We start from the raw sequence: 138,857 nt of genomic DNA on the forward strand, positions 1-138,857 counted from the left end.
TGAAACTATGCAGCATGCTTTCTTGTTGTCCAGGGTCAATATGGTTATTGATTGATGCTTAATTCTTCTTCCATTCATTGTTCGCCGATGTTCAAGACATTTGTACCACATAACCATATAACAATTACAGCACGGAAACAGGCCATCTTGCCCCTTCTCGTCCGTGCCGAACACTTATTCTCCCCTAGTCCCATCTACCTGCACTCAGACCATAACCCTCCATTCCTTTCCTGTCCATATACCTATCCAATTTATTTTTAAATTATAAAATTGAAACTGCCTCCACCACTTCCACTGGAAGCTGATTCCACACAGCTACCACTCCCTGAGTAAAGAAATCCCCCCTCATGTTACCCCTCATGTTACCCCCTACGAGAGTGAAAAAGTACAGATCGTTCGGAATAAATACAAAGAAGTATTTGACACTATCACATTCTTTGATAAAGAAAGGTTAGAGAAAATAATACTGAAAATTTTGTTGAACTGTCCAAAAAAAGCCTCAAAAGACATGAATCTTGATATTATTCCCAAATGGCTAGATTTTCACTTTAAGGTTTAGTTTAGTTTAGAGATACAACATGAAAACAGGCCCTTTGGCCCACCAAGTCCACACCAACCAAGATCATCACACACTAGGGCCAATTTACAGAAGCCAATTAACGTACAAACCTGCACGTCTTTTGCACGTGGAAAGAAAACCCACATGGTCACAGGGAGAACGCACAAACTCTGCATAGCCAGCAACCAAAGTGAGAATCAAACCTGGGTCTCTGGCGCTTTAAGGCAGTAACTCTACCACTGTGCCACGATGCTGCTCAAGGGGTTATGTCCCGGACTAAGCCGCCAGATGAAATGTTATTTTGATCCCTTTTCATGAATAGGGGATTGGCAATTAACAGAAAATAGAGAGCCTCTTTTAGGAATCAATTTAGTGAGATTCCATAGGAATCAATGCTGGGACCTTAAATATTTATAATCTACATTGATGACTAATTGTACAATAGCCAAGTTTACTGTTGACACTAAGATGCATGGATCAGCAAGTTTTGGGGAGGATACAGAGATTGCTCGGAGACATGGGTAGACTAAACAAGTGGGCAAGAAGTTTGGCATATGGATTGTCATGTGGGAAATGTGAGGTGATCTACTTTGGAGGAAAGAATAAACTAGCAATTATTATTTAAATGGCATGAGTACAGAATGTTGCAGAAAAGGAGCCTGTGGGATGAGCAGAGAGGGAATGAAATACAGACACCGTGTCTAACAGAGGGATGAACACAGATCTTTACTGGAATAATCAGGTATTGGGTAGCAATCGATACTAATATCCCCCATACATTAGCGTTACAACTGCTGCTGAGGTAGGTTTGAAGCCCCTACTTTCTTGTAAAGGTATTCTCTGAGTGGGTCAGAGGAGGGATAATGTCTCAGTGGATCTGCTTCTAAAAATCTTCAGAATAAGAAATTGTTCTGTAATATAAACCAAGATTATAATAAACATGATTTGGAGAAAACTTTCCAAATTTTCTCTGGGCTGAATGGAATTGGCTTTTAATTTGCTCTCGTGCTTCACCAGGAATATTGGTAGCTCTGGATGAATGGACACTCCATCTGGAGAAGCACCAGGAGATCAGAGCTCCATCAGGCCGTGCGGATGAAAGCATCCTTTCCTGTCAGTAAAAGTCCAATAATCTGGCACCCTAGGGACTTTGGTAGCGCCAGACCTGCAGATTTGCAATGGTTCAATGGTCCAATGGTCCTTCATTGTTATGTGTACCATTTAAGGTACAGTGTAAATTGATTTGCCATGCAGACATACCAGAAAAAGCAACAAAACACACAACTGCATAAAAGTTAACATAAACATCCACCACAGCTGCTCGCCCACATTCCTCACTGTGATGGAAGGCAATAAAATCTCATCTTCTTTTCTCCTTATTCTCCCGCAGACGGGGCAGTCGAACCATCTTCAGTCAGGGCAATCGAAGCTCCCGCAGCTGGCGATCGAAGCTCCCCCATCGAGGCGATCGAGCTCCCGCGATCACAGTGATCGAAGCTCCCGCGGTTGGAGCTCCCAAAGTCCGTCTCTAAACAAGGGATCACGAGCTTCATGCGGTTGAAATTCCCAAAGTCGGTCCCCAGCAAGAGGCTGTCAGCTCCACGATTTTAGGCCACAGCGTGGACGGAGATATGATACGGAAAAAAATCGCATCTCCGTTAAGGAAAGAGATTGTAAAAAGTTTCCCCCAACCCCCCCACCCCCCACATAATACAAATTTAAAGATACACTAAAACATATATTTAACAACATACTAAAAACAACAAAGAAAGAAAAGGACGAGACGGGCTGTTGGTGAGGTTGCCATAGTATGGTGCCAACCTGTGGTTCATGGCCAAATATGTTAGAAGCATAGAAAATAGGTGCAGGAGTAGGTCATTCGGCCCTTCAAGCCAGCACCGCCATTCAATATGATCATGGCTGATCATCCTAAATCAGTACCCTGTTCCTGCTTTTTCCCCATATCCCTTGATTCCTTTAGCCCTAAGAGCCAAATCTAACTCTCTCTTGGTTCGAATGAATCTTGTATTATTATCAAAATCATAGTTCAGTTCAGTTCAGTTGTATTTGTCATATGTAGGTTAACACAGGGTCAACGGTATAATGAAATGTTTTGGACAAGACAACATAGAAACATAGAAATTAGGTGCAGGAGTAGGCCATTCGGCCCTTCGAGCCTGCACCGCCATTCAATATGATCATGGCTGATCATCCAACTCAGTATCCCGTACCTGCCTTCTCTCCATACCCTCTGATCCCCTTGGCCACAAGGGCCACATCTAACTCCCTCTTAAATATAGCCAATGAACTGGCCTCAACTACTCTCTGTGGCAGAGAGTTCCAGAGATTCACCATTCTCTGTGTGAAAAAAGTTCTCATCTCGGTTTTAAAGGATTTCCCCCTTATCCTTAAGCTGTGACCCCTTGTCCTGGACTTCCCTAACATCGGGAACAATCTTCCTGCATCTAGCCTGTCCAACCCCTTAAGAATTTTGTACGTTTCTATAAGATCCCCTCTCAATCTCCTAAATTCTAGAGAGTATAAACCAAGTCTATCCAGTCTTTCTTCATAAGACAGTCCTGACATCCCAGGAATCAGTCTGGTGAACCTTCTCTGCACTCCCTCTATGGCAATAATGTCCTTCCTCAGATTTGGAGACCAAAACTGCACGCAATACTCCAGGTGTGGTCTCACCAAGACCCTGTACAACTGCAGTAGAACCTCCCTGTTCCTATACTCAAATCCTCTTGCTATGAAAGCCAGCATACCATTCGCTTTCTTTACTGCCTGCTGCACCTGCATGCCTACCTTCAATGACTGGTGTACCATGACACCCAGGTCTCGCTGCATCTCCCCCTTTCCCAATCGGCCACCATTTAGATAATAATCTGCTTTCCCGTTTTTGCCACCAAAATGGATAACATCACATTTATCCACATTATACTGCATCTGCCAAACATTTGTCCACTCACCCAGCCTATCCAAGTCACCTTGCAGTCCCCTAGCATCCTCCTCACACCTAACACTGCCCCCCAGCTTAGTGTCATCTGCAAACTTGGAGATATTGCCTTCAATTCCCTCATCCAGATCATTAATATATATTGTAAATAGCTGGGGTCCCAGTACTGAGCCTTGCGGTACCCCACTAGTCACTGCCTGCCATTGTGAAAAGGACCCGTTTACTCCTACTCTTTGCTTCCTGTTTGCCAGCCAGTTCTCTATCCACATCAATACTGAACCCCCAATGCCATGTGCTTTAAGTTTGTATACTAATCTCTTATGTGGGACCTTGTCGAAAGCCTTCTGGAAGTCCAGATACACCACATCCACTGGTTCTCCCCTATCCACGCTACTAGTTACATCCTCGAAAAATTCTATAACATTCGTCAGACATGATTTACCTTTCGTAAATCCATGCTGACTTTGTCCAATGATTTCACCACTTTCCAAATGTGCTGCTATCCCATCTTTAATAACTGACTCTAGCAGTTTCCCCACTACCGATGTTAGACTAACTGGTCTGTAATTCCCCGTTTTTCTCTCCCCCTCCCTTCTTAAAAAGTGGGGTTACGTTTGCTACCCGCCAATCCTCTGGAACTACTCCAGAATCTAAAGAGTTTTGAAAGATTATTACTAATGCATCCATTATTTCTGGAGCTACTTCCTTAAGTACTCTGGGATGCAGCCTATCTGGCCCTGGGGATTTATCGGCCTTTAATCCATTCAATTTACCCAACACCACTTCCCGACTAACCTGGATTTCACTCAATTCCTCCACCTTCTTTGACCCGCGGGCCCCTGCTATTTCCGGCAGATCATTTATGTCTTCCTTAGTGAAGACGGAACCAAAGTAGTTATTCAATTGGTCCGCCATATCCTGGTTCCCCATGATCAACTCACCTGTTTCTGACTGCAAGGGACCTACATTTGTTTTAACTAATCTCTTTCTTTTCACATATCTATAAAACCTTTTGCAGTCAGTTTTTATGTTCCCTGCCAGTTTTCTTTCATAGTCCATTTTTCCTTTCCTAATTAAGTCCTTCGTCCTCCTCTGCTGGTCTCTGAATTTCTCCCAGTCCGGTATGCTGCTTTTTCTGGCTAGTTTGTATGCATCATCCTTTGCTTTGATACTATCCCTGATTTCCCTTGTTATCCACGGATGCACTACCTTCCCTGATTTATTCTTTTGCCAAACTGGGATGAACAATTTTTGTAGTTCATCCATGCAGTCTTTAAATGCCTTCCATTGCATATCCACCGTCAACCCTTTTAGAATTAATTGCCAGTCAATCTTGGCAAATTCACGTCTCATACCCTCAAAGTTACCTTTCTTTAAGTTCAAAACCATTGTTTCTGAATTAACAATGTCACTCTCCATCCTAATGAAGAACTCAACCATATTATGGTCACTCTTGCCCAAGGGGCCACGCACAACAAGACTACTAACTAACCCTTCCTCATTACTCAATACCCAGTCTAAAATAGCCTGCTCTCTCGTTGGTTCCTCTACATGTTGATTTAGATAACTATCCCACATACATTCCAAGAAATCCTCTTCCTCAGCACCCCTGCCAATTTGATTCACCCAATCTATATGTAGATTGAAGTCACCCATTATAACTGCTTTGCCTTTGTCGCAAGCATTTCTAATTTCCTGTTTGATACTATCTCCAACTTCACTACTACTGTTAGGTGGCCTGTACACAACACCCACCAGCGTTTTCTGCCCCTTATTGTTTCGCAGCTTTACCCATACCGATTCCACATCCTCCAAACTAATGTCCTTCCTTTCCATTGCGTTAATCTCCTCTCTAACCAGCAACACTACCCCGCCTCCTTTTCCTTTCTCTCTATCCCTCCTGAATATTGAATATCCCTGGATGTTCAGCTCCCAGCCTTGGTCATCCTGGAGCCATGTCTCCGTGATCCCAACTATATCATAATCATTAATGGCTATCTGCACGTTCAACTCATCCACCTTATTACGAATACTCCTTGCATTGAGACACAAAGCCTTCAGGCTTGTTTTTACAATGCTCTTACCCCTTATACAATTATGTTGAAAAGTGGCCCTTTTTGATTTTTGCCCTGGTTTTGTCTGCCTGCCACTTTTACTTTTCACCTTGCTACCTATTGCTTCTCCCTTCATTTTACACCCCCCCTGCCCCTCTGCTCTTGTACCCATCCCCCTGCCACATTAGTTTAAATCCTCCCCGACAGCACTAGCAAACACTCCCCCAAGGACATTGGTTCCATTCCAGCCCAGGTGCAGACCGTCCTGTTTGTACTGGTCCCACCTCCCCCAGAACTGGTTCCAATGCCCTAAACATTTGAATCCCTCCCCCTTGCACCATTTTTCAAGCCACGTATTCATCTGCAATAATCTCCTATTTCTGCTCTGACTGGCCCGTGGTACTGGTAGTAATCCAGAGATTATTACCTTTGAGGTCCTACTTTTAAGCTTAACTCCTAGCTCCCTAAATTCATCCTGTAGGACCTCATCCCTTTTTTTACCTATATCGTTGGTGCCAATATGCACCACGACAACTGGCTGTTCACCCTCCCCCTCCAGAATGTTCTGCCGCACTTCAGTGACATCCCTGACCCTTGCACCAGGGAGGCAACATACCATCCAGGTTACACAGAAAAGCTGGAGAAACTCAGCAGATGCTGGAGAATCGAAGGTTACTCAGAAAAGCTTTCGGGCCGAAACCTTTCTTCAGACGAGTGCCGGTCTGAAGAAGGGTTTCGGCCCGAAACGTTGCCTATTTCCTTCGCTCCATAGATGCTGCTGCACCCGCTGAGTTTCTCCAGCTTTTCTGTGTAACCTTCGATTCTCCAGCATCTGCAGTTCCCTCTTTAATACCATCCTGGAGTCTCTTTTGCGGCCGCAGAAACGCCTATCTATTCCCCTGGCAATTGAATCCCCTATTACTATTGCCCTTCCACTCTTTTTCCCCCCCTCATGTGCCGCAGAGCCACCCATGGTGCCATGAACTTGGCTGCTGCTGCCTTCCCCTGATGAGCAATCTCCCTCAACAGTTTCCAAAATGGTTGTTTAGGAGGGAGATGACCGCAGGGGACTCCTGCACTACCTGCCTACTGCTTTGCTGACTATTGGCCACCCGTTCCCTTTCTGTCCTCTTACCTTTTACCTGCGGTGTGACCAACTCACTGTACGTGCTATCCACGACTTTCTCAGCATCGTGGATGCTCCAGTATGAATCCAACCGCACCTCCAATCGTTCAATGCGGTCTGCCAGGAGCTGCAGCTGTACACACTTCCTGCAAACGTAGTCACCAGGGACACCGACCATATCCCTGATCTCCCACATGTTGCAGGCTGAGCAAACCATGGGGCCAATCTCCACCGACATATCCTACTCCCAATTTAACTATATTAAATATTAAAAAAACACAAAACTTTATCCGTTAAACTTTACTAATAAATACTGTACCCTTAACTCCCAGAATCCTTAACTCCAGAATCCTTAACCTAAAGGCAGAAATGTAAAATTGTAAACCAATCAGAGGCTTCCCCCAGTCTCCTTCTCTGGAACGTTGGCGATTTGGTTACAGCGCAGGTACTCCTCCCCTCTCACCAACGGCTCCCTGGGCCTCTGTGGAAACAAGCCCCGCGGTGTATTTTATACTTACAGCGCAGGTACTCCTCCCCTCTCACCAACGGCTCCCTGGGCCTCTGTGGAAACAAGCCCCGCGGTGTATTTTATACTTACAGTGCAGGTACTCCTCCCCTCTCACCAACGGCTCCCTGGGCCTCTGGTCATCTCAGCAATGATATTACAAGGATAAAATTAAGATTTTAAAAAATATAAGATTTTAACTTAAATACATCTTTTGTCCTATAATTTGATATTTTAATAAGGGGTTTTAAGGGGTGATAAGGGGTTGGACAGGCTAGATGCAGGAAGATTGTTCCCGATTTTAGGGAAGTCCAGGACAAGGGGTCACAGCTTAAGGATAAGGGGGAAATCCTTTAAAACCGAGATGAGAAGAACTTTTTTCACACAGAGAGTGGTGAATCTCTGGAACTCTCTGCCACAGAGGGTAGTTGAGGCCAGTTCATTGGCTATATTTAAGAGGGAGTTAGATGTGGCCCTTGTGGCTAAGGGGATCAGGGGGTATGGAGAGAAGGCAGGTGCGGGATACTGAGTTGGATGATCAGCCATGATCATATTGAATGGCGGTGCAGGCTCGAAGGGCCGAATGGCCTACTCCTGCACCTAATTTCTATGTTTCTATCATAATTTGAGAGTTTTTCTTCCTGTACCTGTCAATGGACTTGGTTTTCTGGGTCTCATTAAACTTTTAACTTTCTCTTATTTATTTTATAGACTCGCACTATCCCACTGTTCGAATGGAACAGGTTCAAGGATCTGACTAGTAGAACAGAAAAAAGGCACTCTTGTCTGTTTAGTTGTAAATCAGTTTTGTTGGCAAGAGAAGACAAAAACAATACTTGTCTCGGTATGCACGGGGTCCAGTTTTACAGCAGTACACATCTATCTCTCTCTCTGCCCCTTCCGCATATACAACACAGTAATATTATGGCCAACAAGATTATCCCAATGGTCAGTCCCCAGTGCACCACTGTTGAGCACCAGCCTCCAAACATCCCGAAAGGCTCGTTATTCAATCGCATCGCTGTTCCAGGTGTCAACTGCTCCACATGGGTGAGACCAAGCGCAGGCTTGGCGATTGCTTCGCCAAACACCTCCGCTCAGTTCACAATAATCAACCTGATCTCGCGGTGGCTCAGAACTTCAACTCCCCCTCCCATTCCGAATCTGACCTTTCTGTCCTGGGCCTCCTCCATCGCCAGAGTGAGGCCCAGCGCAAATTGTAGGAGCAGCACCTCATATTTTGCTTGGGTAGTTTACACCCCAGCGGTATGAACAATGACTTCTCCAATTTCAGGTAGTCCTTTCTCCTTCTTTCCCCTCCCCTTCCCAACTCTCCCATAGCCTACTGTCTCCGCCTCTTCCTTTATTTTTATCGCACCCACCCCTTCCCCCCCCCCATCAGACTGAAGAAGGGTCTCAACCCGAAACGTCGCCTATTCCTGCACTCCATAGATGCTGCCTCATCCGCTGCGTTTCTCCAGCATTTTTGTTGACCAAAGATAATCTGATCGCTTGTGTCATTAAACATTGCTGCCAGTACTTGGTACATGTTTGGAACCGTCCAGATTGCAGCCTTCTTCTGAATGTCCCATAGCTTCACTGTTTCGTTGTTGCTTCCTGGACAGACCAACTGTGGTCCCCAGCGGGCTGGATAGCATGAATTCACAAAGGATGTGTGACCATTAAGTCCCTTGATTTTTTTCAACCATTTCACTGTCCCACCGTCACACTGACCACTCCGTGCTCACTGTGTCCACACCATCTGTCATACTGACCACACCTAGCTTACTGTGTTATAATGCAATTCCATCACTGCTCCACTGTGACCTTTCAATGTAGCATGATTATCGCAGTCGCCGAATACATTCCAACACAATATGAGTCGATCAAATCCTGCAGATGCCAGTGTTGATCCATTCAGGTGATATCTACAACGATAAACTTCTCCCTCGTGACCTGTTAAGCTCGCAGTCGACCTTAAAAACTCAAGGCTCTTGGTCTGCTGTGGGCTCCCCTGCACTGAGGGCAGCAGCTTGTTACAGGGGTGTTTGGCCTGCACCAGCACCATCTCGTTTGCTATTTCTTTTTACCAAAGACCAAACATTTTCTTTTCTATTCGTTAAATCCTGCCGACTACGCCAAATGTTCCAAGGGGGGGGGGGGGGGGGGGGTGTCTCTCTCCCCTCTCTCTGCCTCTCCTGTTTAAACACCCAAGAATAAGTCCTGGCCTTTATACAGGTAAGAAATGTGTTTAAATACCCACAGATAAGTCCTGGCCAATAACGCTGCTCCCCCAATTCCCCCCCCTTGGGAACAAATGGCTATCAGCCGCAGCAGACTGGCACTTAAAGCAATACACACAGTGCTACAGACTTGGTACCGGTTTGGTGCGCAAAGGTTTAAACAGAGCAATGTTGGCTTAACGCGTGGAAATTTGAACAAAGAGCTACCAGCTGCAGCGCTATGGTTCTATATATAACGCGACCGGCCACAGCGCTATGGGTCACAGACAGATTGGGAATATTCTTGTTTAACACCCACTAACCTGATCAAAACAAATGTTAATTGTTGCTAGCTTTTATGGACCAGTGTTGGAAAGATAGGTATCAAAACTTCTCTATATCCCTCGTTGTAGTGACATATTAAATTAAATAGATTATTACTTTTTATTTCACACTTGTTCAAAACCTTTTGTCAGAACTATGAAAATGAAAAAAAAAACAAGTTAGCTTGCTATACAGAGAAGATAGGCTGGGATGGGTAGAACAAAAGAAATATCTCTAATAGGGCGAGATATAAGAATTAATGTAGCAGTTAGAATAGATTATGTTTCTTTGTCTGTCTAAGATGTCTCAGAGAATCTCATTGTGCCCAGAAGGAAGATGGGTTTGTTGTTTCTCAAGCTTATGTTGGACATTATTGTAACAATGTAGGAAGCCACAAACGGAGAGATCATAGAGGAAGTGGGAACGGGAACGAGAAGTGGTAGGCAACCAGAAACTCAGGATGACTCCTGCAGAATAAATACAGTGCTCTACAAAGCAAACACTAAATCTATGTTTGTCTTCTTCAATGTAGAGTAGGCCACTTTGTGTACACTAAATGCAGAAACTGGAAGAAGTGTTATCGAATCACTGCTTCACCTGGAAAGACTGGGGTCTGGATGAGGAGAAAGAGGTGGAACAAAAATGGTGTAATAGTTCCTGCTGTTGCACAAGATGGGTAATGATTGATGGGAATGACAGTGAATGATTATGATATAATTCTGTACAAAGAAGGAACTGCAGTTGCTGGTTTACACAGAAAATAGACACAAAATGTTGGAGTAATTCAGCGGGTCAAAGCAGCATCTCTGGAGAAAAGGAATAGGTGACGCTTTGAGTGGAGACCCTTCATCAGACTGAGTCAGGGGAGAGGGAAACTAGAAGAATGAGAAGGTACAGAACTATTCAGAGACTGCATTGATGACTTAGGAAAGATGGAGCCCACAATGGTCCACTGTTGGCTGGGGATGAGGTGATAACAAAGGTGCAAATTAGCAAGAGGTCTGGGGTGGGAGAGGGATGGAGAGAGAGGGAATGCAAAGGTTACTTGGTTAGACAAGTCAAAATATCATGCTGCTGGTTGGTAAGTTGCCCAAGGGAAATATGAGCTGTTGTTCGTTTAATTTGCATGTGGCCTCACTCTGACAGTGGAGGAGGCCCAGGACAGAAAGGCCAATATGGGAATGGGAAGGGTAGTTAAAGTGTTTGGCAACCAGGAGTTCATGTAGGGCAAGGCAGATTGAGTGCAAGTGTTCAGCAAAAAGATCACCCAGTCTGCGCTTGGTTTCACCGATATATAACCCACACCGAGAATGACAGATACATTAGATGAGGTGCAAGTGAACCTCTGCCTCACCTGAAAGGACTGTCAGGGACCCTGGATGGAGTTGAGGGAGGTGGTACAAGGACAGGTGTTGCGTCTCCTGCAGTTGCTGGGGAGTTCCTGGGGAGGGGGTGATTTGGGCGGGAAAGGAAGAATGAACCAGGGAGTTGTGAAGGGAACAGTCTCCGCAGGAAGCAGAAAGGGGTGGAGATGGGAAGCTGTGACTAATGGTGGGATCCCGTTGGAGGTGGCGAAAGTGCCAGAGCATGATGTGTTGTATGCAACAGGTGACGGGGCGAAAGGTGAGGACTAGGGGCACTGTCTCTGTTGCGACTGGGAGGAGGAGGAGCAAGAGCGGAACTAAGGGATTCCGGAAGGAAACTCGTGGGAAGGCCTCATCTGTTATAGAAGAAGAGACCCCCCCCATTCCCTAAAGAATGATGACATTTCGATGTCCAGGGATAGAACACCTCACCTTGGGAGCAGATGCGGCGGAGACTGTGGAATTGGGAGTAGGGGATAGAGCCTTTGCAGGAGGCAGGTTGAGGAGTATAGTCCAGAAAGCTGTGAGATTCAGTGCGTTTGTAATAGACGTCAGTCAATAGTCTATCTTTGATTGAAATGTGTTTTGCTTTATAGAACGGTAGGGTATTCAGCTTTGCAATGGATGTGGGGTGTGACTCAGGGCAGAGCTCAAGAGGATGGACTCCATTCCGGGATGAAATGGTTGGAATTATTATAATTGTAATTAATTTATTAGCCAAGTATGTAAAAACATACAAAGAATTTGATTTGCCATACACTCATACCAAAAAAGCAACAAGACACAAAACTACATAAAAATTAACATAAACATCCACCACAGAACACTGTGATGGAAGGCAATAACGTATTATCTTCTTTACTCCTTTTCTACCACGGTCAGGGGCAGTCGAACTATCCGCAGCCAGCAATCGAAGCTCCCGCTGCCAGCAATCGAAGCTCCCACGATCAGGGCGGTCAAAGCTCCTGCAGTTGGAGCTCCCAAACTCGATCTCTAACCAGGGACTGCGAGTTCCTGATGTTAAGTCCGCAGGCTCCCGCAGTTGGAGCTCCCAAAGTCGTTCCCTAACACAGGGACCGCCAGCTTCATGATGTTAGGCCGCAGTGCGGATGGAGATACGATAGGGAAAAAGTCACATCTCCATTGAGCAAAGAGATTTTAAAAAGTTCCCCCCACCCCCCACATAATACAAAGTTAAAGATACACTAAAACATACTTTTAACAACAGGCTAAAAACAACAAAAGAAAAAAAGGACGAGACAGACTGTTGGTGAGGCTGCCATTGTATGGTGTCACCCGGTGGAGTGAAGCTCAGGTTGAAGAGGCCAAGAAAATGTGTAGATTTGATAACGTCTCTTCCAGAGCTCATGTCAGGGTTTAATGGAATCTCAAAGTTGAGGTGCCTCTGTCACCTTGTTGAACGAGAATAATTTGAGTTCTCAGGGTTGTTCAGAGATTTTATATTTATGAAGGTTTAGTGCAATAAATTTGACAACCAATAAATTTCAATATTACTAAATCTGAGATGACAAGAATCTTAAGTGGAATATCAATGGATTTTCATCAGCAAGGTTAAACAAGGTTATAGAAACAACCACTGATGCAAGCAACCAGTCAAGATGACACCATCATCAGCAATCAAATCATCTTAAGTATTTTGTAGTGATTTCATTACAATTTAAGATGGTTATTTTAATCCTCTATAATTCAATGTCATTAAATATGATGGGCTGGAAAGACTTATTAGTCCACCCCATGCACTGGAATGTGTGGTGTATTCATATATAGACAACCCAGCTCAACCAAGCGATCTCCTATATATTTTTGCATAATTCAATCAGATTATCAATCTCCAATTATTAATCTTTCACCATTGAAATAGTTTTTTGATTTTTATCTACCAAAGTTTAATTTGCACATCCCACCACATCCCCTGCATTCTTCTCACAATTCATCTAGTATCATGTAAATTGTTTTCTTAGAACAGCTTGTATTGGAGCCTACCAGGGAGACGGCAATTCTAGATTTAGTGTTATGTAATGAACTGGATTTGATAAAGGACCTCGAGGTTAATGAGCCATTGGGAGGCAGTGACCATAACATGGTCAGGTTTAATCTACAATTGAACCACAGAAGGTAGTTGAGGCCAGTTCATTGGCTATATTTAAGAGGGAGTTAGATGTGGCCCTTGTGGCTAAAGGGATCAGGGGGTATGGAGAGAAGGCAGGTACAGGATACCGAGTTGGATGATCAACCATGATCATATTGAATGGCGGTGCAGGCTCGAAGGGCCGGATGGCCTATTCCTGCACCTATTTTCTATGTTTCTATGTAATTGGAGAAGGAGAAGGGTAGATCGGAGGGAGGTGTCAGTGTTACAGTTGAATAAAGGGGACTATAGAGCCATGACGGAGGAGCTGGCCAAAGTTGACTGGAAAGATACACTAGCAGGGATGACAGTGGAACAAAAATGGCAGGTGTTTCTAGGAATAATACAGAAGGTGCAAAATCAGTTCATTCCCAGGAGGGAGAAAGATTCCAAGGGGAGAAAGGGACGACCATGGCCGACAAGGGACGTCAGGGACAGTGTAAAAATTAAAGCAAAGAAGTACAACATAGCACAGATGAGCGGGAAGCAAGAGGATTGGGTAATGTTTAAAGAACAACAGAAGATAACCAAAAAGACAATACGGGGAGAAAAGATGAGGTACGAAGGTAAGCTAGCCAAGAATATAAAGCAGGATAGTAAAAGCTTCTTTAGGTATGTGAAGAGGAAAAAATTAGTTAAGACCAAAGTTGGACCCTTGAAGACCAAAAAAGGTGGATTTATTATGGGGAACAAAGAAATGGCAGAGGAGTTGAACAGGTACTTTGGATCTGTATTCACTAAGGAGGACACAAACAATCTTCCTGATATAGTAGTGGCCAGAGGATCTGGGGTGACGGGGGAACTGAAGGAAATCCACATTGGGCAGGAAATGGTGTTGGATAGACTGATGGGACTGAAGGCTGATAAATCCACAGGGCCTGATGGTCTGCATCCCAGGTTACTTAAGGAAGTGTCCCTAGAAATCGTGGATGCATTGGTGATAATTTTCCAATGTTCTATAGATTCAGGATCAGTTCCTGTGGATTGGAGGGTAGCTAATGTTTTCTCTCTCCCGCCTTTAAGAAAGGCGGGAGAGAGAAAACAGGGAATTATAGACCAGTTAGCCTGACATCAGTGGTGGGGAAGATGCTGGAGTCAATCATAAAAGATGAAACAGCGGCACATTTAGATAGCAGTAACAGAATCGGTCTGAGTCAGCATGGATTTACGAAGGGGAAATCATGCTTGACTAATCATCTGGAATTTTTTGAAGATGTAACTAGGAAAATGGACAAGGGACAGCCAGTGGATGTAGTGTACCTGGACTTTCAGAAAGCATTTGATAAGGTCCCACATAGGAGATTAGTGGGCCAAATTAGGGCACATGGTATTGGGGGTAGAGTGCTGACATGGATAGAGAAGTGGTTGGCAGACTGGAAACAAAGAGTAGGGATTAACGGGTCCCTTTCAGAATGGCAGGCAGTGACGAGTGGGGTACCGCAAGGCTCGGTGCTGGGACCGCAGCTATTTACAATATATATCAATGATTTGAATAAAGGGATTCAAATTAACATTAGCAAATTTGCAGATAACACAAAGCTGGGTGGCAGTGTGAACTGTGGGGAGGATGCTGTGAGAATGCAGGGTGACTTGGACAGGTTGGTGGAGTGGGCAGATGCATGGCAGATGAAGTTTAATGTGGATAAATGTGAGGTTATCCACTTTGGTAGCAAAAACAGGAAGGCAGATTACTATCTAAATGGCGTCAAGTTGGGAAAAGGGAAAGTACAATGGGACCTGGGGGTCCTTGTACATCAGTCTATGAAAGTAAGCATGCAGGTACAGCAGGCAGTGAAGAAAGCGAATGGCATGTTGGCCTTTATAACAAGAGGAAACAAATATAGGAGCAAAGATGTCCTCTGCAGTTGTACAGAGCCCTAGTGAGACCACACCTGGAGTATAGTGTGCAGTTTTGGTCCCCTAATTTGAGGAAGGACATTCTTGCTATTGAGGGAGCGCAGCATAGGTTTACACGGTTAATTCTTGGGATGGCGGGACTGTCATATACTGAGATAATGGAGCAGCTGGAGCATGGATGAGAGCGGATCTCATTGAGACATTTAAGATTGTTAAGGGTTTGTACACGCTAGAGGCAGGAAACATGTTCCTGATGTTGGGGGAGTCCAGAACCAGGGGCCACAGTTTAAGAATAAGGAGTAAGCCATTTAGAAGGGAGAGGAGGAAACACTTTTTCTCACAGAGAGTGGTGATTCTGTGAAATTCTCTGCCTCAGAGGGCGGTGGATGCGGGTTCTCTGGATGCTTTCAAGAGAGAGCTAGATAGGGCTCTTAAAAATACCGGAGTCAGGGGATATGGGGAGAAGGCAGGAACGGGGTACTGATTAGGGATGATCAGCCATGATCACATTGAATGGCGGTGCTGGCTTGAAGGGCCGAATGGTCTACTCCTGCACCGATTGTCTATTGGCCCTTCATCCAACCAGTTATAGATTGTGAACAGCCACTTTGTTGCTTGCAACCCTATGAGCTCTAATATTGGTTAATAGCTTGTGTGGTACCATAGTAAAGGCCTTCTGAATGTGCAATTCATTACATTCACTACTTCGCTATTGTCCATTCTGCTAGTTATGACATTAAAAAATTCTAAATTCAGATTTCTCATGTATGATTTCCCTTCAATAAAGCCACATTGGCTCCGTCCATTCCAGTATTTTAGGTAACTACTTACCACTATGACAGGGCTCCCTCTTTGGATGCCGATCTAATCCCCATCACCAGCCAACAAGCCAGGAGAGGCCAAACCTCAGCACCATTGGCAACAGCTGGGTCCAATTAGCTGATAATGGATTGGCCTACCTGAACCTCATCAGTCTACTCCCAGGTATTCCGAGGGTAGGGGTCGGGGTCGGGGTCGGGGTCGGGTCCTTGCTAGCTGTGCTCCCCTGTTGTACGTTTGGTGGCAGACTTAGTCACTGAGACAAACCTTGACATGTTTTAAGACATTTGTTTAGATCTAATATAATGCTTAATTTATTAAATATGGTTGGACCTTTTCCCTATTATGATTTTATGTCTTAAAGGGACAGATATTTGTTACAAATTATCTATTTATTCTCCAAAGGATGACCATTGTTTGTCCACTGGCAGACCTTTTAATGTAGCTTCTCAATCCACCAGAACTCTTTTCATACCTATATAATTTAGATGTAAAACCCTGGTTTTGATTGAGTTAAATAATATCCCATCTTCCTCATTCTATTATGATAATTCTTCTCTTAAGGCTCTTAACTATATACAGGTAATTATTAATGTATCCTTCCTCATTGCACAATATTGCAGCATTCCTTTTTTTACATTTGAGTCTCAGCTTGCACTCAAACTTTGCATGGGAATTATCAATGATTAAACCTGAAGGCTTATTAGGCTCATTAATTTCTCCTTAATTTCTTAATCAGAAAATTGTTATCAAGGTATCATAGATATAACAGCGAAAGACCATTTTGCTCTTTGTTCAAATCTTACAGCTATTAATTAGTTGGTTTCTATGGGTCTAATCCATCTGGGATTTTTTTTAATGTATTGAACAATTCATTCTGTATTTAACCTAAACGGTTGGATTGTTAATTGATACAAACACAGGAGAATATCCACCTGCATAATCACTTGAATGATTCACCAATCATTGCCGCTCCTGAAAAGGCCACTTTCACTCTTCATGTGTTGCCTGTTCTTTATGAAGATTTTTGCAATTTCAGAACAGTGGACAATTGTGCAGAACTTTGCTGATGGTGTGGACTGTGGAGCCTGGTATGGAGCTGCAGTCGTAGAGTTGCTGCCTTGCAGCGCCATATACCCGGATTCGATCCTGCCTAAGGGTGCTGTCTGTACGGAGTTTGTATGTTTCCCTGTGACCGTGAGGATTTTCTCCAGGTGCTCCAGTTTCCTCCCACACTCCAAAGACGTACAGGTTTTGAGGTGTGGAGATGCGCAGGTATGGAGCCTGAATCAAGAACAGCTCTATGTCCAGCTTTAGCCTGGTGTGGCTGAAGCTGGACATAGAGCTACTCTTCATTCAGAAGGTGATCTTTCACAGAGAAGGGTAATTAGGACAAATCATGTTTATAGCCAGTGTCAGTCTTATTGTAAGGTGGTATGTTCTGTCATTAATTTCATTGCCAGGTTCAATTTTTTTTTAATAAGATGCCTTTCATCTGTCCATAATTCATATTCAAAATGTTCCATCATCTCTTCAATTACAACTCTGTAATCTCAATCGGGTCTATCATCATACATGATCTCGAAGTTCCTTCAATCTGGCAGCATAGAGATACAATGCAGAAACAGGCCCTTCAGCCCTTCGAGTCTGCGGCAACCAGCGATCACTCCGCACACCAGCACAATCCTACACACTAGGGACAATTTACATTGTACAGAAGGCATTTAAATTACAAATCTTTGGAGTGTGGGAGGAAACCGGAGCACTTGGAGAAAACCCATGCGGTCACTGGGAACACACACAGACAGCACCCGTAGTCAGGATCGAACCCGGGTCTCTGGCACTGTAAGGCATCAACTCCATTGCTGCGCCACTGTACTGCCCTTTGACTAAAGCTATTTGACTAAACTTCTGGGTTTTTATCCAAACATTTCCTAATCTGGCTTGCTATCAAATTTTGTTTCATAACCTCCCTATAAAGGACCTTGTGAAACCTAAATATGTGCAAGCAAGTTGGTGTTGTTGTGTAAAAGCAACACATTTATCTGGTCCGCGCCATGCCCTCGGCTTGAATCACCGGGCCGGTCTTCAGGAAAGGCCGCATCACTCCACATTGCATAAAACAGCGGATACAGTAGATGAGGTCGGAGGAGGTGCAAGTGAACCTCTGCCTCACCTGAAAAGACTGTTGAGGTCCTTGGATGGAGTCGAGGGGGGAGGTATAGGGACAGGTGTGTCATCTCCTGCGGTTGCAGGGGAAAATACCTGGGGAGTGGGTGGTTTAGGTGAGAAGGGACGAGTTGACCAGGGAGTTGCGGAGGAAACGGTCTCTGTGGGAAGCAGAAAGGGGCGGAGATGGGAAGAGGTGGACAGTAGTGTGATCCCTTTGGAGGTGGCGAAAATTTTGGAGGATTACATGCTGTATGCGAAAGCTGATGGGGTGGAAGATGAGGACATGGGGGACTGTCCTTGTTACGAATGGCGGGAGGGGGAGCAAGAGCGGAGCTGCAGGATATCGAGAACCCAATGAGAGCCTCATCTACAATGGAAGCAGGGAAACCCCCTTTCCCCAAAGAATGAGGACATCATTTATCTGGTGGCAGAGTTGATTTTAACCCTCCAACAGAGGTTACAATGGAAGGTCAGTGTATACCATTCAAAATTACACTGCTTCAGTCAAGGAGATTTTATAATGGAAAATTGTAGTCTTAGTTACTTCCCTAGTTAACACAACTTGTTCTGAAAACTTGGAAGTGATTTCTCTTAGTGAACGATACCTATTTCTTTATCCCCTGCACAACAAGCTCCAAAGGCAGTTTTATCCATAACACCATTAATTTTATCAGAAAAAAGCCTATCCACGCACTGGAAGAAAGAGCAGGTGATTATTAATGTGGCATTTTCTTCAGAACTGTTGCCCATTTCAGCCTCTTGAAGTTGGGGTTTAATCCCAGTTTCTTTGGAAGTACCACACAGTCAGTAGTCCATGGACCTGACTGTGCATCATTATCTGCACAGTACGTATAATTGAGTTTCCTGAAGCTGAGAAATTACTACATTTTGCTGGTTAAAATAGTCTTGTGTCACTCACTCGAATATATTACTTTTAAGTCCATAAATAGCACCACATTCTACTGTAAGGTTGTCAGAATGATATTGCCAATTTTGCCTGTGTGAAGCCTACAGTATGTCTGTTTCAGAACATGCTGTTTTGATCAATCAAACTGTGCAGCTGCCAGCATTTAGAGTAACAACTGAAACCTTTCAAGCTACACGAGCACTGGGGAATCCTGCTTCTTATTGAATGAATGATACGATAATGAAATGTGGGTGGGAGAATGTTATGAAAGGGGCAGAGAGACCTGGATAACTGCAGAATAACTGCATCCAAAACAGCATAAGCAAATAAGTCTGATAAGCAAAGATAACACACAGCAGATCCGCACCCTCCAATGTTCATCTGTAGTGACCTATGACCTGGGCATGCGCAATCGGAATACCGAACTAGCTTATTTCTGTAATTGTCCAGACACCAGGCCAAACTCAGATGCACGATTAGAGATAAAGATATGCATGCAGATACCAATTGTCCTCGCTGAATTAAAATAGGACACATTTTCTGGCCAGTTGAAAGGTAAGTAGACTGTTCATTTCAATGGATAATATGGATTCATCGTGGAAGCCTAAGCAAACAGGGAAATTATTAATTCATAAGATGGCATCACAGTATTTGGTTATGTGACATTTGATCACACAACATCTTATCAGGCTCACACGGCCCTGTTTTACCTTCTCCCAAAAATCCATAAACACAACTGCCCTGACAGACCCATTGTTTCGTACTGCTCCTGCCCCACTGAAATCATTTCCACATACCTCAACTGCATCCTATCACCCCCACCCCCTCCCGACCTTTGTCCAAGATACCTCACATGCCCTTTGTCTCTTAAATGACTTCCGCTATCCAGGCCCCCATTCCCTCTGGGACATGTTGGCCCGATGGGCCGAATGGGCTCCTCCTGCACATATTTTCTATGGTTCCCTCATCTTTACTACAGTCTGAAGAAGGGTCTCGACCCTAAACATCACCTATTCCCTTTCTCCAGAGATGCTGTCATAGTCATAGAGTGATACAATGTGGAAACAGGCCCTTCGGCCCAACGTGTCCACAATGGCCCACATGTCCTAGCTACACTTGTCCCACCTGCCTGTGTTTGGTCCATGTACCTGTCTAACTGTTCCTTAAATGTTGGGATAGTCCCAGCCTCAACTACCTCATCTGGCAGCTTGTTTCATACACCCACCACCCTTTGTGTGAAAAGTTACCCCTCAGATTCCTATTAAATCTTTTCCCCTTCACCTTAAACCTATGTCCTCTGATCCTCGATTCACCTACTTGGGGCAAGAAACTCTGTGCATCTACCCGATCTATTTATCTCATGATTTTATACACCTGTATAAGATCACCCCTCCTCCTCCTATGCTCCAGGGAATAGAGTCCTCAGCCTACAGTTAGACAAGTGCATGGATAGGACAAGTTAGGAGGGATATGACCAAACGCAGGCAGGTGGGACTAGTGTAACAGGGACATGTTGGCCAGTGTGGGCAGGTTTGATTCATTTTTGGGGGGATTTGGGCAGCTTTTGGAAGGCAGTCAATTATTGCTCATCTCCAGATGCCTTTGAGGAAGTGGTGAGGAACTACCTTCAAATTGGAATAGTCCTTCAGAAGGTGCTCACACAATGCTGTTTGGCAAAGTAACAGTGAAGGACCAGCAATATATATTTCCAAATCATAATGGTGTGTGGTTTGGAAGAGGAACTTGACAATATCTCCTTGCCCTGTCCTTGGTTGGCTAGATCATGGGTTTGAGAGGTTCTATCAGAGTACCGTAATCTAATTTGAAGTACATACTATAATCCATTTGGGAGAAAGTACGCATTGCACCCACTGTGCCCCAGTGGTGGGAATGAATGATCAGGGTGGTGGATGGGTTGCTCAATGAATGGGCTGCTTTAGCCTGGATGGTGGTGAGCTTCATGGGAATTGTTGGTGATAACTCATATTAACAAAATGGAAGTACCCTTCATGCTCAGAATGCAGTGTTTTATCAACATCCTCTCAAAAAATGTTAGGAATATGCAGTAAATTTCAAAGTCTCCCTGCTGTGCGGCCGCACTGTCACAGGCTGTGGGTCAGCAGCGCCCACACACGGGGCTAGGTGGAGTGGGGCCACGGCTCTGGGCAACGGACACATGGGGACGAAAACCCGGCAACGACCCCGTCAGCTGCAGCAGAGTTGGGGACAGTCTGGTCCCTCCGCCCATCCAGAGTCACTGACCGCACTGCACCGGTATCGGCACCCCGACCCCCCCCCCCCCCCCCCCCCTGCCGCGGAGACAGACGGCCCGGGGTCTGCCGTGTGGAACCAGTCAGGGTGGAGTCTGGGTGCTGGGACAGAAGACGGGCTCGCTGTACAGGCAGCCACAGTAAGTGCTTACCTGACGTTCACCGCTTGTACTCCACAAGACGTGACCTCGACTGCTGTGCAACCTCCCTATTCATTTGAACTGTATCTGAGATCTAATATATATCTACATGCTTATGTACAATGATACTTGTACTGAACAGTATAGGGAGGTTTCACGGCAGTCAGGTCACGACCCATTACCCGTACTGTTGCTACGCTGCTCCAAATGGATTACATGCGATGAACTGCAGGTAGGCACTTACCATTGTTTCCAGCGAAGTGGGCCCGTTAAAACCCGCTGAAATTGTCAATTTCTGCGCTAAATAATTATGGAAATAAGCGTGTGAGACATTTAGCCTATTTCATAATTCCAAAAGTGAGTAGAAATGACGGCAGATCGAAGCGAAAGCTGAAGGGACAACAGCCAGAGTGCTTGGCGAACATTGGCCGTTTTCTCACTGCATTTCATCAACTAAGGTGTTTTTTCTTGATTCCTTTGGCATCTAAAAAGTTTCAGAAGTGATAAATCTGGCTGTAATTTTTTTTTAATCACCCATGGTTCTCGTGGGTTTTTACATACAAAATGAAAACGCATCTGAAGAAAAATTTACAGCCAGATTTATCACTTCTGAGAATTTTTAGATACCAAAGGAATCAAGAAAAAACACAAATAATGCCTTACTTGATGAAATGCAGTGAACAAACACGATAATTCCAAATATTTTCAATTCCGATATCTGCACGGCCTATGTTTACCAAGCACTTTAGCTGCTGTTGTCCCTTCAGTTCTCGCTTCTCTTTACCTTCATTTCGCTTCATGTTTGGAATTCTAAAGTTGGGTACATGTCTCTCACACTTACCCCGACTCCCACAATTTATTTCAGCGCAAAAAATCTACATTTTAGCGTTTTTTAACAGGTAGGAAAGTATGCGTTTTTAGCATTAATAACATATACCGGAAGTGACGGATGTCCTCCAGATGGATTGAGCGGCTCCGTGCGTCGAGCCCTCTGACCCAGTGACCTTTCGTGCAACCCCCCTTATAGGAAATGAATTTCACTGTACCTCGGTACATGTGACAAATAAAGTACCATATCCTACCATCACCCCATGTTTTAACTTCCCGATACCTTTTCCTCATTTCCATGTTGCACTTCACTCCCTCCCATTGTCCAAGTCGCATCAATTGTCCCAATCCAATTTCTAGCTTTTGCAGAATCCCCGTTCCTTTCACAACACCACTGCCACTCCCTAGTGCCAGGTTTTACCCAGTCCCATTCCATGCCTTCATTCACTGCCAGTACCATCTCTTACCCACCTCCAGGGGCAGCCGCGCACGCGCACTGATGGGGAGAGCGCGGAGACTTCCGGCGGCGCGGGCATTTCCGGTTCATTTGGAGGACGCCGACGATGGGACACGGACCGGAGCTGCCGGACTACAGGAGCTGGAGCCCGCGGGGCACCCCGCTGGAGGTGGTGCAGGAGCGGCTGGCGCGGCGGGGCCTTCGGGACCCCTGGGCCCGGTGAGAGCAGGGGCGGGGGCAGTTGCGGGGTCGGAGGGAAGGAAGATTAGCTGGGTAGATCAATGGATGGACGCAGTGGCGGACTGGGTCTAAAAATATTGGTTGCCAGGAGACAAAGGGGGCCCACCCACAACTACAATGCTATCATTTAACAGGGGCCCACTTGCCATCACTTGCTATCACTTCATCAGGGGCCCACTTGCCATCGGGCAAGCTGACACCCTGACCAGTCCGCCACTGGGTGGACGTAGGAGGTGGTGGTGAAGGGGGGAGTGGGGACATAGTGGAGGTGGAGAGATGGGGATGACCATCTGGGTTTTTCTGCCTAACTATTGTTTAGTATATTATAAAGGTCCACACTACCCTTTAAACTAGTATATCAGGTTTTGAAGACAGACAAGCCTATGAAACAAGGCATTGCCGACCATTCAGTTCGGCAAAGACAGGTCACCTTATTTTCAGTTATCAGGACAGTTTAGTTTTATGAGATCAGCACCGTAATTGTACATTTTCATGTAATCCCTGTAATAATACAAAATACATACATTGTCCTATGCTTAGGAACTAGGCAGTGTCTATGCTATTATTTTCCCACTATATGTTTGGATGATCATTCTTGCGAGAAGGAATTGGTCTATGCAGTTGTAGCTGTCCAGCATCTGCATTGCCGATCGGGTGCCAGAACCAATGATGCCAATAAGAGAGCCAAACTTGTAGGAAAGAACTGCATATCCTGGTTTTAATCGAATGTAGTCAAAATGCTGGAGTAACTCCGCAGGAGAGGCAGCATTTCTGGAGGGAAGGAAGGGTGATGTTTCGGGTCGAGATCATTCTTCAGACAATGTCTGAATGAATGTCTAAAGAAGAGTTTCAACCCGAAACGTCACCCACTCTTTCTCTCCAGAGATGCTGCCTGTTCCGCTGAGTTACTCCAGCATTTTGTGTCTACCTTAGAGAGTCAAACTCACTGCCCAAACAGTTGCTGTCACTTTCCCTCGGAAAGACCACCTAGGAGACTCTAGATGTGTAGCAAGGAACTGCAGATGTTGGTTTAAACCGAAAATAGACACAAAAAGCTGAAGTAACTCAGCGGGCCAGAGAGCATCTCTGGAGAAAAGGAATAGGTGACATTTTGACCCGAAAGGTCACCTATTCCTTTTCTCCAGAGATGCTGCCTGACCCATTGAGTTACACCAGCTTCTTGTGTCTATTTTAGGAGACTCTGGATCTGATTTGTGCTTGCATACCTGAGGCATGAGATGGCAAGCATGGGAATAATACTTTAGAGAAAATGTTATCAGCTCACATATGGAACACTGGAGTTCAGTTGTGACCATGCCATGGCCATGCAGGGTCTTGAACAGGAATAAAAAGGATAAATTATCATTCCCTGTTTTAATTCTCCAACTGAGATCAGCCACTCATTGATGATTTAAATTAATCCCAATTTAATTTAAAAGCAAAATACTACAGACACTCTTGGTCTGGCAGTATCAGTTGATAAGGAAATTAATTTAATGTTTCAGGTTAAAGACCCTATGTAAAAATCGGTGAAGAAATAAAATGGGTTTAAAAAAAATTTTACATTGACAGGTGGGTTACATTAGATCGGAAAGGAAGTATCATTGAGTGATAGAGCTGTACAGCATGGAAACAGGCCCTTCGGCTGAATGTATCCATGCCAACCAAGTTGGCATTCTGGGCTGGTCCCATTTACCTGCATTTGACCCTAAACCCTACCAGTCCATATAGCTGTCCAATTTATAGAGTATATTTGATATGGTGAGGCCAGGATGTTAATGAGCCATCTAATTTTATTTAGATTGAAGATGGTGAGAGAGAACATAGATTAACATGTAATAGCTGGGAAATACAGATTGATTCTGTTGGAAACACCCAGCATATCAGATGGTGTTAATAAAGAGTTATCAACTCAGGCAGGAGTAGTGATTTCCCAGATTTTTTTCATGGATGGATGACCTGCAGTAGACATAACTAGTTCTGATGCAAGCAGATGTAAGGTTGCTTTGGCAAGTAAGGTGAAAGTAAATCCAAAGGGTTTCTACAGATATATTAATAGCAAAAGGATAACGAGGGATAAAATTGGTCCATTAGAGAGTCAGAGTGGACAGCTATCTGCAGAGCCAAAAGAGATGGGGGAGATATTGAACAATTTATTTTCTTCGGTATTCACCAAGGAGAAGGATATTGAATTATGTGAGGTAAGGGAAACAAGTAGAGTAGCTATGGAAACTATGAGATTCAAAGAAGAGGAAGTAATTACACTTTTGAGAAATATAAAAGTGGATGTCTCCAGGTCCGGACAGGATATTCCCTAGGACATTGAGGGAAGTTAGTATAGAAATAGCAGGGGCTATGACAGAAATATTTCAAATGTCATTAGAAACGGGAATAGTGCAGGAGGATTGGCGTACTGCGCATGTTGTTCCATTGTTTAAAAAGGGGTCTAAGAGTAAACCTAGCAATTATAGACCTGTTAGTTTGATGTCAGTGGTGGGCAAATTAATGGAAAGGATACTTAGAGATAATATATATAAGCATCTGGATAAACAGGGTCTGATTAGGAACAGTCAACATGGATTTGTGCCTGGAAGGTCATGTTTGACTAATCTTCTTGAATTTTTTGAAGAGGTTACTCGGGAAATTGATGAGGGTAAAGCAGTGGATGTTGTATATATGGACTTCAGTAAGGCCTTTGACAAGGTTCCTCACGGAAGGTTGGTTAAGAAGGTTCAATTGTTGGGTATTAATGGTGGAGTAGCAAGATGGATTCAACAGTGGCTGAATGGGAGATGCCAAAGAGTAATGGGGGATGGTTGTTTGTCAGGTTGGAGGTCAGTGACTAGTGGGGTGCCACAGGGATCTGTGTTGGGTCCACTGTTGTTTGTCATTTACATCAATGATCTGGATGATGGTGTGGTAAATTGGATTAGTAAGTATGGAGATGATACTAAGATAGGTGGGGTTGTGGAAAATGAAGTAGATTTTCAAAGTCTACATAGAGATTTATGCCAGTTGGAAGAGTGGGCTGAAAGATGGCAGATGGAGTTTAATGCTGATAAGTGTGAGGTGCTACATCTTGGCAGGACAAATCAAAATAGGACGTACATGGTAAATGGTAGGGAATTGAAGAATGCAGGTGAACAGAGGGATCTGGGAATAACTGTGCACAGTTCCCTGAAAGTGGAATCTCATGTAGATAGGGTGGTAAAGAAAGCTTTTGGTGTGCTGGCCTTTATAAATCAGAGCATTGAGTATAGAAGTTGGGATGTAATGTTAAAATTGTACAAGGCATTGGTGAGGCCAATTCTGGAGTATGGTGTACAATTTTGGTCGCCTAATTATTGGATGGTTGTCAACAAAATAGAGAGAGTACAGAGGAGATTTACTAGAATGTTGCCTGGGTTTCAACAACTAAGTTACAGAGAAAGGTTGAACAAGTTAGGGCTTTATTCTTTGGAGTGCAGAAGGTTAAGGGGGGACTTGATAGAGGTCTTTAAAATGATGAGAGGGATAGACAGAGTTGACATGGATAAGCTTTTCCCACTGAGAGTAGGGAAGATTCAAACAAGGGGACATGACTTGAGAATTAAGGGACAGAAGTTTAGGGGTAACATGAGGGGGAACTTCTTTACCCAGAGAGTGGTGGCTGTGTGGAATGAGCTTCCAGTGAAGGTGGTGGAGGCAGGTTCGTTTTTATGATTTAAAAATAAATTAGATAGATATATGGACGGGAAAGGAATGGAGAATTATGGTCTGAGCGCAGGTATATGGGACTAGGGGAGAATACGTGTTCGGCACGGACTAGAAGGGTCGAGATGGCCTGTTTCCGTGCTGTAATTGTTATATGGTTATAAGCAGAAAGCGAGTTATGTGAAATTGTTAAATTTAATAATGAGCGGGTCAGGCAGAATCTGTGAAGGGAATGGACAGACAATGTTGTTCGTTGGGGCCCTCTTTCAGACTGTTGGAGATGGAAAACTGAAAAAGATATGTGGGGGTGAGACAAAGCCTGACATGTGGTAGGTGGACAGAAGTGAGGAGTGGTTGATTGGCATTGGGTAGCGGAAGTGAGAAAGGCTACAGTTGAAAAGGAGAATAATGGATGTTAAAAAGAACAGCACCACATATTCCACTTGGGTAGCTTACAACGCAATGGTATGGACATTGAATTCTTCAAATTCAAGCACTCCAGTCTTTCCTGTCTCCACCTCCATCCATTTCTCTCCACCATTTTCCATTCTCCCTTCTTATACTCATTTCTCACCCCTGAATCCCAGATTTACCTCATCCCACCTCTTTCTATCATCCCCATCCATTTCCACCCATATTCCACCCATGTAAAGACGATTTCCCTCCTCTTCTTTCCTTATATAATGCCCTTTTGTCTCCTTTTCATTTCCAGCCTCTCTCTTACTCCACCCACCTGCCAATCATCCGTTTCCCACCTGTTTCCACCTATCACTTGTCAGGCTTTGCTCCACCCCCACCTCTATTTTCCAGCTTTCTTTCCTGGTCTACTCCACCAGTCTGAAAAAGTATCCAAACCTAAAATATTTCTGCACATTCCCTCCACAGATGCTGCCAGACCCATTCAGTTCCTCCATCTTTTTTTCTACTTGACATAAAACACCTGTCTTTTTACCTCTTCCCTTCATTCTATCCAGGAGCCAAACAGTACTTTCAAGTGAACCAGTGTTTTGTTTGCACTTCCTCCAATCGAGTGTACTGTATTCAGTGCTCACTGTAAGATCTTATAGTGGAGAAACCAAATGTAGATGACAAGAGCACTTTGAGGAGTGTTTGCATGTGCAACCCCCAGCTTCACTACATCTCTCACTTCAGTTTTCTGTACCACCCCTAATCTAACCTTGCTGTCCGTGGGCTCCTGTATTGTTATAATAAAGCATGTGAAACAGCGCATCACACAACTCAATATTCAACGGTTTCAGAGAACAAACATTCTCTTTGTATCAGAACTGGTCCGATCTACTGTTAACTATTCACCTGTAATTTTTGAAATTTTGTTCTCTGATAAAACTTTCTGATAAGCTGTGTTTGTGTTCTCTCTCAGATCCTCATGAACCTATCATTAACCTATGGCCTCATCAACACTATCCTCACCACAACTCTAGCTGCACCTTTTCGGAGATACTCCCTTTGTCGTCCATCTCTTTCTGTAACCTTAACTTGTTTTTTCACTTTCATTGTTCTGAAACATTAGCTCTGATTCTTTCCACGTATGCTGCCAGACTTGTTGACTGTTTCCAGCATTTTCCGTGTTTTTTTTATATAGTAGTGATTTATATCTGTTGGAGCTGTTAGTCGCAAATGGAATAGTCACATTGGCAACTTACTATTTTAGTAGGTGTTTGAAATGAGTGACTCTTTTGCGAATGTCACCATGTGATGGAGCTGTGTCAAGACTGACTTAATTTTTGACTATTTTCCATGTTGCCTTGTATCTTTGCAGCAACGAGGCCTGGCGGTACAGTGGAGGCTTTGCTAAACCAATTACTTTCAGCGATGTTTTCTTTCGAGGCTTCAAATGGGGATTTGCAGCGTTTGTTGTAGCTTTGGGTGTGGAATATGCACTACTATCTCCAAAGAAGAACGGAGGACATCATTAGAGAATGGACTCTTAAAACCGTTGAAACTTCCTGGAAGTTTTGTTATCCTCATAACTTTCTTGATTGATGAACAAATAACTATCATTTGAAATGAGATATAAACTTCCTTTTAAGAATAAAACAATCTACTGTTACCAATCAAGTTCTCAGATATTTGTTCTTTGCGGCTGCTTCTCCATTGATTTCCCTGTCATGTGTTTCCTCCTGAAGCTGGGGATTAGCTTTGTTCGAGCTTGACACTCTCCAACATCTGTTCTGTCTGGTTATTCTTTAACCATGTTGAGAGGTTGAATAGGTTGGGTCTCTATTCCATGGAGCGCAGGAGGATGAGGGGCAATCTTATAGAGGTGTACAAAATCATGAGAGGAATAGATAGGGTAGATGCACAGATCCTCATCCAGATCATTAATATATATTGTAAATAGCTGGAGTCCCAGCACTGAGCCTTGCGGTACCCCACTAGTCACTGCCCGCCATTGTGAAAAGGACCCGTTTACTCCTACTCTTTGCTTCCTGTTTGCCAGCCAGTTCTCTATCCACATCAATACTGAACCCCCAATGCCCGTGTGCTTTAAGTTTGTATACTAATCTCTTATGTGGGACCTTGTCGAAAGCCTTCTGGAAGTCTAGATACACCACATCCACTGGTTCTCCCCTATCCACGCTACTAGTTACATCCTCGAAAAATTCTATAAGATTCGTCAGACATGATTTACCTTTCGTGAATCCATGCTGACTTTGTCCAATGATTTCACCATTTTCCAAATGTGCTGTTATCCCATCTTTAATAACTGACTCTAGCATTTTCCTCACTACCGACATTAGACTAACTGGTCTGTAATTCCCCGTTTTCTCTCTCCCTCCCTTTTTAAAAAGTGGGGTTACATTAGCTACCCTCCAATCCTCAGGAACTACTCCAGAATCTAAAGAGTTTTGAAAGATTATTACTAATGCATCCACTATTTCTGGAGCTACTTCCTTAAGTTCTCTGGGATACAGCCTATCTGGCCCTGGGGATTTATCGGCCTTTAATCCATTCAATTTACCCAACACCACTTCCCGACTAACCTGGATTTCACACATTCCTCCAACTCCTTTGACCCACGTACCCCTGCTATTTCCGGCAGATTGTTTATGTCTTCCTTAGTGAAGACAGAACCAAAGTAGTTATTCAATTGGTCCGCCATATCCTTGTTCCCCATCATCAACTCACCTGTTTCTGACTGCAAGGGACCTACATTTGTTTTAACTAATCTCTTTTCGCATATCTATAAAAACTTTTGCAGTCAGTTTTTATGTTCCCTGCCAGTTTTCTTTCATAATCTATTTTTCCTTTCCTAATTAAGCCCTTTGTCCTCCTCTGCTGGTCTCTGAATTTCTCCCAGTCCTCTGGTATGCTGATTCTTCTGGCTAATTTGTACGCATCATCCTTCGCTTTGATACTATCCCTGATTTCCCTTGTTATTCACGGATGCACTACCTTCCCTGATTTATTCTTTTGCCAAACTGGGATGAACAATTTTTGTAGTTCATCCATGCAGTCTTTAAATGTCTTCCATTGCATATCCACCGTCAACACTTTTAGAATTAATTGCCAGTCAATCTTGGCCAATTCACGTCTCATACCCTCAAAGTTACCTTTCTTTAAGTTCAGCACCATTGTTTCTGAATTAACAATGTCACTCTCCATCCTAATGAAGAACTCAACCATATTATGGTCACTCTTGCCCAAGGGAGCACGTACAACAAGACTGCTAACTAACCCTTCCTCATTACTCAATACCCAGTCTAAAATAGCCTGCTCTCTCGTTTGTTCCTCTACATGTTGATTTCCCACATACATTCCAAGAAATCCTCTTCCTCAGCACCCCTGCCAATTTGATTCACCCAATCTATATGTAGATTGAAGTCACCCATTATAACTGTTTTGCCTTTGTCGCACGCATTTCTAATTTCCTGTTTGATACCATCTCCAACTTCACTACTACTGTTAGGTGGCCTGTACACAACACCCACCAGCGTTTTCTGCCCCTTAGTGTTTCGCAGCTCTACCCATACCGATTCCACATCCTCCAAACTAATGTCCTTCCTTTCCATTGCGTTAATCTCCTCTCTAACCAGCAACGCTACCCCACCTCCTTTTCCTTTCTCTCTATCCCTCCTGAATATTGAATATCCCTGGATTTTCAGCTCCCAGCCTTGGTCACCCTGGAGCCATGTCTCCGTGATCCCAACTATATCATAATCATTAATGGCTATCTGCACGTTCAACTCATCCACCTTATTACGAATACTCCTTGCATTGAGACACAAAGCCTTCAGGCTTATTTTTACAATGCTCTTACCCCTTATACAATTATGTTGAAAAGTGGCCCTTTTTGATTTTTGCCCTGGTTTTGTCTGCCTGCCACTTTTACTTTTCACCTTGCTACCTATTGCTTCTACCCTCATTTTACACCCCCCTGCCTCTCTGCTCTTGTACCCATCCCCCTGATGTGATATAATAACTCAGGCAGACCTGGTAATTGTAAAAATCCAATTGGTTTTTTAATGTCCTTCGGAGAGGAAATCTGCTATCCTTTTCTAATGTGGCTCATATATGATTCCAAACCCACCAATCCGATTGACTTTGAAATGCTGGCCTTGCCTTTGATGTCCAGATTTACAGGAAAAAAATGTTAAATCAGCACGCCCAGTGCCACAGAGTACTGCTGTTGCTCAAAACAAGATGTGGGGAATTTGTGTTTGCGAGTGGGGAAATTAGGTGTTGAGGTTAAGAGATCCTGCTCTGGTACTTTATTCCTCTTTAGTAAGTTCCTGTATTAAATTAAGACATGGTGGGGTACATTGACGTGGGCCAAGGAAGGGTCCATCTCATTTATCTCTCAGGCCCATTTCCCACCCCAACCCCACCACCTCCCACAGCCCAACCAACCAGTTTTCTTTAGGTGGCATAATTGACTTCATCAACCAAGGCATAAAGTAAAAAAGCAGGGAAGTTTTCCCAGAAGTGTACACCTCAAATCCATGACCGGACTCCTTCCTTCACTTTTCCTCATGATATTCCAGAAAATGCCACTGCAGAGAGACGGTTGAGAATTATGAAGCTGCAGTCAAGAGTGCAGAATTACACACAGTCAGAGCGATACAGTGTAGAAACACGCCCTTCGGCCCAACTTGCCCACAACGACCAAAGTGAATATTCCCACCAAGAAAGAGTGTAGGTGCCAAACATAGAGACCCCTGGATGGGAAGATGCTCAGACGGTAAAATGAGACAAACAAAAAGTTAATGTTACATCAAGTGTTTATTGTAGCAGAAAGCCCATCCAGGTATGGGAACATTTTTTTAATGGAAAAATTAGGAAAGCATTGAGAGGGTATGGAGAAAACACTGGGATGTAAACTCAGAGGAAGTCCAAATATGTCAATGGCGGCACATAGAGTACAGGGATGACGCCCTACATTTGGAGCTGAGTACACAAAAATGCTGGAGAAACTCAGCGGGTGCAGCAGCATCTATGGAGCGAAGGGGATAGGTAACGTTTCGGGCCGAAACCCTTATTCAGACATTTGGAGCTAACTATGTGAAATGTGAATAACCAGACCCAGCCAATGCCTCGCTGACTCCTGCAGCTGAGCTCCCACTTGCTGCGCCAAGGGGTGGGCTCAGCCGTTTCCGCATTCCCAGTATCGAGGCGGAGCTGGTGCACGATGATCGAGTCCGAGAGCTGCGACCCCGGTCGGTGAGACGTGGACCCGAGGCTTGTGGCGAGTTCCGGCAGTCGCGGCCCGCCAGGAGCAGGATCTTTGGCCAGGAGGGATTGGCCGTGGACCAGTGACGGGAGGTGGGGCCCAGGAGTAGGAAGCAAAGACCGCTCTAGGATCTTTGTTAGGAAGGGGGGCGATATGGCACGGCCGCGGATGGTGTCCATGGTGAGTGAGGCCTGGTGCCCTGTGTTTGCCTCCCTCCGGCCCAACGTGAGGAATGTTTCTCTCTTCACAGATGCCGCCAGATCTGAGTAATGTTCCAAGCATTTTAGGATTTCCTGTTCTTTAGATTTCCAGCATCCGCAGTTTTACTTTCATTTTCAAACGCTCTTGGACCCTACCGTAGACTCGACGGGCTGAACAGCCTACTGCACTCTCCGTCAACACATGCAGGGTCGAAATCCCCAGAATATCATAGAAACAGAAAAATAGGTGCAAGAGTAGGCCATTCGGCCCCTCAAGCCAGCACCGCCTTTCAATATGATCATGGCTGATCATCTAAATTCCTGCTTTCCACCCATATGCCATGACTCCTTTCGCCCGAAATCTAACTCTCGAAAACATTCTGTGAATTTGCCTCCACTTCCTTCTGTGGCAGAGAATTCCACAGATTCACAACTCTCTGGGTGAAATATCTTTCCTCATCTCAGTCCTAAATGGCCTACCGCTTATTATTAAACTGTGACACCTGGTTCTGGACTCCCCCAACATCGGGAACATTTTTCCTGCATCTGGCCTGTCCAATTCTTAAAGAATTGTATTTGTTTCTATTAGATCCCCTCTCATCCTAAATTCCAGTGGATACAAGCCCAGTCGACCCATTCTTTCATCTTACGTCAGTACTGCCACCCCGGGGAATTAACCTGGTAAATCTACGCTGCACTCCCTCAATAGCAATAATGTCCTTCCTCAAATTAAGAAACCAAGATTACACACAATGCTCCAGGTGCGTCTCACCAGGGCCCTGTACAACTGCAATCGGATCTCCTTGGTCGTAAACTCAAATCCTCTCGCAATGAAGGTCAACATGTCTTGCTTTCTTCACTGCCTGCTGTACATGCATGCTTACTTTCAGTGACTCATGTACAAGCATACCCAGGTATTGTTGCACCTAATTTGTCCTAATCTGACACCATTCAGATCATAATCTGCCTTCCTGTTCAATGGACAATAGGTGCAGGAGTAGGCCATTCGGCCCTTCAAGCCAGCGCCGCCATTCAATGTGATCATGGCTGATCATCCACAATCAGTACCCCGTTCCTGCCTTCTCCCCATATCCCATGACTCTGCTATTTTCAAGAGCCCTATCTAGCTCTCTCTTGAAAGTATCCAGAGAACTGGCAGAGAATTCCACAGACTCACAACTCTCTGTGTGAAAAAGTGTTTCCTCATCTCCATTCTAAATGGCTTATCCCTTATACTTAAACTGTGGCTCCTGGTTCTGGACTCCCCAACATCGGGAACATGTTTCCTGCTTCTAGGATGTTCAAACCTTTAATAATCATATGTTTCAATAAGATACCCTCTCATCCTTCTAAATTCCAGAGTATACAAGCCCAGCCACTCCATTCTCCCAGCATATGGCAGTCCCCCAGTCTTGCCACCAAAGTGGATAATCTCACATTTATACACATTATACTGCATCTGCCCACTCACCCAACCTATCCAAGTCACCCTGGTGCCTCATAGCATCCTCATCACAGCTCACGCTGCCACCCAGCTTTGTCATCCACAAACTTGGAGATGTCACATTTAATTCCCTCCTTTAATTCATTAATATATATTGTAAATAACTGGGTTCCCAGCGCCGAGCCTTGTGACACCCCACTAGTCACAGCCTGCCATTCTGAAAAGGACACGTTAATTCCTAATCTGCTTCCTGTCTGCCAACCAGTTCTCTATCCATGTGTAGGAAAGGACTTCTGATGCTGGTTTAAATGGAATGTAGACACAAAATGCTGGAGTAACTCAGCGGGACAGGCAGCATCTCTGGAGAAAAGAAGGGTCTCGACCAGAAATGTCAACTATTCCTTCTCTCCAGAGATGCTGCCTGTACCGCTGAGTTATTTCCAGTCTCTATCCATGTCAATACCCAACTCCCAATACCATGTGGTCTTAAATTTTGTGTGGGACCTTGTCAAAGGCTTTTTGAAAGTCCAGATACACCACATCCACTGGCTCACCCCTATCCATTCTACTTGTTACATCCTCAAAAAATTCCAGAAGATTAGTCAAGCATGATTTCCCCTTCATATATCCATGCTGACTTGCCGATCCTGTCACTGGGTTCCAAATGCGCTGCGGTAACATATTTAACAATCAACTCAAGCTTCTTACCCACTACCGATGAAAGGCTAACTGGTCTATAATTCCCCATTTTCTCTCTCCTTCCTTTCTTAAAAAGTGGAGTTACATTGGCTATCCTCCAGTCCACAGGAACTGACCCAAAACTGACACAATTTCCAGACTAATATAGATTCCCTTCGATTCCTCCCTCCCACTAAATCCTTGGTCCCCTAGTATTTATGGGAGATTGTTTGTGTCTTCCTCAGAACCAAAGTACTAATTTAACTGTTCTGCCATTTCTTTGTTTCCCATTATAAATTCACCTGTGTGACTGTAAGGGACCTACATTTGTCTCCACTAATCTTTTCCTTTTTACATATCTAAATAAGCTTTTAGAGTCAGTTTTTTTATTCCCTGCAAGCTTTCTTTCATGCTCTTCCCCCCCCCCCCTTTAATTGACCCCTTTGTCCTCCTCTGTTGAGTAATACATTTCTCCCAGTCCTCCAGTCTGCTGATTGGGGATGATCAGCCATGACCACATTGAATGGCGGTGCTGGCTCGAAGGGCCGAATGGCCCTCCTGCAGCTTTGTCTATTGTCTATTAATACTATCCTTGATTTCCTTCGTTAGCCACGGTTGAGCCACCTTCCTCGTTTTATTTTTTTACCAGACATGTGGTCTTTAAATCTTTGCCATTGCCTCTCCACCGTCAACCCTTTAAGTATAATTTGCCAGTCTATCCTAGCCAGTTCCCATCTCATACCTTCAAAGTCTCCTTTCTTTAAGTTCAGGACCCTAGTCTCTGAATTAACTGTGTCACTTTCCATCCTAATGGTAGACGTGTGTTCTTATGTCATGGTCTCAAACTTCAAAGCTATTGACTCTTCAGAGTCATAGCTGTACATCGATCGAATCAGGCCCTTCAGACCACCTTGACCACCCTGTCTAAGTTGGCATATTGGGCTAGTCCCATTTGACCCATATGTCTCTAAAGCTTCCTATCCATAGATCTGCGCAAAGCTCTTTTAAGACGTAATTGTATCCACTTCTATAGCTTCCTCTGGCAGCTCATTCCACCTTAAGCCTATGCCCTCTAGCTTTTGAATCATTTACCCTAGGAAAAAGACTGAGCATTCACCTTATCGATGCCCCTAGTAGTCTTGTGCACCTCAATGAGGTTGCCCGTCAGTCTCCTGCACTTCAAAGAAAAATTACTCCGCCTATCCAATCTATCTCTTTAAGTCAAACCAAGAGTCCAAGTAACACCTGGTGAATCTCTTTTGCATCCTATCCAACTTCATGACATTCTTCCTAAAGCTGGGTGACCAACATTGCTCACAGTACTTCAAGTGTGGTCTCACCAATGACATGTACAACTGGATTCATGATATTGCAACCTTTGTTATCAGTATCACTACCAATAAAGGCAAGCATGCCAAATGCCTTCTTCACCAGACCTGACTTGCAACTTTCAGGGATCCATGTACCTGTACTCATAGGTCTCTGTTATTAAATATTCTCCAGGGCCCTACCATTGTATAAATCCTGCCATGGTTTGACATACTGAATTGCAATGTCTTTCTCTTGTCAAGGTTAAATTCCATTTGCCATTCCTTGGCCCAGCTTCCTAACTGATCTAGTTCTTGTAAACGTAATTCTTGTAAACTTTCTACTGTCCAAAATATTTTGGTGTCGTCTGCAAATTTACTAACAATGACTACATTGTCAACCAAATTGTTCATGTATATACAAAACAGCAGCTGACCCAACACGCATTCCACTGCACACAGGCCTTCTTCCAAGCCAATTATGAATTCAGTTGGCTACGTCACTTTGGATTCCACCTGCCATGTGGGACTTTGTCAAAGAACTTACTGAAATCCATACAAACAACATCTTGCCCTCATCAAACCTCTTGGTGATCCGGTCCTGCCCTTTTCAGCCTTGTTTCTGTTATGGCTATAATATCCCACTCCCCCAACCAATCCATATCCCGAGTTCATTCGCGTGAGCTGTTGAGCCTCTAGAATTGAAATAGTTACAGTTTAAAACATTGGTGTTTCCTCTCTCTTTCCCATGCACCTGCCTCTCCTGTCTGCTGATCTTGCTGATACAGCATTCGACCCCAACCTCTCATCTGCCTCCTTTTTGCTCCGAGACCCTAACCCTGCCAATCTAGTTAAAACTATCTTGAATGGCACTAATAAATCTCCCTCCCAGGATATTGGTCCCCCTTTTGTTCAGGTGCAACCTGTCCCTCTTGTACAGTGCACTCTGCACCAGAAGAGATCCCAATGATTCAAAAACGAGAACCACTGCTCCCTGCACCAGCCCTTCAATTACGCATTCATCTGGCCTGTCCTTTTATTCCTGCTCTCAGTAGCATGTGGCACTGGGAGTAATCCAGAGATTACCACCTGCTTTTTAACCACTTTCCAAACTACGAATTCATTCTGCAGGACCTCACCTCTTTTCCCCCTAAGTTATCGGTACAGATAGGCAGTCTCCTTTTAAAATAGACCTTAAATTTATTCATGTATTTGTCACTGTAACAAATAGCATTCTATTCTCCAGCTGTAGAAAAATACTAGAGGAACAAAAGTGTAGGAAGGAACTGCCTACAGAAGGAACTTCGGTTTAAACCGAAGATAGATACAAAATGCTGGACTAACTCAGCGGGACAGGCAACATCTCTGGAGAGAAGGAATGGGTGACGTTTCTGGTGAGACCCTTTCCCCTGACTCTAGTTTGAAGAAGGGTCTTGACCCGAAACGTCACCCATTCCTTCTCTCCAGAGATGCTACCTGTCTCACTGAGTTACTCCAGCATTTTGTGTCTATCTGGAGGACGTAAAGCCTTGTCGGACATTTTGCCCAGTTTTTAATTTGTAAAATTTCACCAGACCTTTTAGTGGATCATGATGCTTTTGTTAATTAAGGATTGGCTTGCTTGAAAGAGTAAAGGGTTGGTTAATGCATTTCGTTGTCTCTAATGCATTTCGTTGTCTCTGTACTGTACACTGACAATGACAATTAAAATTGAATCTGAATCTGAATCTGAATGTTCATTTCCCTGTTCATGTTTCTGTCTGAATTTTATAGGCTGCAAAGGAGAAGTTGGTTTCATCTGCAGGAACAAGATCACAACACAAGAATAACGTGAGAGAACGTTAAGTTCTTCTGAGAAGCCTTCAGGAAGTTCTTCTGAGAAGCCTTCAGGAAGTTTGCTCCAGATTTTGCAATGTTTAATCCACGTGATAAGGAGACCAGAAAACAGGCCATGGGAATAGCTGCTGAACTCTCCCAAGAGGAAAGTGCTGTTGTGGTGTTTTTATGCATGGATTTTGCAAAAGACTGTTTGGTGACTGGGGAAGTGAAAGAACTGTTCGAGATTCTGAGCAAGCAAAACCTGCTGAGTCTCGACCTTCTAACTGAACTGCTTTATCGGATAAGGAGACGTGATATCCTGAGGAAAATGAAGGTTGACGTGTTTAGTTTGGAGAGTGACTTGAGATCTGGTAAAGGATACATTTCTTCATACAGGTAAAGCCATGTAAGAACATAAATGCAATAGAAGTAGAAATAGGAGGAACCCATTCAGTCTGCCATTCATTAAGACCATGGCTGGTCTTTTACCTCAGATCACTTTCCTACACATCCGAAAATACCTTGAATCCAAATATCTAGTGCTATCAGTCTTGAATGTACTCAGTCACTGCCTCCACAGCCCCCTGGGTTGGCAATTCCCAACCCATTGTGAGAAGAAATGTCTCCTAATTTCTGTCCAAATAGTTGATCTGTTATTTTAAAAATTGGTCCAACCAGCAGAATATTGTCCCATATCCAATGAGCCATGCCCTAAAAGAATTTTGTATGTTTAAATGAGATTGCTTTTCTTCTGAACGCAAGAGTAGGTCGTGTCTGCAATTAGATCTCCCTTCAATGAACAATAATCGCAGGAATCAATCTGGTGCCCTTTATTGCACTCCTCTATTACAAGTATATCCTTCCATGGGTAGAGAAACTGATCCTGCACATAATATTCCAACTAACCAGACCCCTTTTCTGATTTCAGAAAGATGACTTGTTTTCAAACCTCTTGTGATCAAAGCAAACAAATACAATTTGCCTTCCCATGTCCCTGCTGTACCCAGATGTTAACTTCCAGTAGTTTATGTACACAGACAGGACCCTCTAAATACCGATGCCTTTCAACCACTCATTATTTAAAGATCGTGCAAGAAGTCCATTTGCTGTAAGCCATTCATCAAATGTGTTGGTATTGGTTTATGTAAAATACTGTTAAAAAAAATATTGTTTTGCATACTAATCTAGTAAGTCGTATCATACAAGTATTACCATCAAGTACATGGGGCCAATCAAACCAGTACACTAGTTAGTGCAGAAAGGGAATGGAAATAAAATACAGAATATAGTGTTACAGCTACAGCGAAAGTGCAGATAAAATATGGAAAAATGCAAGGACCGCAACAAGTAGTTTGGGAAATCAGGACTACATCGTTAACTTATGAGATGTCCATTCAAAATTCTGAAGTTGGCAACTACTCGTTCACTGTCATATCTTTTAATGCATTTTTCCCATAGCCAATGCACCTCATACCTCTTTCCTAAAACACATTATCCTCGCTCATCCCACCAACGTAACCGAGAATCTGGGCCCCTCTCTTTTTGCACCCGACTAGATAGCAAATGACATTGTTGAAAGTTGTTCATATGAAGGGAGCAGAAAGTAACAGTGTCTTAGCTGAACAGTCAGGAGAAGCCTCTTTGCTTGTATTGGTCAATCATTGAATATTTAAAGCATAGGTGTTTAGGCCCATTGAGTCTACCAGCTAAGAACAATCTTGAGACTGTTCTGGTTTATTTGGTCAACCCCGCCAGATACATACTACATCACAATTATTTCACCTTTAACCCATGTTTTTCATTTAATAAAAAATCCATCAATCTCACACAAAGTTCCAGTTAGCTTCCAGCAGCTGCAGCATTTAAGAGCTGGGAAATGAACATTTTCATAATCCCATGACTGAAGAATTGCATTCTGACCAACTCTCTTGAACAGCGCAGGGCAATTCAGCACTCTCCTGTGAGAAAATACATCATCTACCAAATCCTTTCATTATTTTAAACAGCTTGATTTAAACTTGAGGAATAAAAGCCTGGTCTCTGCAACCTGCAACCCCAATATTCCAGTGAATCTCTGTCTCCATGGTCTGTGTGTCTGAGGTTTAACCAACACAATATCCAGTTGCAAAATGGCATCCGTCCCTGTGTGATTTAATCCCCTTAATATAAAGGACATTATTACTGTCATAGCTATTCCGGGTGGTTTGTCCAAGGGTCGTGGTAAACCCGTGCAGTTGGGGAAGGTCGGGAGCCCTTTGTGCCTCATTGTTTTATTTTATTGGGAAACCAGCTGATGATTTGAAATCCTTCACACAGGCAACTGCTGGTGGACATCAGTGAAGGCCTCTCGCAAGAAGATTTGAAATCTGTCTTATTTTTACTGGGTTGTCAAATCCCAAAAGGCCGCCTGGAAACAGTGAAGGTAATTGCAATGTCGCTGGGCTGCCTGTACACAGAAACAGGCTGTGAAGAGCTGATGATGAATGTGTAAAGTCATCCATTCAAATTCTGTAAACTGCAACTTGGTTTTATTGACCCAGCAGATTTTAATTCATGAAAGGAAAAGGAACTACATTTTTTCACAGTCCCCTGTCACATCTCATTGTGTGCTCCAAGTGTTGTCATTTACTGTCTGAATGAACAGTTGTGTGCTGAACCACTAGATTTAAACACAATTAACAACAGTAAACAAGATTGGTCTTCAACAAGGAAATAACTTAATTGATCAAAAAATGCCATTTGCCAACAACAGCCAGATTGTCTTTCTGAAAACAACCTTCTCACTGCCTTGTTGAGATTCTTAAATCTGCTTGCCTAAAGATATCCTGAGCCAGAAAGCCATTCTTGACACACGTCCTTTCCGACAAATTATGACATTCTTGTTTCCACCTTATTTATTTGGTTTGTCCTCTCTTAACTCACTGCATCCTGTTTAGCACCAAGATACAGGTGGAATCAGCTTTCATCATCAGCTGCAGTTGGGATTGGACTGTATATCTTCCAGAAACTATTCAATAGGAGGGAAGGTGTGGTATCAGAATATTCAATGCCTGTCAATCAGAGAGCAGTCTATTCTTCACTTAGGTACAGTCTTGGATCAGATTCTCCAGAACCTGGGAATACTATAGGAACAGTGCCCAAAACCCTGGAGCACCCCAGAAGAAGACCACCTCAATCCTGAGACCAGACTTTCTGCAAGCATGGATCCAGCTGGAATTAGAGTCTTCCTAAATGCAGATCAGATTGTGATCAGATTTACAATTCCTAACCCCAACATTTCCCGGGACCAGAGTCTTCCAAGCTTTGAATGAAGCTAAGATCAGCAAAATCCAGAATTCTCTAGGATGAGAGTTCCAAGGAAACTAGGATGCAGACCAAGATCAAAAAACCTGGATACAGTCTGGTAAGGGAATATATTTTAGACAGATGGTCCACTGATGAATACAAGCCAGGTCTGACAGGTTCAGATCCTGGATGATTTCACTGAATCAATATTTGTCAGTCTTTTAGTGATGAACTTCAGAATAGGCATTTCATTTGCTCAAACCTGTGCCAATATTTGATAAGATCTTGGTTTATCCAATCTTACCCTCAGCACTGATGTCCTGCTCTCTCACCATATCTCTTGGCATTCAAATGTCTGTTGATCTGTTCTTGGACACATTCAATGACTGCTTCCACCTCACCTTGGAGTGGAGAGTTCTAGAAATCTACAATTGCAGAGATTCCTCTTTATCTTTGTTTGAAATTGACACCTTGAATTCTATGTACCTTCATCAGGCGAAACTCCATTTCAGCACTCACCCATATAATCCTCCTCAGAATCTTTTCAAGATTATCTCTTGTTCATATTCCAACAATTATGTGCCAAACCCTTTTCTTCATGCATCTACCCCTTAATCCCACAAATTAACTTGTTCAACCTTCTTTGCACTACCTCTAATGCAAACACACCTTTCTTACATATTGAAATTAAAGCTGTGCTTCAGGCACAGTCCCACTAGTACACCGGAAAGGGGTAACCTTTCCCAGCGTCTGGCCAATTTGTTGCACAAATTCATTGGAGACTCCAATAATCTGCTGTCAGGAAATCCAATGATTCGTCATCTGGCTCACCAGGTATTCTTTGCACTTTCTACCCACCACATTCTTTTGCTTCTGGGGCCCCAATTACAGAGCTTCCAAACTCTCCATGCAGCCGCAGTTTCAGCACGCCTCGCTGATCTTTGGAGGACCAGTTCCATCGCTCTCAGCCACTCCAATGGCCCCGGTTCCAGCACTGCCCGGCGGCCAACTTTCCCGCCCACTCGTCAGGGCCTCGGGACCAACGTTCCTGACTGATCCCCATGGCCCAGGTTACAGTGGTCTCAACCGTATCCCCAGGGTCTTATTGTCAGCGCTCCCAACCACTCCCCAGTGTCCAGCACTCTTAACCAGTCCCCAGGGCCTTTGCTCTAGCGCACCTCATTGCTCCCCAGAGCCCAAAGGTCCAGCACTCCCAGCCACTCCCAGAGCCCGGGGTCAAGCATTCCTGCCCATTACCTGACGTCCCAGTACCAGCACTTCCAACAGCAAACCAGGGCCCGGTTCCAACTGTTCCCCGGGACTTTTCTCCCATCGCCCAACCGCTTTCTAGCACCCTGAATCCAGCGCTCACAACCATCCCCGGAGTCCTGGTTTTTGCTCCCACTTTTAATCTGTCTGGGTCTGTGGCCACCTCCCATGTAACATACCAGGTTCTTCAAATACTTCAGGTTCACTGAGATGTTGCTGCATGACACCTTTTACAATTAATTACAAATGAGTTGCAATGTTAATAAAAAAAATAAGATCCAATTGTCTGGGAAATCTCCAAAATCCCAAGCTCCGATTCTATTTTCTGTATTAGCCACTTCTTCTCCATGCCACCATATCACCACAAACCCTATACTGTCTTGTGTACTAATATTTACATAGCGCCTTATGGAAATTAGAATACAGTACATTTATTGATTCCCCGTTGCCCAGCTTGTTACATCCTCAAAGAACCAGAAAATTAATCAGACAATTTACCTTCCATGAAAGCATGTTGACCATGCTATATGACTATGACAATTGGACAGGTACGTGGATAGTATAGGTTGGGAGGGATGTTGTCCAAACACTAGCAAATGGGAGCAGCTTAGATGGGGCAGATGGGAGGTGGCCCAATGGCAAGTTTTCATCCTTTTTTAACTTATCTGTGACTATCCTTAATTGTCTCATAATTTTCTAAATGCTATTACCTCTTTAATAATGTATTTTCCCAATGATGAACGTTAGATATATGGACCTACAGTTTCATTCAGTCAATGGACATTCAGTCTCCTGCCTTCCCTGAAAACTGCCATTACATTTTTGGTTTTCCAATCCTCTGGAACCTCTCCAGAATTCAGGGATTTATAGCCAATGCACCATTGTCTCCATAGCCACACCATTTAATATCCCCCATAGCCAATTCATGTAAGATCATTTGGCCCCATTAGTTTACCTAGTACTTTTTTCAGTGATTGAGATTGTTTCTCCCTCCTTATAACTTCTTGGTTGTCTCTCCCTCCATATAGCTTCTTGATTGTCTGATTCTATTGAGTGGTGATATTGGGTTGGGAACTAATGCTCCTGAATTAATATAATTCTTCTTCCTGCCAGACTTTCTTAGATTTAGCTGTTGAACTGGAGAAAGCTGGCAAAATTGATGAGAGTAATTTGACTACAGTGGAAGATTGCTTGACTAATATTCGGAGAATCGACCTGAAAAGGAAAATCTTAAAGTACAAGCAAATGAGTGAGTGCACCGGGCCCATAAACACCGGGGACAATAAATACATGGGTGAGTGTAAACATGCACCGTGAAAATTCAAAGGGTCCAGGAAGGTATACACTAGGGAGAGGAAAGGAAAGGGGTTGGAATCTGAAAAAAAACAAATGCTGCAGAACATTAGACAAAACACTTATTAAATTGAGAATAAACATTCCAACAGTTTGGAAATCATGATGGTTTGGCATGGCTCACCAAGTCATGTTTGCTGTGTCCTTTTGCACTCCCTGGGGCCAGATTTCCCAAGCTCCCACCATTCCCCGGAGCCCCGGATTCAGTGATCCTGCTCCACTCACTTGGGTCACAACTACCAAGCTCCCTTCCCATTCACTGGTTCTCACACTCCCTCCCACTCACTGCGGTGGCAGTTCTCACACTCCCTTTCAAAGTACCTTGTTCACTGGATAACTATGTAGCATCTCAAATTCAATGAAAAGTGTTGAGGTATTTAAAGAAATAACATCCGCTACTCCAGAAACTTTTCAGTCTGGCATTATTAAAATCCTGAGAATGCTGGAATATCAATTTTATTACACGGTTATTATCACTTTACAGGATGTGGGATTTTTGTTTGTGCAGTAAGCTATTATATTTCCTGCATTAAAACAGTGGCGGAATTTTAACAAACTTCATTGAATGCAGCCGTGGAAGGGTTGTATACATGCACATGTTCATATTACTAAGTGACTTAGTTAGAGAGAGCTGCAGGTTTTTGTAAGTTTGTATTAACTCATATAGTTACAAGTAATTGCAGGTGTTCTGTTAATTTCAGCAATATGCAACGCAACATGGTGTTAATTAAATATTGTAACCTCTGTCCCTTCTCCATCTCAGGTGAATGTGTTCATTCTGTAAGAAGATCCAATACCTATCAGAACGTTATTCCCATATCTGTTCCCCAGCAGGAGTGTGGCTTTGGTCCAGAACATGTTGGACAAAATTGGGTAGGAATCTCTGAAAAGAACATGCAAATATTTAGAAAATATTGTGGGTTTTTTTAAATGTTATCTCCCAGCGCTGCTTTACACGCTTTTGATTGTGGTTTTGTGTGGTTAGCAAGAGTTCAGTCGCAAGCCATTGATACCATCCTACTCGCTGGCAACTGACTGAATCTGAACCAGGCTGTCCAGTAGTCTCATATTTGACGCAGAGATGAGCTGTGAATCAAAACTATACTTTTATTGTGTTTGTTTACTTCCCATTAACATTATCTATTTGTGCTCCTGCCACGTCTGTCTCAAGATTTGATTATTCTAGTAATCATTCCCTTCTAAAATCCTGAGGTTACCTAACACAGCTTCACTTGTCCAATCTCAACCTCTCCCTGGATACCAGACCTGAGCTTACTGAACCATATCCTTTTAGCAGTGTCACATTTAAAACATTACATTGTTATTGCTAAATCCCACCATGGCCTTGGTTTTCCCCTTCTCAGTAATCTCCTGCCCTTGGGAGATCTGATTACTCCCCAATTAGCTTCCAGCTCATTCCCACAATTAATTAGGGTAATTTGTTCGACTCTCAAACCCACAAACTAGAACTTCCTCTCAAACCTCTTCACTTTACACCACTTCACCACATACATTTAGGATGTACGTAGACAAGCCCTTGAATCCCCAACAGATAAGAATCTACCGTTTTACTGCTGATAAAATGGGATTAGTATAAATAGTTACTTGATGGTGTGCATGAACATCGTGGGCTGAATGGTCTGTTTCTAAGCTGTAGGATTCTGAGACTTATATATGAGCTAAACATAAAAATGCTGGAAACACTGAGCAGAATGGGCAGCACCTGTGGAAAGAGAAACATAGAGCATAGAACAATACAGCATAAAGTACGGCACAGGCCCTTTGGCCCACAATGTCTGTGCCTAATATGATGTCGACAACTCTTAGCTGCCTGCACATAATCTATACCCCTCTATTTCCTTCTTGCTTTATATTCTGCAAAGGACTTGTCTGATTTCATCTTCTTAAAACTTGCATGCCCTTCTTTTTTCTTTTTGACCAAATTTACAACCTCTTTGGTCATCCTAGGTTCATTAACTTTGCCCTCACTAGCCCTCCTCCTTACTGGAACATGCTGGTACTGAACTTTGATCACCTGGCCTTTAAATGACTCCCATAGATTTATCATTTCTGGTCGATGACCTTGCATCAAAACTGGGAACATTTAGAAATCAAATGTTTTAAGCTGGAGTGGAATGGAGGGTGGCGCGCATGATGAATGCCTGTGCTAGGGTGGAGACAAAGGGAGATTGAATGTGATTTGGTGTCAAATTTTGTTTGAAATATTTGTGGAGCACTTTGGTTTGCTTCTTGATGTTAACAGTGCGTAAATGTGCAAATTGTAGTTAGGGTAGTGGTCTATGCATGGTTGGCTCAATTGTGGCTGGTGTTTAATTTGTGCATCCTCTTTCTCTTGCATCTTCCAGGCATTGGGCAGTGTGCAGCCGGTGTTTACAAACCAATTATTGGGACAGCATGTTCATTCAAATTGGCCAAGGTTATCCATAGTCTCATCCACATGTAAGTAGTAATTGCTGAATATTGAAGTTAGTGACTCTACTTGTTCGAAGGGAGCTGTGTGTATCGATTGAGCTAAATTATCCCATGTTCAATAGCTGCGTTTGTGAGTGGCATTCCAAGTGTTTTGGACATAAATTACCTGTCTTGATGGTTTCATTTGGCAGTATGGGTCGGGGAACTGTACTTACAATGTGACTGAATTCATTGTCAAGTTCGGAGTTAAAAGGCAAAGACCCAGTCAACGTTTAATCATAGGTTTACTTATATTAAAAGGTGAAAAAAGGATAAGGGTATGGGGTGAGCTCGTGGGATTAGGAAAGTGCTTGAGTAGTGGTTTAATGCCCATGAGGACTGCAAGTAGAAATCATCTGCTGTGTTCTGGTACTTCTGCATTGCACATTTGGAGTTTTCGACATGCCTTTTTGGATGAGGATGAGTGCAGTGGTTTATTAGAGTTATGACACAATGCAGCAAGCTTCTCAGTACCTGAAAGAAAGCAGAGTGCACGAGGTTTGATTTGGGGCCTCTGATCACAGTCAGAATAAAAGTTGCACCTTGCCTGGCAGGTTGGACTGTGTGATAACCAATTATTCGATGAGATATCACCGTGTCCTTTTTTTAATGTAATATGTAGGAAGGAGCTGTAGATGCTGGTTTAAACCAAAGATAGACACAAAATGCTAGAGTATCTCAGCGAGATAGACCACATCTCTGGTAAGAAGGAATGGGTGACCTTTCGGGTGAAGACCCTTCTTTTGACTGAAAGTTACGGGAAAGGGAAACAAGAGATATAGACAATGATGTAGAGGTACAGAACAAATGAATTAAAGATGTGCAAAAAAGTAACAATTATAAAGGGAATAGACCATTGTTAGCCGTTTGCTCGGTGAGAATGAAAAGCTGGTATGACGGGTGGGGTAGGGATGGGAATGCAGGGGTTCCTTGAAGTTAGAGAAATCAATATTCATACCCCTAGGTTGTAAGCTGCCCGAGTGAAATATGAGATGCTGTTCCTCCAATTTGCATTTAACCTTACTCTGAAAATGGAGGTGGCCCAGACAGAAAGGTCAATGTGGTAATGGGAATTAAAGTGTTAAGCAAACCTTTTTTTTACATGGTGTAGATTTATTCCTCCTTATTGTTAAACGTTGCTTCATTTGGATGTGGAAGTTGAGAATTTACCTGATGTTCAGTTACAGCTTGCAACGAGCTGCCTCACTCATTCTGCCTGCTTTCCCTCTGCAGCTGAAGAGCCTGGTGCTGCAGCAATGAGCAGCCCAGTACACGAGTCGGTCCAGGCCACCTCTCCAGGAACAAGCTGCTCGGTACGTCAGGCACAGCAGACATGCGTTCTGGTTCTGGGGCTGGAATGATGATGCACTTTCACAAAGGAAAGGGGAGTGAGTTCAAACAAGAAGGAAAGGGGTTTCACACGTGGGGTGGCATGGACGTTTGCGGTCGGGGATGGGGCAGGGTTAGACTCCAGAGGGGATTTGCTGCTAGTGTTGGTTGTATATCAGGGAAGGTTCAGGGACAGATGCACATATGGAGGAGTGCTTGTAATTGGAAAGGTTATAGATAATAGGGCGCATGTAAGAGAGTAACAAGGACAGGAAGAGATTGCACATGTTTGGGAGCTGTTCAGGCCAAGGCAGAGTGCATTATCCATCATTGTACAGGGGACGTCTGCATATGGGAGAAATATTGAGCCCAGACTGTTGTTGGTGTCACCTACTGATAAGAATCATAATAATTTCCTATGGAAACGGGTCACTTGGCCCACTATGTCTGCCAGCCATCAGCCACCCATTGACACTAATCCTAACGTAACCTCTCATTTAATTTTCTCAACATTCCCATCAACGGTCCCCAGATACTACCACTCACCTGCAAACTCAATTTATAACGTCCAATTAACCTACTGACACACACGTCTTTGGGATTGGGAGGAAACATGAGCACCTGAGGGAAACACACATGGTGACGGGGAGAACGAGCAACTCCACACACAGACAGCACTCGAGGTCATGATTGTTCCCAGGTAACTTGTGCTGTGAGGCAGCAGCTCTACCGGCTGTGCCACAGCCCTGTGTCAGCTGTGTGAGGGTGGAAGACCACGTACTGGGCCTCTGTGCGGTTTGCGTATGAACATCATGATCATAGGAGGACATGTGCCTTCAGCCGCTCCGACAGAAGTGAGGAAACAACTCTGTGTTTTCCCTGGCCCAGGTCCACCTCCCTCGCACATAAGCCCAACACTCAGTGAGGGCCAGTAACTCCACAACAGATGCCAGGAGAGAGAACTTACAATTTGTGATAACAGCTTCGGATCTACATCACAGCAGATAGCTTACTGATTAAACTCAGTGAAAAAACAAAAAAAAATCCTGAAAGTCGGAAATGAATTTGGTGTAATGTAGAAAACGTTGGTATTGCTCACTTGTGCATTGCTGAACATTTTGTCTCAAGACTTTCAAGTAGGTCATGAACCCATCAAGCCATGTCTGAAGGAGTCAGATCTGTTCAGTTTGTGGCCCAGTGTGGCATTCCAGTACTTATCCAAGTCACAGAGGTCGTGATCATCTCATGTTGGCCTGTAGGTGGCAGCTCCGTCAAAATTCAGGGCTCAAATGACAATCCAGGGTCTTGCGCACAGTCAGGCTAACATTTCAGTGCAGTGCCGAGTGCTACACGGTTAGAAGTACCGCCTTTCAGCAGACAGAGTGAATGGACACACTTGCTTTCTTCTGGGACTCTGGCTAATGGACATATGGGAGAACAACAAGGGACCATCCATCGTGAGACAAGTGAACCTGTTCCTACTAGAACAGATTATCAAGTGAGAAACAATGTTAACGGCATTTTAGTTATAATGTTGCTCTTTATTTTACAGAGTGGACTGGAGACTTACAACATGCAGAGTAATCCCACAGGCCTTTGTTTAATCATTGACTGTATTGGAAACGATGCAAGTGGGTGCTCTAATTTGTCCTTCACATTGTGATAACTGACCCGTTCGAGTGCTTGTGCCAAGTTCTGTGTGCATTAACCCCACGAGTAACTGATTGTTAACCCTCTTCACCTACTGCATGTTAATCCTCAGCCACCTGGAGCACAATAACATGCCACAATTTTCTGAATTTCACTTTGTCTCCTCATGGCAAAAACGGAAAAGCAGATTATTATCTAAACGGTGGCCGATTGGGAAAGGGGGAGATGCAGCGAGACCTGGGTGTCATGGTACACCAGTCATCGAAGGTAGGCATGCAGGTGCAGCAGGCAGTAAAGAAAGCGAATGGCATGTTGGCTTTCATAGCAAGAGGATTTGAGTATAGGAGCAGGGAGGTTCTACTGCAGTTGTATAGGGTCTTGGTGAGACCACACCTGGAGTATTGCGTGCAGTTTTGGTCTCCAAATCTGAGGAAGGACATTATTGCCATAGAGGGAGTGCAGAGAAGGTTCACCAGACTGATTCCTGGGATGTCAGGACTGTCTTATGAAGAAAGACTGGATAGACTTGGTTTATACTCTCTAGAGTTTAGGAGATTGAGAGGGGATCTTATAGAAACTTACAAAATTCTTAAGGGGTTGGACAGGCTAGATGCAGGAAGATTGTTCCCGATGTTGGGGAAGTCCAGGACAAGGGGTCACAGCTTAAGGATAAGGGGGAAATCCTTTAAAAACCGAGATGAGGAGAACTTTTTTCACAGAGAGTGGTGAATCTCTGGAACTCTCTGCCACAGAGGGTAGTTGAGGCCAGTTCATTGGCTATATTTAAGAGGGAGCTAGATGTGGCCCTTGTGGCCAAGGGGATCAGAGGGTATGGAGAGAAGGCAGGTACGGGATACTGAGTTGGATGATCAGCCATGATCATATTAAATGGCGGTGCAGGCTCGAAGGGCCGAATGGCCTACTCCTGCACCTAATTTCTATGTTTCTATACTTTGAGTGTCAACTCCCCTTGGTCAAATGTTCATTCAGTTACCCTCTTCCAATATGTATTTAATCTCTTCCCCAGCTCATCGCGTAATATAAACGCACACAGCCCCCAACCACCTATTCCACCCACCACCCAGCTTTCCATATTGCTGTGTAGCAGCATCCCTTATTTGTTCTGTTTCAGATAATTCGCATTATTAAATCCCACCTTGTCCTCAAGTATTAAAATCTTCTTTGAAACATAAAAATTAAGTGCAGGAGTAGGCCATTCGGCCCTTCGAGCCTGCACCGCCATTCAATATGATCATGGCTGATCATCCAACTCAGTATCCTGTTCCTGCCTTCTCTCCATACCCCCTGATCCCTTTAGGTACAAGGGCCACATCTAACTCCCTCTTAAATATAGTCAATGAACTGGCCTCAACTACCTTCTGCGGCAGAGAATTCCAGAGATTCACCACTCTCTGTGTGAAAAAAGTTTTCCTCATCTCGGTCCTAAAAGATTTCCCCCTTATCCTTAAACTATGACCCCTTGTTCTGGACTTCCCCAACATCGGGAACAATCTTCCTGCATCTAGCCTGTCCAACCCCTTAATTTTAAGTTTCTATAAGATCCCCCCTCAATCTTCTAAATTCTAGCGAGTACAAACCGGGTATATCCAGTCTTTCTTCATATGAAAGTCCTGACATCCCAGGAATCAGTCTGGTGAACCTTCTCTGTACTCCCTCTATGGCAAGAATGTCTTTCCTCAGATTAGGAGACCAAAAACTGTACGCAATACTCACCAAGACCCTGTACAACTGCAGTAGAACCTCCCTGCTCCTATACTCAAATCCTTTTGCTATGAATGCTCCTATACTCAAATCCTTTTGCTATCCTTTGCGGTGGTTTATGTCCCTCAGATTCACCTGTTAAGTCTCACCTCCATCACAGTGGATCGAATCACTATTGTTTGCTGTGTTATTCTCCCACCTTTGCCTATATTTTTACATATATAACAAAACCCAGCCATTTGACTACCCTTGTTTGCAATATATTAACCTCCCTCCACAATCAGCATTCCCATTGCTCCCTCCATGACCCTTGTGTACGGATTGCCTTGCATTCCCTGTTTAGCTGCCTACCCCCTTCTCTTTTCCTTGAATGCCAACTGTGTCCCTCTTGTTCTAACTGCATTTCTCCAGATCTGCTGAAGGAGACATTTGAGGCACTGCACTTCCGTGTCCTCCTCCACCTCTATGTTGAGCTCAGCGAGATGGAGAATATTCTGAAAGAAACGTCGGAACGTGACGATCTGGCCGCTCTCGACTGCTTCGTGTGTTGCATCATCAGCCGGGGGACGTGGGATTGCGTCCTTGCAGTTGACGGGAATATCCCCGGACTTTCTTCAGAGAACATTCAGTGCTATTTCAAAGGGCAGTACTGCCGCCCCTTGCTGGGCAAACCCAGGCTCTTCTTTGTTCAGAACTACCTTGGGCCTACGGCTGACAGCGAGTTAGAGATCGCTGGTGTCCCAAGCAGCGGAGACCCAATTGAAGTTGATGGTAGAGTCTGGGGAACTCCTCAGGAAGCGGATATCCTGTGGGGTCACTGCCGGGTATCTCAGAACCTGCTCCACCAGGCACCTCAACAACCATCCCCTTTCATGAGCACTCTGTCAATGTGTCTGCGGAAACATCAGCGCAGGTAAGTACTGGAGGTGCATCAGCTGAGTGCCGAATCTGGTGTGGGTTGTCCAGATCCCTGTAGTTCGCTTGTGATGGTATCGTAGACTTCCACTCGCATGGCTGAGGTAGGGCAATTGAAAACAGTAAATGTAGGAAATACTCAGCAGGTCGAACGGCATCTGTGAACGGAAAGAGGAACAGTTCCTGCACCGTCAGTGACTTTTCATCAGGGTTAGGAGATGTTGATGGTTACTTGGGATTTAGCATGTTTTCTCAGCGAATCTGAAACCCAGCGGTTACTCTGGGTTGTGCTTGGGACGTGTGTATAGTATTAGGTCCCACAATGTGGGACTGTGTATAGCATCACTCCCGTGCTCAGGGCCTGCATACAGGAACGTGCCCGGGGCCTATGTACTGGATCAGGATGTGCACAGAATGGGCCTGTGTGCAGCAACTTGTCCTGCTCTTAGTGCCTGTGTACAAGATCGTGCTCGCACCCCGGGGTTGTGTACAGGATCGTGGTGTGTGTGTGGTGTTTTTGTACTTTATATGACTGCAATCTTTTCTGCACTGTCTCCAGATGGGATTTGATTTCGATACTGACCGAGGTGAACAGGAAGATGATGTCAATGAATCAGCGACTGAGCCAGCTGCAGCCCATGCCTCTCATCCTGCAACACACTCTGAGGAAGAAGCTTGTCTTTCCTTGAACCACCATCACAAATCTGCACATCACTCTCTACCATGCATTCGTGAAGCACTCGTGATGACAATCTATGCACGTCCAGTCACTCTGAGTTGCCCTTAAGATGTGATATCCGGCTACGCAGCAGGAGGGGTGTCCCCATGCACAGGTGGGCTCCTCGTGTCGTGACTCACAACCAAATGATGGAGGATTATTCAGGGGTTATAAAATTATGTGGAAACAAGAACCAGTCTTCAAATTTCTGTTCTATTAACACATTTAAATATGTTAATTGAATGTACATCAAACCAGAATGTATACTCTTCAGCTTAAGTTATTACACATCAATATGATAGAGACAGGCAACTTCCACACTAGACTTAATTTATCACCCGTCACACTTTGCCATGACACCTACAATGTGTTCCCATTAATAATATGTGTTCTGCAAAGTTATGTATCCACACTCAAAATATGAAAGCTTAATATATAATTATATCCATCAAAACTATAGTCAATAGTTTTATTAAAAACAGAATGCTGGAGTAACTGGGTCAGGCAGCATCTCTGAAGGACATGGATAAGCTTAGTTTCGGGTCCAGGACCCTTCTTCAGACTGATTATAGTGGGGGGGGAGGGACGGTGGGGATAGAAAGCTGGAAAAGACGAGGCAGGACAAAGCTTGGCAAGTGATGGGTGAATATAGGCAAGAGGGTATGATTGGCAGATAGCTGGACACGAGTCGAAAAGGTAACAAAAGGGTGTCAATTAAGGAGAGGAGTCAAATGTAAAGCCAGGGGGAGTCTCATCGGGCGAGATGGGGGTGCATCAGTTGGGGACATGGAAGAGAGGGAGAGAAAAGGGGGAAAGGGGTTGCTACCTTAAATTGGAGAATTCAGTGTTCATAGCATTAGGCTGTAAGCTGCCCAAGTGAATTATGAGATGCTGTTCCTCCAGTTTGCATATAGCCTCACTTCAGCAATGTTGGAGGCCGAGGACAGAAAGGTTAGTATAGGAATGGGAGTTAAAATGGTTAGCGATCAGGAGATCCAACAGACCTTGGTGGACCGAGAGTAAGTGTTCATCTAAACAGTCATCTAGTTTATTGTAATCATTGTGTGATTGAAACTAGTTAATCATTTATTGTTGGCTCTATTTAAAACACAGATAAACGTGAGATACAAGATATTGCAAAAAAATACAGTGCTGGAATAACTCTGGGCGAAGCACCAGCTCGAGAGAACATGGATAGGTGATGTTTTGGGTTGGGGGGTTGCCTCTCCGTTCTCCAGAGATGCTGTCTGACCCGCTGAGTTGCTCCAGCATTTTGTGCCTTTTTTTTTAATAGATAAACTTAATATACTTTTGAGTTTGGAGATTCTGCTTAGAAGTTCTCCAGGAAAACGTTTTTTTTTATGAATAAATATGACTTTTATATCAATCAGCTTCAGCCTCAGAGTGATTCTGTGCAAAAGGTCTCAACAGTCTCCACGCAGCAGCTTAAACATGGATGAGGAAACCTGCACCTGATTTCTACCTACCATTCCCCTTCAGCTGATGAATCAATGCTCCTCTATGTTGAACAACACTTGGAATGAGCTTTGAGAGTAGCAAGGGCACAGTATGTACAATGGGTACATTAGCATCAGGTACTTGTCCATCAGCATGAGTGACTTAGTAGCACCACCAGTCACTCCTGAAGAGCACAGCTGCCATGCTTTGAGAGAACATGCAGTAAGTAATCCACACATGGGATAAACCCACGACCACTTCTTAACCAATCTATCTTTAGCAGATGTAGTTGGCACAGGACACACAAATCTCTGTTTGGACATCAAACATACACTCACCATATTGCATAAACAACCACATCCAGTAATTTTGTACAGTCAAGCCAAGTAACTAACCTTGGTTCAATGAAGAGCTTTAAAAGAGTATGCCCAGGACAACAGGAAGAGGTGCAAAACAGGTGCCAACCCAACAAGCCGCAGCATTTAGTGCTCAGCATGCAATTGGCAAAGCTGTACAACCTCACAATCAGGTAAGAACAAGACTGCAGTCATGTCATGAATGGTGGTGCAAGGGAAAAATAATTCTGAAGATCCAAGAAAATTCTTAAGGGGTTGGACAGGCTAGATGCAGGAAGATTGTTCCCGATGTTGGGGAAGTTCAGAACAAGGGGTCACAGTTTAAGGATAAGGGGGAAATCTATTAGGACCGAGATGAGAAAATCATTTTTTACACAGAGAGTGGTGAATCTGTGGAATTCTCTGCCACAGAAGGTAGTTGAGGCCAGTTAATTGGCTATATTTAAGAGGGAGTTAGATGTGACCCTTGTGGCTAAAGGGATCAGAAGGTATGGAGAGAAGGCAGGTACAGGATACTGAGTTGGATGATCAGCCATGATCATATTGAATGGTGGTGCAGGCTCGAAGGGCCGAATGGTCTACTCCTGCACCTATTTTCTATGTTTCTAACATCCTCACCTACAGAGACAGCAGGATTCATCAGTAGCAGCCATGTTCAGCTGCAAGAGCTGGGTGAATGACCCATTGGAGAATTTGATCTTCACAAATTTGATTCATTTCAGATGATGTCCAGAAAAACGTAAGATCCCAGTAGTAGCATGAACTTCAGCATCGCAGCTGTGGTACCAAAACGTCTGCTCCACATCTTACAAAGCTATACGTGCTGTTCAACGCTGAAAACCACCTCACCATGCAAAAAAACTGTCCTCTCAGTCTCACCCAAAGTACTGGTAGTTATGGTTGACAGTGATGGCAAACAGCACCCACCAAAAATCTGTTCACTCATTACTTGGATTTTATTTCTGCTGAAAATGTATTTCTTGAGTATGCTGTCCAGAGCAACACCATAGTGATGTTCAGAGGCTCGTTACCTCGACCTCTAACAATCACTGGTTTAGCCCCAGTCACTTCAGTTTCCCTTGATGTCCATTGATTTAAGTTTTTTTTAGTGCCTCATTCTGTCAATTGACACCTCACCTCTTGCATTCACCTCTGTTCCATGTTTTGTGCCATCCTACCCTGGAGCTCTTGAATCTCTCTCAGAAAATCTCAGGAGAATCTGCTGCTGCCCAAAGTCAAAAAGCAGTCGTTTTGTACTGGGTTCCATTAGGAATTTGATTTCCCAGTGGATGGGGGCGATGGGGATTTTTTTCTCTTGGAAGTTTGCAGGGCATCCAGTACCTAATTTTATTTGAAATCAATTGAATATATTGGCCAAAGACCAGTTTCCTGATGCCAGGGAGCTCCAGAAGAAGCTCTGATGGATCATTCATTTGGCACTTACTGGTGAAGGTGGTTTCAATTGTTGAACCCCTCTTAGTTCTTTGATGAATCAAGGTTGATCTCCTGGCTCGATTGTGATGGTACAGCGAGAAAAATACCAGGCCCTTTGGAGTTCTCTAACCTGGAGGATGTAGAGCTGCAGTCATTATTATTCAAAGCAGAGCTGGATAGATTTCTGGACATTGAAGGATAGGGAGATAGTGATGAACGTGGAGATAGCATTGGATGGCAGGATACACTTAAAGGGATCAACAGCTGCCTTCTCGTTATGTCTGGACTGATGACTGGGAGTTGAGGGACTGTGGGCCGATGTGTCCGTGAGGTACAGGGTATAGGGAATCCACAATATTTTTCAGCGCAAAAATTCAACATTTTGGCGGTTTTTAACAGGTAGGAAAGTACGCGTTTCTTGCATTAATAACATGTACCGGAAGTTACGGATGTTCTCCAGATGGATTGAGCGGCTCCGTGCGACAGTCGAGCCCTATGACCCAGTGACCTTACGTGCAACCCCCCCTATACAGAAGGTTATTTAACTTTCTTAACGTTGGAGGAACCGAGTTATCTGGGAATAGCTCAGGCAAATTGCGCCTTGTTGGATGGCTGTGCCCTACACTTCTGTCTGATTTGCGTTTTGAAATGAGTGCAGATTGATGGGGTTTTACGCCGTGGGCGGCATTAGCTTTAGTACTTACTGGTGGGCGGGTTGGGTTTGCGCTGTGCAGATAGATAGATGGGCGGGTTGGGTTTGCGCTGTGCAGATAGATAGACATACAGACATACAGACAGACAGACAGACAGACAGATAGATAGATAGATAGATAGATAGATAGACAGACAGACAGGGTTTGCGCTGTGCAGATAGATAGATGGGTGGGCGGGTTGAGTTTGCGCCGTGCAGTGTTCGGCGCGGAGGTTCCCGCCTCTCAGCGACGTAATGACGGCTGATTTGGGGCCGATCTGACGGCTCTTCCGCGTTTACCAAGAAGTGAGGCCGGGTCTAGCACCAGGTGAGCTCCAGCCTCTGCCCCTCAGGCCGCCAGGGTCCGGACCCAGGTGAACTGTGGCCTCCGCCGCACGGGTCGTCTGGGAACCCCGGCCTGGAGACTGCGGGTGGCATCGATTTTCCGACCTCGGGTCCGGAACCCGATCGTGGGACGAGCAGCGAGCGTAGTCGGGATTCCTGCTCCTGGGGGTAGACACAAAGTGTTGGAGTAACTCAGCGGGACAGGCAGCATCTCTGGAGAAAGCGGGGGGGTAACGTTTCGGGCACGGGAGACAATGATTCATGAGACAATGTGTTTGCAGTGGTGGATTTGCTGTCTTCATTGTGGATTTCTCCCATTTAGGTCTTGGATGTGATGGATTCTGCTGATTTTAAGTTGAATACCCTTCTCATTGACATCAGTGCGAACCTGGGCTCTGATGAATTGAATGCCATGAAGTTCCTTTGCCGAGATTTATTGAGCGTCAACCAGCTTGACAAGGCTGATTCTGGGCTTGGTCTCTTCCAGGCGCTGCAGGAGCAGGGCTTCCTCGATGTGTCTGACTGTTTCATTGTTGCTGAGCTGCTGTACTGTATCAAACAGTTCAGGCTCTTGAATAGGATGAAATATAACAAACAACAGGTTTGCAACGAGTTGAAGAATCTGGGAAAGGCCAAGGTCTCATCATACAGGTGAGCAAAGGCTTGTGCAATGTGGGAACACACAGAACCTCACCATCACTTCCTTCTGTTTACCTTGGGCAAGCAAACATTAGCAGATACTGGGGCTGTGGGGGTCTCATTCTTAGCTATGTCTCAGCAGAGTTGCCAGTTGTAAACCAACTAGTAATTGCCTTGCGAACATTTATTGGTTCAGAATGTAAAGGGCTTTGTGTCAAATCTTACACATGTGGAACTGGGGAAATGAATTATTGCTTCTGACTTTTCCTGTAAAAGTCCAACAAACTAATTGATAGGACGGTTTGAAGGGAGCTTTTATATTTATCCAGCTGTTGCTGTTGGGGTACGCTTCTTGTATGAGGAAGCTCTATGTTGCGTTTAATCTTGTTTGTTACCTATCCCCCAAGCATTTGCTTGGGCATTTTGAATGCTATAAAAAGCTTGAATTTATAGACTGTTCTTTTAATTTCTTCAGTACAATAGTGCTAAGCTAAGGACTGGGGAGAATTCTGCTTCACTCTGCCCAGTCCTGATTTCTTTCTATTTTGACAAATCTTTCATAATGTAAACTTACTTCTAATTGCAGACAGCTTTTGTTTGAGGTGTCAGAGGATATTACTATGAAGGATTTGGATATTGTAAAACATTTATTGCATCGACATTTTTCTAAATCCAAGCTGGAAAATATCAAGGTGCGTACAATGGATGTGCCTTATCTGGTGTCCAACACATTGACCTACGATTTCTTGTCTCTAATGTTGTATTTTATGGCACAGAACGAGCACTTTTAGCCTGCTGTTCTAATGCCCACTCTCAAAGTAATTTCCTATATCTTGTTCCCTCGCCCTTTCATCAGATCTATTTTCACTTTCAGAAGACTTGTAAATCCCCTATGCTCACAAGCTTCTAGAAATAACAATGTTCCCCTGACGTTCCCTTTTTGCTCAAATTAAGGCTGTCTTAGTATTGCTTCTAACAAAGAGAAAATTTGATTCTTGCTTGTTTTATATGATCCCAGGAATTTTCACCTGCTCCTCATCTCTCCTCATAACGCAAAGCTTCTCATCTCTGGGATCAGTTTGGTGCATCTTTCTAAAGCGGTGCTGTTTTGGAGTAAGGGGGAGCATGACAAAAGGGACAGATTGCACCTTAACAGGTGGGAGACTGGCATTCTGGCAGGCAGGTTTTCTACTGCGACACAGGTGGTTTTAATCTAAATAAAGGGGGGGGGGGGGGGTCAAATGGGATAGTCAAGGACGGAGTTAAAGGGAAAGGGAGTAAAGGGATAGTTAATGACCCCAGAATTAATGGGAAAGAAAGCTCACAAAGGGATAGAGTATGGCCAAGTGTAGTAGAGATCGATGTGAATGGTGAGATGCGTAAGGAATTAAAAGTACTGTATTTGAATGCGCGAAGTATAAGAAGTAAAGTAGATGAGCTTGAGGCTCAGATAGAGGTTGGTAGATATGACATTGTGGGGATTACCGAGACGTGGCTGCAGGAGGATCGGGTCTGGGAACTTAATATTCAGGGTTATACATCCTATAGAAAGGACAGGCAGGTGGGCAGAGGAGGAGGGGAGGAGGGGGGGGGGGTAGCTCTTCTGGTGAGGAATGGAATTCAGTCCCTTGCAGGGAAGACATAGGGACTGACGAGGTAGAGTCACTGTGGATTGAGTTGAGGAATTGCAAAGGCAAGAAGACACTAATTGGTGTTATCTACAGACCCCCAAATAGTAGCCCAGATGTAGGGTGTAAGTTGCAGCAGGAGTTAAAACTGGCATGTAACAAAGGTAATGCCACTGTGGTGATGGGGGATTTCAATATGCAGGTAGACTGGGAAAATCAGGTTGGTTCAGGACCCCAAGAAAGAGAGTTTGTAGAGTACCTCCGAGATGGATTCTTAGAGCAGCTTGTAATGGAGCCGACCAGAGAAAAGGCAATTCTGGATTTAGTGTTGTCCAATGAACCAAATTTGATAAGAGAACTCGAGGTAAAGGAACCGCTTGGAGGTAGTGATCATAATATGATTAGTTTTAATCTGCAATTTGAGAAGGAGAAGGATAAATCGGAAATGGCAGTGATGCAGATGAACAAAGGGGATTATGAAGGCATGAGAGAGGAGCTGGCCAAGGTAGATTGGAAAGGGATCCTAGCAGGAATGACGGTTGAACAGCAATGGCAGGAATTTCTGGGCATAATCCGGAAGACACAGGATAATTTCATTCCAAAAAGGAAGAAAGATTCTAAGGGGAGTAGGGGGCAACCGAGGCTGACAAGAGAAGTTAGGGATAGAATAAAACTAAAAGAAAAGATGTATAACACAGCAAAGAGTAGCCAAAAGCTAGAGGATTGGGGAACTTTCATAGGACAACAGAAGGATACAAAACGGGCAATAGGGGGTGAAAAGATGAAATACAAAGGGAAGCTGGCCAGGAATATAAAGAAGGACAATAAAAGCGTCTTTAGATATGTTAAGGGAAAAAGAGTTAAGGGAATGGCCTCCTCCTGCACCTATTTTCTATGTTTCTAATTCTATGAAAGTCAGAAACACAAATCACAATAGTGATACACAATTACAATTTTTAGAGTAGATCAAAGTACCTGAATTATCTTGAGATATTGAACATGTTTATGCTTCTGAGAAGGAATGAGAGTTGCATATGTTATGATACTAGAAATTATTTTATTGCTATATAAATCGGGATGCAATAAAATTTCTAGTTAATATGTAGTTCAAATTGTAAACGGTATACATACAAGAATGATGAACACAACATTAAATACAGTGACTTTAGACACAAAATGCTGGAGTAAATCAGCGGGCCGAGCAGCATCTATGGAGAGAAGGAATGGGTGACGTTTTGGGTTGAGACCCTTGTTGACGAGTGCAAGACAGCAGAACAATGTGAGATTGCAGTGCAAAAATATTGAAATACTATAATGGAATAACTGAACGAGGTAAGGTTAAGAGTAAGAACATGTGACATCAACAGGAATGGGCTGTGAAAGAAATGATTGCTTCAGGAGTCGGATAGCAATGGGAAATAAACTAGATGTCTGCTTTCAAGCTCCTACATCTTCTCCACAATATCCTTCACAATACTTCCAGCCTTCCTGATGTACTGCATCTTGAAGATGGATTGGATAGACAGAACTGATGAGCCTAATTGTCTGCTGTGTTCACCACTTTCTGCAGATTCAGATGATCAAGTTGCCATACCTGGCCGAGGCATACATTCAGTAGTGCATTTGTAGAATTTGGAGAGAATCCTCATGGACTCTTCTCAGATGCCTAAAAAAGCAAATATGCTGATGTGCTTTCTTTGTCACTGCATCAGTGTGAAGGGGCCAGGTTCGGTTGTTGGCGAAATGGATGACTCCGATCGTGAAGGTGTTGACCATCTCTACAGCAGATCTGTTAATGTGGACAGTGTTATTTTCATTCCCTCGCATTCTAGGGTCAACAACCAATTCTTGTCTTGCTGACGATAAGAGCTAGGCTGGTGCCCGGATATTCTGCCACAAGGTTCTTGGTCTCTTTCCTGTACTCATCATTGTGGATCTGCTGACAATAGTGGTATAATTGGCAAACCTAAAGACTGGGTTGACATTGTACTTGGCCGTAGGGTCAAGGGTGTTCAGGGAGTAGACTCGGGGACTGATCTCTTCAATCTTTAGATTCAGAGCTGCTGTAGATTTGGAAGCAACAGCAGGAGAAGATTAGCAAGAGATAAGACTGATTGGCTCTAGCCCAAGTGGGAGGAGAGAAGTGAGTCAGTGCAGGGAAAACAGTTGAAAACTGAGGAATTTGGTTTGTAAATTGGTAAATTAGGCAATTTATGTCAATATAAGCAAGACTGCTCTTGGGGAGCGGCAGTGAGGAGCAGTCTTGTGAGGGAAGTATGAGTCTTTGGCTCGAGAGTCTTGGGGCGGAGACTACGCAATACGCTTGAGAGGGAGAGACGAAAGAAGGAGATGTCAGGCAAGTTGATTCAGTGCAATGCTTGCAGTATATGGGAGGTCAAGGACACCGCTGGTGCCTCTGGCTGCTACAAATGTGAGAAGTGCATCCTGGTAGAGCTCCTGAAGGACCGTGTTGTGGATGATCTCAGATTCGTCCGAGAAACGATCGTTCCTCGACAAGTCCTACAGTAAGATTGTTACACTTACTTGTAGTGTAACAATCAAGTTTGCCACTGCTACACGGGTGGTTTTAAACTGAATAAGGGGGGTGGGGTGTCGAATGGGATAGTTGAGGATGGAGTTAAAGGTAAAGGGTTTCTTAAATGTGTGAGCGTAGACACAGAGGGGTGTAAAATGAGGGTAGAATCAATAGGTAGCATGGTGAAATGTGGCAGGCAGACAAATCCAGGATAAAAAATCAAAAAGGGCCACTTTTCAACATAATAGTATAAGGGGTAAGAGTGTTGTAAAAACAAGCCTGAAGGCTTTGTGTGTCAATGCAAGGAGCATTCGTAATAAGGTGGATGAGTTGAATGTGCAGATAGCTATTAATGATTATGATTATAGTTGGGATCACAGAGACATGGCTCCAGGGTAACCAAGGCTGGGAGCTGAACATCCAGGGATATTCAATATTCAGGAGGGATAGACAGAAAGGGAAAGGAGGTGGGGTAGCGTTGCTGGTTAGAGAGCAGATTAACGCAATAGAAAGGAAGGACATTAGCTTGGAGGATGTGGAATCGATATGGGTAGAGCTGCGAAACACTAAGGGGCAGAAAACTCTAGTGGGAGTTGTGTACAGGCCACCTAACAGTAGTAGTGGAGTTGGGGATGGCATCAAACAGGAAATTAGAAATGCGTGCAACAAAGGTAAAACAGTTATAATGGGTGACTTCAGTCTACATATAGGTTGGGTGAATCAAATTGGCAAGGGTGCTGAAGAAGAGGATTTCTTGGAATGTATGCGGAATAGGTTTCTAAACCAACATGTAGAGGAACCAACGAGAGAGCAGGCTATTCTAGATTGGGTATTGAATAATGAGGAAGGGTTAGTTAGCAGTCTTGTTGTGCGTGGCCCCTTGGGCAAGAGTGACCATAATATGGTTGAGTTCTCCATTAGGATGGAGAGTGACATTGTTAAGTCAGAAACAATGGTCCTGAACTTAAAGAAAGGTAACTTTGAGGGTATGAGACGTGAATTGGCCAAGATAGACTGGCAATTGATTCTTAATGGGTTGACGGTGGATATGCAATGGAAGGCATTTAAAGACTGCATGGATGAACTACAACAATTGTTCATCCCAGTTTGGCAAAAAATAAATCGGTGAAGGTAGTGCATCCGTGGATAACAAGGGAAATCAGGGATAGTATCAAAACAAAAGATGAAGCGTACAAATTAGCCAGAAAAAGTAGCCTACCAGAGGACTGGGAGAAATTCAGTCCAGCAGAGGAGGACAAAGGGCTTAATTAGGAAAGGGGAAATAGATTATGAAAGAAAACTGGCAGGGAACATAAAAACTGACTGCAAAAGCTTTTATAGATATGTGAAGAGAAAAAGATTAGTTAAAACAAATGTAGGTCCCTTGCAGTCAGAAACAGGTGAATTGATCATGGGGGCAGACCAATTGAATAACTACTTTGGTTCTGTCTTCACTAAGGAAGACATAAATAATCTGCCGGAAATAGCAGTGGGACCGGGGGTCAAATGCGATGGAGGAACTGAGTGAAATCCAGGTTAGCCAGGAAGTGGTGTTGGGTAAATTGAATGGATTAAAGGCCGATAAATTCCCAGGGCCAGATAGGCTGCATCCCAGAGTACTTAAGGAAGTAGTCCCAAAAATAGTGGATGCATTAGTGATAATTTTTCAAAACTCTTTAGATTCTGGAGTAGTTCCTGAGGATTGGAGGGTAACCCCACTTTTTAAAAAGGGAAGGAGAGAGAAAACGGGGAATTACAGACCAGTTAGGCTAACGTCGGTAGTGGGGAAAATGCTAGACTCAGTTATTAAAGATGGGATAGCAGCACATTTGGAAAGTGGTGAAATCATTGGACAAAGTCAACATGGATTTATGAAAGGTAAATCATGTCTGACAAATCTTATAGAATTTTTCGAGGATGTAACTAGTAGAGTGGATAAGGGAGAACCAGTGGATGTGTTGTATCTGGACTTTCAGAAGGCTTTCGGCAAGGTCCCACATAAGAGATTAGTATACAAACTTAAAGCACACAGTATTGGGGGTTCAGTATTGATGTGGATAGAGAACTGGCTGGCAGACGGGAAGCAAAGAGTAGGAGTAAACGGGTCCTTTTCACAATGGCAGGCAGTGACTAGCGGGGTACCACAAGGCTCAGTGCTGGGACCCCAGCTATTTACGATATAAATGATTTGGACGAGGGAATTGAATGCAATATCTCCAAGTTTGCGGATGACACGAAGCTGGGGGGCAGTGTTAGCTGTGAGGAGGATGCTAGGAGGCTGCAAGGTGACTTGGATAGGCTGGGTGAGTGGGCAAATGCATGGCAGATGCAGTATAATGTGGATAAATGTGCTGTTATCCACTTTGGTGGCAAAAACAGGAAAGTAGACTATTTTATGAATGGTGGCCGATTAGGAAAGGGGGAGATGCAACGAGGCCTGGGTGTCATGGTACACCAGTCATTAAAAGTAGGCATGCAGGTGCAGCAGGCAGTGAGGAAGGCAAATGGTATGTTAGCATTCATAGCAAAAGGATTTGAGTATAGGAGCAGGGAGGTTCTACTGCAGTTGTACAGGGTCTTGGTGAGACCACACCTGGAGTATTGCGTACAGTTTTGGTCTCCTAATCTGAGGAAAAACATTCTTGCCATAGAGGGAGTACAGAGAAGGTTCACCAGACTGATTCCTGGGATGTCAGGACTTTCATATGAAGAAAGACTGGATAGACTTTGTTTGTACTCGCTAGAATTTAGAAGATTGAGGGGGGATCTTATAGAAACTTATAAAATTCTTAAGGGGTTGGACAGGCTAGATGCAGGAAGATTGTTCTAGATGTTGGGGAAGTCCAGAACAAGGGGTCACAGTTTAAGAATAAGGGGGGAATCTTTTAGGACCGAGATGAGGAAAACATTTTTCACACAGAGAGTGGTGAATCTCTGGAATTCTCTGCCACAGAAGGTAGTTGAGGCCAGTTCGTTGGCTGTATTTAAGAGGGAGTAAAATGTGGCCCTTGTGACTAAAGGGATCAGGGGGTATGGAGAGAAGGCAGGTACAGGGCACTGAGTTGGATGCAACGTTATTACGAATTGAAAAGCATATGGTAATATATAACACCAATATAAAATCAAGCATCAAACATGAGATGGTACAGAACTTTATGCTGTTGCTTAAAGTAAATCAGCAGAAAGAGGTTGCCATGAACATATTTAATGTGGAGCCCAGCCAGTTGTAACAGTAGACCACAGTGATGGCAGCTGTACTCCCTCAACCCATCCCTCAACCGACTCTATCTGCCAAACATCTATCTCTCTCTCTCTGTCACTCTCTCTATTCATCATTCCCAATCACTGACCACTCCGTTCCTCTAGACCCTCCTACCCCTTTCTCTGAGCCACTTCCCATGCCTCTTTTCCCACCATTTCTCCCCATCTCTGCCACCTCCACCATTCTCACCACTCCCACCCCTTGCTCTTCTCACCCACTCTCCCAACATTCCTGTGCTTATCCTCTCTATCATGCAAACTAAATGTTGTTGACATAATGTTGACAGCTTGGCCTTCACTCCTGAAGTTCCAGATGGTGGTGGCCCGACAAACTAATGATCATGTTGGTATTTGGGTTCCATGCATTCTCGCTCCTAATTCCTTCTTTCTAGATTCCTTTCACCATCTTGCCAGTTGTTCTCCTGCACTTTTTGATTTCATTATTTCTAATATTTATTCCTGATTCAAAACCTGGAAACCCACGAGCGAGTAGCCAATAATCACATAATGATTGGAGAGGGGCTCTGGATCTGGATTGCTGTAGAAGCAGGGTTTCCCTGTTCCCTGTGGCCGATTAGGAAAAGGGGCGATGCAATGAGACCTGGGTGTCATGGTACACCAGTCATTGAAAGTAGGCATGCAGGTGCAGCAGGCAGTGAAGAAAGCGAATGGTATGTTAGCATTCATAACAAAAGGATTTGAGTATAAGAGCAGGGAGTTGTACAGGGTCTTGGTGAGACCACACCTGGAGTATTGCGTACAGTTTTGGTCTCCAAATCTGAGGAAAGACATTCTTGCCATAGAGGGAATGCAGAGAAGGTTCACCAGACTGATTCCTGGGATGGCAGGACTTTCATATGAAGAAAGACTGGATAGACTCGGCTTGTACTCGCTAAAATTTAGAAGATTGAGGGGGGATCTTATAGAAACTTACAAAATTCTTAAGGCGTTGGACAGGCTAGATGCAGGAAGATTATTCATGATGTTGGGGAAGTCCAGAACAAGGGGTCACAGTTTAAGGATAAGGGGGAAGTCTTTTTTTATACAGAGAGAATGGTGAATCTGTGGAATTCTCTGCCACAGAAGGTAGTTGAGGCCAGTTCATCGGCCATATTTAAGAGGGAGTTAGATGTGGCCCTTGTGGCTAAAGCGATCAGGGGGTATGGAGAGAAGGCAGGTACAAGATGCGGAGTTGGATGATCAGCCATGATCATATTGAATAGCGGTGCAGGCTCGAAGGGCTGAATGGCCTACTCCACCTATTTTCTATGTTTCTATGTTTCTATAACCTTCTTCACTGTGTACGATGCCACCCACTGTCATATCATCAGCAAAATTACTACTCGTACCCTGTACAGTTTCATGCAAATTGTTGAGATAAACCACAAACCGCAAAGGACCCAACACCAATCCCTGGGGAACACCACAAACCTCCAATCTGAGGTACTCCGGTTTCCTGGCAGATCCCAAAGATGTGTGGATTTGTAGGCTGATTGAACTGTGTAAATTGCCTCTAGTTTGTAGGGGATGGATGAGAAAGTGGGGTAATATAATCTCTAAACTAAACTCCTCAAATTCATTCCAGGCTTCCTGCAATGATATGGGGAGGGGGTCTTTCCTCTCCCTTGTTGTCCATACATCATTGCAACCACCTTTAACTTTATAGACGGACAACCTAATCTTGCCTGTGCTCTCAGAATAGCTTACAATAAATGGCTCATCTACAATGGCCTGCCATGCCTCTAGGTACAAAGATAATTGCTAGTCATATTTTCCCTAGTATTAAATTACTGAACATGAAGACATTGCACCAAGAGAAGTCAGCAGGATTTTAATCTGATTGTTTGTTGTGTGATGCTGAGGTGTATTTCACAGACCATGCTGGATGCCCTTGTTGAAATGGAGAAGGAAGGATTGCTGGAAAAATGTAACACAAAGCTACTAGAGGACATATGCAAAACACTCGGGGAAGAATTGGTGGCCAAGTTTGAAAGTTACCGAAGAGAAGGTAATGTTCATCCACCACAACCTCATTCCTACTGAGAGAAATGGACAGAGTGGTTCTGGGAGGGCCTTGGATAATTGTAATACAAATGACAACACTGATTTACTGTCTTCATTATTTATATTGAAGAATCAATGATTCCAGAGAACATACTCACAATTTTGAACTTGGGGAGAGGATTCAGAAATCAGAGGACTTGCAAAAGGACTTGTGAGTGCTGGTGCAGAATTCCCAAAAATGTTCATTTGCAGGTTGAGTTGGTAATAAGGAAGGCTAATGCAATGTTCGCATTCATTTTGAGAGAACTAGATTGTAAAAGCAGGGATGTAATGCTAAAGCTTTGTACGGCACTGAGCAGACTGCATTTGGAGTATTGTGAACAGTTTTGGGACCCATATCTGAGGATGGATGTGCTGGGTTTAGAGAGGGTCCATGTGAGGTTTACCACAATGATCCCAGGGATGGTTGGGTTAACATATGATTAGCGTTTGATGGCTCTGGGCCTGTACTCGCTGGAGTTTAAAAGTATGTGGGGCAACCTTATTGAAACCTAGCGAATAATGAAAGGCCTGGATGGAGTGGTTGTGGCGAGGATGTTTCAGCTAGTGGGGGAGTATTATCTCATAATGAAAGGACCTTTAGAAAGGATATGAGGAGGAATTTCTTTAGCCTGAGAGTGGTGAATCTGTGTCAATAATTGCCACAGACGGACAGCTGAGGAGTCTAAGTAAGTGGGTATTTTTAATGCAGACATTGATAGGTTCTTGATCAGTAATGGCATCAAAGGTTACGGGAAGAAGGCAGAAGAATGAGGTTGAGGGAAAAATAGATCTGCCATGATTGAACTTGATGGGCCGAATTGCATAATTTTGCTCCTATTAACTTATGAACTCTCCCTGCCCAGAGTTGCAAATCATCAGGGACTTCTGCTGATCTCCATTTCCAATGTGGCAGAGGGTCCCAAGGAAATGAATTCTGAGCAGTGGGTTGTTTAGGAAGCAGGACATTGGACAGCAGATTGTAGGGCCTAGGGGGAGTTCTGTGTGTTCATCAGGGCCGTGCGCTGGAGATGTTTCCCCTGTGTTTACACGGATTCAAATTTCAAAATTAGTGGCTGCTGACCTCTACAACTACACCCTCCCTGAATCCAGCCGGGCTGTTTATACAGAAATGCAGACACTTTACAATTTTATTCTTTGTTTCTACCTGTGTTCATTTAGAAAGGAGGCTGGACAGGACATCTGTTCCCTTGTTGACTCCAACTCCTGAGACTAGTTCTCCAGGGAACTCCGATGTGTATTTCAACACCGTCTCTTTGCCACCGTCTCTGTCCCCTGTGAGTACATCAATAGTTATGTGTCCTTGAATACATTCTCATGCCTTTTACAGATTGCTGCAGTGGCACTAAGTGCCATATTAAATCATTCATTACCCATTTTTCACTACATAACTTGTTAATGCCATTTGTTGACAAACATATACCAGTCTTGGATGAATAACTAAAGATAGGACCAAATGCATAAAAGTGCTTCCTAACTTTCCACCTGAAGTCTTACCTCTAAATTTTATACTCCAACCCTGGATTCCCCAATTGGCAGACCCGGGTAGTGTCATACAGCAAGAGAGCAAGCCCTTTGGCCCAAAGTGTCCATGCAGACCAAGATGCCTCATCTAAGCTAGTCCCATTTGCCTGCATTTGGCCTTTATCCGTCTGGACCTATAAAGTGTAAGAAGGAACTGCAGATACTGCGTTAAACCAAAAATGGACACAAAATGCTGGAGTAAATCAGCAGGACAGGCAGCATCATTTGAGAGAAGGAATGGGTGACATTTTGAGTCTGAAGTAGAATCTCGGCCCGAAACATCACCCATTCCTTCTCTCCAGAGATGCTGTCTGGCCCGCTGAGTTACTCCAGCATTTTGTGTTTATCAAGGAACTATAAATGATGTGATCGTACCTGCCTCAATTACCTCCCGTGGCAGTTTGTTCCATATACCCACCACCCTCTGCATGCAAAAGTTGCTTCTCGGGTTCCTGTTATATCTTTCCCCTTAAACCTATGCCCTCTAGTTCGTAATTTCCCCAACCCTTGTGCAATCACCCTATCTGTTCACTGAACGAAAGAAAACTTATTTTCCATTGCATCTGTAAAAACAATGCTTGTATCATCGCTTCACTTTCCAACTTTTGTGAGTAAAAACTTGGTTTCTGTAATCTGGCTGTTTATCAACCTTGTAAATCTATATTGTATTCATCCAAAACCAATGTATCCATTCTCAGGTGTCCAGAATTGTTGAAAGTACTCTAGTTGTGATTTTGGTATATTTCTGTATCTCTCCGTGCCGTTTTAATAACTTTGTCCTTTTGGTCCACTATTGTGCTAACTTTTTAATATTTAGAAAACATTGTATTCCATCATTTTAAGTTCAAATTGGATTATTTGATATATGCTATGATTTTATTGATTTAGTGCTTCCACCGACTCAGTTCTAGGGCCCACCAATCTTTTGTGATTAAGAGAAACTTGGAGAATAGTCTCCCATCTCATTAAATTGTTTCATACATATGATGGCGTGCAACACATTCTCGAGAATTCATCACCTCGTGTCAATATGAGAACCTGCCCACTTTCCCCTCTATTAATCTGTCTCCTACCATTCAACGTTTCCTAATGTAATTAATTTGCCTTCAAATCTGTGCATTTCAACTTTAACTAACAATATCTGCTGAATGCTTTCTAAAGGTATTTGAGCAGGGAGAACTGAAAACTGGGCACCTGAGACGGTACCCTAAACCGTTCCCTTTGCACTTCTCCTGCTGACTATTCATCTCGTGGTTTTGAGTTGCATTTTAGATTTAACACAAATTCTTGCATTAATATCAATGCATCTTCCTCTTCAATGCAGGAACTGAGAAGATCTCCCAGTCCAAGCTCACTACAGAATTCAATTTCACAACTTTCTGGTGCGTAAAATTCAATTGCCGGGATTCATTCAGTAGTTTGGAAGCTTTTGTTTATTTTCCAACTGCATCAAATGCCTGGGGTGTGCAGTAGCAAGTTTTGTTTGATTTGACAAAGTAATTCCCTTAAAAACTCTAATTTACTTTCTCCTGCGAACGGCACTGTGCTCCCACTTGCCGGTCCCGCCAGCCGTGCCTGTGCAGTTGGGGGAGGGTTGCCGTGCCTGGTATCCACGCGTGCGCAGTTGGGGGAGGGTTGCTTGGCCTGCCACCATTTTCATATTGACTGGTGTCACAACGGGGATCTCTGGCATCACAATGGGGACCCGTCAGCCACGTCTGCGCAGTTGGGGGAGGGTTGCCGGACTCGCTATCTGCACGTGCGCAGTTGGGGGAGGGTAGCCCGTATCCGAACGTCCACGGGTTGTCACAATGGGGACTCCACGCATGTGCAATTGGGGGAGGGTTGCCGGACCCGCTGCCATTTTCAGACCGCCATTTTGACTAGCGTTACAACTATAGACCCCACGGGTCCATGGGTCGTCTAGTGTTATACAATGACAAACCTCTACCCAGGCAACAGCTTTATAGTGACACCAATGTCATGTACCAATATTAGTTTGCAACAGGTCAGCATCCAATAATGCATTTGATTCTCAACGATCCCAACAATTTGGACCTTTGTTATACAGTGAGTCAAACACCATTAAATTTCCACAGCTAATTTGACTCCACCTCCCATTGTTTCCATTACATTCCATTCTGCTGGTTTCTTTGTCTCCTTCATATCAGCTTGGATGATGAGATTTTCCACACCGTGTCTTTAAGATCTTTTTCCTTAATTATTGCTTCCCTTAATCATGGTTGACAGGCTCTAGACTTGTTTCCTCTATTTCCTGCACTATTTCCTCTAGTTCCATAACAAGCGAGGTTCCCTTTGGCCTTTACTCCCACCACACCAGCCAACACATTCGATAAATAACTGCTGGATCCAAATGGACCTTTCTTTCTGCATTCACTATTTAGCCATATACTGCATTCAGCACACTCCACATGGTCGCTACACTGGAGAAACAAAAGACAGATGGATGACTGTTTTACAGGACACCTCCACAAGGTAATCCTGAGCTTCTAGTCACCATAATTATCTTTCCTGCATCCACTCCCTCCTCTCTAGGTTCAACCTCCTACATTGCTCCAATGAGCAATTGGAGATTTTCTCAAGAGCAGCATCTCATATTCAAACAGCATCCAATCATTGATATTCACTTTGTTCTCGCCATCCTCCTGACAATTTAAAATGCACATCTTTACATGAGCGTTTGACGGCATGGGCCTGTACTCACTGGAATTTAGAAGGATGAGGGGGTACCTCATTGAAACTTACCGAATAATTAAAGGTTTGGATAGAGTGGATGTGGAGAGGATGTTTCCAATAGTGGGAGAATCTAGGACCAGAGGTCGCAGCTTCAGAATTAAAGGACATTCCTTTGGGAAAGAGATGAGGAATTTCTTTAGTCAGAGGGTGGTGAATCTGTGGAATTCTTTGCCACGGAAGGCTGTGGAGGACATCAATTGATATTTTTAAGGCAAAGATAGATATATTCTTGATTAGTATGGGTGTCAAGGGTTATGGGGAGAAGGCAGGAGAATGATGTTTGGAGGGAGAGATACATCAGCCATGATTGAATGGCAGATGGACTTGATGGGCCAAATGGCTTAATTCTGCCCTTATCACTTATGACCATAACACCAGGATACAATACTGGTAGGTCCAAGTCAGTTTTATAGTAAGGGGACAGTACTACAAGAATAGGACAATTGCTGCAAAATCCTGATTTACAATTTGAAGATCAAAAACTAAACGCTCTAAAACTGAACCATTAACTGATTTTCTTTCCAAAGATGCCACCCAACTTGCCAATTGTAGCATTTTCATTCTGTTATGCAAGTGAGCAAACGGGAGTCGGCGTGTGCATTTATGTCGGTGAATATGTACAGTATTTCGTCCCTTGCACATAGGGTGATTTCACCAAATGTCAAATGAGCGTAGATCCCCCCTCACGTGACCGAAAATTTTAACTGGAGGACATATGTAACTTCGGTACATGTTAGTGAATGGGGAAACACGCACTTTCACACCCGTTAAAAACATGGAAAACGGCCGATTTTTGAGCTGAAATTTTCTGTGCTAGTCGGGGTGACCGTGAAGCACATCGACCTAAATTTTCAGGCAAAATAAAAGATAGAAAGTAAGGTAATTACAAGAGGGAACTGAAGGTGGAAAAACAGTGGAAGTGAACAGCCGACATTTGCCGTGGAGATTTAAAGATCCAAAATATCGGGAATTATCGCGTTTGCTCGCTGCATTTCATCAAAAGTAAGTCAATAATGCCTTACTTTTGATGAAATGCAGCGAGCAAACGCGATAATTCCCGATATTTTGGATCTTTAAATCTCCACGGCAAATGTCGGCTGTTCACTTCCGCTTTTTTCCACCTTCAGTTCCCTCTTGTAATTACCTTACTTTCTATCTTTTTTTTTGCCTGAAAATTTAGGTCGATGTGCTTCACGGCCACCCCGACTACCACAGAAACTTTCAGCTCAAAAATCGGCCGTTTTCCATGTTTTTAACGGGTGTGAAAGTGCGTGTTTCCCCATTCACTAACATGTACCGAAGTTACATATGTCCTCCAGTTAAAATTTTCGGTCACGTGAGGGGGGATCTACGCTCATTTGACCTTTGGTGAAATCACCCTATACAGGAAACTGGAAATCAATGGGACAAGTTGCCACATAGCTGACCACAGCAGTATGAGTTTGCCCCTCCTCATCTTTGCTTTTTTCTGTTCTTATTTCAGTCTCTCAAGATAATCAAACACTTGGACAGGGCGTCAGTATCACCTCCATGATGATTAATGAGGGACAAGGTAACCACAACTGGAAATGAAAAGAGAGTGACTTAAGCGGAAAGAGTGTAGATTCAGAGAGACGGTCAGAGTAAAGGGAGAAAGATTACATAGATGGTGAGAGTGAGTTTGCCAGAAAGTGATGTTGAGTGAAGATAGGGAGAAGCAAGATCGGTAGTGAGCAGGAAATGTATTGCAGCACAATAACTGAGTTTGTTTCAATATTTTTAAATAAAAGAGACGCACCATTAAATTACAAGCAGGCATCATCTTGGCCAAGGAAACAGTTTCAGAATGCGAGAGGAATCAATGAGGAGATATCTGGAAGGGCAACTTCTGAATGGTGAAAGCCCATCTGGGTTTGGGAAGATCAGTCCTGCTCAATAGTTTTCTTGGGAGGAGCTTGCCGACCTGATGACTGAGAGCAAGGCAGTGGATGGTATGGACGAGGTTAAGAAGTAGCACCAAACTGGAATCTATTAAAAAAATTCTTGGGTAGAGGCAGCAACATTTGTGCAGGACAAAATCATCAAGGCATTGCCTGAGACTTAGTGGTGAAATTATTGGCATAAATTACACGAACTAGGAATTGTTTAAGGTTGTCCCGTGTTTGGAAAGTACATTGAAACTTTTTCATTGCACGAACAAGGGATGCAACTATATAATCCGAGCCCTGAGAGAAGTGAGGAAATGCGTCTTCACACAAAGCTTGGTAGACTTATGGAACCCTCTCCCACAAACATTGCAGGTGCCAACCTTACACTGTAAAATTTGAGTTAAAAATGTTAAGCAGCCAGGGATAACAAGTAGACGGCCTGGATATAGTTGCATGCTGACATGAAAGGTTTCTGGCAGAATCTACACAAAAAGTAGTACCAGGGCAGGACCTTCACAATGAATGGCAGGGCCTTGGGGGGTGGGGGGGGGGGGGGGGGGGGGGGGGGGGGGGGGGGGGTGGGGGTGTTATAGAGCAGTAGGGTCAAGGAGTATAGGTATATACTTCCCTGAAAATGGTGACGGCTTGATAAGGTGGTAAAGAATGTTTTTGGTACATTGGTCATTTGGAACCAGGGAAGTTCAAGTTGAGTCTAAGGTTAAGGAGAGCAATTAAAGTTGTCAGTGGTAAAGTGGTTTATAATAGATGGATATGATAAGTTTAGATGATGATAAAAAATGTTGTCTGGATCAATGCCCAGATCTTTCACCCCCTGTAACACCATATCATCTATATTGTTGCTGGGGTAGCATTTACTGATGATCTACCCATTTGTGTCTCTGCAGACAAGAGTGAGCAGGATAGCAGTGATTCTCAAGACAAGAGCATCGGGCTTGTTCCTGATCTTCAGGTGCGGACAGGTCACTTACTATTTGCCAGTTCTCTATTCTTGTTAACTATTTCCCGTTTTGTTTCCTCAAATATTTCAATTAGATCTTGGTAATTAAAACGAATGATAGGAGTTTGGCCTTTATCACAAGTGGATAGGAATTCGAAGTGGGTGGGGGTCATTGGGGCAAGGTTTATTGTTAAAAATTAAATTTAAATTATTGCAATGTCACTGCTTCCTGCACTCCAACAGAACGTACATTTCTGTACCTTTGCTGCCATCTATATTCCGTTGTCACTTCCACGTGGTACTTTTCTGTTTTCCTTCTCTTTTCTGTCTTCTCATATCTACATCTTGGGCAATGAGTTAATGATCCATGTTCATTTCAGTACACTGACTCCCACAGTTACCTGAATAACATCCACTCTGCCTCCGGAAAGGAATCCAGCCCATACTCCCAGTTTCTCCTTCCTTGCATCTACTCTGAACATGAGGCTTTGCACACCTGTGTCCTTCTGATGTTTTCTTTAATTATAGTTCCCATAGTTGACTGGCGTCTGCTCAATGTCACATCTGCTCTCGCCTCAGCCAGAACAAAGATGGGTTCCTTGACCCCACTGGCCTCCAATTTAAACAGATCATCCTCAAATTCCAGCATCTTCATTGAGATGCCACTGTTAGACAGCTTCTTCCACTCTCCTTTCAGTACTATAAGGAAACCATTCCCTCTCAAAACCCTTGTCCTCTCTTCCTACTCACATGTCACATCATTTACCCCATAGTATGCAGGAGACATAACAACTGCCCTTTTATCTGTTCCCATTATTCAGAAACTCAAATGATCCTAAAAGTGGCAGCGATTCACTTGCACTTCAATGTTAATGTCTTGTAGTTGGTGTACACCTAGTACTTTTACATTGTAGAAACTAAGCATAGATTGGTTTTTAAAGGCACATTCAGTATACAACGTGGCCCTGAGCTTTCACCTTAATTCTCCAGCCCATTCACAATCTGACCTCCATTTTGGTCTTGTGCGTCACTCCAGTTGTCTTGTCTTGCATCTGGGCACGTGGCATCCTACAGTCCACTGCAGTGTTTCACCATTCACATGGAAATGCCTTGTTTTTGTCTCTCCACGGAGGTATCTTTACCTTTCAATCTTTTGCTTTTTCATTCTCATCTATCGCAATCAGCTAGTTGTTAGAGTAATTGTTATCGTGACAACTTTAGTCTGCACCTTGCATTTGTATTCCCTCCATTTCCACCAGCGCTCTCACTCACTCGCACAATTTATTGCCTGCTTATTTTCTTAGTACTATTCTGATGAGGGTTCTTGCTCTGTCTAGATACTGCCAGATCTGCTGAGTGCTTGCTTTTCTTAGAATGAAGATTCTGTTAGTTATGTAGCTCTGATTACTTGTATGAATACTGATCGACAGCCTTCTCAAAAGAACTCTCGGGCATCTCGTTTCCCCTCATCATGTACAATCCCCTCTGGAGTATTGAACTCAATTATAGCTGTTGCAGGGTGAACCAAGTCTGGCTTCTCCAGATTTATATTATTTTAAAATTAGTTAAATTGTACAATCAGTTTGCATAGATAGAGGTATAAAGAAGATGACTAAGTATTGAACTGAAATCGTTCGAATAATGAAGGGGGTTGTAGGATTGTTGCGGGAGGAGGGGGAGGGGTAGTTTTGTGCTGGGAGAGTAAAAGGGACTAGTAATTAAGTTAATACAAGAAGGAGAAACATCTTCAAGTTAGAATGAGGTAGTTCTGGGTGATGTCAGGGATCTACCTCCTCTTAACGTGTGTGGGAAGTCTCATCATCTTGTTTCTGGAGCAGACTCTGGGCAGCTACAAAATGGAGAGCAACCCAAGAGGCTACTGTGTCATAATCAACAACTGCACCTTTGAAAAGATGCCGCAACGCAGGGGAACGAAGAAAGATGCAGGTAATGACTGGGATCTCTATCGTTCTCCAGCCTTTGTAGATCTGCTGGGTGATGGGAGCCAGTCTCCACTGACCTTATCTGTGTCCCCACAGGCCGACTGTGGCAGATTTTCACCTGGCTAGGTTTCAAGGTGGAAATAAAGAATGACCTGCCTGCTGCACATATGAAGAAGGCGATGGACGAGTACCGTAGTAAGGATCACCGGCCCTACGACTGTTTCGTCTGCTGCATTCTGTCCCATGGTAGGAAGGGGGTCATGTTCGGCACGGACGACAGGGAGGTGGCCATTCGCGATATCACCTCCTACTTCTCTGCTTCGCGATGCCCTTCCCTCCAGAAGAAGCCCAAGGTCTTCTTCATCCAGGCGTGCCAGGGGTCGGAAAAGCAGGATGGTGTTACAGTGGAGGAAGATGGCTTTATCCACCTGCTGGAGGAGGATGCAGTCAGGGCCACCCGTTTCACCATCCCTGACGAGGCAGATTTCCTGCTGGGAATGGCAACAGTGGAGGGATACGTCTCCTTCCGGCACGTGGTGGAGGGAACCTGGTATATTCAGTCGCTCTGTGCCAACCTGGAGGAATACTGCCCCAGGTATTCCACCCTGCTGCAGTGCCGGGCTGAAGGGAGGGGAGGGAGCCACTGGTGTGTGTCAGGAGAATGGGGAGGGGATGAGGAGGAGAGAGCGGAGACGCAGGTAAGCAAAGATAGGCCAAAGGGAGAGCCAACTGAGCAAGGCAGGGGCAAGGCAGAAGAAAGGGAGGCACCAGAGAATGAAGGAACAGCGATTGGGTTAGGTGGGTAATTGCATGGGAGGGCTAGTCATGCAGATTACAATTAAGAATGAGAGGGGAGGGGAGGGGTCTCTCGTTGTGATGGGCTGGCTGACTGCAGGGAGTGGGGACGATTTGTGGGGAGATGGGGGCCTATCACAGAGGGGAGGTGGGGTCAGTCCACGGGAGGAGGAGCAGACAGTGGGGTGGACGAGGCAAGTAGTGGATGGGACTGGGTAGGAGGGGCTCCAGGCCTAAGCTCGCGAATGGTCTTGGTACGATGGGACTGACGGTGTTGGTCAGAGCACCTCCACCTGACTGGACTCTCTCTCTCTCTCTCTTCCACTCTAGTGAGGACCTCCTGAGCATTCTGACCATCGTCAATAGGGACGTAAGTGAGAAAACGGACAAGAATTTCAAGACCCAAATGCCACAGCCCAGCTACACCCTCAGGAAGAAACTTTACTTCCCCGTTACAAAAAGTTTTGCTGATTACCAAAATTCCTCCTAGTTTTTTCTGCACCAACGTCAGGAGCCTCGTGAACTGGTGATCCCTCGGTTTAACAGAGGCACTAAAGGATCTGGGGTGTCGGGATGTTTGGAGTCTGTGGGTTCCAGCTGTGATGAGAGCTGGGGAGATGCACAGAGAGATCCATATGAGCCTCTGCTAGATGGGTCCTATTGAATGTGAATGCTGCTCTTCAGGCTGGGTCCTGTTTTTCCACAGATTATTTTATGATTCTACTAGGCGATATTTTCTAGCTATTATATATTTTGTAAGACATTAAAAAAAAAATTGAGAATTCGGTTTTGTGAGCATTGTTTCCTTTATTTACTCCGTTATCTCTTGCTGTCACAGTCTTGGTCATTGCTGCCACTCCCTATCACCACCCCCCCCCCCCCCGTCTCCAGTGCTGACTGCCCCATTGTATCTTTCTCGCCTGTCAGCACAGCTGAATGTGGATCAGTTATTTGACCAAGTTGGAACCAGGCCCAAAATGTCGACCATCCCTTCCACTTCACACACGGCTGTTTTTTCTTCAGATTCCAGCATCTGCAGTTGTGTAGCCATTGCCACAATTCTCAGTCATTGTCTTGAAGATTTATTTCTTTAATTTCTCCCAATAGAACAAGGGCTAAAATACTACCTCCTTTCAAGTATTGCAACTGTTCACAGCTTCAGTGACCCAGGATTGATCCTGTCCTCTAGTTTGAGGAAGGACATTCTTGCTATTGAGGGAGTGCAGCACAGGTTCACCAGGTTAATTCCCAGGATGGCGGAACTGACATGATGAAAGAATGGGCCGACTGGGCTTGTATTCACTGGAATTTAGAAGGAAGAGAGGGGATCTTGTTAAAATGTTCCCGATGTTGGGGGTGTTTAGACCCAGGAGTCGCATTTTAAAAGGGGTAGACCATTTGGGACTGAGATAAGGAAAAACTTCTTCACTCGCAGAGTTGTGAATCTGTGGAATTTTCAGCCACAGAAGGAAGTGGAAGCCAATTCACTGGATGTTTTCAAGAGAGATTTAGATTTAGCTCTTGGGGCTAAAGGAATTAAAGGATATGGGGGGGGGGGGAAGCAGAAACGGGGTACTGATTTTAGATGATCAGCCATGATCACAGTGAATGGTGGTGCTGGCTCGAAAGGGTGAATGACGTACTCCTGCACCTATTTTTCTATGTTTACATACTGTGACTTGGTCAGTTTCCCCCATTTTATCCCACATCTCAAACACATTCTGGTTATCGGGTTAATTGGGTGGTGGGAGAATCAGGAGAGTGTGAATGAGAATGTATTACAGAATAGGATATAGGGAACTAAGTGGGATTGTTGGAATCTCTCTGAGAGCCAACATATTCTGGATGGGCTAAATGTTCTCGGTGGTAAGGCAATACAAGAGATATCTTGGACAGATGCACTTGGTTGCACAATATGTATGGAGGATGTTGAGTGATCCTGAATGGTGAATGTGGAGAGGGTGTTTCCTCTTGTGGGAGCATCTAGAACTATGCATCACAGTTTAAAAATAAAGCATAGGGAATCCAGAATAAGGGGAACATTTATAGGGAACTTGAGGGACAACATCTTCATGCACAAAGGGGGAAGTAAATGGAATGAGCTGCCAATGGAAGTGATAGAGGCAGGTGCAATTATACTGTAAAGACATTTCAACAGGTAAATTGACTGGAATGATTTAGAGGGATATGGGCCAAATGCAGTTAAATGGGATTTGCTCAGGTAAGCAACAAGGTTGGCATAGGCAAGTTGGACTAAAAGGTCTGTTTCCGTGCTGCATAATTCTGAGGTCAAATTTTTTGAGGATTCTGCATTGATTATTTCTAAAGGCAAAACGATGAAAAGTTACCATAACAAGATGGGAATATGGCTAGTTGCAATCAGATTAGCCCCAATCCTATTAACGATAGCACAGACTAGAGGGGACAAGTGACCTGCTCTCTTTCCTTGTTGCAGAAGAGGTTGGTGAGTTTCTTCTGGGGAGACAAGAAGCACTGGGTTTCCACAGCGGTCCTGAGTCTCCCGTTAGAGAGGGGCGGCCAGTCCTTGGTATGCGTGCGTACCCAGGTGGCGGCCCAACGTCTCGGGACCCTGCAGCAGTACGTGTACGCGGTGCACCTCCCTAGATGGCACGCTCTGGCCATGTGTTATTTCCGCCAGGGCCATTGCCTAGTGGGGGGGTTCGCGGCTCCCGGGCATCAGTCGACCCGCTACACGGGATCTGCCAAGCTTCCACCGTGATGTCTAAAGAGTTAGGAATCTGGTCACCTTCAGCCAACACGCTGCTCATCAGGGGGAGTGGGTGTTGAGGAGAAGCGTGTGCTCGGAACGATTCCCACCGTGCTTACCCCCGCTCGGAATTGCTCATTTTGGGCCCATGCCCCGGAATCTTTCCCGGAAGCCGGTCGTACACAACGTGAGCCGCCGTTCCGAGACGCGGAGAGACGTTTATTGTACAGGATGTTCCTGCACACTCTACACTTCCTCACCCTCGTCTTGCGTCCGGACATGCCCTGGCGGCCCGTGTTACCACTTGACGGTGGGAGCGGCCCCCAGTGGAGGTCTCTCTACAAGGGAGTCCTCCCCCTTTACATCAGGGACCTGGGGTGGAGAGTGTTGCACAGAGCCGTACTGTGTAACAGATATTTAAGTCGGATTACGGACTCGCCAGCCGCCTGTAACTTCTGTGGCGAGGAAGAAACCATGTTCCCCGTGTATATTGAGTGTGAGAAGCTGCAGCCCCTGTACGAATATCTGGAGGGGCTGCTCCTTAAGTTTAGGTTTCATTTTAGTCCCACGATTCTGGTATTTGGGCACAAGGCAGGGAGTGGGGAGGGTCAAGTGGGAGGGTGGGATCTCCCTGTCGGTCTGCTCCGTGGCCTGGCCAAGATGGCCATTCGCGGGTCCAGGCAGCGGGTAGTCGATGGTCACGCCAGAGTCGGCTGCATGCTCCTCTATCGACCGGGCCTATGTCCATGCTCGTGGACACCATGTAGATGGAACACACGGTGTCCACGGGGATGCTGGAGACCTTCTGGGAATGCCGGATGTTGCAGGGGGGTCGAGTGCATTGTAGATAAAGATGCCACTATTGTATTATAATGATTTCCTGATACAATGTGACTATTGAACGTTTGCGTACCTTCCCCTACACTGTAATATGCAATCATTGAATAAAGTCCTTGGAAGGAAAAAAGAAGGGGGAAAAAAAGTATGTGTCACTTCTGTGTGTAGGAGGGTGGGTGGGTGTTCATTTCTGGAAGTTTATCTTTGCAAGTTTATGAAGAAATGTCTTTGCACTTTGAATCAGTCTTTCCTTGCCAGGCAGATATGTTGACGTCTCGCGCTCCCAGTGTGAACCAAGGTACCTCGTTGGCTCCCAGTTTCCATCCAACTGTCCTTCATTCACTCTCCCCTGCTGCTTCCAGGCCCAGAATCTCCATCACTTCAAAGTAGGAGAATACCCAGGGCCTGGTGATGCTCTGGGCCTGCTCCAGTTCCATCAACTCCACCAGCACCAGGCCTGGGCCTATTAGCCCCTTCTGGCTGTAGAGAGACAGTGCACTGAGTTACAGGGAGTGGGAGGAAGAATTGAGTGGGGCAGGGATTTGGCTGGGTCAATGGGGAAGCATGCAAAACGGTTATGGGAGGGCGGGCTGTATATTGAGTGCATGAGGCTTTGTGAACATAGTGCCTTATGTGCAGGTTGAGTCTGTATGAGACTGTGTGAGACACTCCTCTGTGTACAGGGTACTATGTGTACACAAGATTAGTCTGTAGGCAGTATTGTGTGTATATTGTCTACTCTATGCGTGGAGCAGCGTGTATATATAGGTCTAGTTTACATGCAGTGTCGTGGAAGTATATGGGACTACCCTGTGTATGCAGTACTGTGTGTATATGTCTAGTCAATGTAGGCAGTATTGTGTGTATGGGTCTAGCCTGTGTGCACACTATCGTGTAGCTGTAGTTTGTCTGCACTGTGCTTTGTGTGTGGGTCAATTCTGTGTACATAGTGTGCATGTAGTATGTGTGTAGTCTGTGTGCGTGATATGTGCATAGTGGGCTAGTTTGCATACACCTGGAAATATGCACACAAGGCTAGCCTTGAGTGCGCGGTGCCATGTGTATACAGGGCTAATCTGCTTTCACTGTGCGGATCTAGTCTGTACGCTGTGATGCGTGTAGTGATGCTGTGTGTACACGGGTCTAGCTAGTGTATGTGAACCGTGCCACTTACCGTAGGAAGGACATTGCCTCCCGCGTCGCCTCCTCCAGCAGCACCTTCCTCCTCTCTCCCTCCTTCTGCCACTGCTCCTTCAGTTGCTGTTCTCTGATCTGCTTCACTCTCAGGTACTCCTGACGCTGTGGTTCATCCATCTCACTCAGGAGCCGCTGCTCCTCTTCCAGTTGCTCCTGGTGGAGCTTTTGCAGCTGTGCTTTCTCCTCTGAAGACAGAACAAGGCACTGTTTACTCCTTACGCTCCTGAAACTCTTAACTTGCTCCTCCAAAGCTTAAAGGGCCTGTCCCACTTGACGATTTTTTTCGGCGACTGTCGGCGTCATATCAGTGTCGCCAAAAGATTTTGAACATTTCAAAATCCAGTGGCGACAAAAAAATGTTGCGCCACTTGAAAAAACACCGCGCATCAAACGGCAACACGGAGCATCACCGCCGCATCATGCCTCAAATTTGTAGGTGACCTGAGTGATACGTCAGTCAATGATACTGGCAGTCGCCGAAAGAAATCGCCAAGTGGGACAGGCCCTTAATGCGCTGCTGTGTTAAGGCCCCTGATTACACTAGAGTACAATTCTGAGACTCCCTGATTCACTCATCCAGATTGAGGGGGGATCTTATAGAAACTTACAACATTCTCAAGGGGTTGGACAGGCTAGATGCAGGAAGATTGATCCCGATGTTAGGGAAGTCCAGAACAAGGGGTCACAGTTTAAGGATAAAGGGGAAATCATTTAGGACTGAGATAAGAAAAAAAAAATTTACACAGAGAGCGGTGAATCTGGAATTCTCTGCAACAGAATGTAGTTGAGGCCAGTTCATTGGCTATATTTAAGAGGGAGTTAGATGTGGCCCTTGTGGCTAAAGGGATCAGGGGGTATGGATGATCAGCCATGATCATATTGAATGGTGGTGCAGGCTCGAAGGGCCGAATGGCCTACTCCTGCACCTATGTTTCTATTAGCCATCCCTCTCCCCTATCCCTGTAACCAAACCTGCATATCTTTCCCCACCTCCATCCAGGATTCCTGAACCACCCTTCCAGTTGAGGCTGAGGGTTCACATGCACCTCCTGCAAACTTGCGTATTACATTTGATACTCTTGACGTGCCCTCTTCTATATCAGTGGGACCAAACGCAAACTAGGCATCCACTTTGTCAAACACCTGTGCCCTGTCTGCTGTGCTCACCTGGTTCTCCCAGTTGCCAGCCATTTCAAGTCTCCTCATTCACACCGACTGTCCTGCCCTTGGCTTCCTGAATTGCCAGGTGCCAAATGCAAACTAGAGGAACAGCACTATTACCCCAATGGCACGAACATTGAATTCTCCAATTTCGGGTAACCTACCTCCCCTCTGCCTCTTTCTCTCTCTCCTCCTATCTACTCTGGTCATTCCTCACATTCACCATTCCTCACACATTGCCCCAGCTCACTGATACCCCATTTATTTTCACCCCTTCACCCACAACTTCTCCCTGTATCCCCTCCCCCTGACTGTTCACCCCTCTATTTGTTGTTCCCAACTGCCATCATCCCTCATTCAGTTCCATTATTCATCCTACTGTCCTCTGAAGTGCAAGGGAACCAAGATCCTGGTAGGGCATGTTTGCTATTCTGGAAGTTTAAACTAGAAGGTTTAAATTAGATTAGCAGTGGAACAGGATCAAATGCAGCAGTGAGGCAGGTGGGAGGCTGGAAGTCCGTACAGAAGGTAATGATAACAAGATCAGTAGACAGGATAGGCAGGATCAGACAGCAAGGAAAGACAGCTGGAATGAATTACACTTATTTCAGTGCTAGAGGGCTGACAAGTAAATCTCCCTTCATCTCCTGCCTGTTCTTGCCCTCCTCTCCTCCCGCCTCCACGCCCACACCCATCCATTTCTCTCCTCCTGCCCCTCACCCCTTGTCCCCTCCCCTTTCCCCTCCCTCCCATTCAGGGTAATGTTACAGTAACTGGTGTATCCATACTTGCTCGCTCCGCCAGGACTCTTTCTTTAACCTGCTGCATTTCTTGCACCTTCTTTCGAAACTCCTGCTGCTGTTTTTGGCGGCGTTCACGGTCCAGCTGCTCCCCTTGTTGCCTCTGCTCATCCTTTTCCTGCTCTGTTGCTTCAGACTCCTGCTGCAGTTTTTTAACCCTGGCAACCACATTCAGAGTGAGTCATGTCCCTGCTCAGACTGTGATTGAGATGATGTTTAGATTGGTCCAGCAGTCGGTTGAGTGGGATGCCAGCGGGGTACAGGCTGTAGAGTCTATTTGTGAACAAACCTGCAGGCTGTTCAGTCGCTGAAGACTATGCTTACTCTCAGCGAAATAACATTGTCCCTTTTACCCTCGCGTACAACCCACACACACCTGGGGCAATTGACAGGGATCTATTAACCTGCATGTCTCTGCGATGTGGGTAGAAACAGAACCACTCCAGATCAGGATTGAACTTGAGTTGCTGGAACTGTGAGGCAGCGGTTGAAGGAATAGCAGGATCACCACGACAAATAGGCCTGAACCAGAGTGCTGGGGGTAAAAACGTCTACCAGTATCTCTCAACCATTCAGGTAAAAAATATCTAAACTCTGCAAGCAGCGCAGACGAGGTTAGCCATTCTGCAACTGACCTTCAGGTCATCACCTTCCTCATCACAACCCTGCCCACCTCTGCCATTTGTGAGAAACATTCCTTGAATTTCCACTGTACCCACAAGTAACAAGAGCCTCTCAGATGTGTGGATTGAGCAAAAGCAACCATTATCCATGGTGCCTTACCCACATTGCTCATACCTTATCTTTTCCTCTCTCCTCCTCTGCTCTTCATCCAATTCTTGCTGGATTTGCTGCTCCAGCCTCCGGCGCCTCCGTTCGCTGGGATCCAGTTGCTCGTCGTAATTCTGTGACTCTTCATCTGACCTCTGGCCCATTTCCAGCCTCTTGTTGCCAAGCTGCCTGGGATGCTTTGATCCTGGTACAGCTGTTGCACGCTCTGACCACTCCGTGCTTTCCTAATGGACACAAGCAGATAGTGAGGAACTTCCCTCGATAGTAAGGAGAAGCGGTGGGTGGAAGGAGGATGGAGGGCTCAGGAAGGACGTGGACCTTCCAACTATACGTCATGTTTATAGTCAGAACTATTCAGCAAGCCCCTTGACCCAACTCATCCATGCTGACCAAGGTGTCTTCCTGAACGGGTCCCATTTGCCTGTGGTTGGGCCATATCACTCTAAACTTTTATTTTCCTTTCCATGAACCTGTCCAAATGTCTTAAACATTGTATTTGTAGCTGCCCCTACCACTTCCTCTTGCAGATTCTTGTGAAAACAATTGCCTCTCAGATCCCCTTTAAATCTTTCCCCTGTCACCTTAAACCTGCACCCTTAAAGGACCTGCCCCACGAGCATGCGACTGCATGCGGCAAGCGCGACCTAACGTGGTCGCTTGAGCCGTACAGCCTCGCGGGACCGGTCCCACTTCGATCGCCGGAGCCGTATGGAGTTGGGCGGAGCTGGTCCCGACATCGCGCGGGGCTCCGAAAAACTGACACTGTCCAAAAAATTCCCCACGGCAACGGCCTGCTGGCCCGCAGCCACATTGAGGCCGTACGCACCGCCTCGACGGGCGTGCGCAGCATCTCAACGCCGTGCGCAGCGTCTCGATGCCGTATGCGGCGTCTTGACGGCGTACACCTAGCACGAACTTCACGTCAACTCGTACGGGATCACTTGACCTCCGCGCGGCCCCCGCTTCCGGTTTGGTCGCGCTCGCCGCATGCAGTCGCATGCTCGTGGGACAGGCCCTTAAGTTTTAAACTCCCCTTCCCTAGGAATAAGAATGTGGCTATTTATCTTATCTTGTCCCCTCATGAATCGTTTCCTTCACTGCAGCAGGGGAGAAACCAAGTTTACTGAAGGAGGTCATCTCAATGTTCATGAGCACTTCCAACCAGATACAGAATTGGCCTGATGGTAGTTTTGTTTATTGTCACGTGTACTGAGGTACAGTGAAAAGCTATAGGTAGAAAACAGAGGGTGGTGCAGGAATGTTGTATTTTGGACTGGAGGCTTGTAACAAATAAGCTGAGGAACGGCAAATAAAGGAGTTTAATAAAGGTGTTGCATTTTGGGAAGTCAAACGAGGCAGGATCTTTACAGTGAATGGTTGGAGCCTAGGGAGTGTTATAGAGCAGAGTAATCAGGGAGTACAACCACACAGTTCCCTGAAAGTAGCATCACAGCTACATAGGGAGATGAAGGAGGCATTTGGCACATTGGGCTTCATCAGTCAGGAAATTAAGTATAGAAGTCTGAACTTTATCTTACAGTTAATCAAAATGTTGGTGAGGCTGCACTTTTGGAGTATTGTGTTCTGTTTTGGACACAGTGCTATAGGAGAAATGCCATGAAGATGGGTAGAGTGCACTGAAGATTTATGTTGATGTTGCCAAGATTCAAGGACTTGGGCTATAGAGAGAGGTTGTCAGGCTAACACTTTAGTCCTTCGAGCATAGCCTTATAGAATCATACAGCATGGAAATAGCCCCTTCGGCCCAACATGCCTCATCTACACTAGTCCTAACTGCTTGCATTTGGTCCATATCCCTCGAAACGTATCCTATCCATGTACCTATCTAAATGTATTTTAAACAATGCAATAGTACCAGCCTCAAGAACCTCCTCTGGCAGCTAGTTCCATACACCCACCACACTTTGTGTAAAAAAAGTTAACCCTCAGGTTCCTATTAAATCTTTTTTAAATTATAGAGGTGCGTAAAATGAGAGGAAATAAGATGAATAATTAGGCTGCATGATTCTATTGCTATGCTCCCTCCTCTTGTCTATTGAAACAAAAAAGAAGTGGGTTGGAGACGGGTTGAGATTTGTTTTTTAATGCATGTTTAAGGGTTCACTTTCCTTCCACTTCATCAGGAAAGCTCTCACAGCCTCCCTGTCCTGCAGTGTGCCTTCCCTTTCAGATGTAGACCGTACATCACCAAATTGGCTTAACTTCCACTGACTGGCTTCATCTGTGTTACTTACTTCTGCTTGTCCTTCTGCTTGTCCTTTGCTCCATGCTCCACCTGCCCGCAGGCCTCTGGCTCTGACCTGAGTGGAGCTGGAGTTAGGGCCTTGCTCGGCTGTTGTGGCCATCTCCGAGGTTGGGGTGCTGCTGCCGCTGTGGAAATGCAGGACGCCGTCCGACCGCATCCCAATCTGCGTGGTGATATCATCCTCCTCCTCCTCCCCCTCCTCCTTAACCTCACTCCCTCTCTTTGCCTTCCTCTGCAGCTGGGAAGTTGCATCCTTCTGATGTTTACCCGGAGGCAGATACTGTTGCTGAGCTCTCTTCTCCCTGGGTCTTCCTGAAGAAATTAAAGTTAGAGATTAATTGCTATTAAGTTTTATTCAACAGTTCACTAAAGTACTTGAGAGGGGGAGGGAGTCAACACCCAGACGTGCCGGGGATACGATACACATGTGTGACCCCCAGCGGTAGGCGTGTGTGACACCTATTGAAAGGTGTTGTTACGAGATGGCTCACCTACAACAAATTCCGCACGTCCATTGTTCTTGCTTTTCTCTTTATTTGCTCCTCGTGCCTGGCCCGGCCTCAGGGAGCTCCCTGTATCTGACGGATAGTTTGCTCCCTGTCTTCTCTGAGACCTCATTGAGCTCTCTTGCTCAAATGGCGAGTTTTCACCTGGTGCCAGGATTGATCCTGATGATTCTCCCCACTCATCTTCGCTGCTCAGTTCTGAGTAGCCATCTTGGATATTTGGATCCTGGTTCGAACTTTTCCTTCCTTTCCTTTTGCTTTTTTGTTTTTTCTGCGAGAGGAAACGATTTGCGATTTAAAAAAAAATATCTCTCATTATTCTTAGACACCAATCTCAAGCCAAGGAGCCACCGCGACCAAACTGTACAGTCACATGTCCTAACCCTGGGGCCCAGGCTAGCATGTATTTTCAATGCTTGTGGATTATCTAATGGGACAGAAAGTTGATCTTTCATTCTTGGAGACTCCAGGATGATCCAGGAGAATAGATATTCCTGAGAAAAACTGCCTTTCAGTACCAGCCAAGGCCTGCAGACGCTCGAGGTATATCTTGGATCTTGGCTGAAGCTACTGTTTTGACATTGATGGAGAGGGTTTTGTCCAACTTACAGCTTTGACTCCAGTCCTTCCTTCGCTTCCTTCACTCCATCGCTCAGCCTCCCAATCTTCGACATCCGCCTCAGGATCTTCTTCAACTACAAGGCCATCCTTTCGCAGCTTCTTCCTCCTCCGCCTGGCATTGGGATGATACCCACTTTCACTGCTAGGAACAGAGCATGGTCCACAGTTACACTTACCTGCTGGCACAAGAGCCTCCTGCCCAGCTGGGTGTGATGTCAGACCATTCACTCACCAACAGTCCTGTCATACAATGCTTAGCTGGCAAGTCAGAAAAATATCTCCAGATCTCCACTAATTTACCTTAATCTTGTGCCCATGCTGGCAGAGAAACTCCTACCCGCTACTGAATGAATGTGACATTAATCAACGATATCAACAGCTGTATCAAAGTTATGCTGGATCTGTCCAGTTGCTGTTATTTCCCTCTGAAAGGTGAGGCACAGGTCTGAAGGTTTTAACAAAGACATAAAGACAGGGAACTAAAAAAACAGGAGAGCATCTTGTAATGAGGAACGGGTGGCCCAGACTGAGCAAATGTGCAATAACGCAGTCAACTCACACTTCGTGGAAGCCGAGCGGTGACCCCAGCTCATCAGTTTCACCCAAGCTATTGTGTTCTTTCTGGGACCAGCCTGTCAGGATAGAGCCAGCAGCGGATGTCCTGTAGGTGGAACCTGTGAGCAGACAATAGTAGTGTTTATCAGGAGAAGGTTACAGGCAGCCCAGAGTTAATTCCAAGCAGTTAGTTAAAGTAATTACCGGTAGCTAAGACACCCTTGATTAATCTCTCAACATGCATGAGGTGTGTGTGTTCCATGTATTTATAGAATGTGAGAGGTTGCAGCTCCTGAAAGAGTACTTGAAGGGGCTACTCTTACACTTCAGCCCTGCTTTCCTGATATAGGGGAACAGTGCAAAGGAGGGAGGGAAGAGGGGGGTTGTCAGTTCAGGGAGTTCCACATATGTCTGCTCATGGACCTGACCAAGGAGGTCATTCATAGGTCAAGGCAGTGGTGAGTACTCGGGGGATCTGCCTAAGCCAGTTGCCTGCCCCTCTTCCACTGGAATTTAGAAGGATGACAGGGAATCTTAACGAAACATATAAAATTCTTAAGGGATTGGACAGGCTAGATGCAGGAAAAATGTTCCCGATGTTAGGGGAGTCCAGAACCAGGGGTCACAGTTTAAGAATAAGGGGTTGGCCATTTAGGACTGAGATGAGGAAAAACTTTTTCAACCAGAGTTGTGAATCTGTGTAATTCTCTGCCACGGATAGAGAGACGTGGCAACCTGAAGTGAGAGAAATCAATATTCATTGTGTTCATTGTGTGTTCTGTTATTTTATTCTCTGTCATGACTGCAAGGTACGTAATTGGCCACGGAGGCCAATTCATTGGATATTTTCAAGAGAGAGATTTAGATTTAGCTCTTAGGGATAACGGAATCAAGGGATATGGGGAAAAAAGTAGGAACGGGGTACTGATTTTGGACGATCAGCCAAGATCAAGTGATTTCAGAGTTAATGAGTTACCAGTTGAAACTGATTTCATTAGAATTGGAATAGCAGGGTCACCACAACGTTACTAACCCTTGGGATTTTGAAAAGAATGGAACCGAACATGTGGAAATTGAAGGCAGAATTTCCACCCAAAAACATTCAGTTTGACTGGTTAAACTGCAGCAAGGCAGATGAGGGTCATTACTGTGGCACAATAGGGAGATTGAATGTTCTCTGTGCTTTTAATTCTTTAAATCACCCGTTGAATGAAGGCACGAGACAAGAAGCTTACTAAAGCCCCTGTCCCACTTTCATGACCTAATTCACGACCTCTGATGACCTTAAACGACCTTAAAAAAAATCAAGGTTGCTGTAACCTACGACCTCCTACAACCTTCCACGACTATGTCTGCGACCTCCTACGACTATGTTGAGCACCTCCCACGACCTTCCACAACTATGAAGAAGTCCTTCGTCCTCCTTCGACTGTTGAAGACTGGCTTTGACCATGTACGTTTTACTGCTGTTTGCAGTAGCCCCTTTTGCTTCAGCAACCTTTTAAGAAAGGCAGAAGGGGAAGAGCAAGGGTGAAGAGGAAGCACAAGAAGAGGTCTCAATGGGTGAATGGAGATGATGTGATGGACTGTCCCAGTACACCAGATGACTGGAAGAGAGTGGCGCTGGGCTTTGACAAAAGATGGAACTTTAAGCACACATGTGGGGCAGTGGATGGCAAGCATGCCATTCTTGTCCCTGTCCCTGTACCCCTCATTTTTCTTTTCGTACAGGATGGCATTCTGCTGGAAACATTCCTCAAGGTCCCCCTCCTGCTGCCTGGTGAAGGTGTAGGGCATAACCTTCCTCCAGCCCTCCCTCACCACCAATGGGGCATCTGCCTCTGATGCTGTGTCAGACACAGGAGAAAGGGTTGCTTTGCTGCCTTCAAATGAGGCCGTGAAGGATGGGGTGGTGGTGGGGACATATACTACACCCTGGTCTCCTCCTCCAGGGGTCTCTCATGCAGGGCTACCTCCTCCTGCACTATCACGCCCTGTGGCATCACCTCCTGCCACTCCTCCTCCTGGGTGGGCAACACCTGCATGGCAGGTTTTTTTTAGGGTTGTGCCTTCCCCCTGCACTGCTGGCCTTTTGGAGCCATCTCTAAAACACAAATCTCCTCTCCAAAAAACTCTCCAGCTATGAATGAACATGCCTTGGAGTGACAGAGGTGACGTTCTGCTGTTTAAATAACCTTTTTTTCCCCCCCCGGAGCTATTACCTTTGACTGCCTACGACCACCTACGACTAGCATCATGACCTACTACTACCTACTACCTACAAGTAAAAAGTATCGATTTTTTCCATGCCGACCTTTTTTTTTACTCGTGGACATTTTTTTATCAGGCTAGAAAAACGCTGCGAGCTACTTGATGCCACGAGTACCTACGTCTAGCAGCATGACCTGCTACGACCTGCTACGGCCTTGTGACGACCATGCTGCGAGTATGAGTCAAGGGCAAACTCGGCAGAGGTCGTGAAGTAGGTTGTGAAAGTGGGACAGGCCCTTAAGACTACTTTCTGGTATTCAAACAGCTTTAAGCTGTTGGTTTAGTCAAACTCTTACCACGTGTGGTTTGTCTGGTGTCGTGAGCAAGCTCCCTCTCATGTACGGAGTTGTAGTCACTGCTGTGACGGGCACGCCCAGGTTGGTGAAATTGGTGCAGATTGCCATCTTCCCCCAGTATCACCTCCTCCACGTCACCAGGGGCTTGCCGCTGTCGACGGCTGACCTTTGCATCTTCCGTGGCCCTTCTATTGCTGTTGCTGTTGCTGTTTGCCTCTCCCTTTGCCCTTCGATTGGTGTTGACCTTTGCCCCTCGATTGGTGTTGACCTTTGCCCCTTCCTTGGCCCTTCGATCGCTGTTGACCTTTGCTCCTTCGGCTGACTCACTCACTGGTCCTGTCAATTTGAGATTCATTAGGCTCAAGTAGATCAAAGACTCGAGCCATCTGTATAAACTCTGACCTAACATTTCACCATGATGAGCTACTCTGCTACCACCACTTCAAAGGAACGCCCCTACCAGCAGTGTTTAAAGGGAATTTGAAGCTAGTTTCCTCAGCTGGTATAAAATAGTAAAGTAAAGTAAAGTAAAGTAAAGTAAAGTAAAGTAAACTTTATTGTCAATTCAAATAATGCAACAAGTAGTTACACAGAGGATTGAAATTGTGTTTCCCCATACTCCAAATGTGCAAGTAATATTTACAACACAGACAGACTATATACCAATAAAATAGACAGGACATATACATTATATAAAATATTCACAGTGTACCAGAGTGTAGTAAAATTTTGAGGTATGCTATTAAGGTGCAATAATAAAAGGTGCAATATAGAAAAGTGCAAATGGCATACTTATTAAAGTTATTTTGACAGTCAATTGGTCTTAGTTTGTGTACTGTTCATGGAATTTTCTTGAGTGTGTTGAGTAGTCTGATGGCCTGAGGAAAAAAGCTGTTTTTGAATCTGGTGGTTTTGCTCCGCATGCTGCGGTAGCGCTTGCCGGATGGTAGGAGGGTGAACAGTTTGTGTGCTGGGTGGGTGGTGTCTTTGATGATATTGGTTGCTCTCTTGCGACAGCGAGATGGGTATAAGTCCTGGATTGCTGGTTGGGGTGATCTGGTGATCTTCTCCGCTGTCCTCACCACTCTCTGTAGGGCCTTCTGGTCAGCAGCAGAGCAACTGCCATACCAGACTGAGAGACTGCTGGTAAGAATGCTCTCAATGGCACCCCTGTAAAAAGTGGTGAGGGCAGAAGGGGGGAGGTCGGCTCTCCTCATCCGTCGAAGGAAGTGGAGGCGTTGCTGTGCTTTCTTGACTAGGGAGATGGTGTTGGTGGACCATGTCTGATCATCTGTGATGTGCACTCCCAGGAACTTGGTGCTTTTCACAGACTCCACTGCACTGCCATTGTTGGTGAGTGGGGTTTGTGCTGTCTGTTTCTTCCTGAAGTCCACAGTTATTTATTTTGTTTTATTGACATTGAGTTGAAGGTTATTGATGTCACAAAATAGATGTATGAAGTGGAATTACTCAAACATCCTCGAGGCAGACAATTTAGGCAGCATTGCCCAACATGTAGATGATGGACAACCAAGTAAAAAGAGAGTCATAGCTTGTCTCTCTCAGGTCAAATGCTTTTTGCTGGACAGCTCTGTCATTTTTTTAGTTTCAATCAGTGTTAAGGCCACTTGAACCCCAAGGGCTGTGGGAGAAGGCTCCATTCAGGAACAATTTACTTCAGTGTTAGTCTCTGAACCCCTTCAAGTTCAAGGCGGGAAGTCTAGATTGCAAGAACTGCCTGGGATGTGGCACTTGACAATTGACAAACTCCGTCAACTATCAGGTTTGACACCATCAACATATTCTGATGAGATGCAGCCAATAATGGCCACAATAGGCGGCATCTATAAACAATTCTGCAACTACAGCAATTCTGATAGCATCTCCCAAATACACAACCCCCACCACAAATGCAGCAAAAAAAAACAACAATGAAAACAGCATCGGGTTCCCACCCTGACATGTAAATAAATATTGCCATTGATTTATCATTGCCAGGTCAAAATTCAGGAGCTAATAGTACCACGCAACATCAGAACTGCAGGGGTTCAAGGCTGAAGCTCAGCGTCATCTCTTCAAGAGCAATTTGGGCTGGGATATAAATACAGCTTCAGCCAAACACATCCACATCCCGTGAGAATAAAATAGATCACACACACAGGTTTGAAATTGAGTCAAACTTGCCCAGAATCCCATCCAAACTTCTACAGGTTCACCAGGGTTGACAAGATATCACACTTCCACTTTCATTATTCAGATTTCTTTCCTGCTGAGGATAACAGCACACTTCGCAATCTCTATAAGAACACCTGCAATGAATTTAATGATACTTTATTGTCACATGTACCGATGTACAGTGAGAAGCTTTGTTTTGCATACAACCTGATCAAATCGTAGAGCAGACCTCACCTAGGCAGTACACAAGTGTCGCCACACTTTGGCACCAACAAAGTTACAAAAGTTCACCAAACGGTCCTCTCCATTGCCTGCCGCCACATGTGGTAACAGACACCCCCCACCTCATCTGCTTCCTGGGTCCCCATTCATTCTCGGCAGCCCCCCTCCTCCCCAGCAGGGTCCTCCCCAGCAGGGTCCTCCCATCATTCTCTGCATCCTCCGTCCTCCCCCTCGCTGGGTCCATCTTCGATCTCGGCTCAACTCAGACCACAGCTGTCCTAGTTAAGGAGAGCCTCAGGTCTATTTTCTGTATTCTAGTCATGCACCTCCACCCCAACAATAATACCCCAAGACCCTCTTCCATTCCACCAGCTTTATACCCTCCAATTTCTCCAAAGGCTCTTGTAAGATTCTCAAACTGTCCTGCAGATCCTCACAACTGTGCAATGTTAATGAATGCCTATTAATGACAAGCCATCACAGGAACATACCCTCTCTTTAATTCCACATCACAGGGAGTGGTCCCATAGCAATGCTAAAAGGGCAGGGGGAAAGATGAAGATGAAGCAGCAATTTAATTGCATTTCTAAAATGATGTGATCTCTTCTACAATGGAGAAAACAAACACAGACTAAATGACCTCTTAGCAGAACACCTTTGTTCAGTCCATAAAGATGACCCTGAGCTTCCAGCCATCCAGCACCTTTATGCTCTGTCCCATTCCCACTCTGACCTCTCAATCTTTGTGCTCCACTATAAGCTCAAAGATCATCTCATCTTCTGTTGGAGTACATGACAGTCTTTGGGATTCAAAATTTAACACAAATTGAGGTAAACAGTCCCCTTTTCTTCTTCTTCATTGTTTACAGATATTGCTGTACATTTTGTTCCAATTTGTTTCTTATTTATTTACTTGCTTTATTTATTTACTTACTCTATCTGCCAGTTCTTAAACTAATTGTTACTTTGATCTGGACCTCCATCCATCTACACCCTCTGCAACTTGAAATACACTTCATTTCTCATTTTTCCAGTTCATACAACAGGACCTGATCCTTAAATGTGAACTTGGTTTCTCTCCCAATTAACTGGCTCTGTGCTCCAACATTGTCCATGTTTGTTTGGGATTTCCTGCATCGGCCTGCCTTGTGCATTTTTGAAAGTGCAGAAGCCATTGTCTTCTGTTCTTGCAATTTCCCAAATTCCTTGTACGCATATTCTCAGTTCACCTTGGTAGCTCCATTTCTCAATCTAAGATACATTCAGTGGAATTAGAGCGTAGGATTAATCTAACTCACACCGACTGTACACCCAGGATACCAGTAGTATATTTTCTATATATCCCCAAGAAAGTCACAAATATATTTCAAAACCTCAGTTCAACTCATCCCATAGTGAACGCTGGCATCCTTCTAATGTACCTCATATATATCTCTGTATGGTTGGATTGGGCAGGACTCCAATCAAACCTCATGACTACCGGATAAGCAAAGACCTATCAATCCATTAGTATGCCCCTTACCTGAAGTGGCCCCATCAAGATACGCCTGTCTCCTGCGTCTTCTTCTCAGAGCCTAAAAGAGATCAGAAAGTAAATGAGGTGCAAAGGGTACTCAAAGTATAGGTGGGAATACAGAAAGGGAGGTGCAACTTCAAAACCTCTGGTCACAACATGGTTTAACTCAATGAACTGGTCAGTGTCACAAAGACTCAACTCTCACCAGAGTATAATCCAAAGATGAATTCCATAAACCCATCAACAAGGAACCAACAGTAAAATCTAAGAGGCACAAAATGCTGGAGTAACTCAGTGGGACAGGCAGCATCTCTGGAGAGAAGGAATGGGTGACGTTTTGGGTCGAGACCCTTCACAGTAAAATCGGGGTGGGAGATCGCAACCTTCACGTGGTCCACCCCGTTTCAACTAATGGAATCAACCCGATGTGCACAAACAAATAGATCAAATAGAACAAGTTAACCTGCAACTTTAGCTGTGCACGCCATACACAAGAAGAAGAAGACAGTAAAATCTGCCAGACTGTCCGAAATACCCAACCCGTCTCAAATGTCTTTCCTTTCCTCAACAGTGTACTGGCATCGAACTAGTGGTGAGAAAGGGCTGTACCAACCAAAATAACAGAATAATGGAGAGTTTTGTGAATATTCACTTAGTTCATTCATGTGTATCAGGGAAGGATATTTTCAATTACGGAACTGCAGATGCTGGAAAATCGAAGGTACACAAAAAAGCTGGAGAAACTCAGCGGGTGCAGCAGCTTCTATGGAGCGAAGGAAATAGGCAACGTTTCGGGCCGAAACCTCTTAATCTCAAAACTGATGTCTTTCTCAAAATTGAAATGCGCCATCCCAGGAAACATCTTGGTTAATCTCCTCTGCACCTCTCCAGCACTATCACGTGCTTTGAAACAACAAATGTGGTATAATTTAATTGTCTTCAAATTACAGAACATCTCAGGAGACAATTAAGCCTAAATGGTGGCCTTACCCCAGATAGAGTCGACAGCACAGAAGCAGGTCCTTTGGCCCATCCACACTTGTCCCAACTGCCTGTTTTTGGCCTATATCCCTCTAAACCTTTCCTAATTGTATTGTATGCATGTACCTGTCCAAATCTATTTTAAATGTTGTTAGAGTATTTGCCTCACCTACCTCCTCTGGCAGCTTGCTCCATATACCCACCACCCACATCTGCAGGACAAATTAATTGAACATTGAGCACTCTGTACTGTATTCTAACTGTTCAATGCCACTGGCTGGTTGATGCTGGATTTTCAATGTATCTTCAACACCAGTTATTGTTACCATCATAACTCCCTTCCCTGATTCCACCTAAATAATTTCAGCCAGGGGGAGGATCTCACGGGTTGCATGCCATTCACTGTATCAAAACCTCAGACAAGTATCAGTATTACTCAGCACCTAAATTGTAGAAAATCTCATTATCAACATACATGGGATGCAAAGCAAGTCTTATCAACCAAATACTTCCTGGAGACTACAAAGCAAGTTGCATAGCACAGAAACATGTCCTTCTGTCCAACTCATCCATACCGACCAAGACACCCATCTATGCTAATTCCATTTACCCGCATTTGGCCCATATCACTCTAAATCTTTTCTATCCACATGTCTTTTAAACATAACGGCAAAAACGGGAAAGCAGACTATTATCGGCAAAAACGGGAAAGCAGACTATTATCTAAATGGTGGCCGATTGGGAAAGGGGGAGATGCAGCGAACCCTGGGTGTCATGGTACACCAGTCATTGAAGGTAGGCATGCAGGTGCAGCAGGCAGTAAAGAAAGCAAATGGTATGTTAGCTTTCATTGCAAAAGGATTTGAGTATAGGAGCAGGGAGGTTCTACTGCAGTTGTACAGGGTCTTGGTGAGACCACACCTGGAGTATTGCGTACAGTTTTGGTCTCCAAATCTGAGGAAGGACATTATTGCCATAGAGGGAGTGCAGAGAAGGTTCACCAGACTGATTCCTGGGATGTCAGGACTGTCTTATGAAGAAAGACTGGATAGGCTTGGTTTATACTGTCTAGAATTTAGGAGATTGAGAGGGGATCTTATAGAAACTTACAAAATTCTTAAGGGGTTGGACAGGCTAGATGCAGGAAGATTGTTCCCGATGTTAGGGAAGTCCAGGACAAGGGGTCACAGCTTAAGGATAAAGGGGAAATCCTTTAAAACCGAGATGAGAAGAACTTTTTTCACACAGAGAGTGGTGAAGCTCTGGAACTCTCTGCCACAGAGGGTAGTTGAGGCCAGTTCATTGGCTATATTTAAGAGGGAGTTAGATGTGGCTCTTGTGGCTAAGGGGATCAGGGGGTATGGAGAGAAGGCAGGTACGGGATACTGAGTTGGATGATCAGCCATGATCATATTGAATGGCGGTGCAGGCTCGAATGGCCGAATGGCCTACTCCTGCACCTAATTTCTATGTTTCTATGTTTCTATAATTGTATCCAAATACACAACTTTGTCTGGCAAGCTTGTTCCACGTACCCACAACACTCTGTGGGAAAATCTGCCACACATTCCTTTTTAATCTTTCCACTCTCACTTTAAACCTGTGGCCTCTAGTTTTAGGGTCCCATACTCTGGGAAAAGGGCTGGACTACCTATCCTGTCTATGCATTTCATAATTGTTATAAACCTCAACTATACCTTCAGTCTCCTTCGCTCCAGGGAAAACAGTTCCAAACTATAGTTTCCCACAATAACTCAAGCCTCCAGTCCAGTTAACGTTCTTGTGAATCATTTTCTGAACCATCTCTAGTTCAATCACTTCCTTTGCCAGAACTATCCACCATACTCCAACTACGGCTTAATCAACGATTTGTTTAACTGTAACATGATGTCCCAACTCCTTTGACCAATGCCTCAGCCATTGAGCATACCATACACCTTTTTCACCACCGCCTGTTAGCATTTTTAATCTTTGCCTCACTGTCCCATCAGACACTGTTAGAGCAGTTGCAGCATAGAATAAATATTGGCTAAAACCCCTTCACACTCTCCCAAATACTGCCAGAGCAGATGCACAATGGGTTAGGTAGAGTGTAAAGCACCGTTTAAATTGTTCCACCAAGCAGGTACAGTACAAGTTAGAGAGTAAAATTCCATCTTTAAAATTACACCTCTTCTAGAATGAGCCTGTGCTATGTTAAGATGACATTTAATTTTTCATACACCAACATCAGTAATTTTAACCTGTTTGGGAGTCAGGACCTTTTGGGAGAGGACTCCACCCATAAGGCTCCACACCTTCACTGATGGGGTGTGCCCGCTCTGCGAAGAATGCAATTTCTTCCTAAATTCAGTTTCTTTCCTGCTGCTATCAGACTACTGAATGGACCTCATGATCTAAGAATATAATCCAAATCTCCCAATCCTACCACATTGTGGCCCTTGCATCTTTTTATCTGGTCTTTCTCTGCAGCTGCAAGATTGTAATACTATAACACGGTACTCTACACTATGGTTGTTTTTCATTTTATGCTACCTGTTGTACTTGTCTATGACTTTATTGTACAAATGCTATCATTTGATTGGATAGCACGCAAACAAAGTTTTTCACTGCTTCTTGCGTATGGTGTGCACAGCCTAAAGTTGTAGGACAACTTGTTCTATTTGATCTTAGAAACATAGAAACATAGAAAGTAGGTGCAGGAGTAGGCCATTCGGCCCTTCGAGCCTGCACCGCCATTCAATATGATCATGGCTGATCATCCAACTCAGTATCCTGTACCTGCCTTCTCTCAATACCCCCTGATCCCTTTAGCCACAAGGACCACATCTAACTCCCTCTTAAATATAGCCAATGAACTGGCCTCAACTACCTTCTTTGATCTTTACCTACTTATTTGATTGTGCATGCTGGGTTGATTGCATTAGTCGGAACAGGGCGGACGACGTGAAGGTTGCAATCTTCCACCCCAGTTTTTCTACTGTATCTTGGAACATGTGACAAGAAAAAACCAACAACAATACCGGTAGATTCAGTAAAGTGGAATTAAACCCTGAATCTGGAATAATAAATTCATTTCTGACCTTCCGTGCTCGTCTTTGTTCCATGGAGAGTTGTGTTGGGGTTTGGGGTCGACTGGAGTCACCATCAATCTCACAAATAAGGTCATCATCTGTAATAGTCATTGGAAGTGTGATCATCTTTCTGGTTGTCTCAGCCAGAATTCCCAATACGATCAAGAAGCTATAGACAGACAGATAAAATCACAAACCATCTGAGGTAGAATAGATGTCCTCTTCTTGAAAGGAACTTATTGTTGAAGAATCGGGTTGAAATCCTCCTAAAGGAACAAAGAGATCATAGAGCAAGGCACATGCTATTCCACAGAACATTCAGCTGAAAGACTATTGAAGATATTGGAAATACTCAGCGGATCAGGCATCATCTATGTCATCTCTTTAAAAGAGTTTTCAATTACTTCCATTCTCCATCTCTTTGCCCTAGACCAATTCTCACCAGGTCGGGGGGAGATCCCCCCCGCCACGGGTATGATGTAATCCCGTGCTACCTGCTCCATGGTCGGATAGTCGGTGATCCCCCCACCGGGTCTGGGCCGACCAGCGATCTCCGCACATTAACACTATCCTACACCCACTAGGGACTATTTTTACATTTACCAAACCAGTTAACCTACAAACCTGTATGTCTTTTTGTGGGATCTGACTTTGTGCTATTTATCTGCCATGTCTCCTCAGTGATAACACATCTAAATAATTGTTTTGCTCTGAACTGCTTTGAAAGATTCTGGTAATGTGAATGATGTAATGCAAAAGTAAGTTCATTGTTAAATATGTAACTATATCAGGCTGAATGGGACAGATTCAGTCATTTGCTGTATCCAAATCAATCCTTCAGATACTGGAACATTACTTCAGTGTAAAGGTGAAGCTGGGACTGGAGCTAGGATGAGTTAGTGTCCACTGAAGCAGAGCGGGAATGGGCTTCATGGGTTGACTAGGATAGTCGGTCCATGGGAGCATCTTGGGTACCCAATTGTAGTCTGAAGAAGGGTCTCAACCCGAAATGTCACCTATTCATTTTCTCCAGAGATGCTGCCTGACCCGCTGATTTACTTCAGCATTTTGTGTCTATCATCTGTAGGAAGTGGTCCTCAATCTGTCCTCGAGTGGTCAACAAAGAGAATCTCAGGTATCAGCAACTTTGCAAATGAAGAAAGGTTAAATGAGCTGGATCCATCTACACTGAAAGAGGATACATTTGAAATAATTCAGGTGAGCATAAATTAAAATGAGAAATTCAGAAACATCTTGTGCCATTGGATGATCCATACAAGGCACTCAAGTACTGATTGACATAATACTTGGCATTTTGTAGGACATATTATTGGGCACGTTTTCTATGAGCACAGTAGATATTCACTTCTGTCACCGGACCCTGATCTAACTCTTTGCCAAAGGTAATGGACATCTTTGTTTATTCTTATTCACCGACTCACCTTTTCGCCGCCGAGTCGTAATCGATTTATCCTTCTTACCACCAAAACCATAATGAAGGGACTTGCTTCCTGTAAAATTAAAGCCACTGACAATTAAGATAGATGGACAAACAGGGAAACCCTGCTTCTACAGCAATCCAGATCCAGAGCCCCTCTCCAATCATTATGTGATTATTGGCTACTTGCTCGTAGGATTCCAGGTTTAGAATCAGGAATAAATATTAGAAATAATGAAATCAAAAAGTGCAGGAGAACAACTGGCAAGAAGGTGAAAGGAATCTAGAAAGAAGGAATTAGGAGCGAGAATGCATGGAACCCAAATACCAACATGATCATTAGTTTGTCGGGCCACCACCATCTGGAACTTCAGGAGTGACGGCCAAGTTGTCAACAACATTTAGTTTGCATGAAAAGTGGATATGCACAGGAAATTTGGGAGAGTGGGTGAGAAGAGCAAGGGGTGGGAGTGGTGGGAATGGTGGAGGTGGCAGAGATGGGGAGAAATGGTGGGAAAAGATGCATGGGAAGTGGCTCAGAGAAAGGGGTAGGAGGGGCTAGAGGAACGGAGTGGTCAGTGATTGGGAATGATGAATAGAGAGAGTGACAGAGAGAGAGAGAGATAGATGTTTGGCAGAAAGAGTCGGTTGAGGGATGGGTTGAGGGATCACAGCTGCCATCACTGTGGTCTACTGTTACAACTGGCTGGGCTCCACATTAAATCTGTTCATGACAACTTCTTTCTGCTGATTTACTATAAGCAACAGCATAAAGTTCTGTACCATCTCATGTTTGATGCTTGATTTTATATTGGTGTTATATATTACCATATGCATTTCAATTCATAATAACATTGCTTAAGAGTTAGTAAGCTCTTCTATTGGAGTTTGGAGCAAAACCTGGTTGGTATATGTGAAACACACAGAAAATGTTGGAAGCACTCAGAAGGTCAGCTAACATCTGTTGAGTGGGAAATACCAAAATTCCATGTCAGGGATCTTTCACCAGAACTGGGGAATTACGTTCAAAGCTGCGGAAATGGGAGAAGGGATGGTGTCTGTGATAATTTGCAGGGCACAGTTGTCAAGGCAACAACTACTTTAAACACTAGCTGCTAGAGATAGAAGAGAGAAGAAAGATTTAAACTGAAATAACCAGCAACATCTATGTGGAAAGAGCTTAAACTAGATTGCTTATATCTTCTGAGGAAACCAGGAAGAGCCTTGTCTTAAGATCATAACAAAAAGATGGTACCCCAAGAGTACAATGCATGTGTGGCCACTCTCCACATCCTTGGTGAGAATAAGTGAGCAGCATCATCTACGTTCATGTAATTCAAGCTGCAGCTGGGCAACATTAAATAGGGGCAAATAAGTCCTTTCAGATCTTTTTTCCACCATGCAGGGAGGGGCATGTGCAAAAAGCACTGAGACGACCCAACATTTCCAAAGCTATGCTGCACAACAGTGACTAACCTGGATGTGAGGAGCAGCCTGGGAAGCTGCCACTGGGAGCTTGAATGTAGTCCAACATGGAGAGTCGCACAATCTCACCATCAGGAGCCATGATAAGGCTGCCCGAAATATCTTTGTGGACTTGAGAAAGAAAAAGGAACAGACTGATCACAATCAACACACTTTGACATCTTTAATGAACCAGAGAAAAAGGGCAGTATCACATCTGGGATTAGAGGCACATCAAGACCAAAATGACTTTGGCATCCCACATACTGATCATCCTTAATATCAGAACGATTCCAAATGATTGGAACTATCTTATTATTACACAGTGATAAGAGGGACTTTATTAGAAGCTGCTAAGTGGCATTAATAGGTTAATGCTTTTTACGGTGCATCTGTAGAAATTGATGAGAATTGTAGGGGACCATTACGACCTTACAACCTAAGCCCATTGGCCATTGCTTCAGTATGGTGGTCCAGGACATGTTGCTGGTGATATTTACAGTTGCTGTTGGCATTTACAGAGGCAATTAACCAAGTACGGGTAGAGCAACTTACAATTATAGAAACCACCTACCAGTTCCAAAAATCAAAAATGCTGATGGATTTTTGGCCTTTTACAGTTGAAATACAAAGAGGGAGAAGTAGCAGTGAATTTGCATTCCCTGAAGTAGAGAAGATTAAATGGTGGTCTTTTGCAGATATTGAAGATGATTATTGGAATTGAAAGACTGGGGTTCAGAACAAGTGAACACAGTGCTGAAATTACTAATAGTGCATTCAGGGCAAGTTCCAGGAAGCATTCATACATGCAAGGGGCAGGGGAGTTCTGTGGCAGTGTCAAAATTACCACTGAAGCTAGAAGCCACGAGAAAATGCCAGAAATATGGATAAAGTTTTGTTGGCCAGGGCCATTGAACTGTGAATCCAAGGGACCCAGAGGTATAGATAAATGATTTGAATTCTATTTTCACTCTTTTCTTTGAGTACTACATTCCTTCGTGTACTGGCATCCAGTCTTACCCCTCAGTTTCTCTGGCACAGTGCCTCGAACAATTCCTGAAGCTGAAGTCTTAGTTTTACGGGCTTTGCGTTTAATGCACGCCATGCTTCTCTGCTTTCCGGGTCCCTTTATGCCTTGAATTGGAGGCAGCAACTGGAGGACTGGTCTTCCTTTCTCATTCTGAATAACACCCTCTGAATGGGAGAAGAGGGAAATTCTGAAAATTAGTCTTTATGGTACAACAAAATATCAGTTGATAAATTATTAACTTAAGCGACCTTAAAACATTAATGATAAGTCTGAACCTTGTCCATTTTGCTCATTTACCAAACACTGCAATTTTAACCTAATCTTCTGAGCTTACTGAAGACAGCAGTCACCCATGGCACCCTCTAAGTAGGAAGATTAGTTCAGAGCTTATTTGGAGGTTGCTAATTATGGGACTGAACCAGGGTAGGCCACAAAATTCAGAGGCCAATGTACCCCAAAGTGACTTATGTAAGTTTTTACTGAGATCCTCACCGAGGCAAGGAGAAGCTTCACAGTGGAACAGACTGAGTATCTTCACAGAGCTCCGCGCTGGGGCTAGGGGGTGGCTCGGCTCCGCGCTAGAGCAGGGGGAGGCTCGGCTCCACGCTGGGGCTAGGGGAGGCTCGGCTCCACGCTGGGGCATGGGGAGGCTCGGCTCCACGCTGGGGCAGGGGGAGTCTCGGCTCCGCGCTGGGGCAGGGGGAGTCTCGGCTCCGCGCTGGGGCAGGGGGAGTCTCGGCTCCGCGCTAGGGCAGGGGGAGGCTCGGCTCCGCGCTGGGGCAGGGGGAGGCTCGGCTCCACGCTGGGGCAGGGGGAGTCTCGGCTCCGCGCTGGGGCAGGGGGAGTCTCGGCTCCGCGCTGGGGCAGGGGGAGGCTCGGCTCCGCGCTGGGGCAAGGGGAGTCTCGGCTCCGCGCTGGGGCAGGGGGAGTCTCGGCTCCGCGCTGGGGCAGGGGGAGGCTCGGCTCCGCGCTGGGGCAGGGGGAGTCTCGGCTCCGCGCTGGGGCAGGGGGAGTCTCAGCTCCACGCTGGGGCAGGGGGAGTCTCGGCTCCGCGCTGGGGCAGGGGGAGTCTCGGCTCCGCGCTGGGGCAGGGGGAGTCTCGGCTCCGCGCTGGGGCAGACAGATAAAACAAACACTTGTAATACAATTGATCTCTCACCTTCCAATAGAATGGCATCTTCTTCCAATCTTTTCTCCACAAATCCATCTGTCCTTTCCTCTGTCTCACTCTGAATGGATATCTGTGGTAAAAATCCAATCTCTTCCCCATTCGGGCCAGAGTTCCTCTCTGTGCTGATGGGATACTTCACACTGAGCTGATCCATATCATCCATTCCTTCCATTTTGGAAGGTTCTATGCTAATAGGATACTCCAGTTTTCCTTCATGCTCTTAAAGGCAATGTGGCATAAAGAGAAACATACTGAAACTAGCGCGCAAAAGAAACCATTCGACTTGTCCCACTTCTGTCAGTACTACCCGGAGATTTTTATTCAGATCCTTTCTACCTGTTCTTTCTTTATATCCATTTGTGTTCTACTGGGACTGGGGAAGACAGGGTGAGCTGATGATGAAACGATGGTTGCCAAGGTGCTTGGGTTGATGCTGTGGTGATGAGTGGGCAGAGAGCTCAGGAGTGCAAGTGGTGGTGAATTGAGAGTTGAGCTGGTGCTTAAAGATGAAATATAGCAGGGGAGTGATGGAGCTGGGAGTTGAGGAGCGGCAGGAAATTGGAATCAGGAGTGGGAACATGGTTTGGGACAAGAGATTTGATTGGTGGATCGGGAGGACTGGACTATCGATGGACTGGAGGATGGGATGGATGGCAGCTGAAAGGGTTGTTGAGATGAGGCAAAGGTTTTTGTAGCATGGACGGTTTTGATGGCAGTAATTGGGATGTGGATTGGGTTTGGAACGGGACAATGGCTTCTTTGGAGGGGGTTGGAGTGGAGGCTTCGATGGAGAGATGATGATGGGGTTTGGGATAGGAAGTGCATTGAAATGGGGTTAGGCATTTGGTTGAAATAGGAAGGCTATGGGCCAGGTGAGGTTGGGTGGGGTTGAGAAAGGGGAATTTTTCATTGAGAAAATGGTAGAGATTTAAAACGTACTCTCTGAAAGGGTGCTAGAGGCAGAAATACTCATTGCACATGGTAGTGTGCTGGAAGGCATGACCTGAAGGATTTTAGATTCATTGGAAATGGGCTGGAATTCTATATGGGCTGGGGTTGAGATTTGGAGTAGGAGGTAATAGACAATAGACAATAGACAATAGGTGCAGGAGTAGGCCATTCGGCCCTTCGAGCCAGCACCGCCATTCAATGTGATTATGGCTGATCATCCCCAATCAGTACCCCGTTCCTGCCTTCTCCCCATATCCCCAGACTCCGCTATCTTTAAGAGCCACGTCTAGCTCTCTCTTGAAAGTATCCAGAGAACCGGCCTCCACCTCTGAGGCAGAGAATTCCACAGACTCACAACTCTCTGTGAGAAAAAGTGTTTCCTCGTCTCTGTTCTAAATGGCTTACCCCTTATTCTTCAACTGTGGCCCCTGGTTCTGGACTCCCCCAACATCGGGAACATGTTTCCTGCCTCTAGCGTGTCCCAACCCTTAACAATCTTATATGTTTCAATAAGATCTCCTCTCATCCTTCTAAACTCCAGAGTGTACAATGGTTGCCGTCTCCCACATTCTGATCTGTTACTCAGCATGTTTACGTCAGGTGTTCCTCTACCTGTCACTTCATCGTAGACATTTTCTGCATTCTGATTTTGTTGTTCACCATCTGTCAATGGGGGCAGAACCAATTTCTGCCCAATTTGCACGTCTTCTGGTTTTACTCTTCCCCCTTCCCGTCCAGCCCATCGAGCTGCTGCTAAAGGCCGTCTCCTTACCACTGGCAGTTTCAGCAATTCTGGCTGGAAAACATCAGAACACACTTTTTAGTCAAAGTGCCAGGCTCAGGAAGGGAAACAAACCCACACACATAATCTGTCAATGGACTAATATATGCTGCTTAATAGATGAACACATGCACCTCAACAGGACTTCACAGATAGTCAAGTCCAAGACCATTCAACATGCTATCACATACAATACAATCGGAATACACACATATCCCAATAAGACAACATGCACGGACAATAGACTAATGCATGTAATTGAACTCACCAGCCCACATTCAATCAGCACACTTTCCAACTGGCTAACAAATATACTCCTTCTATGCACTATCATATGCAAAGGAACATACTGCTTCAACAGGCTGATATATCCCTCCAACACACAGGTCAACATTTGCATTCAATCTACTAGATAATGTATACATTCAATCAACTGTCAATGGTCACAGTGGCGCAGCGGTAGAGTTGCTGCCTTACAGAGAATGCAACGCTGGAGACCCAGGTTCGATCCTGACTATGGGTGCTGTCTGTATGGAGTTTGTATGTTCTCCCCGTGTATGGTGTCAGTATGGAGTTTGTATGTTCTCCCCGTGACCTGCCTGGGTTTTCTCTGAAATCGTTGGTTTTCTCCCACACTCCAAAGACGTACAAGTTTGTAGGTTAATTGGCTTGGTAAATGTAAAAATTGTCCGTAGTGGGTGTAGGAGAGTGTTAATGTGCAGGGATTGCTGGTCGGCGCAGACCTGGTGTGTCGAAGGGCCTATTTCTACGCTGTATCTCCAAACTGGTCAGTGCATGCATTCATTCAATAGCCCACTGCATGTATTTTTGACAGGCAAATATACACATTTGCTTGAAAAGCCACACATGCACCAACACAACTCCTACCCTCATTCGCAGGCCAATACTTACACTCCACATTACTTACTCCAATACATGCTCGATCCACATGCCTTCACTCTGCCAAGGCTCATCTTCAACACACACACTTCAATACTGAACAACACATGTAATCCTTCAACAAGTTGACACATCCATTCTATTAAATCGCCTACACTCATTCTCCATCGACAAATGAAATGAATACAGATGAGCCTTGCAAACTTTAGTGTCTGTACCTGTCTTTACCCAGACTTGCATAGTGACCATACACAATGAGGGCACCAACTGTGAAGTACATAGCAAGAGAATGTTTACACAAGTTACTGTGAGCATAACTGCAGGATTTGCTCCTATCCATAATAATGTGTCTCAGTATCATGGCCTTTATATGTTCAGTAAATAGAGATTTAAATGTAAGCACTTATTTTGCTTGGTTTTCTAAGGGGGACGTGTATCTAAACATCAATTACTGCACATAGTTATAGTAAAGTGGTCAACAGGAACCATTAGCTTCTATCTGGTAATGTCTGCCTTATGTGTACCTCAGGGTTAAAGGGAAGCATTCACTCCCAGTCTGGTGTTCGACATCCTGGTATCTCAGTATTTCACTATCTATGAGCTGTGCAACAAGGCTACAATTAAGAATCAGGGGTTATATTAATCCCTGAGCAAACCCAGTCATAATCTTTGAAAAGTACAGTAATGAGGAAGGAGAATGTAAATCTCACAGATGTTAATGGTGCTTGTTCTTTTTGTTCTTTTCTTTTTTTGTTCTTTTTTTCTTAATAGCTTGATTGGAGTAGTTTTATTTGAATTGTCTGTTTAGTTTATTTTATTGAATTTTGCATTTGTTAATGGTGAAGAATGGGGGTAGGACTTGACAAGCATAGGCTTCTTCCTATCCCTTTTCGAACGAGCCTAATGTGTATTATGTTGAAATTGGCTTTTGATTTTTTTATTTATGTATGTACATATATGTATGTATATATGTACATGTATATGTATGTATATGTGTATATGTATATATGTATTTATGTATATATATATATATATATATATATATATGTATATGTATGTATGTGTGTATGTATTTATGTGTATATATATGTGTATATATATAATTTTCCTTTTATTTATTCATTTTCATCTTTTCTTTTCTTTTTTTTTCTTCTTTTTTTAATCATTCGAAATAAAAGATATCAAAAAATAATAATAATAATTGACCCAGGCATATACCCCTGCATGGACTAGCTGTTTTGCGACAAGGATACAATAAATGTATGTAGTGTTTCTACAATCAATCCAGAAATAGTAAAGACCTGGAACATTGTGGAGGTATTACAAGAAGAGATTCATAGTTGATCTGTAGGACATCCTACCTCTCCATCCTTATCTTCCTCAATGGGCCATACTTCTGCCTCAGTCTCTGATGAGATGGGTGGAAGCTGCAACCGCCCAATCTTAGAGTCAACAGGTTCCAATGGTTGTCTTGAGCCACACTGATTGCTGGGTCTGCTTTTCCCTGCAGCAAGAGGGGAGATTATTGCAAATGGGAGAGGAGATATCAGCTCTCCATAGATGCGGGAGCACAGAATATTACAGATGTAAGAGGAGAAATGATTGAAAAGGACAGTTTATTGCAATTATGAAAGGACAGATCTTTGCAGATGTGACAGGTCAGCAATGAACAGTAAAAGCCACACAAAACCCACGGGGATCCAGGATCAACTTGAAGCTGGTCTAACCTGCACACTGCTTTCTATCTAGTAACTTCAGAATTACTGTCAATTAAATGATGAGATGTAATGCCAAAACAAGATAATGGTGAACAAACCCAGGAGAGCAGAGTACTGTGGACAACATTCACCCATTCCACACTGTGTGCCTCTTTCCTGTCTGCTCCTCTATATGTTCCCCCTTGCAGTATATATGATGCACAGTGTCTTTATGACTTGACCGTACCTTGTGGTATGACTTTGAAATCACTGTCATACCAGCCATTACTGTTTCGACTGGCATCAATGAGGATGTCTTGTTAGAGTTCTGCTCCTATCGTTTGACTAATTACATAGGACTAAAGAGCCCACAGTTACTGTTGCTGCTTGGAATAGCAAGAAAGCCAACAAGCATTAAGTTAGCTGAGAAGAGTGTTTCCTGGGTTGAGCAGTGAGAATGACACTACAACGGGTTTTGTGAATGCAAAAGAAGGGAAGGTTGCAATTCAGTATAGTGTAAGGTCTTCTCATAGAGTCACCCCACCCCACCACAATAAGTCTGAAGAAGAGTCCTGACCTGACCTGACCTGACCTGACCTATATTTAAGAGGGAGTTAGATGTGGCCCTTGTGGCTAAAGGGATCAGGGGGTATGGAGAGAAGGCAGGTACAGGATACTGAGTTGGATGATCAGCCATGATCATATTGAATGGCGATGCAGGCTCGAAGGGCCGAATGGCCTACCCCTGCACCTATTTTCTATGTTTCTATGTTTCTATGAAACATTATCTATCCAAGTTCTCCAAATGTGCTGCCTGACCTGCTGAGTTACTGCAGCACTTTGTGGACCCCCAATCAGTTACTTTCTTCTAACATTCTCCTCTGCCTGGCACAACTTGCCCTCACACTCAACAACTTCTCTTTTGACTCCTATCACTATCTTCACATTAAATGTGTAAAAATGGGCACTCGCATGTGTCCCAGCTATGTCTGCCTTTTTGATGGTTGTATCAAAGTCCTTGTTCTAAACATTCACTGGCACCATTCTCAACTCTTTCTCTGTTACAGCGAGGATTACATCGGGGCTGCCTCCTGCAACCGTGCAGAACTCCATAAATTCATTAACTTTACCACTGACTCATTCTGCCCTCAATTCACTTGAACTATCTCTGACACTTTATTGATCTCTCTGTCTCCATCACAGGAAATCGGACACCAGGGAAATGGGGACAAGGATATTGTATGCCATCAATTGAACAAGATGATACAGCGAGTACATTTAAGACAATTGTATTGATTGAGAAGCAATGATAAGTAAATTGATACGTGCATGCATCTTCAGTCTGCCGAACTTGTATTAAAAATACCTAAACCACTTGGCTTTGAAGCAGAGCAAAATAGATGTGGTGTACCAATGTAGGAGGACTCGTCAAGCTGTGTGGAGCGATGAACTGTTCGATTGCCACTGGGTCCAACTATCTTTCACAGTTAAGATGCCAGGAACTTCCATGAGTGATCATGGGCATCTTTTAAAAAGTGGACCCAAATACAAGGCATTACTTAGATACTATAGAAGTTGACAAACCTTTTTAACAGGTGATAAGTTTAACTTTAATATTTGGTATTTAGGTTATCAAGACAATTATTTTTAAGGCAACAGTTAGAGTTCAGGACGGAACATCAGATATGTATGATCTGTTTGGAACTTAATATACAGAGTGGTAAGACTTTTGTTAATTACTAGACCAAGTGGGACCCGTTGGGTCCCATCCCCCAACGCGGGGGGTGGGGGGTGCGGGGTGGGTGGTGGCGCGTTGCGTCACAGGGGAGAGCTGGTCCCCAAATGCAAAATTGCACCACTCATCCATAGGGTAGGGAGGGAGGGGGTAGAGAGGGATGGAGGCAGAGAGGGAGTGGGGGTAGAACACTAATACAATTATCAAGAAAGCTCATCAGCGCCTCTACTTCCTGAGAAGATTACGGAGAGTCGGTTTGTCAAGGAGGACTCTCTCTAACTTCTACAGGTGCACAGTAGAGAGCATGCTGACCGTTTGCATCGTGGCTTGGTTCGGCAACCAGAGCGCCCTGGAGAGGAAAAGACTACAAAAAGTAGTAAGCACTGCCCAGTCCATCATCGGCTCAGACCTTCCTTCCATCGAGGGGATTTATCGCAGTCGCTGCCCAAAAAAGGCTGGCAATATCATCCAAGACCCACACCATCCTGGCCACACACTCATCTCCCTGCTACCTGAAGACTGCAACAACCAGGTTCAGGAATAGCTACTTCCCCACAGCCATCAGGCTATTAAACCTGGCTCGGACAAAACCTTGATTATTAATAATCAAATATCTGTTATTTGCACTTTATCAGTTTATTTATTCATGTGTGTATATATTTATATTACGGTATATGGACACACTGATCTGTTTTGTAGTAAATGCCTACTATGTTATGTGTGCTGAAGCAAAGCAAGAATTTCATTGTCCTATCAGTGGCACATGACAATAAACTCACTTGACTTGACTTGAGGTCCCAATACTCACCACTCCCTAGAGAGGGAGGGGTGGTAAAGAGGGAGGGGGTTAGAGAGAGGGGGTAGAAGGGGAGAGGAGTAGAGAGGGAGGGGGTAGAGGGGGTAGGGGGTAGAGAGGGAGGGGGTAGAGTGGGAGGGGGGTAGAGAGGGAGGGGGGTAGAGAGGGAGGGGGGTAGAGAGGGAGGGGGTAGAGAGGGAGGGGGTGGGAGGGGGTAGGGGGAGGGGGGGGTAGAGAGGGAGGGGGTAGAGAGAGGGAGGGGGTAGAGAGGGAGGGGGGTAGAGTGGGAGGGTGCCACAGTCACACTCTCCTCCATGTAGTTCAGTGGCTCCCACCCTGGGTATTCTTAGCTTCTCGGCCCTGTCCCCTTCAATGAATAGATCCCCAGGGCTGTAACAATTTCCAGGACACAAAACCTTTTGAATGACACTTACCACACAAGCCTCTTCTCAACCCAGTCATTGATCCCCCATAATAAGTCACGTTGGATTTGTGACTGAAGAGTTGTGAGGAATCAATGACTGGCTGACCCAGCATGCTGCACCTTCCATGATCCTTCCCTTCAGCATCCAGATGTTTAATCAGATAACTATTCTGTGGCTATGGGAGAAGAAATCAGTGTGAGGATCAATGGTATTCGTGGACAAATACTAAACTGCAATGGGAGCAGACAAAGGGAACATACTGGATTGTCAGGATAATGGGGAATGATTAGGATCCAGTAGGAAGGGAATACAAAGCAGACCACAATTGGAAAGAGTCCTATTTCTCATATTCTTTGCCTGGTTTTGACTTCCTATTTCTCCTATAAGAGCTATAGAGTCATACAGTATGGAAACTGGCCCTTCAGCCCATCGAGTTTACGGCAATCATCAAGCACCCATGTACACCATTCCTATTTTACTTTCAACACATTCCCATTAATTCCCTACAAAGTCTACCATTCACCCGGGTGCAGGGGCAATTTACAGCAGCCAATTGATCTACCAACCTGTACAGAGAGAAGTGAGGAAACTGGAGCACCTTAGGGAAGCCCACACAGACACACACAATGGAAGCCCTCACAGTACACCAGACTGATTCCTGGGATGTCAGGACTTTCATATGAAGAAAGACTGGATAGACTCGGCTTGCACTCTCTAGAATTTAGAAGATTGAGGGGGGATCTTATTGAAACTTACAACATTCTTAAGGGGTTGGACAGGCTAGATGCAGGAAGATTGTTCCCGATGTTGGGGAAGTCCAGAACAAGGGGTCACAGTTTAAGGATAAGGGGGAAATCTTTTCGGAGCAAGATGAGAAAAACATTTTTCACACAGAGTGGTGAATCTCTGGAATTATCTGCCACAGAAGGTAGTTGAGGCCAGTTCATTGGCTATATTTAAGAGGGAGTTAGATGTGGCCCATGTGGCAAAAGGGATCAGGCGGTATGGAGAGAAGGCAGGTACAGGATACTAAGTTGGATGATCAGCCATGATCATATTGAATGGCGGTGCAGGTTCGAAGGGCTGAATGGCCTACTACTGCACCTATTTTCTATGTTTCTATGTTACTGGGAGAATGTGTAAAGTCTATACTTACCACAGGCTTACTGGAGAGGTGAGATAGCAGCTGAACTAGCTGTGCCACCGTGCAACCCAACTCTGCTGTTAGGTAATAATCTGTCACTAGGATTAAAAATATCCCATGGACAGTGTTCAAGGAACACAGCTGGGGTGAAAACATGAAGGGACAGAGTATTCAATGGAGAGAGTAGAGAGGAAACAAGAATTTCATGCATGATCATCAGATGCGTACAAAAGGCTGCCAAAAATAGCAAAAGATATCAGGTGTATAAATGTGGAAGCAGCAAGGGACAATAAAGTGGTGCAAAATGGTTGTAAAGTTCAACAGAGGAAATGTCTGGAAAATATATTTTATCAGATATCAGATATCTTTATACCTGTTCAGTTTCTTCTTTATCCAATTCCTCGCCACTGGGTGGCAAAGCGATCAGAAGATAAACATCAGAATGATGAAGTGCTACACCCTCTGCTTCATTCTCCCTCTTTAAACGCCTCTCATTTTTTTCTAACCTGCTGCTATCAGGCTGCAATGCTCCTTCCGCAACATGGGAGATTGGACAAGATTCGCCTTAGTGAGGAGAAAAAGCACTTTGTTTTATTTAAAAGTTGGCGTTCTTTCTTAATTTCCAGCAGATTCCAAAAGTAACCATATAACAACCATATAACAATTTACAGCACAGAAACAGGCCATCTCGACCCTTCTAGTCCGTGCCGAACACATAATCTCCCCTAGTCCCATATACCTGCACTCAGACCATAACCCTCCATTCCTTTCCCATCCATATAACTATCCAATTTATTTTTAAATGATAAAAACGAACCTGCCTCCACCACCTTCACTGGAAGCTCATTCCACACAGCTACCACTCTCTGAGTAAAGAAGTTCCCCCTCATGTTACCCCTAAACTTCAGTCCCTTAATTCTCAAGTCATGTCCCCTTGTTTGAATCTTCCCTACTCTCAGTGGGAAAAGCTTTTCCACGTCAACTCTGTCTATCCCTCTCATCATTTTAAAAACCTCTATCAAGTCCCCCCTTAACCTTCTGCGCTCCAAAGAATAAAGCCCTAACTTGTTCAACCTTTCTCTGTAACTTAGTTGCTGAAACCCAGGCAACATTCTAGTAAATCTCCTCTGTACTCTCTCTACAGTAGTGCAAGACATTCGCTGGAATGATATATCACATGTACAGTTGAATTTTGGGCATTGTGATTCAAGGTACAGACTAGCTATTGTTGGAAGAGGGGGTTTCATTACCTGCATCAAGACCACCCTCTTCCCCATTCTCATTCTCCTCCTCATCCAAACCTGACCAGTTCTGGTAGTGGAGAGAAAATGGAAGGCAGGGAAGGATCAGATATGGTCTGGGCACCTCAGAAAGGTCACATTTTGTCTGGTGGAAAAGAAATGGGTTGAACGAAATTCCTCTGAGTAAACTCAGGTCACGGATACAACCTGTGGGGATAAAATAAATGTCTATTTTAGTTAGAATTGTAAATCAGAAAATAGCAAGTCACGTTCAGTCCACATGATTCAGTGAGGTGTCACTTCATTACACATGCCTCATCCAGCTCCACACCATGTCACACAGGGAACTGCAACCCATCCAATTCTCCACATCTAAACAATGGTCCACTGTACTCAATCCAACTCCCCTTTACACAACATATCCCATACAAGACACAGACAGACACACCAAGTTAACACTGTAACATGGGACATGATATCCCATCCAAACGCTCACCTTTAGTCACTCTACCCCTCCAAATTCCCCACCATTATATGCACAGGGACACTGTAACACATCCAATTCCCATACTGAAAGATACATTGTGCTTAATCCAGCTGCTCTCCATCACACATAAGGATATTGTATTGGTTATTTTCCTGAGAAATATCTTTAATCCAAATTGTTTGTAAGCCAGAAATAAACAAGTACAGTGTATGGCAGAGGACTGCAGAAACAGCTGTGATGAGAGGGCATGCAGGCACGGGAAGAGCAGCTTCAAGCCAGCCTCACTAATTCAGAGAATGAGCGGGTGAGTCTGCTCAGTGCTTCCAGCTCTGTTCAGCTCCCCCCAGCTGCTGTTTGTTGCAGCTCAAAGGGCTGAGGATGTGCTGGGGAAAGGAGGCACATGGAAATGTCCCGTTCCCACCAGGTTGAAGATGCTGCAGTCCTGCTGCACTAAGCAGATCCTTCTCCATCCATCCCACCAGTCTCCCAAATGCTTGTTCATATGTATGGGATGTCCGTAAGTCAGGCATTAGTCACCCAGGGAGCAAAAGTACTCATTTAACCCAAAGTAACACCATTGTGCACAGAGGAAAAGTATTTAGTCGAATTCCCAATCATCTCGCATAGAGACACTGTACCCCATCCAAATCTCTTCCACTAGACACATATACAGACACTGTATTCCAATCAATTCTGCAACTGAAAATACAGAGACACTATATCCCATCATACTCCCCAGCATTGCATAGAAAAATCAAGAATCCCCAAATATATTCCACATTTATACAGACACTGTATACCAACCATTTCTTAATCCTTAAGCAGTGACAATGGACCTCAACCAAATTTCTACTGTTATCAACACAGGCATTGTGTCTCATCCATCATTTCACACAGAGGCACTGTATCTCATCCTTAACTCAACCTCACACATTTGTTATTCTTCTATTGTTATCCAGTTGTTATCTGTTTTATCAGCTTCTCGTGCCAATGGAGAATTGCACTCTCTATTTATTGCTGCATTGAATGGTAGACAAGTGTAACTGGCCCCCATGAACTTTAACTGGAACGCAATATTCATACATTTTTGCCCCTGCAGTGGAAGTTGGCAATAAGGATAAGGGGACTGTTAGCATTCTTCCGCAGCAGAAACAACAATGGTTCATCAGATGGATCAGGTTTTGTACTCTATATTGTTAGGTTACACATCATCAAAATGCCCAACCTACAGGTCACGAAACATGCTCTCAGCAACATCTAAAATCTGAACTGAATTGAAAGGAAGGAAATTCTCATAAGGAGGAGATTTACCCAACAGTGTGGAATGGATTAGAAACCTTCTCTTGGGGTTTACTGCCGAGTCTTTGGTCCATTACATGGAATGGTTGATCTCCTTTGCTGGTGCTGTGATTCCACCTGCACAGAGTGAATCAGACTCACCTGAGCCTTTCAGCCGGTGCAGGAGGCTAGGGTCACAGGACTCCGTCAGGCAGGTGAGGTACCTCTTCGCTGAGTAACCAGGATGGATCTTACGGTTCCCTGGGTGATTCTTGTGCCCAACAAGAAAGTGTAGATACGGTTTGGCATGGTTTGGACTTGAACCACCCTGGGCGGGGGGAAATAAAACAAGTCAACATTAATTCCTGTAGACAAACCGTTCACAGAGGTTACAGTTGAGGTTTTGTTGACAGTGATCACTGTGTGTTCAATTAAGAATCAAGATTCAAGAGAATTTATTGTCATGTGTCCCAGACAATGACATTCTTTCTATTGCTTCAGCACAACAGAATATAGTAGGCATAAATAAATACAGAACAGATCAGTGTGACCATATACCATTGAATATATATATATACACATAAATAAGCAGATAAAGTGCAATGGGCTATTAATGTTCAGAGTTTTGTTTGAGTTGAGTTTAATAGCCTGATGGCTGTGGGGAAGGAGCTATTCCTGAACCTGGATGTTGCAGATTTCAGGCTCCTGTACCTTCTACCTGAAGGCAGCGGGGAGATGAGTGTGTGGCCAGGATGGTGTGGGACTTTGATGATACTGCCAGCCTTTTTGAGGCAGCGACTGCACTAGATCCCCTCGATGGTAGGGAGGTCAGAGCCAATGATGAACTGGGCAGTGTTTACAACTTTTTGCAGTCTTTTCCGCTCCTGGGCGCTTAAGTTGCCGAACCAAGCCACGATGCAACTGGTCAGCCTGCTTTCTATGTGCACCTGTAGAAGTTCAATAGAGTCCTCCTTGACATACCGACTCTCCGTAATCTTCTCAGGAAGTAGAGGCACTGATGCGCTTTCTTTATAATTGCATCAGTGTTCTCGGACCAAGAGAGATCTTCAGAGATGTGCACGCCCAGGAATTTGAAGCTCTTGCCCTCTCCACCATCGACAAGTTGATATAAACGGGACTGTGGGTCCCTATCCTACCCCTTCCAAAGTCCAAAATCAGTTCCTTGGTTTTGCTGGTGTTGAGAGCCAGGTTATTGTGCTGGCACAATTTGGTCAAATGACCGATGTCACTTCTAGACTCTGACTCGTCCCCATCAGTGATACGTCCCACAACAATGGTGTCGTCAGCGAACTTGATGATGTAGTTTGCACTATGACCGGCTACGCAGTCATGAGTATAGAGTGAGTACAGCAGGGTGCTGAGCACGCAGCCTTAAGGTGCTCCCGTGCTGATTGTTATCGAGGCTGACACATATCCACCAATACGGAATTTCCACCAATCATTGGGGAAGATTGGGGAGGGAAGCAATTGGTAGTAAGTTATTCGGTTATGTCGTTTTGTTTCTGAATCCACCGTCATCAACTCACATTTCATACCTTCGTAGCTTGCTTTGTTTAGACATAGGATCATGGGTTGGCATTTAAATGCTTTTCAATCTTAAATGAAACTATATCCTATTATGATAATTCTTTCCTTAACATTTCTTAAACACCAGATAATTAATGATTCCAATTCACAATTAGATCTAAAATACCCTATTTCTTAGTTGGTCCCTCACATGATCATTTGGAAAACCATCTTGTTTACACTCCATAAATTTGTCCTCAACACTTCCCAATTGTTCTGTTGGCGTGGTCTTTACATAGATTAAGGTCCCTCATGATTACTGCAATACCCGTATTACATAGAAATCTAATTATCCGATTTATACCATGCTATTTACCAGTATTCAGTATGGACCTACAGACAGTCACTAATTTCACTAATTCATACTTTAACTTAAACTGTTTCTGCTTCTTAATTTTTCTTAAATAAGATCTTTTCTCTAGTTCTTTTATGTTAGGCTTTATTATCAGGGTAACACCTATGTGTTCTGAAGGTATCCTGGAAAATATTCTGAAGAATGTATTCCCTTTGTGCATACAAGGTTGCAAAGTAACCAAGGTTGAGAATAATGTAGAAACAAGGAACTGCAGGTGCAGGTTTACGAAATAACATACAATTGCTGGAGTCATTCATTGCGTAATGCAGCGTGTATTGAGATCGTGGATAGGTGTTGATTCGGGTTGTGACTTTTCTTCAAACTGATTGTCTGAACTATCGTCTGAAGAAGGGTCTCGACCCAAAACGTTGCCTATTTCCTTCCCTCCATAGATGCTGTCTCACCCGCTGAGTTTCTCCAGCATTTTTGTGTACCTTCAATTTTCCAGCATCTGCTCCTTTCCTTCAGTTCTGTCTTAAACATTGGAATATATTATTTTCATTTCCATTCTGATACTAACCTTTCTGTCCTGGGCCTCCTCCATTGCCAGAGTGAGGCCACACGCAAATTGGGAGAACAACACCATCCGTCTATCAATGCACCCCCCCCCCCCCCCCCCTTCCCCCTCCCCCCTCCCCTATATCCACCTATCACATGCTAGGCTTTGTCTTGCGGTCTGTCTTCGAACAGTCACAAAAGTCACAATCCGAATCATCACCTGTCCACGATCTCAAGACACGCTGCATGGCCCAATGAATGACTCCAGCAATTGTATGTTATTTCGTAAACCTGCACCTGCTGTTCCTTGTTTCTACATTATTCTCAACCTTGGTTACTTTGCAACCTTGTATGCACAAAGGGAATTGGATCATTCTTATTTATTTCTAATTGTGCTTTAAATTCCTTCATGATGTTACCAATAGTACATGCATTCAAATGAAGAGCCATTTTTCCCTACTACGAGTCTAATAGTGGATGTGCATTATTTTAGTATGTTCTGGCCCTTCCTGGCTGACTGTCATTGTCATTAGCCATTTTGCTGCTCTGCACCTTTGTTTGTCCTTTCTCTTAAACTTTCTACATTTTCCTCTTACCTGAACTGTCCCAATATTTAGTTTATCTATAACCCTGTTTTTTCAATTTAGTTCACTCTATCCTATACACACACCAACCTTTCATCCAATCTTATTCTTGTTATGACAAAGACTCCCTTTTGCAGGTATATGGCAGTTATTTTTAAGAATATTTCAATGGATATTTTTAAGGCAGAGATAGATTCTTGATTATTACAGGTGTCAGGGGTTATGCGGAAAAGGGAGGAGAATGGGGTTAGGAGGGAGAGATAGATCAGCCATGATTGAATGGCGGAGTAGACTTGATGGGCCAAATGTCCTAATTCTACTCCTCTCACTATGACCTTATAATGCACTCGTCTTTCAACTAGTTGGATTGCTTACTTACACTTCTTCTGAAAGCTTGACGATACCCCATCTCAGATAGATTCCAGACTGTTAGAAGAACAGCCAAATCATTCAAAGAAATGAATGTTTGCACATTAACATTTATGAATATGACAATCAAATCAAGTAGCCAATGTTTTAATTACAAAGAGACTCCAGAAAGGAAACATTAAACACAACTTTATTGATAGGACCAGGTATTAAATTTCAGATTAACAATGTTTCACCATCATATTATATTTTAATTTCAGATTTATAGCATCACCAGTTTACTGTTTTATTTATTTTATTTTGTCCCACTTTCCTAGTACCAGTGTCATAGATGATGCCTCACCTAACCTATTGTTTATGAAGGAACTGCAGATGCTGGAAAATCGAAGGTACACAAAAATGCTGGAAAAACTCAGCGGGTGCAGCAGCATCTATGGAGCGAAGGAAATAGGCAACGTTTCGGACAGAAGAAGGGTTTCAGCACGAAACATTGGCTATTTCCTTCGCTCCATAGATGCTGCTGCACCCGCTGAGTTTCTCCAGCATTTTTGTGTGCCCTCACCAAACCTAGATCTGTCCGATCAACTACCTAATATCCAGATCTGATTGATCTGATTCCTAGCCTGTCTATTGTTTGTCTGTACCTCTGGCTGACCTGTCTGACCACTGTTCAATCCATTGCCCAGCAGCCTGGACCCTGTCTGGCCCGCTGCTTGACGCTCAGCAATGGACAGTTGGCTGCCTAGCACATCTAAATGCCCTGAACCTGCCACTATTTGTGGTGCCTGTAATTGTTCGATCTGCTGTATAATGCATGATTGTCTAGTTTCTCAAGCAATGGCTGAACCGGTGCCTAATTTATGTAGAGAAGGCCGATTCGGTTAATTGTCCCTCTGAATAAAGGTGATCTCATTTCCACTGATACTTTCACACCCACCTCTCGCTGTCCATATGCAAGAACAGCCCTGGTCAGGTCACTCAGGGTGCTGAGTCGGAGCTTGGTTGCTTGCCTCCACTTCACTCCATGCTGGCGCTGCCATGCTTGCAAGGCCAAATTCTCAGAGTAGATGACCAAGGCTCCTCTTCGTGTGCTGAAGGTTTTGGAAACTATTGAGTTGTAATCATGCTGGAAATATTTTGAATTATTCAGCTCGAGGGAGATACTGTCAGTATTACTCCAAGATCTCCAGTTAAAATAATCCTAGAACAGCAGGTAAACAAGTTAAAATAATGGAATGCAATCTCAGGACAACAGAGTGTTCATCTGGGCCTGATACACTGATTAGAGATTGGAAGTATTCAAACGCTGTTGATCAATTAATTCATACAAGAATCCATCAGTATGTGATTAGGCACAAATGAAGCCTTGCAGCCTATCTATTGTCCCTGTGCTGCCTCTTTGCTCTTCCTTGCACTTTCCCTGCAACCTGGGAATATTTTATTCTTCAAGCAGTGAATCAGTAACTTGTTAGATTATTAATGTTTACTTTCAGGGCTCCTTCAGGCCTTGCATTCCAGATCATACAGCGTGCCTTTTCAAAACTATTCTTCACCCACTCTGGTTCTTTTGTACATCCTAAATCTGTATTTACCTGCAAGTGGAAATACTTTCTCTCCATCGAGTCTGTAAAACTCCTCTCACTATCACACATCCCTTGCTTGCTTATGTGATCCTGACATACCATGTGGCTCAGAATCAGACCCTAGTTGTCATCTCTGGAGAGCCAGCCTGACCCCCTCAACCCCTCTTCATCCTGCCTGGCCCTTCCTTCCTGACATAATTCTACCAGCTCACTCCTACGCACCTCTGTCTGGTCCCATTCTTAGAGGGCTAACAATTCTATCATAGTTCCTATTCCTGGGTAGGGGTCATCATTCCTCAGAAAGGATTTGCTCTTTTTTGTTATTAAATGTGATTGGTCGGAAAGTAACAAGTGGATCCCAGATAATGAACTGGATCGCCACCTTGACACAAGTATCAAGACCTAATTAAGTACCTAGGTTAAGGAGAGGCCATTGGATGATAGTTTCACCAGAGGCCCATCTCAGACCACACCTTTCAAGTTCAGTGGTTGAGGGGAGAGGCACAGACGCATTATTAGGGTTCCTCATACAACCCCTGGTGTACACCAATGCAAACCTGTCCCTTCCTCATCTCTGCCCTAGGAGCTATGGGAAGGTGTGCTTTAACTTTCTGGCTGGCATCCAGTCTCCTGCCCATTCTCACTGACCTCATAGGAGAAGTGTGCAAGTGGCCCACAGATACCCATCCAATATGACAGCCACTCATTTGTCTCACCTGAGCTTCAAAATAAACGTCCAGACGCCCCTGGTCCCTGTTCACAGGTTCTCCATAGCCTCGGCTCAGTAGGGACAATTTCCACATCCTGTTCCCACTGCCTGACCTTCCTCACTTCCCTCCGGATGGGAGGATTTTTACTCTGCGACTTGCCTTAGAAAGAGCAGAATTGTCGGAATCCTTCTGAAATAAAATCCCAGTTGATCCTGAGATTTTGTGGCACGGAATGCCATCAGATTCTTAATTTCAGTGTAACTGAATCCTCTGGGATTCCAAACCCTGGCATTTTCTAAATCCAGGTGGAACAAACCCCAGAGGATCCTGAATTCTGAATCGTAGAAAATCTTAAATAATGGTGGAACTGGGGTCCGACTTCCCAGAGCACATCAAATCCCGGCACCAGGTCCGAACCTGGGCCTGGTTGCTGTAGCTGTCCCGACTGACAACCTGCTGTCTTTCACTCTCTCTCTCTCTCTTTCTTTGTGTTAGTCTGTTGCCTTGGAAGCAGAAAGCCATAGCTGCCAGGGAACAAACAACACACCGATGCCTTCAAGGCCAGCCGCACATTCTTTTCTATGCCAACCTTAGAAAATTAAATCCGATTCCAAATGGATTTGTTCACATCCTCCCTGCCCTCTATTATAATCTTTCAAAGAAAGAGTCCCTGTAGTCGGGATCATGATTTGTCTCATGAGCTTGGCTTTTGACTTTTACTTCACTAAACATTGTAAGTAGAGGCATGGACCAGACCACCCCCACCCCCACCCCCCTCCCGCCCCCACACAGCTCGCTGGTGACATCACTGAGTATGGGCAACACTCTGCGCAAAACTGCAAGTAACTGGAGAGAGGTGTGGATGCAGCCCAGTCCATCACACAAGCCATAATCAAGAACCACTCAATCACCTGGTCATTCCACTTTCTCCCCTCTTCCAGCAGGCAGAAGATACAAAGGCTTGAAAGCAAGTACCACCAGTTTCAAGAACAGCTTATTTCCTACTGTTATCAGACTCTTGACCAGATTTCTCACAACCGAACAAAGTATTCCTAATCTTCCAATCTACTTCTTTGCGGTTCTTGCATATTTTTATCTGCAATAGACAATAGACAATAGGTGCAGGAGTAGGCCATTTGACCCTTCGAGCCAGCACCGCCATTCAATGTGATCATGGCTGATCATCCCCAATTAGTACCCCGTTTCTGCCTTCTCCCCATATCCCCTGACTCCGCTATTTTTAAGAGCCCTGTCTAGCTCTCTCTTGAAACTTCACTTTCTCAGTAGCTGTAACACTGAATTCTGCACTGTTTCTTTTCTCTTTTTGCACAACATGTTGGATTCATGTATGGCTTTATTGTATTTGTGCATGTTTGATTTACCTAGACAAAACAAAGTTGCTCACTGTATCTCGATACACATACATTAATAAACTAATATCAAAACATTACAATGATTTGAGCTGTGCTGATAGTTTATCACCACATTCTAAAAGGATCGTACAGTATATTTTCCATCATACAAATCCCTGTAGTTCCTCCCTTTATGTTTCCCTCCCTTAAGTAAAGGAGTTACATTTGCTATTTTCCCAATTGAATGGAACTGGTCCACATCTTAGGAATTTGGGATAATTAAATGCAGTGCATCTGCTGCCTCATTAGCCAATTATTTTACAACTCTCAGAAGAACCCCTTCAGGATCTGGAAACTTGTCTGCCCGTATCACTGTGCATTTGTTCAGTACCAAATCCCTGGTATTTGCAATTTTCCTTCCAATTCCTGATTTATACACATTTCTGAGAAGTTGCACTTCCACTGTGAAGACTAATGCAAAACAGCTATTTAATTTATCTGCTATCTTCTTAATTCCCCAGATTCATTTTCTATTGGACCATAATCACTCAGTTAGCTCTTTTTCAAATATCCAAAAAAATGTTCTTATATTCCCAGCCAGTTTTTTTTGCAAATCTTATTTCCTTTCCTAAGTACTGTTGTTGTCATTCTTTGGGTTTTTTTTTTAAATAGTCTTTTGAGCTGCCACTCTCTTTCATACTACATTATTTGCCTTGTATCATTCGTGTCACACTAACAAGGTTCATCACCTCTCCAGCCTTTGGTATGTCTCTGAATAAACGTTTACAGATGTACTGTAAAGAGTATCCGTGCTAGCTGCGTTATGGCCTGGTATCGCACTTCCAACGCTCCAGAGAGCACGAGGTTGCAGAGAGTGGGGACTCAGCCCAGTCCACATGGGAACAAGTCCTCCCCTGCATCAAAAGTATCTACATGAGGTGCGAGAGAGGAGAGCTTGTTCCCAAAGTTTTTCACTGAAATTCAGTTCATATTATAATAAAGAACCAATACAAAACTATTGATTTATACTGCACTGACAGTTTAATCATTTAATTCTAAATGGATCGTGCTATTTCCTCCATTACAAATTCCTATAGTTCCCTTGTTTCTGCTTCCCTCTTTTTTGAATAAAGGAGTTAAATTTGTCATATTCAAATCAAAAGGAAGAGCCCAAATTAAAACTATTTGCTGTTTGTTTTTGCCATCTGCCAAACTGTTTGGTTTGGAAATTAGATTCCACAGCACGATTAGGTCACTATGTGAAACTCATCCTGGCGTTTTCTAACATGCATTGTATACATTAACACGTTTCCACGTCAGATGCATATCAAGTTGCACATTTACCCATTGTGGAGCACTCAATTGTAGTTCAATTGTCTTTGTAGTTCAGACTCGTAACCTTTACATCCTTTTACAGCAGAGGCAATGTTGGAGAGTGGCATCAGGCTAAGTTTGTGATAGAATGTAGTCCATTGTGGCTTTGATGAGGGAACTCAAGGTAAAGGAACCATTAGGAGATAAATACCATAATATGATGTTTTAATTAATTTGAGAGGAAGAAGGTAAAATCGGAAGTGGCAGTATTGCATTTGAACAAAGGGGACTATGGAGGCATGAGGGAGGAGCTAGCCAAAGTTGACTGGAAAGGGACCCTAGCAGGGATGACAGGTATTGAACAGCAATGGCAGGTATTTCTGGGAATAATACAGAAGATGCAAGATCATTTCATTCGAAAGGGGAAGAAAGATTCTAAGGGGAGTAACAGGCGATCGTGGCTGACGAGGGAAGTCAAGGACAGTTTAGAAATAAAAGAGAAGATGTATAACATAGCAAAGATGAACGGGAAGCCAGAGGATTGGGAAAACCTTTAAAGATCAACAGAAGGTAACGAAAAAGACAATACGGCTTCAACTCCCCCTCCCATTCCGAATCCGACCTTTCTGTCCTGGGCCTCCTCCATGGCCAGAGTGAGGACCACCGTAAATTGGAGGAGCAGCACCTCATATTTCACTTGGGCAGTTTGCACCCCAGCAGAATGAACAGTGACTTCTCTAATTTCAGGTAGTCCCTACTTTCTCCTCCCTTTCTCACCTCTCCCTCAGCCCACTGGCTCCTCCTCTTCCTTTCTTCTTCCTGCCACCCCCACCCTCACATCAGTCTGAAGAAGGGTCTCGAACCAAAACATTGCCTATTTCCTTCGCTCCATAGATGCTGCCTCACCCGCTGAGTTTCACCAGCATTTTTGTCTACCTCTCGATTTTCCAGCATCTGCAGTTCCTTCTTAAGCATGGAATGTTAATGAAGTTTGTCCTACCACACCTACTGTCTGACGTGCTGAGTGTTACCACCAGAATTAGGTTTTTACTTTATGCATCCCTTGCCTCTGCGCTTGCTTAAGTATTGTTGGTGTAGAAATTACATTGCATAACACTATTTAATACCAATACAATGCGGTTGAAAATATACATACTACAGAATTAAATGTAGTAACAATAATTTTCAGATCATTCTGTTTCACTCTCGAAGTTCAACCAGGCACCTGCCAACTCAGATAATGTTTGTGAGATTTACAGTACAAATGCACATTAGATTTCATCAGACCCCATGCAACATTGCCTTTGGCCCCATCAATACGCATTGAAAGGCCAACTATGTCTTTGCGGTATGTTGCTGGATTGTGATCTCACTCAAGCATGTTCCATACCTGACCGTTTATCCCTTAGATCTTACCCCATCGATTGATCTCTCATCAATTAATGTATCCCCACCAACCCTCCTGAGGGCAGCAAACTGGTGAGATTCCAATGGAGGCCCAAATCTGAACAACAACTCATTGCTTGCCAAACCAATCCCCCAGGTCCACAACCACCATTCCTCTCACCCCCAACTAGGGTCAATCTTTTCATTGTTAACAAAATCCAATGCATGCTCTGTTTCATTTGTGGCCTTAAGTATCACGAATGTGATGCACAACATCCATGTAAGGTACTTATGGCATTTCAAAATCTCTTAGTTGACACAAAGCTAACTTTTACCACCATTTTACCAACCTTAATAGATATCATCTGATCTCCTAAACATTCCCAGAATTTCTATTTTCATTATTGTACAAAGAGAATGCTTAAATGAGATGTTAACAAATGCGGAGTCCTTAGTAGAAGAGAGAGGGAAGATATAATTGGATCACATAGAACAGCACAGGAACTGGCCCGTTGTCCCACAAAGTCTGTGCAGAAAATGATGCCAAGATAAGCTAATCTCATCTGCCTCCACTTGGTCCATAATCCCTCAATTACCTGCATATCCAAGTACCTATCTAAACGCCTTTTAAACACAACTATCGTATCTGGCTCCACTACTCCTGACAGCACCCTTATGCCTCCACTATCACCCTTGGCAGCATGTTGCAGGCACCCACCACTCTCTGTGTAAATATCTTGACCTGCACATTTCCTTTAAACTTTGTGCTTCTCCCCTTAAAGCTATGCCCTCTAGTCTTTGACAATTCCACCCTGGAAAGCAGGTTCTGATTGCTTACCCTATCTATGCCTCTCATATACTTTATATACTTCTACCAGGTCCCCCCTCAACTTCTGGTGCTCCAGAGAAAACAATCCAATTTGGGATCATGATTTGTCTCATGAGCTTTGCTTTTGCATTTACTTTACTAAACATTGTAAGTTGAGGCATGGACCAGGCCACCCCCCCCCCAACCCCATCTACCCCCATTGATTCCATCTGTACTTCCTGCTGTCTAAGGAAATCAACTAACATAATCAAGAACCACTCAATCACCTGGTCATTCCACTTTCTCCCTTCTTCCAGCAGGCAGAAGATACAAAGGCTTGAAAGCAATTAGCACCAGATTCAAGAACAGCTTATTCCCTACTGTTATCAGACTCTTGACCAGATTTCTCATAACCTAATTGCTTTATTGTATTTGTGCATGTTTTGATTTACCTTGACAAAACAAAGTTTCTCACTGTATCTCGATACACATACAATAATAAACTAATATCAAAACATTACAATGATTTGAGCTGTGCTGACAGTTTATCACCACATTCTAAAAGGATCGTACAGTATATTTTCCATCATACAAATCCCTGTAGTTCCTCTCTTTATGTTTCCCTCCTTTAAGTAAAGGAGTTACATTTGCTATTTTCCCAATTGAATGGAACTGGTCCACATCTTAGGAATTTGGGATAATTAAATGCAGTGCATCTACTGCCTCATTGGCCAATTATTTTACGACTCTCAGAAGAACCCCTTCAGGATCTGGAAACTTGTCTGCCCGTATCACTGTGCATTTGTTCAGTACCAAATCCCTGGTATTTGCAATTTTCCTTCCAATTCCTGATTTATACACATTTCTGAGAAGTTGCACTTCCACTGTGAAGACTAATGCAAAACAGCTATTTAATTTATCTGCTATCTTCTTAATTCCCCAGATTCATTTTCTATTGGACCAAGGATCACTCAGTTAGCTCTTTTTCAAATATCCAAAAAAATGTTCTTATATTCCCAGCCAGTTTTTTTTGCAAATCTTATTTCCTTTCCTAGGTACTGTTGTTGTCATTCTTTGTTAATTTTAAATCATCTATAGAGCTGCCACTCTTTCATACTACATTATTTACCTTGTATCATTCGTGTCACACTAACAAGGTTCATCACCTCTCCAGCCTTTGGTATGTCTCTGAATACTCTTTTTTTTTTTTTTTTTTTTTTTTTTTTTTTTTTTTTTTTTTTTTTTTTTTTTTTTTTTTTTTTTTTTTTTTATTTTAGTAAGCACAGTCATATGGCACCAAAGTGCCTAATATATATTTTCATAATACATTTTATGTACAACTTCTTTTTTTTTTTTTTTTGTTACATTGAAAAAAGATGAGAATAAGAAAAAGAGGTTAGATAGTAAAGGATAGAAAAATGTGAAATATATAGTGTGTGAAGAAAGAAAACGAGTAAATGAAGAAAGTTGAGAGAGAAAATAGTGAAAAGAAAAGGAGATCATTATTTATAGTCTTGACCAACCCTCGTCCAGTCCTGAAACAGTTATTTTTTTACAATTGTGTTACACCATATGATTCCAAAAAAACGACGAATGGAGACCAACTCGTTATGAATTGGTCTGATTTATCCATTAGGAGGAATCGCATTTCCTCAAGATGAGCAGTGTCCAACATACTTGCAATCCACATTTTAAGCGTTGGTATTGATGTACCCTTCCAAAATTTAAGTATTAATTTTTTTGCTATTATTAAACCATAATTAAGGAATAGATTTTGAGATGTGTTCAATTTATTCCCATCTTCCATTACACCAAATATAATCATTTCAGTATTAGGTTCCATTCTTGTCTTGAATAATTTTGTAAGTATTTCAAAAATATCATTCCAAAATCTATAAAGTTTTATGCAGGAAACTAAGGAGTGTGTTATAGTTGCCTTTTGGGCTAGACATTTATCACAAGTGGCGGATATATTTGGATAAAATTTGTTCAATCTTGTTTTTGAATAATATAATCTATGTACAATTTTAAATTGTATTAGATTATGTCTTACATTAATTGAACATTTGTGAATATATATCAGGTATTTTTCCCATTTAACCTTCGTAATTTTTATCATTAATTCCCGTTCCCACTCTCTCTAAGTACCTCTGTCGATGGTAGGTCTATATTTAGAATACTATTATATAAATAGGATATTAATTTTTGTGAGTCAGCTTCAATATTCATTGCTTCTTCCAATAAGTCAGGAGTTACTTTTTGATATCCTTGTATATATTTTTTCACAAAGTCGCAAATCTGAAGATATTTAAAATATTGATTGTTTTTAAATTTAAATTTTAATTGTAGTTGTTGGAATGATAGTAGGTTTCCTGTTTCGTACATATCCCTGATCCTTCTAATTCCGAGACTTTCCCATTGGTTATATGTCTTATCAATAAGAGATGGTTTAAATAAAGGGTTATTCGCAATTGGCATTAACAGTGATAGATTTCTTAATTTTAAAGATAATTTTATTTGTTTCCAAATTCTTATTGTACCATATATAATTGGGTTCTTCTTATATATTGTGTTATTCAGTTTTTTGGGGGAAAAGAGGATCGTTCCTATATTACAAGGATGACAATCCTCCTTCTCCATTTTTATCCATTCTGTCTGTTGTGTAGAACTATCCAACCAATAAATCATATTCTTAATATGCACTGCCCAGTAATAATACATAAAATTCGGAAGTGAAAGTCCCCCGACCTCTTTTGGTTTACATAAGTGTTTTTTTGTGATTCTATGTGATTTATAGTCCCAAATATAATTTGTAATGTTAGAGTCTAATTTTTTAAAAAAATATTTTGGTATATATACCGGTATAGACTGAAATAGGTATAGTAATTGTGGTAGGAAGATCATTTTTATTGCATTTATTCTACCTAATAATAATAAGGGAAGTGTTTTCCAAAATTTAATCTGTGTATTAAGTTTATTTAATAAAGGTATGAAATTAGCATTGAATAATGCTTTATATTTTCTAGTAATCTGAATACCCAAATATTTAAATTTTTCTGTTGCGATTTTAAAGGGGAACTTCAGTAAGTGTGTAGGTTCTTGAGGTTTTAATGTCATGATTTCGCTTTTGTTCCAGTTTATTCTATATCCAGAAAAAGACCCAAATTCCTCTATTAAGTTTAATAAATTTGGTATGCTCGTTTGTGACTTTGTAATATATAAAAGTATATCGTCTGCATATAATGAGATTTTATTCTTTGAGTCCCTGGTATTATAGCCCTGAATATTCGGATGAATTCTTATACTTTCAGCCAGAGGTTCTATCATAAGGGCAAATAGCAGGGGTGATAGTGCACATCCCTGCCTATTACCCCTTGATAGTTGAAATTTTTGAGATAACATGTTATTAGTTAAAATTCTTGCCATCGGTTTATCATATAATAATTTTACCCATGTTATAAAATTCTCTCCCATGTTAAATTTTTGTAGTACTTTATATAAAATATTGCCACTCTACCTGATCAAATGCTTTCTCTGCATCCAAAGAAATAATTGATATATCTTCTTCCTCTACTTTATGCGAGTACATTATATTAAACAGACGTCTCAGATTATTAAATGAGTATCTTTTAGGTATAAACCCCGTTTGATCAGGGTTTATCAGTTTACTAATATATTTGCTTAATCTACTTGCTAAAATCTTTGCTAAAATTTTCTGATCTGTATTTAAAAGTGATATAGCTCTGTACGAGCCCGGATCTTCTAAATCTTTATCTTTTTTTGGAATAAGCGTAATAGTTGATTCTGTTAGTGTTTCAGGTAGTTTGTTTTCTTTAAAAGCATGGGAGTATAAATTAAATAAATAAGGGGCCGTTATCTCCTGAAATTTTTTATAAAATTCATTATTAAAACCATCTGGTCCCGGTGTCTTACCATTTTTCAGCGATTTTATTGTTTCACTTATTTCTTTGATTGTAATTTGAGCTCCTAGTTCCTCTTGTTCCAAAGGGTCCAGTATTGGAAGATTACAGTTATCTAGAAATGTTTTTATTTTACTATCTTCTATTTTAATTTTAGATGTATATAAGTTTTGGTAAAATTGGGCAAATCTATTATTAATATCTTTAGGTAATATTAGTAATTCGCCTTTCTCTGATTTAATTTTGGTTATAGTATTTTCCCTTTCTTGTTTTTTCAATTGGCGAGCTAAAAGTTTATGTGGCTTGTCACCAAACTCAAAATGTTCCTGTTTTGTAATTTGGAATAGTCTTATTACTCTTGCCGATAAAATTCGATTAAGTTTAAATTTCAGTAATACTATCTTATTGTGTTTATCTGTCGTGGAATCTTTGGCATTATCCAACTCTAACTGTCTGATTTCTTGTTCTAACAACAATTGTTCTGTCTTATTCTTTTTATTTTGAAAACTTTGGTATGAAATTATAATTCCTCTCATAAATGCCTTAAAAGTTTCCCATAATAAAGAAGGCGAAGTACCTGGTATATCATTTGTATCGAAAAAAAGTTTCATTTGTTGTTTTAAATATTGATATCCTTGCACGTCATTTAAAATATGTGTATTATTAAACCTCCAAAAAAATTTTTTACCCGGCATTCCCTCAAATTTTACTGAGAATGTCAACGGAGAATGATCTGAGATACTACTAATGTGGTATGTTGGGTTGTTTGTATAAGGCATTAATTTCATGTCCACTAAAAAATAATCAATTCTTGAATAAGTTTTATGCACCGGAGAGTAAAACGAGTATTCCCTTCCAACTGGATTAGCAGATCTCCATACATCTATTATATTAGTATTTTTTATATATGTATTTAGAAGTTCGCTAGTTTTAGATTTTAAATTACTCTTCTTTTGTTTTGATGACTTATCTAGATATGAATCTAAAACACAGTTAAAGTCCCCCCCCTATTATCACATTTTGGTAATTAAACTCTGATATTATATCAATAATTTTATCAAAAAATTGGGGGTTATCAAAATTCGGAGCATAAATATTTATCAAAGTTAGTGGGGTTGCATAAATTTCACCCGAGACTATAGTATACCTTCCCTCTTTATCTGATATAGTATTCTTTAATTTAAAAGGAATACCTTTCCTAATAAGAATAGCTGTACCCCTAGATTTAGAAGTAAATGAGGAGTAGTATGTTTGGCCTATCCAATTCGCCTTTAATCTTATTTGTGTTTGTTGTTTCATGTGGGTCTCCTGCAAAAACATTATGTCGCTTTTCAACGATTTTAGTTGGGCAAAAATTTTACCCCTCTTAATTGGTTCGTTGGCACCCCTTATATTCCAACTACAAAATGTAATTCCTCCATTCTTTATTTGTTTATCGTCTTGCATTGTAATCAGGGTAATATTCCTGAATCATATGGTGCAACCAAATACCTCAGAATTTTAGGACTTGGGTGGTCATCCCGGTTTATTAGATTTATATTGCATCTCCTTCTTGTAAAGTGCCTTAGAAAAAGAAAAAAAAGAATGTGATATACAATTACTTTCAAAAAAATTAAACAGATAAAAATTGTGCTTTAAAAAAAAAGGTGCTATTAAGGTATCTAAGGGAAGATACCTTAAGGACGAATAGCCATCAATGATGGCAAAAAATGTATCGACCTCCGTGATGTTGTTATACATTGAGCTCCTCCCCCTTGGTGAATCCTCATAAAAAGTTACATACCGTTTCATATTTTGTCTTTTCTTATATGAGTTTATCAAACCAGTGAGTGACAGCCGAGAGAAAAAAAAAAAAATTAAAAAAAAAAAAGTTACCAGGAAGAGACATAAAGAGTAAAAAAAACCCCAAAACAAATATAGAACACAACATATACACGATTTTATATAAGTATATATGTCCTTCCAATTATCCAATCTTAGTCTAATCTAAACTTTCCAATATATATCCCCCCAGGATTCTTACATAATATCCCTTTCTATAACTACCATACATACATCATACAGGCCGGTACCAAAGGGTTAACTACCGTACAGGCAGGTGCCAAGGGGTTAAACTTTGAGCTTTTCATCCAAGGTTGAATATAACCAAGCTCTCTGAATAACACATTCCAACGAGATAAGCTTTTTAATTGTCTGGTTAGCTCGGCCATTTTAATCAGTTCAAAGCTCTGTAAAAAGTTCAATCTTCTTCTTTGTCGGCAGCTTGCCCCGATGTTTTCTTAGCGATGTCCTCTGCATAATTTAAAGCTTTTCCGGGCACTGCAAATGAGCGTTCAACGCCATTATAAGATATCTTCATTTTTCCGGGAAAGTAAATTCCATATCTTACTCCCGGGACATCCCTCAAAGTGTGTCTTGCCGGTGTAAACAATCTCATTTTCTGGACTACCTCAGGAGAGTAATCACGAAATATTCGCAAATTATCCCCACGGTATGTTAGCTTCTTGCCATGAATGATCTTTTTTCAATATAAATTCCACTGAAGAGATGTCACGGAATTTCACGATTATCTGTCTTGAATACTTTTTTCCTTGTGCAACATACCCAACTCGGTTAGCGACGTCTATTCTTGGTTCTTCTGACAGTTCAAAGACATCTTTGAGCAAATCAGTAACGAAAGTACATGCTTGAGATTCATGCCCTTCGCGTCCTTCCTTTACCCCAAGAATTCTCAAGTTATATCTCCGAGTTCTTGATTCCAGGTCCAGACATTTATCAGTCATTCTTCCAAGTTTTTTCCTCTTCAGTTTTCTGTGATTGTTTCAAACTCTTTATTTCCGAGACAATCTCTTTTATCTCCTTCTCCATTTCTTCCATTATCTCATCCAGCTTTCCGAAATCATCCTTTACACCTTTAAATTTCTTGTTGTAATCATTTTCAATTCTGACACACTCTGATTTTAATCTCTTATCAAATTCCTTATTCTGCTTTTTCAGTTCTTTTAACTCACTGCAAGTATTATCAATTTTTTGAGAAAGTTTCTCCATGCTAGTTTCCATGTGAGACTCCATACTTTGCATCTTCTCCAGTGTAATGTTAATTGTAGCATTCATATCTAAAAGCAATTGCTTCACTTCTTTCTCCTCCTTGTCTCCTTTTGTTGCCATTTCAAACAGAGACCCTTGTCTGTATGAATCTTCTTCTTCTGAACCTTCTTCTGTCGTTTGCAGAGTATCCAATACTTTCTCGAGCTGAAGGCTGATAGTGTTTTTCTTTGGCGCCCTTGAACGATTATCTCTGCTCATTTAAACTCATTTAAACACTCGATTTCACCATTAATCTCCCCGATTTTCACGTCTTCTTCTGATGATATCACCCTTATACAACACCAGGCAACTTCGGTGAGTTTTTTTAAAATCGGTGCTGACTTAAAACGGCTTTTACAATTTTTTTACGGGGGAGAAGCTCAATGCCGCGCCTTAATTCTCCATGACGCCACCGGAAGTCCCCGTCTCTGAATACTCTAACAAAGGTTTACAGATGTACTGTAAAGAGTATCCGTGTCAGCTGCGTTATGGCGTGGTATCGCACTTCCAACACTCCAGAGAGCAAGAGGTTGCAGAGAGTGGGGACTCAGCCCAGTCCACATGGAACGTCCTCCCCTCCATCAAAGGTATCTACATGAGGTGCGAGAGCTTGTTCACAAAGTTTTTCACTGTAAATCAGCTCATATTACAATAAAGAACCAATACAAAACTATTGATTTATACTGCACTGACAGTTTAATCATGTAAGTCTAAACGGATCGTACTATTTTCTCCATTACAAATTCCTGTAGTTCCCTTGTTTCTGATTCCCTCTTTTTTGAATAAAGGAGTTACATTTGCCATATTCAAATCAAATGGAAGAGCCCAAATTAAAACTATTTGCTGTTTGTTTTTGCCATCTGCCAAACTGTTTGGTTTGGAAATTAGATTCCACAGCACGATTAGGTCACTATGTGAAAATGTATTTAGCTGAGAATGAAATGTGGTAACAATAGTATCTGCGTCAGTTGTTTCACACTAGAAACCGTTTATCCTTTAGATCTTACCACATCGGTTGATCTCTCACCAATTAATGTATCCCCACCCACCCTCCTGAGGGCAGCAAACTGGTGAGATTCCAATGGAGGCCCAAATCTGAACAACAACTCATTGCTTACCAAACCAATACCCCAGGTCCACAACCACCATTCCTCTCACCCCCAACTAGGGTCAATCTTTTCATTGTTAACAACGTCCAATGCACGCTCTGTTTCATTTGTGGCCTTAAGCATGACTAATGTGATGCACAACATCCACGTAATGTACTTATTATGGCATTTCAAAATCTCTTGGCTGACACAAAGCTAACTTTTACCACCATTTTACCAACTTCAATAGATGTCATCTGATCTCCTGAACATTCCCAGAATTTTCTGTTTTCAATATTGTACAAAGAGAATGGTTAACAAAAGATGTTTACAAATATGGATTCCTTACCAGAAGAGAAAGGGAAGATATAATTGAGTTACATAGAATAACTAACTTTGGGAAAATTGGACACTGAATAGTGGAGAGTGAAGACAACCTCCTTTGACCTCCCTTCGACTATGAGGAAGACTATCTATGACTACCTTCGACTACCCTCGATTACCTATGACTAACATGCCGACCTACTAAGTATCTACTACGGCTAAACCTACGAGTAAAAAAAGTATCGATTTTTCCATGGCGAATTTTTTCTATTTTTTCCATTCCATCCATTTTTTTCCTTGCGCACATTTTTTAACATTGAAAAAAAACGCCGCAACCTAGCTGAGGCCTCGAGTACGCGGAGACCACTCTCGAGCATGAAGGAGAGTTACGAAGACCTCCTACAACCTCGTGTCGACCATGCAGAAGAGAGAGGGAAGGTAGGATTGGGTTACATAGAACAGCACAGGAACAGGCCCGTTGACCCTCAAAGTCTGTGCCGAAAATGATGCCAAGATAAGCTAATCTCATCTGCCTCCACTTGGTCCATATCCTTCAATTCTCTGCATATCCAAGTACCTATCTAAATGCCTTTTAAACACAACTATCGCATCTGTCTCCACCACTCCTGACAGCACCCTTATGCCTCCACTATCACCCCTGGCAGCATGTTGCAGGCACCCACCACTCTTTGTGTAAATATCTTGGCCTGCACATTTCCTTTAAACTTTGTCCTTCTCCCCTCAAAGCTATGCCCTCTAGTCTTTGACAATTCCACCCTGGAAAGTAGGTTCTGACTGCTTACCCTATCTATGCCTCTCATATCTATATTACTAAAACTCTGTTCTTGACCGCTTTTGCCGATCTGTGCTGCAATTTCCGAGAGAACGCCGCCACCTACGGCCGTCATTTTTGGCCATTTATTGAACATGAAATGCATTTGTATATTTGTCTATCTATATTGTGTTTGAAATGTGTATTGAAAATAAAAACCATTTGTATATTTGTCTATCTGTATTGTGTTTGAAATGTGTATTGAAAATAAAAACCATTTGTATATTTGTCTATCTATATTGTGTTTGAAATGTGTATTGAAAATAAAAAACATTTGTATATTTGTCTATCTATATTGTGTTTGAAATGTGTATTGAAAATAAAAACCATTTGTATATTTGTCTATCTATATTGTGTTTGAAATGTGTATTGAACATGAAATGCATTTGTATATTTGTCTATCTATAATGTGTTTGAAATGTGTATTGAAAATAAAAAGCATTTGTTATTGTTATAAAGCATTTGCAAATTTGTTTCTCTTGGGTTTTAAAATGGTTGCACCGGTTTTCAGGTGACTAAAGCATGATGTCTTTGAAATGTTGATGTAAATTGAAATGCATTTGTTGCAACGTTTTCAGGCGAGTAATACACGAATAAAGCTTTATATTTGGACCAGAACTGTGTTTAAATTTTAAATTGGCGCTCATTTTGTGACTTTGGCGGTTGCAAGATGGCGGCGATGACGTCATTTCCGGTCGGAGGTAAGGCGGCGGCGATGCCGTCATTTCCGGTCGGAGGCAAGATGGTGGCGATGACGTCATTTCCGGTCGGAGGCAAGATGGCGCTGCCTGCTGAAGACGGAGTGCACGAGGTGTTGAATAATTCTACAGAACTGGTAAATGTTTGTGTGTTTGTTGCAGCAAAAGCTGCAAAAGCTGCATTGTGTTTCAGCCACAGACTACAACAGGATCTGAAGATTTGTTCAAATATTCGGCTGCTTTCTCTATGGTAAGTCTGTGTTTGTTGGACGTTATTTAAAAGCAGCATTTTGTTTCAGCAAAAGACTCTACAGCAGGATTTGAATATTCGTTTTGCACAGTGTATTTTAGTGTTGTGTGTGTGAATGTGTGTGTGTGAATATATATATATGTGTGTGTGTGAATATATGTGTGTGTGTGTGTGAATATATGTGTGTGTGTGTGTGTGTGTGTGTGTATGTGTGTATATATATATGTATGTATATGTATGTGTGTGTATGTATATATGTGTGTGTGTGTATGTATGTGTGTGTGTGTGTGTGTGTGTGTGTGTGTGTGTGTGTGTATGTGTGTGTGTATGTGTGGTGTGTGTGTGTGTGTGTATATATGTGTGTGTGTGTGTATATATATGTGTGTGTGAATATATATATATGTGTGTGAATATATGTGTGTATATATGTGTGTGTATATATGTCTCCCTGGAAGATGGTTGGAAACAATGGTAAGTGCCTACCAGCAGTACATCGCGTGTAATCCATTTGGTGTAGCGTGACCCGACTGCCGTGAAACCTCCCTATATGTGTGTGTGTGAATATATAAGTGTGTGTGTGTGTGTGTGTGTGTGTGTGTGTATGTGTGTGTGTGTGAATATGTATGTGTGTGTGTGTGTGTGTGTGTGAGATCTATGTATGTGTGTGTGTACATGTGTGTGTCTGAATATGTGTGTGAGTGAATATGTGTGTGTGTGAATATGTGCGTGTCTGTATATGTATGTGTGTGTGTGTGAATGTGTATATGTGTGTGTGTGTGTATGTGTGTGTGTGAATATGTGTGTGTGTATATGTGTGTGAGTGCATGTGAATATATATATACGTGTGTGTGTGTGTGAATATGTGTGCGTGTGTATATGTATGTGTGTGTGCATGATTATATGTGTATGAATATGAGTGTGGGTGTGTGTGCATATGTGTGTGAGTGCGTGTGAATATATATGTGTGTGAAAAAATATAGTATTTCGTAGTTCAGAGCTTATTTGTTAAGTTTAATAGCGTGATGGCTGCCAGGAAGAAGCTGTTCCTCAATGTAGATGTTACCGTTTTCAGTTTACAAAAGTCGGACGTGACTCCAGAAGTCGGGCATCAGTCAGTCCACAAGCCGTGAGAGTCAGTCAGTCTAAAGGGCATGAGTTAATCCCAAGGCAGTGAGTGAGTCCACAGGTTAACCATATAACCATATAACAATTACAGCACGGAAACAGGCCATCTCGGCCCTACAAGTCCGTGCCGAACAAATTTTTTTCCCCCTAGTCCCACCTGCCTGCACTCATACCATAACCCTCCATTCCCCTCTCATCCATATGCCTATCCAATTTATTTTTAAATGATACCAATGAACCTGCCTCCACCACTTCCACTGGGAGCTCATTCCACACCGCTACCACTCTCTGCGTAAAGAAGTTCCCCCTCATATTACCCCTAAACTTCTGTCCCTTAATTCTGAAGTCATGTCCTCTTGTTTGAATCTTCCCTATTCTCAAAGGGAAAAGCTTGTCCACATCAACTCTGTCTATCCCTCTCATCATTTTAAAGACCTCTATCAGGTCCCCCCTTAACCTTCTGCGCTCCAGAGAATAAAGACCTAACTTATTCAACCTATCTCTGTAACTTAGTTGTTGAAACCCAGGCAACATTGTAGTAAATCTCCTCTGTACTCTCTACATGAGGTTATGAGTAAATCACTCACTGCCCCCCTCTCCTCCACTGACATGCCCCACCTCCGCCTGGCTATAGGATGCACCCCCTACTGAAGCCGCCCTCATCCCCTGCATGAGCCCCCCCCCCCCCCCCCCCATTTCTCATCAGCTCACGAGAACCCCCACCTGAAGCTGTGCCCCTCCCTTGGCTGCACAATGTTTACCACCCCCCACCCCACCCTGACAGCCCCCACCTCAAAAAAATGTTTTGCACAAAATCTGTGTTCATTAACAACTAAAATTGTCTTTAGGCTGCTTTTTCAACATCATGTCAGGAAATGTTAGAGGTCAAGGTGATGTGGCTATTGCTGTAGTATCCTCTAGGATAGCAGCTACATTTCTGCCTGGTGGAAGAACTACACATTCTCGATTCAAGATACCCATCCAAGTGGCCGAGGATACATTGTGCAACATCGAGAAGAACTCTAAGACGGCACATTTCACGAGGCAAGTGAAAGTCATTGTTTGGGATGAATGTCCAATGATTAGGAGAGAATGCTTTGAAGTTGACTTCTGAGATATTCTCAGATTTGCCTTCTTAAAATTTGACTGCTGACTTTCTCTATATTAAAATTGTCTCTTTTTATCAACAGGAAATAGTCATCAAGAGGCAGTGAGCAGCAGAACACAACAAGATGCAACAAGACACAACAAGTAAAAACGTAATAAATCTCATCTTTAAAATTTAAATTGTTCTTATATTTTAAGAGTCATTCACATTTTAAACTTTAATAAAACCTTTTTGCACTTTTAATGCTGTTCTTCATCACAATAGAACCTAATAGGCAGGAATGGCTGCTCTGTGGGAGAGCAACTAAGAGTGCATGGGGGGGAGGTTGTTTGGAGATGCACTGAATGTGTGGGTGGGAGGGGAATGGCAAGGAGCAGAGTGGGGGGTGGGGGCGGTGGGGTGACTGAGTGAATTGCCAGCGTACAAGGCGTGAGTGACTGCACTGCCAGCCCACGAGCCGTGAGTTAGTGAACTGCCAGCCCACCAGCTGTAAGTGACTGAACTGCCAGCCCAATAATCCATTCAGTCCACCCTCTTCCCCCTTCTCTCT

At 43.6% G+C, this 138,857-nt stretch overlaps 5 protein-coding genes across 10 annotated transcripts in view; 4 read left to right on the plus strand and 1 right to left on the minus strand.

Moving 5' to 3' along the window:
• The window catches only part of si:ch211-93g23.2 (uncharacterized protein LOC100005086 homolog), a 7,539-nt gene extending 5,250 nt beyond the window's left edge, over positions 1 to 2,289 (plus strand). The window contains exon 4 of the mRNA XM_055638812.1: positions 287 to 2,289. Coding sequence (XP_055494787.1) covers positions 287 to 559 — 273 coding nt within the window. The 3' untranslated portion in view covers positions 560 to 2,289. The remainder of the gene's footprint in view (positions 1 to 286) is intronic.
• Positions 2,290 to 22,759: 20,470 nt separating this feature from the next.
• Positions 22,760 to 28,720, plus strand: ndufb3 (NADH:ubiquinone oxidoreductase subunit B3). The gene is made up of 2 exons (XM_055638447.1): positions 22,760 to 22,931; positions 28,426 to 28,720. The coding sequence occupies exons 1-2, from the start codon at positions 22,819 to 22,821 to the stop codon at positions 28,580 to 28,582; spliced, it is 270 nt and encodes an 89-aa protein (XP_055494422.1). The 5' UTR covers positions 22,760 to 22,818; the 3' UTR covers positions 28,583 to 28,720.
• A 3,452-nt stretch (positions 28,721 to 32,172) lies between these two features.
• Positions 32,173 to 53,782, plus strand: LOC129698952 (CASP8 and FADD-like apoptosis regulator). 2 transcript variants are annotated; one of them, XM_055638449.1, is made up of 10 exons: positions 32,173 to 32,608; positions 37,740 to 38,180; positions 40,101 to 40,206; positions 43,452 to 43,632; positions 44,455 to 44,564; positions 46,058 to 46,151; positions 47,397 to 47,476; positions 49,045 to 49,123; positions 51,276 to 51,777; positions 52,339 to 53,782. In XM_055638449.1, exons 2-10 carry the CDS (start codon positions 37,879 to 37,881, stop codon positions 52,466 to 52,468), a joined length of 1,584 nt encoding a protein of 527 aa, XP_055494424.1. In that variant the 5' UTR covers positions 32,173 to 32,608; positions 37,740 to 37,878; the 3' UTR covers positions 52,469 to 53,782. The 2 variants fall into 2 exon arrangements, with proteins under 2 accessions (XP_055494424.1, XP_055494423.1); XM_055638448.1 differs by having other exon boundaries at positions 32,173 to 32,517.
• A 2,379-nt stretch (positions 53,783 to 56,161) lies between these two features.
• Positions 56,162 to 77,576, plus strand: LOC129698953 (caspase-8-like). Of its 4 annotated transcripts, none has more exons than XM_055638450.1 (11): positions 56,162 to 56,281; positions 57,104 to 57,432; positions 58,007 to 58,112; positions 66,721 to 66,853; positions 68,071 to 68,186; positions 69,758 to 69,815; positions 72,674 to 72,742; positions 74,003 to 74,067; positions 75,894 to 76,002; positions 76,095 to 76,593; positions 77,124 to 77,576. In XM_055638450.1, the coding sequence occupies exons 1-11, from the start codon at positions 56,177 to 56,179 to the stop codon at positions 77,281 to 77,283; spliced, it is 1,749 nt and encodes a 582-aa protein (XP_055494425.1). In that variant the 5' UTR covers positions 56,162 to 56,176; the 3' UTR covers positions 77,284 to 77,576. The 4 variants fall into 4 exon arrangements, with proteins under 4 accessions (XP_055494425.1, XP_055494428.1, XP_055494426.1 ...); XM_055638451.1 differs by lacking the exon at positions 56,162 to 56,281 and adding an exon at positions 56,618 to 56,764; XM_055638452.1 differs by lacking the exon at positions 56,162 to 56,281 and adding an exon at positions 56,876 to 57,011.
• Positions 77,577 to 80,336: 2,760 nt separating this feature from the next.
• LOC129698954 (uncharacterized protein KIAA2012-like) lies at positions 80,337 to 121,653 on the minus strand. 2 transcript variants are annotated; one of them, XM_055638456.1, is made up of 24 exons: positions 121,022 to 121,653; positions 119,660 to 119,923; positions 115,492 to 115,657; positions 113,574 to 113,771; positions 112,697 to 112,887; positions 111,189 to 111,354; positions 107,888 to 108,030; positions 105,458 to 105,641; positions 103,883 to 104,113; positions 102,714 to 102,887; positions 101,706 to 101,825; positions 100,234 to 100,302; positions 98,989 to 99,057; positions 98,801 to 98,889; positions 94,743 to 94,794; positions 90,824 to 91,159; positions 88,261 to 88,375; positions 87,690 to 87,840; positions 87,066 to 87,351; positions 86,564 to 86,886; positions 84,315 to 84,532; positions 83,505 to 83,674; positions 81,533 to 81,740; positions 80,337 to 80,838 (listed from the first exon to the last, which is right to left on the minus strand). In XM_055638456.1, exons 1-24 carry the CDS (start codon positions 121,106 to 121,108, stop codon positions 80,694 to 80,696), a joined length of 4,155 nt encoding a protein of 1,384 aa, XP_055494431.1. In that variant the 5' UTR covers positions 121,109 to 121,653; the 3' UTR covers positions 80,337 to 80,693. The 2 variants fall into 2 exon arrangements, with proteins under 2 accessions (XP_055494431.1, XP_055494430.1); XM_055638455.1 differs by having other exon boundaries at positions 87,690 to 87,843; positions 121,022 to 121,652.
• Positions 121,654 to 138,857: the final 17,204 nt, after the last annotated feature.

This window comes from Leucoraja erinacea, chromosome 7 (assembly GCF_028641065.1).
Source record: "Leucoraja erinacea ecotype New England chromosome 7, Leri_hhj_1, whole genome shotgun sequence".
In the NCBI taxonomy this organism is placed as follows: domain Eukaryota; kingdom Metazoa; phylum Chordata; class Chondrichthyes; order Rajiformes; family Rajidae; genus Leucoraja; species Leucoraja erinaceus.

Bases quoted from the DNA above. Each gene is read 5' to 3' on its own strand.
- ndufb3 (XM_055638447.1), top strand. From the start codon at position 22,819: ATGGGACACGGACCGGAGCTGCCGGACTACAGGAGCTGGAGCCCGCGG. The intron at 22,932-28,425 runs GTGAGAGCAGGG...GTATCTTTGCAG, and splicing joins CTTCGGGACCCCTGGGCCCG to CAACGAGGCCTGGCGGTACA.
- LOC129698952 (XM_055638449.1), top strand. From the start codon at position 37,879: ATGTTTAATCCACGTGATAAGGAGACCAGAAAACAGGCCATGGGAATA. The intron at 44,565-46,057 runs GTAGGAATCTCT...TGCATCTTCCAG, and splicing joins AACATGTTGGACAAAATTGG to GCATTGGGCAGTGTGCAGCC. The intron at 46,152-47,396 runs GTAAGTAGTAAT...TTCCCTCTGCAG, and splicing joins ATCCATAGTCTCATCCACAT to CTGAAGAGCCTGGTGCTGCA.
- LOC129698953 (XM_055638450.1), top strand. From the start codon at position 56,177: ATGTACCGGAAGTTACGGATGTTCTCCAGATGGATTGAGCGGCTCCGT. The intron at 69,816-72,673 runs GTGCGTAAAATT...TTCTTATTTCAG, and splicing joins TTCAATTTCACAACTTTCTG to TCTCTCAAGATAATCAAACA. The intron at 74,068-75,893 runs GTGCGGACAGGT...TTTCTGGAGCAG, and splicing joins GGCTTGTTCCTGATCTTCAG to ACTCTGGGCAGCTACAAAAT.
- LOC129698954 (XM_055638455.1), bottom strand. From the start codon at position 121,108: ATGTGGAAATTGTCCCTACTGAGCCGAGGCTATGGAGAACCTGTGAAC. The intron at 111,355-112,696 runs GTATAAAGATAT...CTTCTCCCATAG, and splicing joins ATAAAGAAGAAACTGAACAG to CCACAGAATAGTTATCTGAT. The intron at 102,888-103,882 runs GTGAGAGATCAA...TCTCCCATTCAG, and splicing joins AGATGCCATTCTATTGGAAG to AGGGTGTTATTCAGAATGAG.